Source organism: Atractosteus spatula, chromosome 1, assembly GCF_055471065.1.
Source record: "Atractosteus spatula isolate fAtrSpa1 chromosome 1, fAtrSpa1.hap1, whole genome shotgun sequence".
Classification (NCBI taxonomy): Eukaryota; Metazoa; Chordata; class Actinopteri; order Semionotiformes; family Lepisosteidae; genus Atractosteus; species Atractosteus spatula.
Genome location: NC_142706.1, coordinates 68,811,623 through 68,955,801, shown reverse-complemented (window position 1 = coordinate 68,955,801; position 144,179 = coordinate 68,811,623). Strand labels below are relative to the sequence as shown.

Here is a 144,179-nt window from a genome sequence, read left to right as displayed (position 1 = left end):
CTTGTAAACCAGAATATCCAAACCAACACTGAATTATGGACACTATGCTATATATTGTATTATATTATCCTTCAGATGATCACGGTCCTGACTGCTTAGTCATTAAAAATCCTATGACACTGTTCAGAAGAGTAGGGTTGATAACTCTGGTGTCCTGGCTGATTTTTCACTCTTTGCTTGCACAATCTATCTTACCTAAGATTCCCATAATTCAATTGCAAAAGCAATTTTCCATTTCTTCATCTGATCTGTGTAGTGGGGTCTAATGTACTGTACAGTACAGTATATAACTCAGGTAGGGGCAGCATTCCTGTGGCAAATACAGTGGAGTCCTGCTATAGTATATATACATTGATTTGGGATTTTGTAGGATGAGACAGATACTGTTTAGCAATGTAACAAATAATAATTATTTAATTAATAAACTACTAATTATCAGTTAAAGGGAGTGTATAATTAGAAAGTAAGTACTGAAAATTATTTTTATTGTCATTACAAATATCTGGCACATTACAAACAGCTGTAGAAGTTATTTGTGCAGAAAATACACCCCATTCAAAAAATAAAGATACCATCTGCCTATGCTTACCTATACATCAAAATATGAACAATAAACACAACAGTAAATTATGTCATTACAGATAGCTTTAATTATCTATGTTTACTACAGTGTTTAATATAGTCAACAGTGCTTAATGTAGTTTACACTGATGTACAGCACATATATATATATATTAAAATTTACTGTGCTATTACTTCTCTACTGTGTGTTATGCAGTAAATACATAAATAGTTGAACTATAGTTTCAGCTAATACATTATGACAAATTAAAGCACTGTTCTTTCTTGGGATGAGCTCAGACAAAATGAGTTGCAGTTTTTCCTGTAGACATCACTGTCCAAAAACAATAAACAGCATGGTAAAAAAAAGATGTTAAAAATGTACAGCCGATTACCAACACAAGCTGAGCAAATACATAACAGAAATGCAACTGGGGAGTGAAAAAGGATGATGGTGATATCCGGTTAAAAATCAATGTGTTCTGAAAAGCATCTGTATCCAAAGAAAATTCTAGATGATTTGAAGGTACCATTTATAAATGAATCTATGAACGTATCTGCTCAATTGGTTTCTGAGATGCACAGATGAGTACAAATTGCTAATGCTTTGGATAAAAGCATTATACAAAAAGTATTATTAATAATAATAATAATAATAATAATAATAATAACTGGTGCACCCACATGTTACACCACTGTTAAAAAATTCCACTGACATCCATCTAAGTGATATGTTTATGGGATTTCTCTTGGAAATATATTGGAATAATCACAAGTTCCCTTTCAAACAGTTTCTTCCAAGACTGTCAGTTCTGTGACAAGACAACCAAGTTTACCCCAAAGTCATTTGTCTATAATTTGATGATGAAACCATTTCTGGATACCATCCAACTCTTGAGGGCTTAAACTCATTTTATCTACTGTAAATTATGTTCTCACATTAGGTAAGACACAACTACTGACCATTCTTTTACAGAAACCTACTTCTCAGGTTAATCATTAATTCACCGTATTTAATTTCATGACAAGGAGGACCCACCCATGAATAACTTGGCTTTCGGTATTGATTATACTGTATGCACGACATCTACATACAAGTCACTATGTCTAGACTTTGGAGATCTGAGGTTGCAAATCAAGTGCAACTGTCAGAATATCAACTGAATTCTGAAAGCAAGGCTTAACAAGATTGCCTTCAGCTGGGATTGTTGCAGAATATACAGTACAGTATATGCAAGCATTTAATCTGACCTGCAATTAAGGAAATTAACACTTTTTTCAATCCTGTAGTAGTACAGTAGTGCTCATATTACTTGGAGCACCTAACAGAACTTGAATTTAAATGGCTACTACCTGTGTGCATTACAGATTGTATACAGGTATCTTCCACCATTTTACATAACAATATCATGTGCTTGATCTTCCCATTTGGAAAAGCCATACTTTCCCATAGACTTTACTGAAGATAAATATTGAATAAGGAAGGTTATTGAAGAAACAGTATAAATTAATGTAATAATTCATGTTATCTGTGCCTAATAGATATATAAATATGTATGTCTTCAGCGATTTATTATGACCAATAAGAAACTAAAACTACATTTCCAGACAAATAATATTAAGAGTATGAATGCAAAAAATGTAGCAATATAGATTTATCTAGGACAATTGATCATTAAATATTTATAAGGAAATTAAAAAAACTTACATAACAAATGGAATGCATTAAATCGTTTCGGAAATAAAAAAAAGGTTCAAGAGGGTCTTTTCTAATGTTTGTGTAACATGTTTGTGTATATTTTTTATTGTGACTGATGTGCACATTTCTTAACAATGCTTATTCAAATCCACTGAAAAAACTAGAAAAACAGAACAAAAAATAAATAAGTCATAGATACATTTGCTGGGTTTACACCTGAAGACGGCTTAACATCTAAAACTAGATTTTTTTTCTTTCTACTATTCAGCATGGAATTAACTTTCACTTGTGACATTAGAGAATTATGCCCAGTAACGGCTCACTCTCATTTTAAAAAATCCATCCATCCTATTTTATTTACCCCTTCCACTTCAGTCCAATCGGGTTATAGTGAGTCGAGAGTCTTACCTGGTAGAGAAAGGGTGCACAACAGGATGCAACAGACCACTGCACACACAGGGATCAATGTAGACATCATGTCTTTACACTGTGGGAGAAAACTGGAGAGTGGGAGAGTGTGAAAAGTCAACACAGAGGGAGCCACAGTCCAGAATCAAACCCAGCACCCAAAAGTTGTGAGGCAGCAATACTACCTGGTGGGCACTGTGTTTCTTTTCAATCACTCCAGTGATTTCCATTTCATTGTGCAGTGGTCTACCCCATAGAAGATCAAGGTGATCAGATGAAAGAAACAGAATGCTAAAAAAGTGATATGATCTTAATCTCTTCATTAATCATCAACCTAAATGATGGGCAAGTGTTGCTTTCAAATCTGGGAAGACAGTGAAGAATTTCAGAGGCCTTAGAATGGAAAGTTCAACTTCAGTTCAGCTATAAAGGGATGAAGCAATGAAAACCTTGATTCTCAGTTCAACTGCACTTCATGGTTAGGGAACATACTTTTGAAACTATGAAATCGAGTAATAGAGGAAGGAAAAGTAGACATATTTATTTTACTTTGACCGGCATTTAATTATACATTTATTTATGATAAAAAAGCAGCCGTATAACATAACTTCCTGCACTAGGCTGTCTATTTATTAGTGGAAAAAATGATATTCTAAATTCTTAGTTAAGTGTTGCCCCAACCGTTTTATTAAGAATTAAATTTTTCCATATCACGTATATGCTTAAATTACTGAGCGTACATTTAGTGAGTTTTAGAAATGGCATTAGAGCAATAGTTCAAAGCCTGTGGAAATGAAATTTTGCTTTCTCACCCCTGGGGGGTCTATACCACACAAACCACCTGAAATATCAACAGAAAAAGGGAGTGTTTCTCTTAATATCAACAACATCCTTTTAAAATGGATGGAACATATAATTAAGTCGATTCTGGCACACTGATGACATAAGGATGTTAAGAGTGACCAAGGAAAATGTTTTTATTTATAATAAAATATGGCTTATTATTGTAACCTCTATGCTAAAGGCAGTGAAAGTCATTCATTGGAATCAGTTTTATTAAAATAAAAAAGTCAACATAGAACAAAGGATATTTTTTCAAGATCATTTGGAAACATTTTCTTTTATGCTGTGCTGACACATTTATTTTTAATAATGTCATAATGGGAAAACTGTAGCACTGTTTAATAAGTAGTGAAGAATAAAAGACATAAGAGAACAATATAAACAAATAACTTAAACAAGCCCATCATATTACTTTGGTGTAATACAATCCTACCGATCACAGGACTTCATAGTTGCTTAATGATTTAAATACATCATTTTTATTAGCTTTCTGTGATACATGCCTTCTATATTCAATCTTTTATTTACCACTGCTTCACCTCTAAATATGTAATCTTATAATTTGTGTGCTAAGATTGGACAAGATCTTTTACTTACTTTCAATTAACATCATTGCTTCTAACTGTAACTGCACCTCTGCATTTAATACTTTTATGCTTGATTATTATATAGATACAAAGCAAAAGTTTCTGTTCCTCACCAAAATTTCAGAAGGAAAACTTTGGTAACAGTATTCACATTCTTCATCTTGTTTAAAAATTGCCGCCAAGTTGCAATGTAGTATTTTAAACATTTATTTTAACTGCTAAATATTTATGAAGCTTGTTGTTAGATGCTGTTTTCTGAAATCTAGATTATTATGAAAGTTTGTTAAAGGTCAGTGTAATATGATCGATCTGGGGAAAGAACAGTCTGGCTAGCAGATATAAACACATTTTCATTCAATAAAACAATGTTAAAGAAAGAGTATTGCACAGTACTTTACTACTTACTTTTGCCTTATACAGTATGTCAAGGCCAGCCACAGCAATAAAAAAGTCTTCCCCTGAAATCTAAAACAAGGCAGTCTTTGAATGTGACGATGGTATCTTTGCGCTTACAGTATACTGTAGTTATTGTAGCTACAGCTTTTGTTTACATTAGTTTGTGAGATTTTTCAATAATTGTTTGTTCTTTCTTCAGATGTTATTAAAAAAGAAGCACAGACAGAATAGTCTCTTTATTCTGGACCACATTTCCTCCAGTTTCTGGGAAAACCATTCCCTCTATCAGCACCCAGCATTACTGAGTACTTCAACATTAGAAAATTTTCCAGAACAGAAAAGTCTGTTGGAAGAGGTGCAAGGATCACTCTCTGTCACATCCAAGTAGCTGCATTGCTATATGAAGAATGGGTTGGTGGGGTGGTACGTGTGTTTTTAAGCCAACTTTTCAGCCAAGCAATGACTCAAAAATGAAAGGAAAGACAGCATGAGGAAGCTGCACAGTCAGGTTTCACCAAAGAACCACAAGGCAGAGCACAGGTTTATGGTCCAGTTCACTTTGCCGTTTCCCAAAACAGCCAGCGCAGCTTGCCATGGTAAATATACAATTTGATATATATTTTCTTCAGGAATTATGTTTTACGGATAATGTATTTTTAAATACCTTCTAACCCTCATTACACGCTACTTTACTTTTTCTTTGCCATGATTTATTTTGTAAAGGGTAAAATGTAAATTTGAAATGTTTAAACATCTGCAATTACAACTTAAAAAATGGAAGACAAAGAATTATGTTGAAGACATGATTGTCAGAGTGATTGCATCTTGCTGACTCTGGAAAATACATTATCTGAAAAATTCTGCATTAAAAATAGGACAATTCAATTCCTTCGTCAACGCTAGTAAATCTCATCTTTACTTTTTCATGTAATTAATTACCTGCTGCTCCCAAATAGATTTGACAGAGCAGTGCTAAAAAATGAAATTGCCATGTGCTAGGCAAGTCCTGGCAAAGTAACAAATTGGCACTAATTCATTGACTGTCTGGGTATAATTCCATTTCTATATTTCCTGGATTGTATTTCACACTCCTACCTTTAAGGCATGGTATACAGTACTGTTACATTATTATAATATTACTTTGCACAGAAACAAAATGTACACTTTTATGTACACAGTACTTGTTGTTTAATTTTAAATTACTGAATGACATTTTGAAACTACTTGTAGCCAAGACTCAGGTTTTTCCCTTGTTATTTTCTACTAAAGCACCCCTTTAATACAATTAAAAATTAAGAGTAATATCTTGATATTAAGAAGACCATTTGTAAACAAATGTAATAACCTGTAGGACTGATTACTTGAAAAGCAGGATTATATATAAATCACCACTAATTGCAGGGACAAAATAAAATAGTACACCACTTAAATAGTCAATAAAATACAGAAAGATAATTTACCTAATGGTGTAATCCACTTTTGTACAATCAGACTCTATCCCATTAGAGCTAATTCATTCCCACTTAAACCAAATCCTAATGTATTAAAATTCATAATCCTTTAGGTCTGTAGAACAAAGAAAGAAGTCCATTTTAGAGACATGAAGGAAAATGAGGGAATTAGTCACAGAATGTATTCACTACAAACAGGAAAAAATAAATCAGCAGGAAATCATTCAATAGATACTAGCTTCCCAAGCAAATATGGAGAGTTCTCAACCTCTTGACGGGCACTTTCTCAAAGTTTTAAGTCAAATGGGCGTTTGAATATGGGGCAGAGCAGTGGCTCTGTGGCTAAGGATTTGTGCCTTTTGCTGGAAGGTTGCTGGTTCAAATCCTAAGCTGTGTGTCTCATGGAGAGCAAGCTGGGGTATGTGAAAAGACATATTCCTTATGCAAGAAATTGTATATGGCTCATAAGGTGATCTTATCTTACATTCCATGTTGATTAAGATGAGGTCTGAAGAATGCACTGGAATTTTAAATTTCTAAGATGGTTTTGGAAAAACAATATTGCAAACCTCAGAAAATGTTGGCATGGTCATAATGGCAGAGTAAACACCAGATTTCTATTAAAATTACAGCAACAGTATATGAATATAAATAAAGACATTTTTGTTTTTTATACAAAATTCTTTATCACAGCTTCACTTATTCTACTGTATGTTGATGTAATTGAGGATTGTTTATTATAAAATTATAATTATTGTATGTGGTTCACCTTGTTCACCTTGATAGGAAAACACACAAATTTGTAAAAAATATATAAAAACAATAGAAGCATAAAATGTTTTGTTCCATTGTTATAAACACAGCCTGATTTACTGCAACTCAGATCATGTGCATGTTTTAAAATGAGTCAAAATGTGCCTGAACTCTGTGGAAGGCTATCCCACAATTAAAACAAAAAAAAATGATTAAAACCATCTCGTTCACTGACTGCTACCAAAGCATAGCAAATATTGTCTGTTGCTTACAACAAACTTAGCAGCATAGTGCCGTTACGTATAATCACACATATCTTTATTTACATATCCATGTCAAACCTTTTAATTTAATTTGAAATATAACCTTAGATTGGTCCAGAATTTTAGAAGCATATGTGCATTGTTTCCTCATTGTTTACAGGTTTTGGCAGTCTTTAAATTTCAGTCCGGGGTTGATCTAGGAGAGTACGTAAGGGGAGAAATTAAACAAAGAGCTTCATGGTGAAGTTTACTCAGTAGCATATTTAGACAGTTATTGGTAAAACAAAATAAAATGGTATGTGTAACAGATTACAATGACAGGTTCTCAACTGTATACATTTGTAAATGTACAAAGTTGCTATATTTTACTATATTCAAAATCTCACTTCTTGACTTGATTTTTATTAAACCTAATTAAATCATATTACATTCTTAAATTTAGATGGACAGTGTCGTGTTTTCTTTAGAAATATGCTGCTGTTGATGAAGTGTGATGTCTTCATCACTGGTCATGAGAACAGAGCATTGTTTTCACAGATTTGGGAAGTTTTAGACTCACTTAATTTCAACTGTTGAGTGGTGGCAATGGTTGCTGCAATACAGGTTCAAACAGCTTTATAATTTATATTCCCCATAAGAGCAGTACAAAGGGATTAACGCTGGAAAATAGAAGCAGTGTATGAGTAAGGCTATTAACTTAGAACAAATGGAGCTGGTTTAAAAGTGGTAAACTCTGACTGCAGTAATGCTGAAGTCATAGAATTTTACATTGTTACAAATGACCACAATTTTCAATTTTCTAAAGCTAACAGGTATGTTTTAAATATTCTTTTGAGGTCCAGATGCCAGATAAATGTATTTACAGTCTTTGGGGTCATTTTTTCATGCTCAAAATATGCTTAAACTGGAGGCAAATCAGAGTTCAAAGTATACATCAGTCACCCTGGGAGCTTTAATGAGTATAAAAAACAAAAATAATGTGATTAAGCTACTTCTCAGCCAGATACATCTCCAACACACATAAATGATATAACCTCTGATTTTTAAATCTGTTTGTCTGTTAGCAAAGATGAAGTCATCCTGTTGTATCTGTTTGCCTGCCTTCCCTGGTCTTATTACTGGTAAATAATATACTCTGAATCTTTCTCATGTGGATCCCACATCTCAAAATGGAGATGGCATAAAGATAGAGAAAAAATTAGAAGCCAATGTGGTCCATGATAGAACATTACATGTACACTGTGATTGTGATTGCTGCCTTTTGAATTCCGCCTTTTGGTGGCCCAAGTCCCCTGTAATGAAGAAGCTCTCATCCACCTGTTCCGCCACGGATTGTCTGATGCCTTTCAGGATCATTTCTCTTACCTGTCACTTGAGTTTCCCTCCCTGGAGCACGTTATCTCTCGACTTGCCGAGATTGATATCAGACTTCAGAAACGCAGGTCCCAATTTCAACCCCCTCCCATTTCTCCCCCTGCCCCTCCCCAGACGACCACCCTCACTAGGCTGTCTGCTGGGGAGCAACACTGCCGGCTCCGTGAGGGGCGTTGCCTTTACTACAGGGCATCTGATCATCACCTAGCCTCGTGTCCTGTCTGCCCCCCCCCCATACTTCCCCGCCCTCCGCTAAGGTTAGAATCTTTCCCTCCTCCTCTCCCTCCTCCGGTCTTTTTTTGCCCTCACTCATTTCCTGGGATGAGCTTCAAGAATCTATTCTTGCTTTTGTTGACTCAGGTGCTGAGGAAAACTTAATAGATTCCGGACTCGCTACTACCTGGAAATTTTCCACTTCTCCCTGTTTCACCCCCTATCCACCTCCTCACCCTTGATGGATCCCCTCTGCCTCTAGTTGAATGGCAGATAATTCCCCTTACCCTTCACATCGACACCCTCCACACTGAGAGCATCCACTTCCTCCATCCACTTCCTTCACATCCTCTGGTTCTTGGATACCCTTGGTTGAAAGGGCATAACCCCACATTTCCTTGTCCGATGGTGAACGTCTGGCCTGGGGATTACATTGTCATCGTTGGTGCTGCCAGCTGCCTCTCAGACTTTCCATCGCCCACATCTCCCAGGACGAAGCCATCGGATCCCTTCTGCCTACTCTGACCTTCGCCTTGCCTCCAGCAAACAAAGAGCACTTTCCTTGCCACCACATCGTCCCTCCGACTGTCCCATCGAGTTGCTTCGAGGAACTTTATTTCATTACTAGTTTACTTTTGGTTTTGGATCTTCTAACCTGCTCCTCGTTTTCGACTTTGCCTTGCATTTTAGATTGTTGTTCTCTGGTTGTCTTTCTTGTTTCCCAACCTCCTTGCTTGCTTCCTGGTATACGTTTTGCTTAGTGATTTGGAATGGTGTTCTCTCTCTCCTGAGTCCTGCACAGGATCCATACAGTACCTCCTACCTGCCCATTGTTACACTCAGCAAGCAAGGATATATCCTCAATAGACATCAGTCCATCACAGGTCACATACAGACAAAGACACACAAATTCATACCAAGGCTACTTTTCCCAGATGCCAATTAACCCATCCCTGGCAACCAGAGAGGTACTTTACAAGCACTTGATCACCTGGAACCTGCACTGTCTCCGGGACACATGTTTCATCAAGAAGATGCAGGAACATGTGTTGTGGAGCTGACCCTTTGCCAAGGCACTGTGATGGACAACTCCTTGAAGAGGAAACAGAGCATCCCTGCAAGGACAAGGTACCTGTTGTAGCTGCTCATATCCCTCACAAAACAAGGACTGTGGAATGCGAGGAACACTCTCATCCAGCACAGCACAGAGTGGAGGGCAAGGGAGCTGGAGGAGAGGATCCTTACAAACCTCAGAAGCAGAATGTGAAGTGTGACATAGCCAAATGGGGTTTCTCCATGGCAAAGGAGCACTGGTAGGGAATGTGGGCCCTGTAAAAGCCCTGAAGAGGAAAGACTAAAACCTGTACCTTTGACCTCCTGCAGAACAATTGGACTTTCACAGGAAGGACAGGCTATAGAGACAGCAAATGGTAAAACCCCAGAGGCTTGAAGGAACTTTGTTGTGCCAAACCAGCCTTAATGTCCATTTGCTAAAACAATGGATTGATAATGGATAATCACCACTGTGAGAACTGTTTAATTCTTGAATTGTAGAAATTGTATTGCTCAGAATTGTATTGTTACATTATTGTTATTGTATACATTGCTGGAATAAAATTTATTTTCACAAAAAATAATCAGTATGTCTTTGGATTGTTGGAGGAAACCCACAGAAACATGGAGAGCACATCCAAACATTCAGAACGCACCCCAGGTCCAAAATTGAACCCAGGGCCCCAGCACTCAAGCAGCAATGCAAGCACTGCACCACTGTGCTTCCCCTGTGCTTTCTGAATTATTATATGATTGTTTTTCTTATGTTGTTTATGCAAGCACATAATCATCATAAGTATTTCAAAGTATTTAAAATAATCCAGTATTTCAAAGAAGCTCCATAAATTCATATATTATCTGTACTTTCTTGTGTAGTGGAGACCGTAGACTTGTCCTAATTTGACAAAAATACAATAGATAAAAACATACATAAAAAACAGTATATTATCTAAAATATAAATATAAGTGATGAACTGTTATTCTTACTTTGTATCAAAGGAAAATGCTGCATAATCTAGAATTTAGAATGTAGGATTCATTGGTTTGACACTGTAGATCTGTGTCTTTCTAAAACGTTATTGATGAATAGTCAAAGAAGTTTTTTAATTTAGTAAATTTTGGGCTGTTCTAATGTAAAAAATCAAATATACCTGTAATTCATTGTTCCCTTAATGCACTGGTAGGAAGAAAAAAATACACTGGTAGCAAGAACAAATACACTGCTGCAGAAAGATCACAGTTATGAACACACAATAGATACACAATAATACACCTACAAGGTTAAAGAACATGCAGTCCTGTCAGATGACAGATTGACCTGTGCAATAATGTACAACAACAGGCAAAGACTGGGCATGATAGACCACTATGCTAACATGTACTACAATCTACCAAGCAAAATATTTCTGAAATATAATGGTTTCCATAAAGTCTAATATGAATCAGGATGATCAGCAGCACTTTAGCAAAGACAATAGATAATTAGATGCATAATTTCCTGCTCATGGAATGGACCACACTGTCAACTTATTTTTGTAAAAGAAATGGAGCTACATTATTGTCATCTGAAATTCTCATTTTAATGACTGCCTTCCCTAAGGATCTGTCATTGGGTCCAAGAGTCCAAATATTGTCTTGCTAGTGTTCAGGGTTGCATATTTCTCACAGGTTCTGACAGATATCTCTAAATTATTGTAGGTCCAGACACAGTTTAAAACCTGCACTCTCCTTAAATCCAGGCCTGTCAATCTGTGTGGCTGCCTGAATGTGATCTGTTTTCATCAGAGAATCATACCAAACCCTGGTGCTCGCCTACCATGTTGGTAATATAGTATTATACTAAAGGTAATGGTTTGGCTTTCATGACTTAATGGCAACAGAGGTTAAACAATCACACAAAGCCAAGATGGCGACTACAAAATGTTCACTACACTATAGTGTAGTTTGTTTTTGGCATTATTTGTTTACCCAGTTTTATAATGAAATATGAATGTCTTAGGCATATTTCTTACAGAGTATCTTTGCCAGATTTCTTTGGTTTTCAAGAGGGAGTTTGAGATGAGAGTCATGGCATCAACAACAGCACTCAACAGACCTGAGCTGGCAGCCATATATATATCCAGTATTTTATGCTTTATTTTCAGAAGCAGAAATGTATTTATAATCAAAGGGAAAAGAAAAAAAATGGAAGCCACAAATGTTTAATCGTTTGATCTGTGAATCTGATGTCACATGAAAATAATATAATTCATGCTTCTTTTGAAGAGATAAAAAAGAATAGATGCTTTTAAGCTTTTTTTTTACTGTTTGAAATTAAGGATAATGTCCTGAATTTTTTAAATTCTGCCAAGTATGCAGGAAGCCGTCTAGTGTGGCCATCAGGGGAATTGAAGTTAAAGACCTGAGATACTACTGTACAATGGACAACATATTTTAGGTAGAACTGAACTTAATACTGCACTGCATAGGATAAAAAAGTAAATATTCAATAGAAATGTAATGTTTATTTGGATTCAAGTATTCCAAAACATTTCCCCAAAGGCAACCCATTGAATCTCTTCAGAACCAACAGTAAAACACATTCTAGAGGACCCAGGTGGTAACCATGCATTGTTAAAGCTGATATCTTAATTTTTTAAAGAAATAGCTGGATTCGATTTTCAGATCAGTTATTGCAGGTACTAGCAACCAAACAAGCTAGGTATGCTGGGTGTCATCTGCTTATTTCCAATCTTTGATATAATTTTATTAAATGTATTTATATTTATATAAATGTTTATATTTCTAAAATGTATATTACTGTATATAAATTTATATATCTGAAAATATGAATCATATGGAGAGTTTCTTAATATGTCTTTGCAGAATTATTTAAAGCAGAAATATATTGACTTACAGTAATTGAATTAACTATGAATTTGATTTCTTCCTTTTGTTGCTTTCTGCTCTATTATTTTTAATATAGAAAGCTGAACTGGAGTGGGAGTTTGACTGCTCTGACCTAATGTAGGTATTCACACCTAATGTAGTGTATGTTGTCCTCTGGTTACGAGAGCAAGAGCTCTACAATTTTTTTATTAAGCAATATACCTTTACAACAACCACAAGTTTTTTTTAACAATTACATAATTACATATTCCATCATTATATAAAAGAAATATACAACGTGCACAAGAGAATAACTTATGCACACTTCTGCTGTACTATTCCTCGATAAACATCAAAATACAAAAACATGCACATTAAAATAATAATCAGTCCCAACAAGACTCAAGATTAAATCAGAGTAAATTCATCTGTTTTTTTCCAACTGAGATAACAATGACTTTAAATGTACAGTATGTTCTATATAAATAAAAACAGATGTGACCATTGCATAAAAATAAATATTTGTCCCTAATTTTAATTATTCCCCAATTTTACTCTGAAATTAAGCATTTACATCATAACTCAAGAAAACAGTGAATAACAGTGAGTTCTTTAAATTACAGGAATAGCTAGAAAAATACATTAGAAAATAGAAAGTATATGGAAGCAATTTTGGGTTAATTAGGCTTTTATTTATGGTCTAATTATTAGGAGCATTTGAATTGTTGATGATGTTTTTTTCTGATTTTTTTTTACTTTCCTTTTTTGCTCCCCTTTTAAAAGAAGATCAAAGAGTCTGTAGTTGAATAGATGTTAATGATGCATGCATTTAATTTCTTAGCTCCGAGCCGCTGAAATCTAGGATTAGAAAATGCAGCCAATTTAAGGGCTATATGGACATGATTAGCACAATTTACATGCACTTTTTTTTGTGAAAGACATTCATTTAACCCATCAGAGTGACATCTTTGTCCAGTCTTGTACTGTGATTTTCATAACCTTTGCTCCTTCCCTCTGTATCCTTTTCTATAAACAAACCAATGAATAATTCATAAGGTTTAATGACAAAGATATGGCATCAATAGCACGGAAAGTGTACTTTATTGTTGTATATTTTTTTGACAGCTGTCCATATCTGCAAGTGAAAAGAATCAATACAGCTAGTTTCATATTGTACATGTTGCACACAGTAAAAATTAGTACCATTGTGAAGGTACTTTAACGGCATTTACCAAGTTATTTCTACGGGAATATTTAGCCATCCCTGTGAAAGTTTTCAGCGGGCCTTTACAACAAATCACTAGGACTTGAATCAAACGCTTTTTAATTTGCTGAGGCGCACAGCCGGTGCAGGAAAAAACTGAAAGGAGTTATTGGTCTGCTATTCAAATCTGTGTCTCAGCTTGGCTTGTGTTTATGTGCAGGGAATTGTTCATCAGCTATGTACTTAGTAGCTCAGGCTCAGTGCATTGTGCAAAATAAATTCAGAGCTCCCTTGAAAATTTGAAAAGCACCAGAAATGAAGTATGAATATATACAGTAAACATGACCTTAGTATTTTTAGTACAATAAATTGCATTTGTATATTAATAACCAACTACTCAATCTGGGAAGTGAATCTACTATGGACTATTTTTCTTGAACTAGAACAAATTAAAATATTTTTCTTGAACTGAAGATGTTGTTTACACCATGATTGAATTTGAAAGTTTAATTATTATCTACTAGTTCAAATGTTATGATTCCCTTAAGTACAGTGCTGCAGAAAATAATTTTCAATATATCTAATTCACAGTCCCATTGTGTAAAAACTGTTTTAAAATCTGAAACTGATTGTATACAAGTAAGTTCTACATAACCCTGACTATATAGGAGATGTTCAAATTCACTGCAACATATGAACTTAAACTGTAACTATTTTGTGGTCTATATACATTGTTGAATGTTATGCATATACTAATGATTCATGACTAATTTCACATTCATTCTCCATTTCACACTCCATTTCTGAATTTTACTTAAGTGATGGACTTTTCGAAGTTTGAGCAACACAGATCAAATGTATTTGCAAGTGTGGATGCACAGAAATGCTCATTCATAGTTATATGGTTGCTGTGCAAAGAACAATTGGGCATTTTCTTTCAAACAATGTATATTATTAGCTATGGATATGAAAAGGATTATGATGGGTCAAATTACCACCAGAGATTAGTTCAAAGTTACTAGAATATTTCCACTGATCCAGAGCTACTACTGGCATTTCACCACCATCCTCTGGGACCCTCCTGATCTGTTACATACTGTACAAAACTAAGATCACTATTAAATATTATGGACACTTGTCTGTCTGGGTAAAAACACTAAGGGATTTTAATGTGTGATATTATGCAGGTGCATGGCCAATTCACAAGGAAAGACCTCTATACTGTAATGTAAGCTGCTATTCACCCGTGTACATCTGAAAAAATTGAATAATCCACCCTACTGCCAGACTTTAATTGATTATTTTAAATGACAAATTATTATTTATTCTAATATCTGAAGTTGGCACTGTGTCATATGTGGTTTCAAGACAATGAATCCTTGAAGTACAGTATGCTGTTGATGAATGATTAAAAGAGTGATCTGTATGAACGAGAAGAAGTATTATCAGAGCATTTTTATTTTGATTAGGGAGTGGTTACACTGAGAAATAAAGCAGGAAACTTCTCATTTGTTTCAATATGCCTAACATGTAAAACATTTTAAACACTCATCATAACTGTCACTAAAAAATGGTATGTTGTTTAGCTTTAGCTAAGGTCTCAAATGTGCTGAAGGAGGATGGGTGGATAATGACTTTCAAAAAGATGTGCTTATTTGCCATTTGCTTTAATTTAACAATTCAAAGTTCTGTAGAGAAATAGCCAACCCTCTGTCAGTCAGCCCTATGTGATTCAGGTGGGTGGCATTTCCTTACATAAAGAGTTGTGGGAGTCAAAATGGGAGCCATTTCAAGAAATGACATCTTTGGATCACTTAGCTACTAAAAACTAAACAAGCCTACATGGCCTCCTCTCATATGTAGGCTTTCTTGTGTTACATATTTGACAGCCGGCAGCCAGTGATTGTCAAAATGGCAGTGGTGCCTCAGAAGGGAAATGTGGCTTCTTCAGTTGTTGTTTTTTTCATAAAAACAGCTGCTCAAACATTTTAATGTCTTAAAGCAATGTGGGGCAAAAGTAATAATTTTCTGTCATAATTTACACAAATTAGCATTGAATAAAATGTACACTTCATTCTCATGTTATCTACATGTATACTACAGTATATTTATTTTATTATAAGATGTTAACATAATGTTACAAATGTTTTCTGAAAAACAGGTTTACTTCAGTGTTAATTAGGTTAATTACTAAGGAAACTTTAATAATATCACAGAATGAAAGAAACGTTACTGTTTAAGTTGCATCTAATGTATCACAGTATGATAACCATGACATGCAAAGCTGAGTTAAAGCAGTTTAACAACAAATTAAAGCATTCGTTTATTTAGCTTGGGTCCTCTAAAAATCCAGGATTTAGAAAACTAATCAGCTGATTAATCAATTTTTCAATATGGAACTCATCAGTATATAGCTTGACAGTTTTTTTTTACACCACACAGTGATTGTGCTATGATTGAAGAGAGGAAACAAGGTGCATTATGTAGGTGGGAGGAAACAAGCATTGAAAAATAATTAGCAAAAAGACCAGACCTTGGAAAATAGCATAGAGGAACTGGAAAACGAGTCTGTCAGAATGAAAAGATTAGAACTTGAAAAAGGATAGTGGGGCATGGGAAAACTAAGCTGAAAGATTGTATAACTGATTGAAGTGCTTAATGAGTAGGAGGACAATTAGGTAATGAATGTTATTGTGAAAATTAATTTGCCTTAAACAGCTGCCAAAACTCCAGGCATTCCTCAAGTTAAAGGGTAAGCTTAACTTGCTTAAATAAAAATCTAGCTAATACATACCCCCATTTAATTCACAGCCCAAATGTTCCATCCTTCATATAATTCTCTGCGTAAAAAGGAGCAATTTATATGTACTGTATAGTGTGAAAGTCTGCAGCATTAGAACTTATGGAAACAGGTGGGATATACTGTATGTCAAATTTACTGTTTAACGTTTTAGCTAGGATATTGTATATACTGTATAAACAAGTGTTTAAAGTTGTGGGGAAACATAAACATAATACATTATTCTATTGACATTCTTTTTTTCTTTCATTTGCTTTTATACATTCCTTTAGTCTAATAAAATATTAATTTGTTATTTTACCATACTGTATATGGCATAAACAGTACTGGCCGTATAATTTTTCTTTGAATGGAATTTATTAACTCAAGTTCGGAAGGGACAAGGCAATCACACTCAGCTATACAGTACCTAATCACCATCATTATGGAAATTATATACTATATATTGAACACAAGTACCTCCCTTTGCATTCATCTTAAGCATCCCTCATCCACCTCATATCCAACTTACAGCTGCCCCCTGGTTCACTCAGTCTGAAAGGGGTTCCATCCTCCTCAATCTATGGCCAGGAGGCTACTCATTGATCATTGATCAAACATTCACAAACCATTTAATTCTTGGATGCTGTTGTCCGTAGTGAACCTTTTAAACAACTATGCTTATGCATATTTAAAACAATGTTACAAGGCTTTCACTTTACTGTGCTCTACATTATTAACAAATTAAAGCAAAATAGTTTAAGAGGTTTTAGAAGTATCCAACAAAATGCCTGTTTTCTGCGGTCCCCCAGGAAATAAATGGCTACTACTTTTACTTTTGGACTACCTGTAGAATAAGTGAATTAATCTTGCTTTCACAGGAACTTAAACTGATTTTTGGAAAAGTGCTTTTTTCTGCATTGTGATAAGGTCATTAGGAGGACAGGCTGAACACACACAAACATTTTTCAAAAATGTTAGTTAAACCCAGATGGAGCTGATCCCATTGGAATGGGCTCTTATTTTGACTTGATATCCTAATTCATATGTTAGACAATAAATAAATATTACTCACAATAATTGATAGTGACTGCAAGCTCTTAAAACACACCATAAGACTGAGAACTGTTCATTGTAAGATACTGTACATATGTCTATTTCACTTGCAAATGTTAGTCACTGTATGTCATGCTGATAAGCCCTAATAAGGGTTTAAACAGCTGCCTGTGGATTCTTAGATGGTCCTGCCTCTCTAAATACTGTGAAAGAGCAATTGATTATTAATATTTCCATAATTCACAGCAATTTGTATGCTCTAAAAAAACACTGGAAACCCGAGAATTTCTCTTTTATGAAAAATATGCAAACATTTTAAAGGTTGAGATGCAGTGTACAAAAAGTGATTGAAAAATAAAAGTGTGTATTCATAATTAAAATTATTAGATTTAGATTGTATTATTTTAATTATTAAAATTAATTTCTTTCAGGACATTTTAGACAGCTGTTTTGATGTAGAATAGAAAGTTCCAAGTGGAAACAAGAGATACTAAAATTACTTCTTCTTACTTCCTTTAGTTTCTAATGTTTCTTAACACTGACTCATTTCACAGATGCTGATGGGCAACTGGAAATGTGATATTAATTTAAATACTTCATATTTATATCAGAAAAGAGTCATCTAATTGTTTTAGTTTCTCCAAGGTATTGGTGTTATACATGTTTCTTAGTTAATGCGGTAAACTACAGTACTTCTTTACACACATTCACATGCCCATTAAGGTTTAGTGATTGGCAACTGATGATTCAAAGCTTCCAATCTCTGTGCAAGGCTTGATATATTTTCATGTGGTCTTAAACTATTGCATGGAAAGATATCTTTTCTAGAGTTCCCAGAAAGATGAATTTCACCAGAGATCAAGTATTTTTTAGGTACTTAGTCATTCTACATGAAATTAGTGGTGGAGTTTGTAAAATAAGTGCTGTAGTATTTTAAATTTCCTGAGGGAAAATTGTCTGTAAGTTTCTGTTGGTGAGGTGGCAATTGAATACTAGAGGAATTCTGTTGTTTTTGAGTTTCTTACTGTTGCTTTAAGCATTCTCTCCATGCCTTATACTGTGGATTTAGCTTTACAAATCATTTCCTGTGGAAAGCCATGATTTTCAAAAAAGCCACACATTTCCTTGCTTCTGTTTATAAAATTTTAATTGTTGCTACGAATACATATGGGCCTCAAATGCTGAAAATAAAGGATTTGAATCTGTACACTTTTGACTTTTGAGAGTATTTGATTTTACTAAAATTCTAAAATAATCAGTGTGGCACAGTGTTACAGTAGTTAGCATTGCTGCCTCATAATTCAGGGGACCTGGCTTCAATTCAAGGGGTGCTACCTGCATGCTGTTTGTATGTTCAACCCTGTGGTTGATGGTGTTTCCTCTGGGTGCTCTGGTTTCCTCCCACAGTTCCAAAACATGCATGTAGGTTTATACTGTAGGTTTCTGTAACACTGGTCCTGGTGTGACCCTGAATTCACACCAGAAGTGGCACAACGAAAGCTTAGCGTAAGCGACCATCCGTCCAATCCACACCAGCTCCGACTGTTGCGTTCTGTATCCAAACACGGGAAAGTCAATGGAACATTGAGAGAGAGAGAGAGAGAAAAACAGCCGAAGTTGGACTATAATGTAATTACAATTGTTGATTAAATAGTTAAATTGTCGATTAAAACCCGACACGAGCGGGTGGAGTAACAACAGATCTCTGTTTATTGTGGCTAAACAACAACAATACTTTACCCGTGTTGGTGTCATTAGCTAGTTGTTGTGCTCATGACAACAAAGTGAAAGGTTGCACTGATTAATGGACCACTCTGGGCCAGCATGATCAGAATATTGTTGTAGATTGTGCTTATATAGTTCACAGGGTATAGAAAGTGTGAGTTTTGTGTGATTTGACTGGATCTCTATGTGGTTTATGCCTCACCCACATGCGCAAGTGGGAAAAAATAGACTCGGAGCGTACAAAAACGCTGGAGGACATGGACATGAGACGCACATCTCGCGGAGCCAGTGTGGATTGGTTAAAATGAAAGCATGTCTGTTCCGTAAGTTGGACATGAGACGGGCAACTAGAAAACACTTCAGAAAATTGCCTTTTGGGATAGGCCATGTCTCGCCCATGGATAAAGCAGTTGTCCATGTACTGTATGCTCAATTCAATTACATACATTCTCTGAGGTGGAGTGTAACTGATTTGCTGAATGGGCAATAAATGATTTAATCTCAGAGAACTCTAAAACTAATATTGCCTCACCTACTGCTAGAGAACTTCAGTATGATGATGATGTTGAGATGTTGTGAAGCAGATAACACAGGCATTGACAATATAATCGCCTGCCATCAGGTTCGTTGCGTTGGTCGTGTCATCCTGATATTAGATTCCAGGCTCCCAAAACTCCTAGCTCAGCCAAAATAATCACACCAGATGAGGAAAGAAGAAGATATGGTAAAGGTACCATTATGGTACTATTTAAAATTATGGTAAAGGGAAACAATACTGTAATTAGGTTTTAAGTGTAGGTTTTCATGTTTCATTGCTTATTCTTTCACATTAATTTAAATTCCGCAAGCCATTACCACAGCACACTTTGTCATCTGCTTTGTTGTCAGACTTAGATCATCATTTTCATACTGACATTGGTTGTTTGACACTTGCTGGTAATTTGTAATCATCTTTAATGTGCCAGTGTTACCATGTTACCATGTGCCATGTATTACCCTCATATTATTTATCCTGATATTGATTTTATTATGGAAAAGTCTCAACTCCACATGGTGTTAAGAAAGCTGTAGACTTAACACAGTTAACATAGTTATATACAGCCCCCCCCACCTCAATCTCTAGTGCTCTCAGTTTGCTGAACAATGCAAATAAGATAAGATAAAATAGATCAGCTCTGGCCACATAAGTAATGTTATCAGATTTTCACAGTGATAAATGGTACACATTAGAATATTGATACATGATGTTGCAAGAGCTCTGAAAATATCCAAAATATTGTTTACTTGTTTCTACTTTTTAACTTTTATTTGATAGAATAAATAAAAATATGATGGAACATCATATTTCAGACAATGAAACATAAAGCGATTTAAGCTTTAGACTTGTATTAAAACATCTGTATTCTGCAGGAAATAATATGGTGCTGCTGAAAAAAACTGTGATAGCTTGCTTCCGTTGAGATGCTCACACAGGGAAGAAAATTTTTGTTTAATGTGGGCTGGTGATGTTCCTTGCAACCATTAAGTTGTTCCTGAACAGCTCATGTGCAGGCTGCACATTTTGAACTTGTTATGATAGGGAGGAACAAGAACAATTATTTTCAGTTTCCAATCAAGATATAAAACAAAAGAAGTGGGATTAGCTCAGCCTTACTGAGATGATTGGTAACCCCACCAATGACCTGTCTTGAAGGCTATTCATATGAGTAATAGTTTGATCTTCACAGAATATTCTTGTCATGGAACTTTTTTATTTTATATAACAATTAACTATAACAGAAATAATCACATTTCAATTAATTTGGAATTAGTGTCAATCTGGACAGTTTTGGACTCAGTTTTGATAGTACTGTATATGTGAGCAAACCATATAATTATAAAACTTTGTTACTACCATTTTTTTGTCCTTGCAATTGATACTAGAGAGTGATGTTGACTGTGTATTGCTTTTTTTAATATGGTTTATCTTGGTTGATGAATACATGTGTTTTTGGTACTGAATTCCTAAGAATGTACATTCTTGTGATAGTTGTTTTTTTTATGGAGAAGATGCTAAAATGTTTTTTTTCTTACAAAAATCATACCATGGGAAGACAATGAAAAGTTAATGCAGAATTTTGAATTTTTCAAATGACAAAGATTTAATCATGACAGAGACAGTTTTCTTTGTTTATCTTTGCTGAAAAGAGAATGATTTAACAAGTAATTAAGAGTAAAGAACTGTCACTTATACTAGATGCTGCACTGTAAGAGGCTGCTGTTTTTCTTTGGTCCCACACCGTTAATGAAAGCAGCTTTGTCTACTCTGTGAGGCTCTCTGTAAGCTATGTGTTCTCTTTTATGTTTATCCTGTGAAGAGCGAGCAGTATTTATTTTGTTCCACCATGATGGGACTCATATTAAGTCTTGTGTTCCACATATCTGTATGAAGGGGTGGAGTAAACATTTATTCAAGCGATCTGCTTTCAAAAGCATTATGATACCAACTGTTTATATGAGCTAGCAGTCTTCAGCAGGGGTTTTAAGACTGTTGTTTTTGTCCATTATTTACTGTGGCTTTACCACAGTATGTGTAAAATCATCTGTTTTGGTTTACTGACCACTTTTGTTTTGATAAGATCCTTCTTATGTAAAAAAGAAGTTGGTGGCTGATGCATATGCACAGCATCAGAATCCCCATTATTGTGTGTTCACTGTGCTAAGTACATGACACATTGTTTACTGTTTGAATATTATTACAGTCTACCAGAGGCATATCAACAGGAGTCTTATGTTACCGACACAAATAGTAATATAGCTTGTATGACTCAGAATCACCTACTGTAGGTTTAACTGGTTTTTATTTCTGGTACATGAATTGTTAATAAAGTCTTTTTATTTAACCACAATAAAACATGATCTGTGACAGCTTTGAATGAGGAAATTAATCACTTTTAATATTAGTAAATATCAGAACATTGGACTTATTTCAAAACATTTAATTCTGTTTTAAGATGGTAACTATAAAATATGAATTTATTCATCATGCTTAGATATTGATTTTCTTAAACCTTAATACTGTTAAAAAGATCAGCAGCTCCCTGAAACAGCTGGCACTAGGTTGAAAAACTGGGATCAAAATAAGAGTAGAATTGCTTTTTAATTCTACAGGTACCTTTGGCATATTTGTATATGATGCTGACAATAATTTCATATTTATATAATTGCTTATTTACTTTTTATATAACTTACAACAATCACTAATTTCAGTGACGCAGGTAAAGCAATTATACTAAACACAACTGTTTATTATAATGATCTTTAAATGATATGAAGAGGAGAAACACTAAAACATGTTTTGTTCTCCATGTTTAGAAAAAAATAATACATGGTAGCTGTATAATATCCTGTTTTTTTCCAATGGACAGTATCATACATTGCCAAACCAGCAAGCTAAGCAGCACTTAAGTCAGCATTCTCCTGAATTAAAAAAATAAAAAATGAAAATGCTGAAACAGCAGTGAGTAGTGCGAGAATGCAAAACAGATGTATGTGATTGTACTTAGCAGAATCTAATGTTGAAGCCTACTGACAGCATTGTGACAGAAGTTTCAGATCAGAGCTTACTGGAATATACCAATTGTCGTGAGCACCTCAGTCCTCAGTTTTAGTTGTTTGCCAGTGGAATCTTCTTAGTGTATTAGATGTAAAACAATTAAAAAACAAGAAAAACAGGAAAGATATGGAAGACCAGACAGTGATCTTTCTCCACTCATTGAAAAGCCACAATGATGTTTAGAGAAAAAAAAATCAAGACTGGCAGTGGTATATAAGTAAGAATGTTTGTTTTTAATTTCCCATGGTTTAATTCTCTGATGCTTTTATGTATGTTGAAAGGCATCACTTGGCTTCAGTACACTCGGTATTAAACACAAATAACTAAACCGAACCCACAGCTTTTTTACAGATGTGAGTTTGAGCACCCCTTAAGACAGGGTGATAATTTGTAGATCTGCTGTTATTTCAGATGTAAGTACTTACATACAAATGGGTGTCCTCCTGGCCATTTGTCTTCGATTAGAAAGCCTTTCAGTTTTGTGTGGTTCCCGGTAGCAGCTTCCTTTGAAATACACAAGTCCATTTCCCTTTACTGACCATTATATATTTGCTAAAGTCAAGTACAATTGGTCACAAAAGCTCAAACACTCTCTTGGAGTTAAAGTCAGACCAGGATAAAGCTCCATCATTCATAATGCTATTATAATTATAAAATTGACAAAGTGCTTTTACAATATTTCCTTTCTAAAATTTAGAAAAGTATTGTCTTTCATACCTGCTAGCTATACAGTTTTTATGGTTAAATCCTCCATTTTCTATAGGAACCACAAAACAGATTTGAAAGGTTTAAGCTGGTCTATGATCTCTTTTTTGTTGTTGCTGTTACACTTTGTTACTAATGCATATTCTGCAGTTTTTCAAGGCATAATATCCAACTGTAAAAAATATCTAAACCACAATCGCTGCATGCTGATTAACAACACCATTTGTTGCTGTTTTTTTTTTTGGTATCTAACTTAACAATACAATGTGGCAACCATTAGCTTAGACCCTGGGGCAAATCAATTCCAATACTTGCACCAAATTTATCTGTTCACACGGCACAAAATACTTGACAGAAAGTTAAAGTCAAGAGTTCAAAGACATAATTTTCACTCAGTGGACTTCTTGACTTTTATAAGTAAGTTAATGAGAAAAAATGAGTGCTCTTTATCCCTCATTACCAGAAGGATGATATCTCTCCCATTCACAACATTGTGAAAGAAGCAATATCTGCATCATGAGTACTTATGCACTATGATAACACATTAGTTGACTCAAGTACTCAACTCTTTCCTGACAGGAAGGTGGGCTAAGAGGGACAATGCTCCATGGCTCCATCTCAGCTTGAGATGGTACACCATTACAAAGACATGAGAGAGTGAAGAATAAAGGTAGGAGGATGAAATAGGAGGTAAAGTTTGTTTAGGGAGTTTGAGAAAACTTGAAAGGCACAATTAATCCTCCCCCTCCTGAAATATGTGATGAAGCAGCAGAAACTTTTGCCTGCTACAGTGTGAAACTATACCCCTTTATGAACTGGAACAATAATTAATAGCTGCATAATTTGTATAGATATTTGTGAAGAGTGTTTAAAAAAAAGTAAACCTTTTATTTGGCCTATTTTAGGTCTGTTTAAGGCATTCAAAGAATTAAAAAAGCAGAAAATAGCACAGAAAATGGGTGAAATGTAAAAAAACAGAAAGGAAGATATACTGGATATAAGCAATTGTTTTATAACCTCTTATTTCTTGTAGAACCTGAGTATTGAGTATTAATATAAAAGTAGGTTTAAAGTAGTGGACATACTGTAAATACAGTTTATATTTAAGTTATCAGTAAGATCATATAAAATTAACAAAATATTGTTGTTATAGTACCTAAATGCTACCCAAGGACTATATGATTTGTTGATCCTACACAATTCAGAATCAATGCAAATTCTCAAAAGAATACAACACAAAAAGAAACCAAGAAAATACATTATTCTACAAATACATATATTTTAACTCACCAGTTAACACAGCTCATTTCAAATTTCTCACTTATTTATTTTCTTGTAAACATGCAGTACGAGTCCAAAATAGTTAAAACTAAGTATGACAAATCATGCTTATACTTCTTATTGCAATAGGTCGCACAGCCAGTTAAGCTAGCTATACATCTAAAGACCTGTACAAAACTTTCTCAAATTCCAGTGCATGTTAAGTCTTAGTTATCTTAACCATAGCACAATAAGAAACCCCACAGAACAATTTGTCAGCATTTGACTTTCCATAGCCAGACAGCATCTTGGACTTATAGGCCACATTTACACAGATTTTCATTGTCACTCCTCACAGGCTACATTTCCAGCTTTCCCAAGCTCAGACTGCTGATGAGGGAAAAGATAAGCATGTCATGTACAGAATCACTGGGCTTTTAGAAATTTTCTGCTCATTCAGCCAGATGTAAATAATTGTTGAAAGCAATATAGGTCTGTATTGTGGACCTTCTCAATGTTGTATTTGGCCAAGAGCACTGTAGCTCAGTTTCATTTAGGTTCTCAATGGTCTTTAAAATATTTTGTACAATTCAGTATGGAGTGGATTTAAATCCAGGTCAGAGAGAGGTAGCGTCCTTTGGGTGTAAACATACTTCACCACCCACATTATTGAATGCTAACATTTTCTAAAATGTTTTTTTTTCTAATAAATCAGCATATGATAGACCAAATAAAGATTTTCTATCCATAACAAAGTCTATTGACTCCTTTTCCCTCTGAATCACTGCTGCCTGGAGCTTGATTATTAACCACAACTATCTGTATAAAACTGACATTTTTAAATAAATATTTTTATTCTGTTATTGGTTTTTACATGTATAAAGCATACAGTATGTTACAGTTTTATCAAAAAGTGGAAAATACTGATGTTACATAAGTAACAAATAGTAAAAATAAGTACTTCATCTTACTTTCCCTGAAAGTAAGAAAATTATTTTCAGCATATGAAAATACTCATAAAAACACAGCTTAAGTACGTAATTTAAGTTATTAAATGGTACAAAAGTAGAAACTTTAAGATTTTCAAAAAACAAACAACAACAATAACAAAATCCTTCAAGAATTTCATTTAAGTAAATTTACAAGTTCATAGTCTGTGTGGTAGAGGTTAACATCAAGATCCACCAGGCACACTCTATACTTCCCTTTTGCTGGCCCCAGAGAATTCAAAAGACTGTGGCAACAACATTCTCAAACATTTCATTCCAAAAGCAAAGGAACGTTTCTGATTTTCTAGCAAATCCTCAAATGTCTGTAAGGCAGTGGTTTATTAGTTTCTGCTCTTAAAATGCTTAGCTGGTCTTTTGAGTCAAAACATACTATATAACAGGTAGTTCTGAGCCTTCACATAACATTGGCAAGAGTGATTTAAAATGCTGGCCAAAGTGTGTGTTCATGAATATTACACAGCACATCATATGTGAGAGACCAAATGCTTCTTTTACAGTTTGTAAGAAAACCATTTAACTGAAAAATACATTTTACACAATGGTAAAATTTGTCTTCAAATGTTTTGTTATTTTCAAAAATCCTGGGTCTGTGCAATTAAACTTGATAGTGACGTTATTAGCTTATTTTTTACTTTAACTTGAAGTCCTAATTGAGATATGGCAGTTGTTGTAAGCCTTTAGAATTAATTTGTTTTTCATGAATAGCACACGTGGATACTTCAAAGACCAATACCATAATTTATGGTGGAAAGAGAACACGTTTGTGTGATATTTTTAAGAGTTCCATTTGTGACAAGTTCAGATGTCATTTCTGCCTTTCATTTAAAAAAAATTAAGACCATCCTGCTTGAATGGAAAACTAAATGTTTTTTTCAAGGCTCATAGCTTGTTATTTTCATCCCTTTTCCCTTCATGAAGAAACCTTCATTTAATATAAATAAGGTCTTAGACATATTGTTCTGCCTCCCCTTCATTTGAAATGGTTACAGCGCCATCCCCACTGTTCAGTTCAATATCTTTTGCAGCTGCATTTTCCGGAAGTAGAGCAAGATCTTTAAAGACATCAACATAGTGGCCAAACCCAGGGCCCCAGTTTAACAGGTTGTCCCAATTGAAACTCCCAGTTTGCTGGCCTAGTTTATGTGTTAATGAATAATGTTCACTTGAAGGCACCTGGGAGCTGCTTGGCCCTCCTTCTGCTCTACGGCTGGAGTACCTCCTCTGCTTTAACCTACCACCGTAATCTTCATCATCTGCATCTGACTCATTGACTTGAGATAATTTAGGCATCCTGGAACTGTAAGCTATCGGCTTCTCTCTGTCATACTCCATTTCAGAGCAAGTGAAGGAGTCGTGCGAGTCACTCTCTGAGGATGACTCTGGTGCAGGGATCCCATCGGCAGGATTTCTGACTCTGGAAAGAGGTCTTCTGCAGTCCTCTTCTGAAGAAGATCTCCCATGGTCGGCACTGCAGATACTGGGGTTTCTCGGTCGGGGTGTGTTCAGCCTCTCGACCTCCTCTATAGAGAGCCCAACTGGAGGCCCTGTCTCAAGAGGAATTTGTTCTATCGGCTGTTTTAGACGACTCCCAGGCCTAGAACCATGACTAGCCATTGTCTGAGGACTCTTACTTCTCCTTCCCAGCCTAGTGGCATAGTTGAAAATACCAGGCTGACACACCTCATTGTGCAAGTCCAGAGGACTTCCCTCTCTCCTGGAGAGATTTAGTTCCCTAGCTGGACTGTTACGGTAGAAGGAGGAAGGTTTGGAAAAAGGAGCTGGGCTCTGCCGAGAAAGAGGATTAGGAGTAGGGCAAGTGGAATGGCTTAATGGAGTTGACCTAAGACCTTGGCTGTAAGAAGGCTGGTACGTATAGCTACTTGCTCCAAGTGGTAAAGGAGACTGTCGTGCAAACCCTAGAGGGCTATGTCTTTGAATTGAAAATTTAGGTGTGTGACTCCTGAACTGTTTGTAGTGCTGAATGATATCTGCATCAGAAGGGGCAATACTGCTGGCATTATCAATATCATAGTGCTCTATATCAGCTTCAGTACCCACACAAGGTGCGCAAGGAGCACTGGGTACAGTTTCTGTATTATGAGGAATGTCTGTTTCATCATATATAAGGTAGGGATTTTCCCTTTCAATTATATCAGGTTTGGGATTCCCTTCGGGCTGTTTCCTCACAGTCATGTCATCTCCGTATGGAGGGATGTTATCAGGGTCATCAAAAGCCACATTCTCACTCCCTTTCTTCTTTTTCTCTTTTGGTTTCTTCTCCTCTTTTGGCAGTTTGGTCTTGCGCCCCCTGCAGTGGTTACACAAGATCAAGCTCAAAACCACCAAGGCTAAGGCAGTGGCACAGCTCCCTACAATAGCAGGCACAGCCCATATGGGAAGAGACAGTTCATCAGCCTGTGGATTAGAACTACAGACAAAGCCTCCATTATTACCGATGTTGCACAGAGTTCCCTGGGGGCACTGCACACCCAGACAAGCCATCACAGTCTCACATGTCTTTCCAGTGTAAAACTCAGGACAAGTGCAGGTAAATCCAGAGTGAGAGCTCGGTTCACAGCTCCCTCCATTTTGACACGGGCTGGAGGAGCAGTCACCTGGAAGAACGCACTCATAAGCATACCACTGATTTACACACATAAGGTCATCCCAACAAGGATTGCTGGCACACACGTTTGGTCCTCTACAGCCAATCTTAACAGATGGATGTGATTTCGATATTGTGACGGAGTTGTGTTCCCCACTGAAAGGCAGGATTTCTCCTTGGTATTTAACATAAGCAAAGCAGCCATCAAAACCTTAAAAAATAAGGAAAAGCAATTCAGATAGTGGAAAGTACTCCTGGGGTCATATTAAACATTACATATAATATTTTTTTAAACATATATCTGAGAAAAATTACAGACATTACATTTCAAAAAGTGAAATGAGAAATTAATTTGTGTTGTATGAAAACTGTATAAACAGTTTAATTGATTCACTATATTCTAAAATATTTTTAAAGAATAATGCTTTTTAGACTGATACATTAAATCAATTAATCTTTTCACAGAATTTGACTTTAACATATTGAGAGTGATAATGTCCGAATTTAATTTCTGTACCTCAATGGCAGCACTGGCATACACAGAAATGAATCACCATACTACTTATTTTATGAGCGTGTTATTGATAACTTTTACAAAGTAAGTCTGAGTTGTATGCCAGAAATATTTCTATTTCATATTACTTATATTAGGACACAGTTGCAATATTCTGATTGGTTGATGAAATAGAATTACAGCATAGTCAGCTCACTGAAAATAATGATAACCCTGAAAAACATAAAAAGAACAACAAAATACAGCATTTGCTATAAATAAGGTGACTTGGCACTAGTTCATTGTATTTTGGAAGCTGTACTGTATAAATGATAAGACTGATGTCATATAAACCTGCTAAAATCCTGTGTATTTTAAAGCCATTAAGATGCAATTTTAGAAACTGAAGATTTTGGCACAGAAAGAAGTTACTAAATCACCAGCTACTTTATTCCAAGTTCCCAATATTGCACATTATATATCAATCATATTGTGTGGCTACAATTATTTCTGTGTCTGAATAAAATAGGTCATTGGAAGGTTGCACATTAAAAAAATAGGAGTCTACTTGAGGCAGGATTTTTCTCCTATGTTCCTTATCCACTAAAATGTGCTTTTGTTCTGTTAATAAATAAGAATACAATAAGAAAGAACGTTAAGACAAAATGAAGCAATGGCACCATATATACAGAAATTGACTGTGGGAATATAGAGACAAATAAATAATCAAATTAGCATGATAGGCCAACTACACTCCTCTCATGTGTTGCCTGATGCACTGGTTAACAGATTTTATCTTTAATTTAACATATAATCCAAGGTTATTAAAATTCTGTAAAACTGTGAATGTAAAAACTGTGAAAGTCCAACATTCATCTTAAATTGGATTGCCTTGACCCTACCAGGGTGAAGAATGTACTCCACCCTGAGTTCGGGGCGATCTAAATTGTACGTAATTTACACATGATGGGATTTCAGGCTTCACAGAGAGGTGAACAACTCTCTTGTTAACATTCCATTGTTTGCTACTGCCTTATTGCTCCATTGTGACTGTTACTGTTGTATTGAGTTTTCCTGTAAGAGACTGTGAGTGAGATGGTGGTGAAGAGGAGTTCACCATGGACCTCTTTGGGGAGCTTTAGAGTTGAGAGGATGAGCAAACACTGTTGTGGGTGTCATCCTGCTATCGTGTATGCTGCTACAAGACTACACTATAAGGTAAGGCTAGTTTTGGTCATTAAAGGAGTGAATTATTTCTAAAATAAGTGCTGTGTCTTTAAAACTTTATTTTGGGCCTTGAGACTCAGGAAGAAGCAGCTTTCTATTTAGATAATTAAAACAATGATACTGACAATATAACATGTTAAAAATCATATGTTAAAAATGTGCCTAACTGGAGTTCGTCCTATATTATAAGCTTTTATTTTCTTCAAGGTCTTATAAACACTTTTCCAAGTAACCTTAAATGCCATTACTCTGAACTGAAGCCCTCTGACTTCTTGGGGAATTGAAGGAAATGATAACCACCTGCAATAGTCAAAGTGCTGCCATTCAGTCTGTGAGGTAATCTGGTTGGTTCTGGAAGTTATTTTGCACTTCTACAGCAGAAACATTTTTTATATTTTAAAACGGTCTAAAATATCCAAGAATATGGACCAACCTAACTTCTTCACAGCATTGTGTACAGAAATTATATTGTTACTTTGACAGGATTACATTTGAATTTGTCATCACACTAGTGTTTTGAAAATTAGTGGCTGCACGTATTTGTACATCTACCAAACAAAGTAGCAGAAGCTGTCATTGATCTAGCAACCTACCTGAGGATGTTTTCTGCTGCAATGGCCCAGGAGGAGTTCCCCCGAGTGAAAGTGTTAATACATTAACCCCTCCAAAATTCTGTGTATTATGAAGAATCTCCCTTAAATAGGAACCATCAATGCGAATGGATGTGATAGAACCATTCTTCTGAAGCTGTAGAGTGTGCCACTGACCATCTGACACAGACAGTTCAGGCATAGTTCTTTCTACCTTTCCACCAATGCCAGCATCAGAAATGTAATGCACATTGCCATTCTTTATCTGGAACATAAAAAATATATATGTTAAATCACAAAATACCCAAGAAACCTACTATATAATTAAGCCACAGGCATTGTTGATTTTATACATGTGTCTTCCAACCCAGAAATGGGTTTAGAATTTTTATATAGTGTACAGCTTCAGTGCATTTTAAACATAGTTAAGGTGTTTCACATTCATCAGTTCCATAAGAAACATATCAAATTAATCAATGGGTACAACATTTCCAAAATAACTTAATTAAATTGCAGAAATTTATTATTTTAGATAGTTCTATTCTAGAATGACAAAGTAGTAAAGTTTTCATTTAGTAAAATTATTTTGGTTCATTGAAAATGTATTTTCCAAATCCACAGAAGGGATCACAAGAAGAAATTCACGTAAACAAATGCAAATTTTAATAAATACAGTGAATGCAGGTATGTATATACTTGATGGTGAGTACAATTAACGGGAAATTGACTAAAAGGCATTATTTATGTATTATACCATATATATACCTTTATTTGGTATTTATTAAATAAGTGACTGTGTTAACCATGAATCATTTTCTTACAATTGACCCATGCCTTTAATTGCAACATTTATGGCATGCTGGAATATGCCATACAAACTAGGCATTAATCACATCATCTATTTAAGGTGACACAGCAGGATGTATTTGCAAAGTAGAGTCGGGATCTCTGATGTACAAGATTCACATTGATTACATTTGTCTTTTTCCAGTGCTTTTAAGGGCTACACTTGACTCAGCGCTCCACAGGGCTAAACACAATATTGTCTGCAGAGCCCTTCCTCTCTTCTACAAACTTCCTCCTCTGCTGTTTAACAAAGTCTATTCAATATTGTATGCATGAGCATCAGGCTGATGAAAATGATACACAATTACTTTTATTTAAATATCCTTGAGATTTCTTCTCAAAGAATGGAAATGCTTATACTGTACAAGTTTCCTATGATAATAACTTTTCCTCAAATTCCTCTTCTTCAGTTGAGGTAAAGCTGTGGTTGTTACACTGTGTAATATTAAATGGTCAATGTGCAGTTTTGGCTGAAAGTTCCAAAATTAATTACAGCATAGAGAAATGTAATTTGCTTGGAAAATATTTTTATTGCTTCTTTCTTTTCGGACCACATCAACCAGAACTACATTATGATATAACTGAAATATGTTTATAACATTACATGCTAACTACTTTATGAAGAAACATTTAAATGCTTTATGCCAGTAAAGGATATTTTTAACAAATAAACAACACTATGATACTGTATGTACTTGGCATTAGAAATATAGATATAAACTAAAAAAATATTTTAGATATGATGCCCGGAGAAGAAAAACTCAATGTTGCTTTTTATGAAAAAAATACCACACTGTTAGAAAATAACTACAGTACAATAAAACTTTGATTTAAGAGTCCCATAAAAAATAGGAAATGTTACATTCAAGAAAATCCTTTTGACCCAATAAGAGGGGATAATGAGTGATCTGTGAAATAAATCTGTACTTTATTTTGCACTTTGTTGCAACATTTATTAAGTAAGACATTGAATATTAGTTCTTTGGGGCTTACAGTAGTAGTATTCTGGAGTATAGTCAAAAACACTGCAAAACAAAACCAAAGAGACCTTTCTGTCCCTTGGAATTGACTGGGGAATAGTTAAGGAGATGAATGAGTTTTCAGCGTCTGGAAAAATGCCCAGTATTAGTCAAACATCTAATACAGTGAAATGAAAGAGCACAGGGTAATGGAAGAGGTGATAAGGACACACAACCCTGCAGCAGTCCAATCAAATCATCTGAGCATTTGCTTTAATCTTACCTTCACAGTAGTGTAATTGCTGCTTTCCTGGACATGAAACAAAATTCCATTTTTGCTCCTTGTTCTGAACTTCACGTCTAGGCTGTTCAGACTCACTGGATCATGGACAGAGCCTCTTAAACTCTCCTCCAGCAAAAAGTCACGTTTCTTATTCTGGTTTATGGAGTAGTCCAGGCGGCCACTGCCATCCAGAGACAGTGCTGTATCCACAGTAATGACTGCAGGACCACACACAAAATAAACAAATCAGAAAACTGTTTTTCCAGAGTAACCTTTAAAGTTGTATTTCACCGGCAGTTATTCATGTGCAGGACAACACTTTAGATTAAGGGTTGCAAATGTCATTTATAAACAGTTTATCCATGAAATATTTTTAAAGTATTTTTTAGAGTAGCATAAATGTAATGATATCCAATTTCTTGTGCAAATTAACTAGATGTTACAAACAGAATCCTAATGCTGAACATAGCTTGAAACACACTCCTCAGCCCAGCCTTAACCCTAGGTATAGGGGTATATAACTTTTAGAGATGTTTATAACATTATTAATGTTAGAAATGTTTATAACCTTACTCGTAACACTTGAACAGATTGTAGCCGAGTAAATACAGCTGATTTAAAGTTTGACTGTGTGTTTACTTCTTAACTTTACTTCTTAGAATTATATTAAGTATTTGAAAAGTGATTGTTTAATAGATTGAAACCCAAAGCACTATACTGCTAATCTAGCTTCGGAATAATTACTGTAATTGGAGGCATACTGCCAGGTTTCATTCAATGCCAGAATCTAATATGGCAAAAAAGACAGGTTGTTTTACTTGTTAATTATGAAGTAATAAACCATTCTAATATATCCCAGTTTCAGTCTAGCTGTGCAATATGTCAGACTTTTTTTTAATTAACTAAGTAACCATAGCTATGTAAATACACAAGCTAAATGGCTGTACTGTTATTATAAATGCCACATGGTGTTTAAATGAGACTAAATTATCCATTACTATATTCTAAAGGATTTAACTTTATTTATTCTTCAACATTTTGATAATTTGTATTTATGAATGCCAAAAATGTTTGCTAGATATTTGAAAGAATTCTCACATTTTTCACAGTACTTTCCAGTAAACCCTTCCATGCATTTACACTGTTGCCACGACCAGTTGTCCACACAGGTTCCTCCGTGCTTACAAACATTTCCTGTGCAAGCTCCTTCTAATCTTGGACATCTAAGGAACAAAAGGAATGTCAGATAAGAAATCTAGTCCAGAGAAAAAAGCATGTTAAATATGAAAGATTGTGAATACCACATCGGACATTTGACTTCAACAATTCATAACAAAAAAGGATAACCAGTATTATGACTGGAAGCGATGCCAGACCTGTCAAGGATTCCTTGAGATGCCAAAGCCTGACTTGGCTCTAAAGGTCGTCCATTGACTGCAAACTCCATTATGCAGCCGACAAAGTCGTGGGTGGCAACTTGTCCTTTGCGATGAAGAATTGGCTCTATTGACTTGACACCTCCGACTGTGAGTCGGTTAGGCTGCACATCCAGTGTCCTAGCAGGAATAAAACGCACCACAGCTTAGAGTTATTCAAACTCTGCAACACTCATATAACAGTTTCTCTCGAATTTCACGATCATTATTTAATGTGAAATAGCATCAAGACATTCTTCTTAATAAGATTTTGAATTCTCTCAGCACTTCAATGACATTGCTCACCAGTCAGCATGGACAGCAACATTGCTCACAGTGCAGTATCCAGGATCCTGATCCTCAGAACATACGTCTACAGTCAGAGAAGCAGCCTAAAAAGAATAATTTATCATAAATTATTTTCTGATAAAAATAACATTATGGTGATATTTATCAATGTCTTAAACATTATGATATCTCTTAATCGATTTTTTTTTACTTGCACAGCAGATACGTTTTCTAGAAAAATAACTAAGTCCTTACAAGACTAGTTGTTTTTGGTCATAATTTCAGCTGTATGATATTCCACAATATGTATAATTTTATAGGTTTTATATATTTTTTGTTATAAAGTATATTTTTACAAAGCCACCTATCTATTATTGAACTATATGTAACTCTAAGGAAATACACTGCAAGAAACGCTACTCGAAACATCCATTTTCTAATGCTAAATCCAATTCAGAATAATAGGGAAGCTGCAGCCTATCCCAGCAAGCAATGGGTACAAGGCAGTATAAAAATAGTGCTCTTATATCAAAATAAAAAGACAATTAACATATCTGAATGTTGCGCTTTTTAAGATGAGCATCAGTAATTTGATGCTGCCAGAATGAAAACCACACACTACTGCAAAAGAACTAAGTAATCATTGGAAGGCATTTGATTGGCTTCTTTTGCTTTGGATGGTTTGACATGAAACCTCAGATGAACATGGATTAGGAAACTGAATAGAAGCAGCTGGTCCTCACACAGTGTCTCTTACTGTCAATGCTATTAAGTAGGCACAGATCAAAAAATGCAGCATGAGCAAGCCAAACTTTCTTTAAGCCCTCCTGTTTTAAATTTATCCAGCAAGCAAAGTGATTTTTTCAGAGTGAAAAGATCCACAAACCTGTTACAAAACTCATGCCTTTTGTACTACTTCACCTATTCAATGTGGTCAAATTTTAATATTCACTATGTACAGTTTACAAAATATGTTGGTCACATTATTTGGGCATCAGTTAATTGAGTATAACAGGGTAATCGGTAACATAAACATAGTAGGATTATAGGTTGAGTGTACAGTACAAATATTGACATTTGGCAGTCTTTAATATGTTTTTTAGAATTTTGAATTAGAAAATGTCAACATACTGTAACTAACAATGAGGTATGACTACCATCACATACCAAAAGTAATTGAAATACAATCATTAATACACGAAAATGATACGGCTTTATTGACAAAATTGAGTGACCTACAATGTATTAAGTAGAAATCTGCCTCAGGGGCATTCTAGCCCTATTTTAGAAGATGAAAAGTCCCATTAAAGGCAAATTTGTAATTACTAATGCAAATACATTTTAATATGGAAAATGTTTCCTAGACATTTTGTTCAGTTCAAACCCACTAAAGTTTTGAGGTAATGTGTGGGAAGAAACAGCTAAAAATACAAAGCATATGGGCACTGTATTAATGTATTTTCCAACAATTGGTCTAGTATGAAACCATGCTGTCAAGTTTCTCACACTACTACAAAGTCTGTCTTGAAAAGACTTAATAATTAAAATCAAATGCTACATTCTGACAGTATACTAGGACCACGTTTGAGTTTAGTTAACATAGAGAGCCCTTATAAACACAGATTAGTACTGGGGCAGCTTCTATGTAAAAAAAATGGCATTGCTCTGGCTCAAGCAAGATTCACTCAACAATTGTGTTAGAAATTTGTTCACATTCCTACAAACCCCTCTATTTCATTTCCTTTACAACAATTGGATTGAAACAAAAAATGAAACATACAGTAGGTTGTGTCTGGTATTTAAAATGTTAAGTATTTCTTATTAATAACATGATTTTTAAAAAAGTTATTTAACATTTAACCAAATTTAAATATACTGTGTCAGGCTGCACTGCATGACTCATTTATTGAGCAACAGATGTAAATATAAACCTTCTAAAAAAATAAAATCTATCCAAATAACAAAACAACACTGAAGGTCAATGGGACAAATAAATCCATCACTTAAAGCAACCTCAATACAAAGCCCAATCATGGAATTATCAAATCACCTTTAAATTTCAGAACTGAAGTCAAAAAATTTCTGAATTATTTCTAAAAACAATTTGTTCAATTAATAAATTATATCTAATTATATAAAAATGTCTACAAATAAACAATACTTTGTGAAAATAAACAGTAACCGATGTACAATGCCCATGGGGGAAAAATGGCTCGCATGCTTACTTTACAGTTGGTTTAAAACCAGGTAGAAAAACTTTTGGAATGCCTCCACAAGACCACCTAAATGAACCGCATCACCTTTTCCAAACATGGTAGGTTTGCTTTATACTACCTGAGGGAGTTGGCAGTTAAAACACATGCATTCCTTTGTTTTATTCAGTTTACAGCTTTAATATGGCGATTTCTAAGTGAACACACAACATTGCTGGTACAGTAGGGTGGAATTACAGTTCTGCCTACATGTTGTGTACCTTTCCATCGTGTCATTCTACACTATCTTAAAGCTGACAATTTAACGATTTTACCAGTTTCCTAAGAAATCCCAAAGCACCACAGGAAATGACAGATTTGAAGTCCTGCAGGGGGCTTCCATTATAAAATTTTGACATGCTAGCAATTTTTCCTATCTCAGAAAAAGGCTGAAGAAGGAGTTGATTCTCAGCAATGAATTAAGCCACCAAAACGGCTAGCACTGTTTCCGAAACTCTAACATAAAACTAAACGTGCATGTTTTTGAAGTTAATTACAAACTAATAAAGTTGTGAGCGCAGCTGCCATCATGGAGATTTTGATTATAATTTGAAGCCTTTGAATTTCAACTGATGCAAAGTAGCCACTTCCATTTTAATCCATGGCTTCAACAATAACATTTTAAGAAAGGATTATTATATGGAAACATGGTTAGATACATATGTAATATACATGTATTTTACAGAGACAGAAATACTTAGAAATATTATTACAGAAAAAGTGCATTTGTTTTCTAATTTTGTGTTCATGTTATGCTGTTTTGTAGCAAAAAAACAGATATAATATCTAGACTATTTGCATTTTATTAAAGAATATTTTCCTTCTAAGGCACTATAAAAAACAAAGTTTGGTTGATATTGTTTACTAGTTCTGTACCTTGCTAGCATTTATGAAAAAAACTTACCATTCCTGCCCTCCTTGCAATGATAGTGTGGAACTGTCCGTCTGAAACCTGTTTCATTGTTATTAATTTGTAGGTTCCACTTCCTAAATTGAAGGAGAATCTCATTCTTCCCTCAAAAATTTCAAGAGCTAAGAACTCCGCCTTATCTCCAGTTTTGTTGTCATGGTTGTACATCAGAAGAGCATTGTCCTTAATGGTAGCAAACTTAATGTAAATGTAGTTATTGTTGGGATCCAGGCTAGGAAATTCCATATAGGATAACTCCCCGAAACCATAACTGTTCAGCTCACAGTGTTTTCCAAAGACACCTGTGTAAAAAAATATATGAAAATTGAATCAGTGGCCACACAGTATAGAAGATTTTGTATTTTAAAACTACAAAAAAGTGTTTGCCTTGTGTGTTCCTGTTCATAAATACTTTTTCTTTCCATAGTAAATACAGTTTTAAGATGTTATTATTTTACTGCAGTACAAATTGTTCAAATCAAACAATATGTTCAAATACCTTACTTTACAAGGAAAATTTATGATTTTGAAATGTATAGGTGCAACATGTCCTCAAAGGCCATAATCCAGCAGGTTTTTTAGGTCACTCTAAGATGTTACCAGCTGAGGACCTTTGAAAAGTATTAAATTGGTCCAGTTAAGATAATGATGAGCTCAGTTAGGTCATTAAGAACACAGATGGAATGAAAACCAGCAGACACTCTGACACTCTAGGACTGGATTTTTGCATCACTGACATTCTTTACAAAACAAAACTAAGATACTACTTAAAGGGTTAATGAGTTAAATACTTTAAAGGCACAGAATGACTCTGTTTTTATTTACTTGTCAAACTTGATTTTTTGCCTATGTAATCTTAAACTGACAATTGTCTCAGCACACACTCCCTTGATTTCTGATTCTACTAATTATTGTTGCTTTTGTGTTATATACACTACAGTGTACTCTATTCAATATATTTTATCTACTACCTTTATACACAGTAAAATGAGAAGCATCACATTAACTGCCACTGCATCAAGTGTCTAGCGATTAGACTTGAAACAAGGAATAGGAAGGATGACACATAGGAGTAATGTTGATGTCAAAATAAAATGCGAATGCATAATTATGTACAAAACATAACGGGAGAAGGAGTGAGAGTTATGTAATCTCTTAAATTGATTTGTCATTGCTTCTAGTGGAGAATCAATAGTGTCTCTCTTATGATTTTATTCAATCTTCATTTTTAAGTAGAGCTCCAAATGATGTATGATTTGCCGTATTGACCCACTTTTCATTGCTATGGCTAACAGATTTGTTTTTAACAATATTTGTTGGTACTAATCATGTGAGAAATATATCAATTTAAAATCTGTCAGATTACATTAGGTATCACTTACCAAAAGGACAGTGACAATAATATCCATCCACACCATTCTGACATGAACCCCCATTAAAACAGGGATTACATTCACAATAGTTGATGGAAGACTCACACGTTTTGCCTAGGTTCACAAAAAACACTAATTAAAATGAATGATATGGGATGAGATTCAAAAGCAAACCATTTTAAACAGACAGAGCCGGGGTGTCTAAATTAAAAGTAATATTTCAGGAACAAATATTTCTATCAATAAATAACACAGTACATAAGATTTGTTCTGTCTGAAATGGTAGCTGGATGGTCCAGATGAGAATATAAAAACAAGTAAATTAAAAAAAAATGTCCAATAATTGTCAGATAATGCACTGTGGTAAAGCATATAAGGATAGTATAGACTTTATACAGTAGTTGAGCATACAGTATAATTCTAATTAGTATAAGAAGTTGCATGGTTTATTTTCACAACATTCAGGCTCTGATTTCCACAATTTTAAACAAATAACTTAATGAAGGTACATTCCTTTCACATAACCAGGCAGGCTAAACAGGAAATGAAGGGTTCATAGGAAGGGCATAAAAACTTTTGTAAGACAAAAGGTGTATTTTTCAAGAAAAACACAGTTCTCACAATAAAATCAAAAAGACTATCATTCTAGTCATAATGATAAAAGACATATTGTAACAATACATGAGGTAATCCTTATTGTTCCATTCAGAAAAATATAAGTACATCTTTTAATGTTTAACATTAAGATTATGCACTGTGATTATTGTCTTACAAACTTAATCAATTTTCATATAATTGATTAATTCAGTTTGAACATCTGCTAGACAATCTTTAATTGTAATAAAGCATCCTTACTTTAGCAAGACTTGGCAATGTTGACTGCAACTGATTAGTCAATTTATTACTAACTTAGACTTGCTTAATGGAAATATTAAGAAACTTGAGGTATTTAGAAATTTTAAATTCTGTTCCACAATTGCTCCAGACTCCACAACAAATCCTCATTTCATTTTTCAAAGTCTCTTTAATTAAAAAAAAATCATGGCTAGCAATGATGGATATGTCGATAGCTCTGGTCATCCTAAAAGCAAACATTTTTAGAGTTTCTACCACTAAACTGTAGGGTTTTTTTTTTCAAATGGATTTTGATCCAAAGTGTTCCACTATTTCTAGGAAAACATCTGTAACAGCAAGGGTATCTGTAAGTTTCATTAAACAAAACAATACCTGTAAAACCAGATTTGCAGAGGCAGCTGAAAGCCCCTGGGAAATTCTGGCAAAGAGCACCATTCTTGCAAGGGTTTGATAGGCACTCGTTGACATCTCTCTCACAAGCCATTCCTGTGAATCCATCAGGACAGGTACAGGAAAACCCCCCAACCAGATTGTGGCAAGTCCCGCCATTGTGGCAGGGTAGCGGAAGGCACTCATCAATGTCAGTTTCACACAGGCTTCCGGCATATCCTGGCATGCAGTTGCAAACATACGGCTGGAGAGGTTCATTTGACACAAGGATGACGGGGATGCTCTCTTCAGCCTTCATTTGAGGACCCACACTGAGGTGTTTCTTGCAGCTTCCTCCATTCTGACAAGGATTCCTTGTGCAGGGATCATAGTCTACCAAGTCTATGCGCACCCCACTCTGCCTGTGAAGGATGTCCTTTGTACTCTCAAAAAATGTGGCTACTCCACTGGGATTGACATACTGATTGTGGCTACGCTTCACAGCAGCCATTAGGAAAGTCCTGTTGTTTTGTTCAAAAGCCCCATAGAGCTGCACAGCTGTTCCCAGGCCTGCTAGTTGGGAATTAGCTATGCGTAGGAAGTTAAGATAGTGATTGGTAAAAAAGTCTCTTATACTTGATATATCGAGCTGGATTAGGATACTGTTATCAATGGTTATGTTATTGAATCCCACAAAGAAAACACGAACATTGCTGTTGACAGCGTTATGTACCCCATCACTGCTGCGAACAGTAAACTCAAAAGTCCCGTCTGATGACCTTGAGTGGGAATTCAAATCACACGTCCCTGCTGTAATGCTGAAAAGGCTGGGAACTACTGAAGTGAGCGAGCAGCGGAAAATGTCCTGCACATCTGGGTCTTGTGGTTTTACACTACCTAAAATTCCACCAGGAAACAGGTTACCAAAATAATGAACAAAGATCTCTACAGTTCGAGGCTCCGATGGGTTGTCATTCAGATCATTAACCTTGACATGGACCGTTCCCGTGGAAGACATCTGTGGAACGCCTGAGTCCCTTATCACCACTGACAAATAGAAATCACTAATCTGTTCCCTGTCAATCTCTCTGCTTGTGCTCAACACTCCAGCAGGACTAAGGTTAAAATAGCTTGCAGCGGATCCAGTGCTAAGTAAACTATATGTAAAAGGTCCTTGGTTTGGAGGTAGATCAGGATCGGTAGAACTAAGTTTCATAACAATGGTTCCTGCTTGCTGATTCTCTGTCACCTCTCCTCTTGTTGTAATCAGAGTGGGGCCATTGTCATTGATATCCTCTAATGTCACTATCAGGCTAGCACTTCCAGTAGCAGAGGGGGAACCAGAGTCAACCGCTAGTACTGTCAGATTGTAAACAGGTGTTGACTCTCTATCAAGCTCTGCTGCTACTGAAACCTGACCAGTCTGGGGATTTATTGTAAATCCATTTTTTTCATTATTAGAACCCATGAAATAGGAGAACCTGCTCCAGCTGGGTACAGAGTCTGAATCCTCTGCACTGACAAAGGTAACAAGACTTCCAGGTGGAACGCCCTCACTGATCTGTATGTTGTATGATCCTGAACTAAAGACAGGGGGGTCGTTAGCATCCAGAATAGTAATATTCACAAAGACTTCATCGATATCTGCCCCCCTTATGCTTCCAGCGTTTTTAGCAAGGACATTTAATGATATTTTTTCTTCTTTTTCTCGGTCAAGAGGCCCTGACACATATATTTGTCCAGTCTTTTCATTAATGCTGAAGCCCTTCTTTCTGCTTTTCCCAAATATTAAATAATGAACTTCTCCATCCACTCCAAGGTCTCGGTCACTTGCAAATACTTCCCCTACTACTGTTCCTCTGTGTGCAGCCTCCGAAACCTCAAAATAATACTGCTTTGAGACAAAGCGAGGAACATACTCATTAGCTCCCTTTAACTGAATATTTACATTTGCAAAACTGCAGCGTTCCTCATCTGGAACATTGAAAGCCTTTACTGTTAAATGATAAACCTGTTTTGCTTCATAGTCTAGGAAACCCTGGGTTGTAATAATGCCTGTGTTCGGATCAATCACAAATAAGTCACTATCAGAAGACTGGATAACGTAAGCCAAAACAGAATTTGATCCAGAATCTTTGTCTGTTGCATTCATTCGCACAACAGTTGTGCCACTGGGGACATTTTCTTGTACAACCGGAAAATATTCATCTGGGCTGAAGATGGGCACATTGTCATTTACGTCAGTCACATGAATCGTAATAGTAATGTAGCCAGTCTTTGCAATCCAACCCCCATCTGCGGCACTAACTCTAAGTTCATGAGTTTGCTGCTCCTCAAAATCCAGAGGCTTAGCCAATGTTAAGGCACCTGATTTGCTGTTCATTTTGAAAAGGCCTCTTTCATTTCCAGAAGATATGTTGTATGAAATGATCCCATTCATTTCTCTGTCTTTATCTCTAGCTGAAACAGTTCTGATAACAGTTCCAACACTAAGACTCTCTGGTACTGTCACGCTAATGTGACCTTGTGAGAACTCTGGAGTATGGTGATTCTCCTCTGTTACAGCAACACGGAGTTTAGCTTGGGAGGACAAAGGTGGGTTTCCTTTGTCTCTTGCTGTTATTTCGACAAGGAAAACCTTATTTACATCAGAACTGAGTGAAGAAGCAACTGTGACCCATCCAGTTTGTCTGTCCAGCTGGAACTTATTAGAACTGTTGCCCCCTGATATTAAGTATTCAACTTCAGAGTTAAGCCCAAAGTCCTTCTTATCAGCAGCAACAACTCTCATAAGTTTTGTACCAATCTTAACACTCTTTGTAACAGGTGTAAAGTAATAAGCAGATTCAAATTGGGGAGGGTTGTCATTGCTGTCAACTATGTTTACAATTACTGTTGTTTCACTCATTAGAGGTGTGGCCCCTCTGTCTGATGCAGTTACAATGAAACTGTGCCGGTTGATGTTTGCTTTGCTGACCCCTGAAGAATTCTGATATTTCAATTGCTGCTTGATGAAAATTTCTCCAGTGCTGGAATTTATCCTAAAGAATTCAGACTGAGACCTGATGAAATAAAATATCTGACCATTAAATCCTTCATCTGGGTCTGTTGCTGAGACCTGAGTAACAAGTGAACCAATTTCTGTAACCTCAGGGTAATCTAGGTAATAGGATGGACGACTGAAACGAGGAGAATTGTCATTGACATCTGTCACAAATATAGTAACATCTGTGCTGACAGTCCATCCTGAATCATGGGCAGAGACTTTGACAATGTATCTTTCTGTGTCTTCTCTATTCAAAGGCCTACTTATGGTTATGTCCCCTGTGTTGGGATTTATAGAAAAGGGAAGACTTGCATCAGTGATAGAGTATCGACTTATGGCATTTGTTCCAGTATCCTCATCAGAGGTTGTGACATGAGTTACAGTGTACCCAATGGGGGCATTCTCAGGTACTGTGGCACTGAAGATCTGAGAAAATCTGGGTGCATTGTCATTCACATCCAAGACATTGATGAAAACTTTAACAACACTGCTTTTTGGTGGAGAACCTTTGTCAGTTGCTTTAACTTTTAAAACATACTGTGCCTCCTTCTCCCTGTCCAGAGGTCTACTGCTTCTTATTTCTCCATTTGCTCGGTTAATCATGAAGTTATTTTCCTTGTTTCCATCAATGATGGCATACTCCACTTGTCCAATGGGTCCACTGTCTTGGTCTGTTGCTGAAACAACAAGCACTCTCTGTGGAGACAGATTCTCCAGTATTTCGGCCTTGAAGGGGTCTTGTTCAAAGACTGGATAGTTGTCATTGACATCTATTACATTTATTTCAATTTTTTCATATGATGAAAAGGGAGGAAAGCCTTGATCTCTCACTTCAATCCAAAGCACATATTTTGGTATATTTTCAAAATCCAAAGATTGCTTGATGGACAGCTCTCCTGTCTGCTGGTCAACATGAAAGACATTGTCAAGATTTCCACTGGCAATGTAGTATGACAAGGGTTCCCCTCTGGTAGAAGATCCAGATATTGTGGTAACTAAAGTATTAGAAGCTTGGTTTTCAGGAAATGTAAAAATGGTCTGTCCCGCCTTAATAACAGGGAAATCTTCCCCTGTCACAAATCTTACAGTCACAGTTGTTGTGTCTGTTTTAGGATTAATCCCACCATCCTTCACTCGGACTCCAAAAGTAACATCGGTGCCCCCTATTAGCCTCTCATTTGCTGTTATGGCTCCTCTCACTGGATCAATCTTAAATTTCCCAGAATCTCTGCCCATCAGTGAGTAATGAAGCTGGGCATTTGGTCCTGCATCCTCATCAGTCACAGTGACAGCAAAGACAAGTGAGCCTAGAAAAATACAAAAAAACACTAATACTGCATTCATCTTATTTAAAACACATTTAACATTCATGTCTTTTTTTAATTTCTCATGGTTTGGACTCAATCAAGACTGGTATCAATTAAGTATTTGTAAAATAAACTATCTATCTGACTCCTAAATAAAACACAGTTTCCAAAATAATATTTTGTTATCATGATCATTATCAGGGTTTATGATTTGAGTTGCATCAGTATGGCCCTTATATAATTATCATTTTATGTATTTGTTTTCAAACACAGGCATTGATACTAATGATTAAAACTATAGTCTTTGAAGAAACTGCTCAGAATTGTAAAATTCATTGTAAAATGTGCTATAGGTGAAGTTTCTAACTGCTTAGATGTTTTTTAATTGCCAAAACATATTATTTTTAAAATGTTTGTGGGAATGTGCATTCATGCATTTTTACTTCATATTTTTGATATATTGGCATAAGGTGCAAACTTTACAGCAGTTAAGTCAGTGAGCTACAAAGTTATCTGCAAGAAGTGAACCATGATGCATATTGGTTTAACTGACCCGCAGAGGTAGATGCAGGGACGTGAGTCACATATGGGTGGTGATGGAATCTGGGAGGGTTGTCATTGATGTCAGCTATAACAACAGAGACAGTGGCAGAGCTTGACATGGGTAAGGGTTGTCCACCATCAGATGCTACAACCACCAGATGGTAATTCTTTTTGGTCTCCCTGTCCAGCAGGGCACTTGTGATGATCTGTCCAGTAGCTGGGTTTATGGAGAACTGTCCATCTCCTCCGGTCAAACTGTAGCTGTAATAACATGAAACAGAGACCATTTAACAAACACTTGTAATAAAGGTACAACCACTGATATAGGCCTTTGGAAACACAGCAATGCACAATTAATCCCATAGAGGGCACTACTGTAAACCACTGTACAGGTAAATTTAAGTATTAAGATGAGTGGTAAAGACCATAAAAGAGGTGAAGGAATCAATGAAAACAGGACTAACTTTTCATTTTATCATTCTATTCCATTTGGCTTGTTCCCTGACAATATGAACATTCAGCACTCTGCTTTTAAGAATTGCTCTTTGAATATAAACCAAATTACTTCATGTCACAGAAGTCATTCTTAAGTATTTCTCAAGTAGTGAGTACTGTTTTTAAATACAACCCAGCTGTTTCCTTTCAAGATGTAGATATTTCAAATTCTTTTCATACTAAGCTAACAGAATTAATAAAAACATAAATACAATTTGGTAAACAACATAAGAATTAAAGGCTTTGTGTTTCCTACTGTGATAGCATCTGATTAACCATCTGTTTTTTTAAAGCAAAATACAAAATATTTTAAATGAATTTCTTAATGGCTTATGAGACCAATGAAACTAGTGAAACTAACTGTGAGTGGTTCTGTATTCTATTAAAAACAAGTCAACCTTTAATAGGCAGTTCTTGTTCTGTCATCGCCACTTAACATCCTCATTATTATATTTGCTAAATTAGAACTTGCTCTATCCGACAGCCAGTGATGTCCCAATGGGAAGATGCAATGAAAGGAAAGTCAGGCCAAATCTGAGCCACAGTTCCCTAATGTAGAAGCAACACAAAACAGGTAGAAAAAACTTACCTGATTACAGCATTGATGCCTGCATCGGAATCAGAAGAATTAACAAGCAGGACATCAGTTCCTGTTGGTGCGTCTTCTGGCACAGTGGTGTGGAATGTGAGGGAAGCAAAAACTGGAATGTTGTCATTGATGTCGTCTACTTGAATAGTCACAGTGCCAGTACCAGTGAGAGCTGGAGATCCTGAAGAAAGACAGACAAAAATGAACCCATGTTCCACAGATAACAGACTAATTCAACTAGGCCAGTATGCTCTTGACTTTCTATTTCATGTGTCAAAAAATGAAACAGTGGTGCTTTGACAATGCTCACTTAGGGGCAGATTTTGGAAATGGAACTTTATTTTGTGCTCAACACAAAAAAAGGAGAATAAACAAAAAGAAAAAAACCCCAAAAGCTTAGAAAAAATCCATGGGGTGGTTTTAAATTGATAGCAGATGAGTATTATATAATGACAAAATTTAAACAACTGGATTATTACATTACTGTGAAATGCTAAAAGATATTTGTTGTCTGCATTAAATCAGACACCAATAACATCAGACACTCAAATCTATGTTCTGTAGAGGACTAAGAGAAAACACTAATCTGGCAAGAAGTGTTTTGCATTCTTCTTTAAGCCAAGCATGATCCTCAAGAAAAACGCAAGGCAGAGTTTACCCATGGGACCCTTGCAATGCATCACTTTTCTCTAAAAGTATACTGGCTGCTTTAGCATGCAGTAATTAACACCATGTGGTTTTTGTTTCCAAGGCCCTTGCTTTTATTTATTTTTGTAACCACAAAATTAACCCATTGCAACTAAACCCATTCTTGCAAAATGTGTCCTGGGAGTACATACTTTAATGACTGTCTATGAGAAAGCCAAAAAAAAAACAAGGCCAAATTTTTAGACTGTGTCAGTCATGTTGCGTGGATGCACTCACAGAAAATACTTGAGAAAAGCAAATCTTTGATCTATATTATAGCTACAAAAAAGTCTTAATATAACTTTTCAAAATCAAGTAAATGTCCCATTTTTTTCTTCCTCAAAATACTAGGCACTTTAAGAATATTTTGAATCCCTGCAAAAAAGCAGGAAAGTTAAATCTTATGGCATTTAAATTTTAATTGATGTTCCGTAGTGATTAATTTCTTAAAGATGTGGGGTATTACTTTTAGCAGCATTTCTTGTACATTAATATTGTAGAACCTAACAACCAGCTACTTGCATTTCTGTATTTCTGCACTTTGTATATCAATATATAAATGTCCAAGATATGTTTAGAAGTACTTGTTTCCATTCAGCATAAATGCTATTAAAAGATTTGAAAACTAATATAAGCTATATTCATTTTTTCTCTTCTATCTTACAGTTTGTTTTCAGTTTTTCAGCACTTTTCAGCACCATTTGATGAAATGCAGGTGTGACCTCCTCCATTGTCCTTGAGCTTTTTCTTAATTGGCAAGTTAAAGATTTTACCCTATTGAGAATCAAATGTTTCTTGTTGGATTAATTCAATGTCCTTGCACTTTCTGAGATCCTATGTTCAATTTCAGCTGAACAAATAAGAATAAAATGAGATTTTCCTTATGCACACAGTGAATACTGTATACTTTCCAAAACGTGTCATATTTTCCAGATAAACTTTTACTTTTATTACCTTTTTACTTTTGCACTTTCTTTAATGCATATCTAGCAAAAAATATTTTTAGTTAGGACCAAAAGTGCCATTGACACAGGTTCTAAACTGATTAAAAACAGAGCAACAAATGTGTACTGCAGGCAGAGAATTGGAACATGAGCATACATTTATCACATTTGAGTTTAGGACTGTGGAATCAGATTTTATGAATAGGAAATAAAGCAACTGTTAATACTGTTAATAATTAGAGAGCACTGTAGATGTAAAAGGCTATAATAGGGTTTTTCCATTAGGATTAGGGTTCAGGGTATAATTCAGGCTTACTCATGGCACAGATTAGGGCTGTAGTGTTGACATGCTATTTATTGAAGCAGTCTTTAGTGTTAATGTATTTATGTTACTCTTAATATTTTATTAACATTTTCAATTTATAAAATTGAATAATTTCTTGAAATTGAAATAATTTATAAAACAACATAAGCAACCACTAATTTATTAAATCCATAAATACCTAAAAGCATTATCCATAAATGTAATACTTGCTCACCAAATAAATCTTAAACTGATAGGTTCAGAAACAGAATTTGTTAAAAGCTTTTTTTAAAAAAAATGAGCAGAAACTAATGCTGCTTGAAACACATACTTACACCACTATCGAGTGTTCATGTTCAGCTGGCACAGCAGTAAGTTTAGAGAAACACTCTCTCTACCCAAGATCTTATCTTGTTATTGTGACGCCTGAACAGATTGGATCCCTAGGATATTTTACTGTGGTTAGCAGACTACTGTAGGTACTCTAGGGTTTTATGTGAACTGTGTCACTTTTGTTCCTTTTAGGATCAGGTTGTTACAGAAGGACAATGTAATGAAAGCTGTGAACATCTACAGGCATTTCTATAGCTGCACCAAGAAGACTGGGTCCTTTGAAATAGGCATACAGCACGTCCACACTGAGATTTGGATTCTGCCTAGAACTCAGTCTGGTGGCCTTATTATAAGGTTCACCATTTGTACCACTTCAACGTGACAAATAATCCTATTAATTTTGTAGTCATCTTCTTTAAATGTATAAACGGGTTACGATAAGCAAAGGATGAGTCATGATAACAAGAATTTTCCATGTGATACCTTTGAGTTATAAGAACACGTTATGTAAATGCAGCTTCAAAGCTGGTAGTGTGCCGATTAGAAACTCTGGTGAGCTATTTGGTTTTATACTTGAATACTTAAGGCATAGCATTCAGTAGAGTACAGTGACAATAAATAACAAAATATTTAAGTACATAAGTCAGATTAGAAGAGTACACAAGTTTTAAACACTGTGTGAAACACTACTCCTGTTGCACACTTCTGTACTCTTGTGGTACTTTTTTATCCTGATAAACAGAAGGACAAGTAAAATTTAATTCGGTACTGTAAAGTAGAAACAAAAAAGACAATGTTTCGGTTTTAGTGTATTTCCTCGTTTTACTTTTCAGCGTGGAATTAACCATTACTTGTTCCTTTGTAGCCAACACACACTGATACAACTCCCCATTCAAACTTTTAATAAACAGAATACTGTAAACTCTCTCATGCAACAATAAGAATGCAACATTGTACACCACAATGTAGAGGCCACTCTTCATTGCATTCAGTTCATCTGTTACCAGAATAAGTAGTAATTTCCCTTCATTATGTACAGTATGATGTGTAGATGTACTGTAGAGTAATTTGGATTGCACTTAACTGTACACAGTCACATAATTAAAATTGAATCTGCTGATTGTTTAATACAGCTCAAATAACGTCTTAGACTCACTCTAAAGACTTAAGTAGTTTATATCCAGAAAAGAGACAACAATGCCATCGCCACCCCCACCAATGAACCCCAGCAGCTCTCCTCTCAAGTCAACTCTCCCTGAGGTTGTGAAAGTTCAGTCCCATGTCAATATTACATCTAATCCCTTATCTCTCTCCGGGAATTCGTATTTGGTCTTAGTCGACCTGAACTTGGATTAAACCAATAGTGGTAAAGTGAAGTGTTTAAATGGGGATCCGTTTTTAAATAGCTCTGAGTTTCCATTTCTGAATCTTGTGGTAAAACTGAATACATTTCAACTTAAAGTTGTCCATACCAGTAACAACTCAGTTCAAAAAGTTGTTTTTCAAAAGCTATACTGTGAAACACAATTGTTTCCTATTCAAGCATGTAATATTCTATATTGTTGAAAGCATTGAGAAGCCTTTACGTTTGTTGACTTTATTAATTATTTTTTAGTACTCCAATCAATGCTGAGCTTCCTGCACAGGGAGGCATAACCTCTGATATTTCAAAAGATGAGTGTTTCGAAGATGGGTATGTCAGAGGCTGCTGCAGGGTTTTTGAGCCATGAGCCAAAATGTGAAAAGCATAAAATTATCAATTGCAGATCTGGTGGGTATCAAAATTAATTTACTATTTTAAATTTAAATAAAAAATAAAGCATCCCTGCACACTCATCAACCTGATATTGAAAACCAATACAGAGTGAAATTATGCCTAATTGATCTTGAAAAAAAAATCTCAACAGATGTTTTGATTCTACTTTTTGATGGAAATATATCATTGTATTTTACATTTCAATTGAAAACCATAAACTGGACAGAGTTTACACACTGCTAGGTAATTACCAGTTCTATAACATATTTTAATGTATGTGTTCTATTGGAACCATGTGAGAATATCACAAATAAAATACTGAATTAGGATATGTGAAATTCACACAGTTTCAATAAAGCTGATATGTGGGTATAGGGAAATATTGCTAGAAAATCTAAGCATTGGCTGCACACACTGTACTAGTTAAGGGATAAATGACAGATGACATCATTTATCCATGGAAAGTAAAATTGTGGAAATTTGCACTGTTAGTCTGTTCTGAGACTGACTGCCATGTATTGTGGTGAGAAATATTGTTTCCATAGGCAGGCTGAGTTCCCAGAATGGCTTTTTTTTGCTGTACCAGCAGTTCTATGCATTTTGTGCTATTTATGAGTTACCAAAAAACCACAAGAACGTTTTCCACGTCTCCCCAATGGGTCTCAGTAGTAGTGCTTCAGACCCTAAAAAAGCTAGCAGGAGAAAATGAAGATCATGTCCCCCATGGTGTGAAATCAGGAGCAAAAGAAACAAGTTAGATTAAGGTCTGCAATATGTAATTTTACTTAAAATTCCATTGAAATGACTAAGGTGAATTACAGCGTGTGCATCTGGTACTGTGGCTTGTGGTAGTTTTCATGGCAAAATTACTGTGTTGTTTTCAGTTACACTGGGGAAGACATTAGTTTGAAAGGTTTCTGAGCATTGCTTCAGAAGGAAAAAATTAATATAAAATATTCAGTGATGTTTTAATGTGGCATGCTGCAATTGAAATATCAAAAACCATAAGTTGAAACTAAGAGGGACTGGCGTCATTTTTATCTCCCTATACAGATAAAGCTCTGAGCAACACTCAATTTACATAATCTCTCTGCTAGGTTGCTCAAGAAGATTTATAGAACTACAATATAATGACCTGGTTTGCTCTACTGTAGATGAATTCAATAGCTCTTCTTATTTAAATGCATTTCATAGTAAAACAATAAATACAGAACTTCACTGCATTACGCATATAAACTATATACTGTACACAGTATGCAATGAATGGAGATTTAGTGTGACCTATAAACTGTTTTACAAACAGGGATGATATTTTCAGGTCAATCCAAATATTTGTACAAATCAAGACATACTATAAAAATACATTCCTGAAAATGGTAAGACATCTCAGCTAACTGCACTAAAGTTATGTTAACATATTACTTTCCAGGAGATAAAACACTTCATAAAAATCGAGACACTAGAAAAAGCTTGTATTGCTACTGTTCAAAGCAGGACAAATCTACTGTATGTCCTGATGAGAATTTTGCATTGAAGAAATATCCTATTTAATGGATCTACACTATCATGTTATTAGATTACCTTAATCAAATTCTTGACATTTCTTGCACAAGAATTACAATTCTTCTTTCCTTCAGCATGTTATACTAACAGTACTGTACCTAGATGGCATACAGTATCTAGAAGCATATATACTCTGGCGTAAAGTGATACAATTTTCAAGTAAATCCCTGTATGATTTTGACATATGTTATTTATTCCAAAGTAGTGTATTTTTATGACTTAGATAGATAGATAAGACTTTATTGATCCCGAAGGGAAATTGATGATTGATTAAATTAATGATTGATGATGGGAAATTGAAATTTATCAATATAAGATTATTAACCTTTCTCATTTTTATGTCTTACAAGCCAATATTACAATATAGACATTACGATGTCTTTCAATATTTTCAGTATAGCATTTAAGTACACCATGTCCTTACCATCTGTTCCCCTACCTCATCTTAAACACTTGCAGACAGCTTTCTTTCTTAAACCAGCTTAAGCCTTCAGTTCAAAGCATTGTCTAGTTTAAACATATGGTTAAGTCTAAGTACCTTATTACTATATATTACTGAAGAGCATATCAAGTTTGTTCACAGCAATATGGTATTGCATTTTTTTTAATTGTGGATTAATGTCCAAATTAAATATTTGTGTTATTTAAAAAAATAATCCACAAAAGGTGGACATTAATACAATATGCAAAATAGATTTGAAATTTAAACTAAAGCTCTTATAATTAAAACATCAGAGTTGAATATTATTTTACTACATATAGTATATTACCTGATACTGAATTAAAATATTATATTAATATTTGTTTTCTGTGCTGCATAAAATCTTAACTCTGTGGATCGATTGGTTGATTTAGTGAGACAGAAGAATATGTAAATCTATGAGACAGCCATCTGTGCCACAGAGATTAAGGTTCAGCTGTTAATTACGGTTTATGAAGTCCTGTTAGATTGTACTTAAGTCTAAAGGGGTTCTGTAAATAAAACACATAATTATTCCTAAAAATAGATGCCAATTTTCTGGAAATGGACATTTTTATCCTTCATGAAATCTGTTGCTTTGCAACAAAGCTGCTTTTGATGGTGCAGTCAAACACCGCTGAATAGATCGCTAAGAACTAGTGTGAGTTATTAGAGTATTGGGTTTGCCAAATGTAATGAAGTAAACAAGGTTTTTCTCACAGCAAATGAGCCTCTCTAAAGAACATTCCAACACTACATTAAAACTGTGACCAGACAGAACAACATTTTTAGCTATTTTTTTAAAAACATTTTCATATGTTGTGATATGTCTCATAAAGTTATATTAGTTATATAGGTTTTAAATTGATTTCCATGTATCATGGTTCAGTGCCATCTCCACATGCTAAAAGTGTGGTTATACTGTAAAATAGAGGAAGAGGTGGATTTTTGCACGGTAAGTGAATTTATATTTAAATACAGTAAACGTGCAGATCAAACTTGCTTACTGTGACTACTATGATCAGATAAATGTTACACATTTTTTCTTTTACTTCACACCTGTAAATTAGTACAGTATGTTAAAGCTTTACATTATATAATTAAAAAATTGTCTCTGTAAAACCATGGTCAGCCCCGATGTAAAAAACAGTGTGAAACTTTATTCCACTTTTGTCTATGCCTTTTTGGTTCTAGAAAACTACTGTCTGCAGAGACTTCTATCCTAATGTTAAGGGAAAAATCCAAAACAGCTTGGCAGCAATCATCAAATCTGAAAAAAAAATACAACAGACTTTGGAAGTGATTTGCTGTGAGATGCTGTAAGGTGAAGTGACTTGACCACGGTCACACAGTCAGTAAGTGGCTGTGATGGGATTTGAAACTAGGATCTCCTGGCTGTCAGACAACACTAATCACCCAGCCACACTGCCCCTTAAAAACCTTATTAGATTCTTCAAAACTATTTACAGTAATGATGCATTCCAGCCTTTAAAAAACAGATAAAGATAATAAGAAAAAGACTGCACAACTTCACCGTTACTGTACAATCCTTAAAAGTAGATATAGAAGTTGAGAGTTGTATAAATAAATTCATTTTTGGAACTAGATTTTTTATTTGGCTAATACATGGCTGTTGTTAAACCAAGAGACTTAAATTCAGAAACTGAGCCTATTAAAGGTTTTTAGTAGTAAAATTGGACTGTTGCCTCCACCGTATAATTTGGCAAGGTTTAATCATACTTTTATTGCACATTTACCACTGTTTACCAAGATTTCATCAGCCTTGGCAGTTTTAGGTGGCTATTAATACTGAATTATATGCAAGTAATGAAAATCAAAATATTCATGGATATTTTAATCATTTAGATTTTTTAAATAGTTAAAAAATCATTTTATCCCTGTACCGAAGCTACATGAGAACCCTGCACGTGCTGGAAAGGTCACTTTTAATAAATTTGATGACTTACAGCCCTACTTTACGAGTACTGTTGAACAGAATAAAAGTGCCAAACCTTTTAATAGGGTAGTCATTAAAATTCTTTATCTGTTAAACATTCGTTTAAGCAGGAGAAGTAGAAGTGTAAACAATTTGTCCTATTCAGAGACGTGAAAGAATTCCATCACAGCACAATTACAGAACAATGGCACAGGAAAACAAAATGTTATCAAACAAATGAGAAAACACTGCGCATATTCAATTATTTTCTCAGATGCACTGATTTAGGTTTTGGTCACAGTTCACAGGAGTGAACTTTTTCGCATTTCTAAGTTTACAGTACAGAAGCACATTATCTGTTTTCTTTTCAAATTTTAATTTTAAGAGTTCATAAATGGCAGCATGTTGTCATAGCAGTTAATGCTGCTGTCTCACAGTTCTTGAGTTCTGGGTTAATTTCAGTACTAGAGCACATTTTGTGTGGTGTTTACATGTTCTGTTCCCCTTGTGTTTATGTAGGTTTTCTCTGGGTACTCCAATTTGCTATCAAACACATGTTGTCTAGAAGTAAATTACTATCTGTAAATTGTCCCTGTGTATGTCCTGTGATGGACTGGAATTCCATCAAGGATGTAGACCCAGTTAATGTCATATGATACCAGGAAAAGCTCTTAGTCACCATGACCAATACGATACAAGACAACTCCTAAATATTTACATGTGATTTGTAATGCAAAGAAAATAGATTTTATGAGATAGTATGACATTAAGAAGGCAGTGTATTTGCTTTTAATTGCATGCACAAAAATATGAAAGGTGGTGGCTGAACAAATTGTATGTGCTCAACAAATTGTATGTTTTATAATCTGGGCATCCTGAGCCATCCACTCTCATACTATAGTATTACTCTATTAAAAATTAACAAAACAAAAATTAGTAACTTTTTCTTTGCAACTTTCAAATTGTAAATTGTGCTATAGAAATTTGACATTTTGTGTTTTTTTCATTAGAGAACCTAGTTTCAAATCTAGCATTATATTCTGCATGTACTGCATAAAAAAGGTGCTAAATTAATCAAAAGGAAAATATAGCTGTAATAAATGGCACCTTGCAATTATTTTGAGAAGATGACATTCACCATAAATACCAATCTATGTGGTACGCTCTTTAAGCCCTTAACTTTTAACCTCCAAATTAATTGCGTACTCACTAAAATAATAAGTAAATTGTCTGAGTTGGTCCAAGCTGCTGAAGTGATTAAGGTGCAGATTTATCATGGTTCCATCTAACCGTATCTTAAAAGAAAACCATGAATTCACAGAAAACACATGCAGCTGTTAGACTGCATATCACAATACCAAAGAAAGTGATTTATACAATATTAAGAAGATGTGAAATCTTTCAACATGCAACATACGCCTATTTTATAAGAGGAGCAATATAACATTGTTTCCTGTAGCTCAAACATGTATTTTCTGATTAATTCCACATTCACATGTAGTCACACTTTCAAATAAAACAATCAACCTAAATAGTTATAAATAGATAGAAATATGAATTCATTAATTTGTGGAATGATGATGATTTCTGGTGAGGAGGGAAAGGACCCGGAGCCTATTCTGGCAGCACAGAGTGCAAGAGAAGACTACACAGCCACATCACCCTGCCAGCAGCCATATCACCCTGCAACTCACAACTGACAACCCACTGAAGCTCAGCAGGTGTGAGCCTGGTCAGTACCTGGATGGGAGACCTCCTGAGAAAAAGGTTGCTGCTGGAAGAGGTGTTAGTGGGGCCAGCGGGGGGTGCTCACCCTGCGGTCTATGTCTATGTGGGTCCTAATGCCCCAGTATAGTGACGGGGACACTATACTGTAAATAGGCACTGACCTTCGGATGAGACGTAAAACCAAGGTCCTGACTCTCTGTGGTAATTAAAAATCCCAGGGTGTTTCTTGAAAAGAGTAGGGGTGTAACCCCGGCATCCTGGCCAAATTTCCCATTAACCCTTACCAATCATGGCCTCCTAATAGTCCCCATCTATGAATTGGCTTCATTACGCTGCTCTCCTTCCCACTGATAGCTGATGTGTGGTGAGTGTTCTGGCGCACTATGGCTGCCGTCGCATCATCCAGGTGGGTCTACACACTGGTGGGGGAGGGGAGTCCCCATTATCTGTAAAGCGCTTTGAGTGGAGTGTCCAGAAAAGAGCTATATAAGTGTAAGCAATTATTATTATTATTATTACACCCTGTATGGGACACCAGTCAATCACAGGGAACACACAGACACACACATACAAACTTCACACGGTGTGTATCCCAAGACAGTATCATACCCAGGACCAAACGAGCAGTGAAGCAGTAGCCTTCCCTGCCACAAGACCATGTGCCTTTTCCACCCACTAGGCTTAGAACACAGGAAGCCTTAACAGACTAGCAGACAAGCTCATGTTTCAATTCAACCAATACTGAAAGTACCAGTGATGGTGTGAGTGCTTATATTTTTCCATAGTATTTCAGATTTAAGGGGGGGGGGGGGGGGCAGTAAAAAAATGTACTATTTTTGGTTGCTTGCCAAACAGCAGTACCTTCCTCTCTCCTGTCAGATTGTTATAAACTTTTACAGAAGTGCTACCACTAACAAAAGATTGACTACAGGAACAACAATGTGGTGTAATGAAAAGAAAAATTAAAGAAATATCTAAGTCTAGACTAATATCCTCTGCATCCCGTTACTGAACAAGATACAATTTGTTAAATACATAATCTATTTTTATGTTTAATGCTCTACACTGAATGCTGTATCATGACTGCAAACAAGCTACACAGCTCATTGCACCTAGCCCCTTAAAAAGACAACAAAAAAAATAAATACTTTTTGCATTCCTCTAGATATTGAATTAATATTCATAATATATATTTTTAATGGTTTGTAACTTGCATTTCAATTAAAAATGTAGGTACAAGTGAATTACAATTTTACATTGATTTTGAACAGTTGTTTTTTATTTGAACATATCCAGAAAAACTGGAACAAAGGGAGACAGGAAACTTGTTGACCATGCCCAATGTCTCTAAGGCAGTGGTTCTCAAACTGTGGTACGCGTACCGGCAGTGGTACGTGGAGTGCCGCCAAGTGGTACGCCAAATGACCCTGGAACTGTGTCGTGTGCGCTGAAAAATTGGGACGGGTTTTCATATTTTGTATTTTAATACGTGTCGAATACGCAGCCTACGTACTACGATACAGTGCGCGCTAATACTTCAGTGGACACAAGAGATACTCATTACAACATCCACTGCGAGACCTTTGCCGTCAAGAAAATGCCTGACGATTTAATATCTGTTAGACTCTGTTGTGAATTGTATCAAGGCTCGAAAAATTAATTCACATCTGCTTTGCTCAACTAAACAGGCTCACCCCTCTCACTGAAATGGTGCTTTTTTATTAGTTGTTGTTAATGTTTTTTTTCTGTAAAACACTTTGAGAAGCCACCTTTAAAGGCGCTATATCAAATAAAGTTTATTATTATAATATTTATTATATGTATGTGTGAGTGTGTGTGCACGCGCGCTCATGTTGGTCATTGAGAATTTCTGGGGTTCCTATGAGATGATGACTTGTAGGTGGTACTTGGATGCTTTGGTTGGATTAGGGGTGGTACTTGGTCCAAAAAGTTTGAGAACCACTGCTCTAAGGGACTGAAATCGTAAAGTGACCTACAAGTGTGACTCACAGACTTACAACAGAGACATGTTAATGCCCTTTAGTGATAACATTTCAGAAAAAAAATCTTTAGTTGTTTTACACCACGTAATTAGGATATCAATATTTGTAATTAAAATGTAAAATTGCATTATCTAGCTGTTGACCTTGTGTCTCTGCTGTCAAACAAACTCATTGTTATTTAGCCCTGGGTTGAAAAACAATGAAAACAGGCAAGGCCAGTGAGGAGGAAGATAATTCAGAGATACTACACAAGTAAGTATTTGTGGCAACCTTAAAATGTTTCTCATTGTTCACTAAAACATTGTTTATTAATCATGTAACGGGTTACAGAATGCTCAGATGATGATATGGTTCAGTTAAAAACAAGGAACAGGATATAAAATATCATGAGAAAATAAGATAGACTACTAATGAGAGAAGGGCATTCTGTCCATCTAACTTGCTTGGATGCTAATAACTCTTGGTTGATCCAAGGATCTCACACAACAATTTCTTAAAATAAGACAGGGCACCAGCGTCTGCAAAACAGTTAGGTAGTTTGTTCCATATCACCCAATCCTTCTTTGTGCAAATAGCATACTCTGGCTCCTAACCTCACAATACAGCATATCAAAAACTGAAAAGTGTCATGCATGTGGTGTGGTGATCTATCCTATCTTGTGGAGATGTAGTTCTATTTAGCAAGAATATGAAACAATTATTAAAGAAACCCAGATTTTGTGTTTTGTATCCAAAGACTAGTTTGCAAGCAGCAGGATCCAGATGTTACCTCTCTTGCCTGTTACTTGTTCTCTTATCTCTCTCAAGGCCTTGCTTTCTCACAGAAATCCTGCCAACAACTTTCCATTGCAAAGGTCTTTATTTTCAAGTTTCTTAAGAATAAGCCTCTTGTAAAACACCTTTATGTGTGTTGTATTTGCGCCACATTCAGTCAGATCAAGTATTTCTAAATAATGACAAAATCATGCCAAATTCTGTTCTTTTCTGCCAGAAGCTATTATACACAAATCAAAACCATGTACAGTTTTTAGAAAATGGTTTTATAACAAATTTCATGTTGCAGTACCAATCGGAGGGGTATGGTAGACTTATGTTATAAAAAACATTGTGCCTCCCAGGTTCTGCTTAGTAAGATTTATACAGTATATGAAATGTATTATTGCAACAACATTCCTAGTCAAACATACAGTATAGCGAAAATAAAAATAAATCAATAAATACAACTGCCATGTGATACTGTTCTCTTTTTCCTTTTTTTTCCAAAAAGGGACCTATCTGAAATTTCCATGACTAAAAAGATATACAGAAAGTCCTGATTTACTACCAGTTTATGCTGTGTATGTACAGTAGTGGAGGTTTGTGCCAGGTAGTGAATGGGATAATCCTTTCCCCACTGTCTAAGCCTTAAAAATGCCAGGAAAATATTAGAGTAATTCATACTGCACACTGATTGCTGTTTTTTTATATTGTAATATTTTACATGCAGTATATACCACTTTCAGATTTATATTGCTAAGGGCCAAAAGAAATATAATCTTGCTGCCAGTAATGAAAGGCCTGTGTGTATCATGAATATACCCAATGCGATGGACAATTTTGCATGTTGGTAAAATGTTGATTGATAAAATGTAACCTTGTGAATTTACTTCTGTGTTTTAGAAACTCTCGGGAAAGAATATCTACTTCTTATAGTATAAACGTATAATAATAATAATAAACTTAATTTTATATGGCGCCTTTAAAGGTGGCTTCTCAAAGCGCTTTACAGAATGACAACAAAAAACAAAAAGAATACACAAGATACAGGTAAAACACAATTAATACACAGTGGATACCGTGAATGGTGGTACTAAGTATAGTAGGAGAAGAGGGGTAAAGAATGGAACCAGTTAAGTAAAGGCTCTTCTAAAGAAGAAGGCTTTGAGTCTGGATTTGAAGGAGTTTAGAGAAGGTTACTCTCTGATATCCTTGGGGAGAGAGTTCCAGAGCTTGGGGGCATAACAAGAGAAGGCCCTGTCACCCATACAATGTAGACAGGCTTGGGGGACAGTAAGGACAGCAGAATTAGAAGAGCGAAGGTTGCGAGGTGGGGAGTAGGGCGATAATAGTTCAGACAGGTACTGAGGTGCCAAGCCATGCAGAGCCTTATAGGTGAGCATGAGGATTTTTAGTTCCACACGGAATTTGACAGGAAGCCAGTGCAAAAACTCTGAATTTTGGACATACGGCAGTTTGCTCAATGTAGATTTACATACCCCAGCGAGTAGAGCATTACAGTAGTCAATTCGGGAAAACACAGATGTGTTGATCAGCTTTTCAGCCACAGTTATGATAGCATAGGGCTGATATTTGTGAGGTGAAAAAAGATGTTTTGACACTATGTTGCACATGTGGGTCGAATCAAATATCACCCCCAAGTTTTTCAATTTAGACTGAAGCTCAAATACTGTACAATCCACAGATAAGGTTACAGGATTGGCTTTACAAAGATGATGGGGGTGCCAATAAGCATGACTTCAGTCTTGTCACAGTTAAGATGAAGGAAATTTTGAGTCATCCAAGTTTTTAAGTCAGAGATGCAATTAGATAGAATGGAGACAGCCACATCAGTGTCAGATTTGGTATAGATGTACAGTATATTTGAGTACCATCAGCATAGAAATAATAGCTGGGGTCATGTGATCTTGAAAGCTGACCAAGTGGAAATGTGTAAATGCTGAAGAGCAAGGTGCCCAGTATTGAGCCCTGAGGAACACTAGACTTAAGACCAATTTCAGACCTATACTCATTAAGAGAGACAAAGTGACAGTGATAGGTGAGGTAAGACTTGAACCATTTTAGAGCAGTGTCAGAAACTCCAAACACAGTCTTCAAGACAAGAAGGTAAGATGTTATGGTCAACAGTGTCAAAAGCAGCACTGAGATCAAGAAGGATGAGTACAGAAAGAGAACCAGAATCAGAAGCTATTAGAAAATCGTTAGTGACTTTGCTGTGAAGTTGACGGAATCCAGATGGAGGTGTTCGAAAAGGTTATTTGCCAAGAGGTGGTTATGTAACTGAAATGTGACAGCGGATTCTAGAATTTTTTCAAGAATAGGTAAGTTGGAGATGGGGCGAAAATTGTTTAGATTATCGAGAGCCATGTTAGGCTTTTTTTGCACGGGGTATGATACAAAAGCTAGAAAATGACATGAAATGTCTTTATTCTTATCGAGTAAATGACATTAATAAAATCTTTCAAACAGAAAATGGAATTATGTCCATATCAGCATAAACTGTGTGACTTAGAGAAGCATAGAATTCACTTAGAATATAACTGTAGAATACATTTATATTATGTGGAATCCATTTTGGAATTAAGTGGAACATTTAATGGGTAGGAATACAGTTTCTATGCCAAACCCACTGAATTTGGGTTCAGAATGTTCCAATTTCCAAATGTAAAACAGGCTATTTTAGTTTCTCCCTTTAACAGTGTTCACTAATGGAGGTCTGTAACCCCACTGGTTCAGGTATTTTTTGTATCATTATATAGTAGTGGCCATAAATTGCAGTTATTCTTCAGATATTAACTCAAAAACCTTATAAGGACATTAGGTTGTTAATTTTGTAAACTTTTGCTTGCAATTTAAAATTATTTCTGATGATAAATGTATGAATAGGCAAGATACATTTTTATATGGCCTTGAAAGAGATGTGAGTTCCTCCTACCAACAAACGAAGTGTGAAAACTTCAATAAAAGACCATATGATATTTTTCAGAAAGTCCTATCAGGTTGGTCAAGGACTATATGAAGTAAACTAGAAATGTAATAAATTGGAAGAGGATATACTGTAAACAAAGCAAGGTACAGTATATCCACAGAGTAAACCATATTATAGCAGGTTTATATATTACCAGCCGTTCTAGAACTATTTCCTTTGAACTTGATTTTGGATTGCTGCTTAGAGCAAAACACAGTTGCCAACTTAATGTAGTTTTCCTCAGGAATACATTTAGAAACATAAGTGTGATTACATTCTATTTCTCTACAAGAAAAATAATCAACTGATATAAAACAACTGAGGGTTAAAAATCAGCTTTAAGAATAGTTTACAATGTAATTAAAAAACCAACCATACCTGAATCTGTGGCTGTAATTATCAATGAATATTTTTCCTTTGCTTCTCGGTCGAGGCTCTGTATAAGGCTCAGTTGCCCACTTGGAGACAAGCTAAAGGCACGTTCTTCATTCCCACCTGTAAGTGTATATGTCAGTTGGCTGTTCAATCCCTGGTCGTCATCTCGGGCGACAACCTTGAGACATTATAAATAAACACATGAAAAGAAATGTCTTAACAAAGCAAATATTGTTGCTTGTGTTCTTTTTCTTTTCTTTCCTTCCCCTTGGCTGTATTGGGAACATAAATCTTTGCACCACAGACCTCATTACTAACTTCACAAGCAACATGAGCTCTTAGACTCCTGCTACCAAGACACATAGGATAGCTGCCATGTTAGAGCTTGGAAGGGCTCTTGTGTGGTGTAAAAGCATGGACGCTGGCCCAGCTCCCAGGCCAGCAGCTGCTGCTTATTTTCATTAGGTAAAGGTAAGGAAAGACCATTTATTTTACCTTTGTCATAAGAAACAGGTAGTTTCATAACTTACTAAGGGCTTTTATAGGTCTGGATTGTTAATTCTCTGCTGTCTAATAAGAAATTACTTTCCTTCTATGGGACTTCCTAACTTTTGCTGGTAAATGGTTCAGACTCACAAGCAAGTTAGTTAACACACAATGTTGACTTCATTTGTTTCTTTTTGTAAGCAGTAATTTCCCCTGGTGTTCATTACTTCACCAAATTCAACCATCACAATACTACAATTACACTCACTTTTATCTTGCCTTCACCATCTGGTGGACTGTACTTCTTAGATTATTCACTTGATTTGATAGAGTGGCTAGTTTAATATAAACAATATAGTTGTACTGTATGTCAAAGTTCTTAGTTGCTGGTGGCAGCTATACTATATAGATAACACATATTTTAAACCTATACATTATATTTCACAGAGAATATTAATAAGCAACAGACAGAAAATTTATTTTTAGCTACAGGAATTTGGATTCCCTAAATTACCATTTTCACTGGGAATGTTGTCTTAAACATCTAGAAGTTTATTGATGTGACTTTTTAATCAAATTCAGAATTAACTATGTATTGTAGAAGCATTGTAAACAAATAGGAAATAGTGAATTAACTGAGGCAAAAATGTACTAACCTGTAAAACAGTATGTGGTAGATTTTTCATGTTCTCCAGAACACTTACAGTGTAAGGGGAGAGTTCAAACAAAGGTATGCAATCATTTACATCTAGTAATTCTATATTAACCATGGCTTTATCAGTCCTTGGGCTGCTTCCACGATCTGAGGCTTGGACCACCAAAGAATATGAGGATACAACCTCCCGGTCCAACTGCCTAGCAACTGAGATTACACCAGTGACAGAGTCAATCCTGAAATCAGAGTTCCCATTGCCCCCCACAATTGTGAATCGAATCTGTCCATTAGTTCCCTTGTCTGCATCATTTGCAAACACCTGGATCAGGTCTGTTCCAGTCAGCGTGTTCTCAGCAATTTCCAGGTCATAGATGTTCTGAGAAAAACTGGGTGTGTTGTCATTGACGTCCAGGACAATAACTGTGACATCCATTGAAGAAGAGAGTGGTGGCTCTCCTTTGTCGGTGGCTACTATGGTCAATGTATAGTTAGACAGTTCCTCTCTATCAAGCTCCCCTGTAAGTCTAACTTTTCCATCAATGTTCCCGATGTTGAACTTGTTACCTAAAGTATTGAGAAGTGAGAACTCAACGTAGCTGTTTGGTCCACTGTCAGAGTCAATGGCCTGGACTGTAAACACAACTGTGTCCACAGGGGTGTTCTCTTGAATATAGGTCATTTTCTGTGATGTAAAGCTTGGTGGGCAATCATTCACATCCAACAATATGATGGAGACCTGAGCTGTGCTGGTGAATCTTGACATTGGAAGAAGTGCCAGGTCATGAACACTGACTACAAGGTTATAAAAGGACTGAGTCTCCCTATCCAGGGGTTGCCTGGTTTTCAAAACCCCATCACTGTTTATGGTGAACTGTTCCAGTGGATCACCTGAAGCAATACTGTAGATCACTTGAGCATTAGGACCTAGAAACAACACAACAAAGAAATACATTATACATCATTATTAATGAACTTCATACTCAAAGAAAAATCAAAAACATAAAAATGATATAGACAAGAAGCTTTGATATGGTCTTCATATTTTGTTTGCTAGCACTTTAATGATCTAGAATTTCCATTAAATCCCTATGTTTTTTATACATTCTAAGTACATATTTTGTGGGATTCTGATTTGGTTGGGTGCATTTCCTCATATTAATGCATGAAGAACCAAAGCCTAAAATAATTTTTCAGAAGAAAAAATATTCTAGAGATTCTTCTAAAAAAATGTTTTTTTTAGGCAAATACTGTATACTTACAGCACACGTCTTAATGCCAGTTTTAATTCAATCCAATTAATTGTGTCCCTCATACACTTCCTGATAATTCCTTCTTGATGTCATTGGACACTATTTTGATGAAGCATCCATAGTTTATTGCCACTAAAAATAATTATCAAAGGAGCTACAGATAAATTTGCAAAAAACCCAAACAAATATATTATAAGAAAATGCTCCTCTAAACAGTATATGCTTTTGGAATTTAGTCAATCTGTGAGAGTAAAATAACCATTTTAGTTCATGGATTATTAGGGCTCAATTGTATGGGTTGTTGAGCTTTATTTAGCTTGTTTACATTGTTATTGTTGAATGTCTACAGTATCATGAACATACAGTATATAAATTGTTTTTGAACAAAGTAAGTAAATCTCAAAGCACGTTTGGACATGGTTTCTTCTTACGCAGGGGACATGTACTGCTGGCATCTGACGCAAGGAATAGCTCTTCTGGATTTTCAATTTAAAATGTAACAACTTCTCAGTTTCCATAGACGATTGCATACAAATTGTGCATGTGGTATAGATCATGCAAATTAATGTTGACATATTAAAACCCAACAGCTTTCAGTTGGGTTTTTTTCTTATTCCTCAAATGCCAAACAAGTGAAAAAATAAAAAAAGATAATTGATATGGAAATTATGGGAATATGGTATAAAAGTTCAAAAACATTTAAGGGAATAATTTTGGAGAATATGATATGAACAAATTCAGATGTGGAAAACATTTAGGTCAAATGATACTTTTCACCATTCTTTATAAATGAAATAGTATTGCATATGATACATATAGTATACACAATATAATTCACATTCTGTTTATTGATATTTTTACAGCTTGATTATTGTGAACTTAAGAAGTAACTAAAGAAATCTCTTATATACTGTATGTTACTTAACTAAATTTAAGTTCTGTAGTGCACATTGGAAGTCCTTGAAGAACTGAGCTAGGAACTTCCTACAATGGATTTTTTTTTCCCACATACAAACAAGTTCTTATCAAAGGCTACTTATAATTTTATCATTCCCTTATCACACAATATTTACAATAGGAACTACTGCCCTGCTTGGTAAGGTTAAGGTTCAGGAAGCTATAACAATAGTGTTTTGTGGTTGAAAACAATCACTATTTTTTGGTCTTGGACATACTAAAAGGGTAGTACAGTATGTGCAGACACAAGTGGGGAGGAGAGACAAGAAGAAAGGCCTTGTTCCCTACAATGATATGATAAACAGCAATAAATGTGGGCATTATTTATCTAAATCCACATGCTTCTCTTGAGGAGAAATAAAAAAATTAAGTAACTAAAATTATGTCAAAGTTCATTCAAATTGTTGTATGGAATTATTTTGCTTTTCAAACAGAAGTCAAGGCAGGACTGTTACTGCATTTTACTAATTTTAGCAGGGCATGCAGATTTTCCAACATTGGTCAGTATAATTTGACTAGCTGGTTTGCAAAGTAATTCTATAATATGAAAGATATGGAAAGAGGTGGGTTTCCTTTCCATCCTTTACAATCATGAAGACAAAGACAATTGTTCTATTCAGCAGATTATTTAAATCAAAATGAAACCTCTATTCATTTTATTGTACATTGACATAAGATTTATTTTTTCATTCTTGATGTTAAGGACAAAAATAATCCTGTATCATAGAACTTTGGCTATGTATTGGAAGCCAACTGTTTTGTTGGGCTTCATTCAGTTTTGCATGAAATCATACTGCACATTATAGACTAATAAAAATACTGTTTCCCTACATATTTAATAATTACTGAAGAAACAACTTTCTGATAAGTACTGTCAAAACAACAAAGAATATAAAGTGTAATTCAGGGAGACAGTATATACATTTAAAAAGTAATAAACTTATGCAATGTGTGTTCACTTTTATCTTACAGTTTTAAGGTTCACAGATGTTATAATCTGGTTTTCATGTGGTTTGGTATTTGAAGTAATACAGATGTTTTAGCAGTTTTGTGTGCTTGAATTCAGTCTGTCTTAAATAAAGCTCGCACAGCACTTTGAAATGCCACATCAGTCCCTCCCATTAATAGATGCAAACACAATTGCATTATAATGAGATGCAATGATTATTTATCAACTCAATTATTATAAATTAAATCAAATTAAATAAACCCAGAAGCAGTCACTGCATCATGAATGGAGGAATAGATTCTTAGAGTGAATAGAGTGTCTTATCTTACTGTGTTACTTAAACATAAAAAAGGAAATCCAATCAAAGTAGTTGACACTATTAACACAGCAACATATTTTTTATGGTTAAACAACACTATCGTGAAACCATAGAAAACAAAGATTAGCTGACCAGTACAGTGTTTAAAGATGTCAACAACTTCAAGACATCTCTAAGGATCATTTTATAAACATACTAGCTTTGCTACGTATGACTGAATCTGTAGGATCTAAATATCACAATAGCAATAAGTAATGGTTAAAAAATGATCTTAGGGTGAAATCAGAATCCTATCAGAATCAGAATGAAATCAGAATCAGATGCTTATCTACATTGCTCGGAAAGCAACAACAATTCATAATAATTAATGAATCTACCACTCTATAGGATATAAAAAAGTTGAAAAGTTAAGAAAAATTGTTCTACTTGCATATCTGTCTCTAAGTTTCAGCTATTAAGAGCATACCATCATCAGCGTCACTGGCTTTCATCGTGATGATGCTGGAGCCAGGAGGCAGGTCTTCCATGACAGACGTGCTGTAGGATGTGGAGTTGAACATGGGGGGGTTGTCATTGATGTCAAGAATGTTGAAGTAGACTCGCACAGAGCTGAACTGGCCTCCCCCGTCCTCTGCACGAACATTGAGGACATAATACTGCTGGGCTTCATAATCCAAAGGCCTTGTCACATTGAAGACGCCAGTCACAGGGTTCAAGAGGAACACTCCATCTTCATCTTCCTCCTCCAAGGAGTATGTGATCTCACCATTTATGCCAGAATCAGCATCACTAGCGAGGATAGCTGCCACTATTGAACCTGATGGGCAAAGTCAGATACATTTCATTCATGAGGCATGGGTTTTTCTCACAAAGATGTGTTTATTTGTATCAGAAATGTACAGTATATCAGTGACTCCTTTACAAAAACCATATGAGGGAAGTCCCAAATCTGTGGACAAATTATTACCTTAAAGCACTTTTGAGAAGGTACTGTAGATCAAGAATTGAAAGGTACAATCCATAAAATAGAGGTCTGTCTGGGGAACGCACTCTGGTTACATATACAGTAGTATATGTAATTTTCATTATTATTATTGTATTGAAAAAATAGATATAAGTAAGCTGTAAAATAAATTTATTTTGATATTACCTGGTGTTGTGTCCTCTGCTATGTCAAAGGAGTAAACATTCCTGGAGAATTTAGGAGTATGGTCATTTACATCACTGACTGTGATATTTACTCTCATGTCTGAAGATTGCTTGCCATCATCTGCACGAACCAGCAGTGAATATTTTGACCGCCTTTCTCTGTCCAAACGTTTGGTGGCAATCAAGTCTCCTGATTCAGGATCAATGCGGAAGCTGTCATCTGCTCCACTTATTATTGTGTAAGTCACAAGTGCATTTGGTCCCTGGAAACAAAATGAAATGCTTAATGTTTTCTATATACTTTTATTCTGCAAAAGAAGCAACTAATAATCATATTAGTTTTATTAATCAAAATTATTCTTATCATAACCAATGTGAGGGTGCCATAGTGGCACAGTGGTTAGCGTTGCTGCCTCACTGTGCTGGGGCCCTGGGTTCAATTCTAGACCTGGGGTTCTATCTGTGTGGATTTCTTCCTGTGTTTGCGTGGGTTTCCTCTGGGTGTTCTGGTTTCCACACACATACTGTTCTCAAAGGTTAATTGGTGTCTGGAAAAACTGGCCCTGGTGTGATTGTGTTTGTATCTGCCCTGTGATGGATTGGCATCCACTGGCTGAGATAGGTTCTGACTCTCCCTATGACCCCGTATTGGATAAAGTGGTTAGAAAATGGAGAGATAACTATAACATAAGTACGTCAGGAATTGCAAAGGACTAAAGGATCTGGGATTTATTGTGGGGTTATTGTGCTGCCTGTTTGGATATTCCTTATTTTCATTTCATGTCTAATGTCCAATAAAGACCAGCTATACAAACAAGTGTTTTGTGTTGCAAAGAAAAGTTTAACACAGATCATCTTCTTTATCTTATTAATAATTAAAATAGTACAATAAAGACATTTTTGGAGTCTTTTCAAAAGAAACAGTGAACAATGAAGAAGAATGAGAAGTTTTAATACGGTATTGTAGTGCATTTAACATCTTAGTAAAATTATGTATTGTGCTATTCAGTGTAGACATTTCTGCTCTCGTCGTTCAATCTGTCTGGTTACTGCATCAGTCACTAGGATGGTGATTGCAAAAGCCCAGGGGAAATTAAAGGCATTTCTTTGAATATTGCAGACACCCTCCCATAGGAAATATACACTGTCTGCCTATTAATGCATTTGGTAAAGTTCAAAGAAATCTTTTGCTGATCAGCTTTGAAATGGACCAATTCCCCGACCTTTACTCAGACACTGAACATTTTCACTTCCTGTTAAATAGAAATACCTACAGGTTATATGTTAGAGTCAGACAAACAACTCTAGAAGGAGTTGTCATTAATTTGGTTAATGGAGTTTGTCCTGAAGCTATTTATGCTTTAAAAAATATGTAATACAGTACTTCTAAATGTGAGAAAAGCCATAGTTCTTTTTATTGGAATATGTAACAGTGACAATGTGACAATGCAGGATAATCTATTGATCTAGGGATCTGAAAATGGTTTAACAATGTATGATGAATGTGTGATAAATCTCTTTCTTATTATTGTGATATATGTCGCACTTAAAGAACAGCTAATAATAACTAATAATAAGATTATTAACTCCAATGCACAAAGGTTTTTAATGGTACATTATGCTACACTGCAATACAGAACACAAGTGGCTATTTAAAGGTACTATATTTAACTTAGTCTCCATTCTCATTGATGGCTACCATTTTGTTTCAGAACCAAGGAAATATCCAAAGTCTATGGTGGTTTTCAATTAATGAAAGAAAAACATTTTCAGCTATGGTCTCATCAAACAGAGTTGAGAAACTTTAGTGATTTAGTTGGTCTAAGTAATCTGTAAACTGTATCTTACCATTCACTGGTGAATTCACTTTAATGCATTAAACAACACTGCATTTTCTTACATTATAATTTCAGCAAGTGGTGAGGTAATGGGTTAGTAATAAAATCTGTCTCCGTTTAAATGACTGTAAATAATTTGTGCACATACTCTCATGCAGTTTCTTTGCTAATCTATTACTGCAGTGGCCTTCATTTTTTAGTTCTTGTGAAAGCCTTCACATATTGTTGGCTCGATTAATAACTATACGCCTGTGAGACATTTGGGCTTCAAAATTTTCCCTCTGTTGTAGATTTTATGTCCTCATCCTGCTGAATTGGAAGATGGAGTCTTTTTCTAATCTACAATGAAGTCAATGAGGTAATGTGAACTACAGTGGACGCGAGGGGACTATATACAAAATGTGAAGACTCGATTGTTGCTTATTCATCTTGATCTTCTTGCACTGTGGCCTCCAGACATCTCGGGTAACAGCAGACTGGAAGAATTTGGATATTATTTGCTTAATTGTAGCAATTAAGTTTTTCAAAAACAATCAAGTTTGTGTCTTAAAATTGCAAAATACATTAGCTAGGTAAGACCTTTATTATTTTTTTTCTGTAGAAGATTATTTTTTTCAATTTTTATTTTTATTTAAAGTACTAATTACACAGACCCTGACTGGTAATAGCATTAGACATATTTACTATACCTGTTTTAAGTAGCACAGGACTAGTAATAAAGAGAGTAGGCGAAACCACAGGATGCTGTACAAGAAATTAACTAATATAAAACTGTAGTTGTAGGCCTCAATTAAAGTACCATGGTTGAAATACCATGGAATGAAACATTACAGATTCCATAAAGGGGACAGAAAGAAAACAAGAATTGCATGTTATAAAAACATCAAAGTAATAAACATTCACCTTAGGTGGATAGACAAAGGATATACACTTAGAGCATATTTAACCTTAACCTTAACCTTTGAATCTAAACATTAACTTTTGAATCTAAACATCTTAACTGATCTACACAAATAATAATGCTTCCATTAATGACACTTTATATCAAGTCTGTATTATATTATACTTGCTTTTTCAACACTTTACTAAGAGATACAACAAAGAAAATGGTCTTGGTAAACCATTAAAGAAGACCTGAGAGAGCTAGCAGTAGATTTAAAGAGAAATGTATACCTCATCGGCATCTGTAGCTGTTAACTGCATTATCTTAAATCCATCTCCAATATTCTCCTCAATTGTTACATCAAGCATATCAGTTGGAAACACAGGTGGGTTGTCATTGACATCCTGAAGTGTTATTTCCACCTGGGAGCAGAGGGAAAGAAATCACAAGAGCTGTTAAGAAAAAATGCCTGGTGTAGTGCTTAAGAACTTTTAAAACATCGTTCTTATACTTCTCACTACCACAAAGCATTTAGCTGTTACTAATATCTAGTATATCATTTGATTATAAACATGTGGATGATGGAAATTTTACAAAAGTAAGGCTTACGTTTTTAAACAACATTTCATTTTTCCAACAACAAAACTGAATAATGTATTTATATATGTTGGACTCCAAAGCATAAATACAATTTATTGGAGCAGTTGATGTTAAATGATTTCCAGTGATCAAAGTTTAGTTTACATTGGATTACATCCACTGATCTACCATCAGAACTATTCCCAAATGTGATGTCGGACTGCCAAAGGTTTAAGTTACATCATTCAAACATTAAATGCTGTCAGTCAAAAAGATGAAACCGTGTAAAAGTCCTTACAATATGTTTATGCATTAGTGACTGACCCAAAGTCACAGCATTTGGTGATGAGGTTATTGAATTTTTAATTTTATCCCTTAATGTCTCTTGAAGTAAATAAACATTTTTAAAGCACCAGGGAACTCTAGTTTCAAAACATAAACAAACATTTTTCTGCATTTATTGTTTATGGGCTTTATAAATAAAAGACGCTGTGTTTGAAAGGTCTATGCACAATGTTGCCTATCATTGCTGTCACTGATTACAGTAATTCAGAGCTTTAAAGATACTATGTTGAAACATTAGTGCTGTTTCTTGTACTTTCCAGTTTGTCTGGGCAGTAAATGACATTTTTATAGGAAAAAAACAGCTGCCTTAAGCGCACAATGACAATGTTCAAACAAACAGTAGGTTTCCTAAGTACTTATTAAATAGACAATAGACTTTCAGATTGGTAGGACCACCAAGGAGATAATCTTTTTTTTTTATTTAAGTGCTTGAAAGGACAAACCTTTTAAGTCTAGTCTGTACTTTAGGTCATCTTAATTAATTAAGGGACAGTATCATTCTTATCAAGTTATTAAAATGGTATAATAACTCTGCTTTCATTTATTGTATTATTTAATTATATTGTAATATGTTTTCAAGTGTTAAAATGTTTTATATGCAGATCAGATACACTCATTTCCCATTTTAAATTTTATTTCTGCTGGTATGAAAACATCAGAATATTGAAAACTATAATTCTTGTAGTTGATCTGTTGTGGATTATTAATCTAAATCTGTTGTGGATTATTGATCTAAAACAGAGTACAAAATGTTACTTGAGTGACTAAAATACAATTGACTTACAACTTACAGTACTTGCTCTCAACTTATGCAGTCAGCTCTGGAAAATGAAAAATATTGAAAAAATGCTTTTTTTCTCTGAAAAATGTGTCAAGCACGTCTATGAGAGCTATTTTGAAAGCCTATACAGAAGTTTCATCTAGAATCCTAGAGCATACTTTAATTTATTTTCCTTAATATTTTTGAAAAAAATATTTTCATGGAGTAGTTAAAACTCAAATTAAAAAAAGGTAGTGTCCGTCACCCATATTATGCACAATTTTAATCATTTTCATGATAGACTTAATGCAGATTCTTCCAGTCTATATCTCAGATGGGATGTGGCTATCTTTAATTAGAATAATTATGGAAGAAGATGTAACAGATTTGCATTGGACTACTACAAACCAAAATCCATGTATAATGCAGAAATAAGCTCAGAACAGCTAGAAGTGCAAGAGAGCATCCAAAGTCAATTTACAATGAATATTTATCTTACTCTTGTCCTCTTGATGTGCAAATAATGCAGCACTTTTTTCAAATAAAACTAATTAGGAGAAGTGAGTTTATGAGAAAAAATATGCCTTGTGTTTTAGTTTATATTACCAATCCTCCCCCGAGATATTCATTTCAAAGAGCATGGTGAAAAATTCATAGCTAAAAGGGAGCAAGATCCGGGGCAGTGGAAGATGAAGAGAGCTTGTTCTATACTATACCTGTCACTCAGAATGTACACTCCAGGTTGGTAGAGGTGAAACACATTGGTTTACACATAAACTATTGCATTTCACCTGCTACAGTTTCAAGGTGCAGCTGCTCAGTAGCACTGTAGTTCCATTATTTATACCATATAAAAGATTCAGAAACAGGTAATATCTCTGCATTGCCAACCATAATGCCTAAGATGGTGAAAGGAATATTGATTTTGCTTTTTATTCAACTTTATTTTCAATGTGTTGACAGTATCTTGCCAAATATGACAGATGTTAATTTGAATGGTGATAAGGCACTTACTGTACATATCACTCTTATCAGAACAATCACAAATGAATTACAGTACATCTCCCTGTATTGAAAAATGCAATGGGTTTTCCAAACTGAAGTATTTAAAAGCCTCAAACCTTAGTGACAGCCTACATTCATAGCAAATAATTATATCACATGAATGTGCACCCACTGGCCCTAAATCTACCTCTTGTCCTCAGATCCACCTTTAACCTGTCTATGCCATTAAAGCAGACACCTGCTTCCTACTACAGTATCAGTTTCTTTGGAAAATACTTTTACGCATTCAATAATTTTACAATATACAGTAGATAACTGTTTTTAACTCTGTTTGTAAGAAGCACAATGGAGATGCTAGGATATTGGATATGGTCAATATACAGTATTAACTTTTTTAAAAGTTTGTAGATTACTTTGTTTTAAATGGGAAATCTGTAAATCTCTAAATGAAAAAAGTCTATCTTTGAAATCCTTAAATACAAACTTACCAGAGCATTGTTAATTTTTAATGTATATTTTTCTCTATAGTTCCAGAACAGAACTGTTTTGATATGACATATTTTAATCTCTCAGTGTCAGACTTTTAATGATCTACATTATGATTTCTGCAACAAAGCAAGTTAGTAGTTATATTCACCTATCTTTTTTTTTTAATTGTGGCCACTGTTCTACCAGCTGAGCTACCTGGTCATCTAAGGATTTCATTGACTGGCTAAAATAGTATGAATCCCCTGTGAAATAACTAGGCACTAGGCAGTCAGACAATGTATGACTCATTTGAGGAATTTAACACAGACTTTCATCACTATACCTGGCCAGAGCAATTCCCAAATTTTATTCCTATAGTAAACAAACAGACCAAATAGAAAATGCTGTTCAGTCTCATATCCCAGTACTCTAATTACACCCTCAAATTTAATTTAATTTGTTAAAATAAAGGGATATGATAAGGTCGCAAAACTACAGAAGAAAAAAAAAGCAACAAAATAATTTGGATTCAACTAGAACTAGAACTTGAACACCATGGATTGTCTGCAGGTAGAAAGACAATGTATTTACTTGTATTCACATTTCCAGAGCAGAACAAGAAATTAACCTTCAAAAAACTAAAATGATGGTTTACAAAACATTTACATGCACTTCTCTAGCAAAAGTAAACTAAATGCATCGAGTTAGAAGAGGTCAAAACTGAAGAGTATCAGTAACAGAAAAGTTAAAGTGTCAAATAAAAAGTACAGCAATAACGGGTTGGAGTGGTGTTGAAAACTATGATTCAGAAGGAGATGTTTTGCTTGAGTGTTTTGTACTACTGTGGGAGAAGCCAAAGACAACTTTCCACAGCAGTGGACAATAAAGTATCTATCTAAAATCTTGTTGACATGAAAGGGAAATCTTTGACAAATGTGAGATGCCTGTGCAAACTTATAGATATGAAATCTGGACATTGATTCAAAAAACAATGCAGAAACTGCAGGCAACTAGGAGACGAAGAATTTAATAGGTTAAAGTGACAACAAGAACAAGGGACATTATTATCAGACGACCTCATATGGTAACAAGAACAGATCACACTTGCACCAAGAAAATACATTACTTAACTGGAACTCAAGAGATCAAAACCCACCAGGAAAAAGTTCTTTAAGATGGCAAGATCAAATCAGTAAGAATGCAAGACATTTATTCAACAGTGGATCAACAAAGGCTGATTAATTAAAAATCTGAATTATATAATTCAATATAAATTACATTATATAACTATTATAAATTAATTCATTATAAATATCAGGTGCATTATTTAAAACCTTCCTTTCTTCCAAGTAAGCTCTTTTGGTCTATATTCAAATGAATCTTCTTGTTTTAAATACGTAAGCATTCTTCAAAAATACTACTGTACAGAAATAAGTGTCCACAGTTTCAGTACATGTAATAATTGTGGTATTATTTATATATATAATATATATATTTATATATAATGATATATATTATATTATATATCATTCCAGTACATCAATAAAAAGAAAATTTCAGCTCAAGGAATGTGCATTACACATGAATGAAGGAATGTAGTCCATTTAAAACCATACCGACAAACTCTTTGGATACAATGTAATGGTTTTATTCTTAAAACGTAAATTGCTGGTGGGTTGAGTCTGAATGTCTGCATATCAAACTCAAGTATTATGCTACCTATTTAGTAGCAGATTGATCATAACATTTATTTTAAGTTCAAAAAGCAATTTATGTTCCAGACTTCCTTTTTAAAACTAGACTTAAAATGAAAAGAAAATGTTTAAAATATTCTGTGGAAAAAATTGCAAGAATATTTAAGAGGCGGTGAGTAGATGGCATTAATGTAGAGGGAACTATGGTTCACATCATCTGTTACAGATATAACACTTCATTACAGTGTAAAGCCAAAGGCTGTTACTGCTAAAGTGACTCAGACATTGGCTACAAATAAAATGTGAAAAAAAAAATTCTAATGCTAGCAAACAAACTCAGTCTTAAAACCATGAAAACATATGCTTTTAAAGTTACATTCCTGGCCTGTCTTTGACATGTGACATATTTATTTGCAACTTAAGGCTTTCATGCAAAGCAAACCATGATCAAAAATAAGACAAGGCTTATGTGGAAGGAGAAAACTGGGACTGTTATAGAAACCTCTGGAAGTGAGAGAAATCTGGTGTGGGTCTGGGTTAAAAAATTACAGCATGCCCGCCTGACCTTGAGAGATTAACCAGAAGATCAACTGACAGACTACCATTAAAATTGAAAATGGAACGTACCTTCTTTCCATTTATAACTGAGGTTGAATTGTACATTTCTTGTTCACCTTCCTGGTAGCTTAAGGGATACTACCATTGCTTGAATGCATAGTCTACACAGTCATCTGCTGCAACCATTTAGTGACAGTCACTGGGTATAATGTTTATGTACTGTACTTTAAAACATCTTTAATGTTTACTTCTGTAAGTAATTTGTATTAACTTTCCACACATAGACAATGAATAAATTTGTATTTAAGTAACATTCAAAATAACAGAGATGCAATGGCTTTCCCAGGTTCATGTTAGCTCTTGTTCAACAGAGATAGGAGAGATCTAAAAAAATAACACAATTCGATTATGCTTAAGTAATTAAGGTGTAGATTTGCATTCATTAGTGCATGTTTTAGAATGATTAACCGAACCAAGGCATATCAAAATAAGATTATAATTATTTGAGAAATCGTGGGCAGCATGGTGGTGCAGTGGTTAGCATTGCTGCCACACAGCACTGAGACTGGGTTCAGTTCAAGACCTGGGGTGCTATCTGCATGGAGTTTGTATGCTCTCCCTATGTGAGTATGCATTTCGTCCGGGCACTCCAGTTTCCTCCCAGAGTCAAAAGACACTGTTAATTGGCTAATTGGCTGCTGGGAAAATTGGCCCAAGGTGTGTGCGTGTCTACATCCGTGTGTGCCCTGAGTGAGACTAGCGTCACACCCAGGGTGTACCCTGCGTTGTGCACGTTTCTTACTCACTACCTCACTACCCTGAATTGTAAGAAGATAGAAAATGGATGGAATAAATAATGTTCATATTGATCGTATTTTTTGTAAACACAGAAGCCACGTTTTCTATTGACTCTCCTTTCACAGACTGGCCAAAGGATCTAACCCCTCAGGTTGTTAGCTAATGATTCGCAGAATGTAACCATTTACTAGGGTACACAGGAATACATTATTAGGTTCCATAACAAATTCATTTTAATTAAGTATTGCAAAACCGATAGACCTATACTGTAGGTTGTTGTATTTTCTTCTGTTTATATTATAGAGCAAACAACATTCATTTTTTCAATTATGCAGTTGTTTATAGTCAGAGTGCTAATGGCCAAATGAGTAAATTATATATATATATTGCAGTTTAAATATTTAAATTACATTATTTTCCTTTTAGAAATAGTGCACAGATTGAGCCTGCATTATGAAACAAATAATGCTGTGAATATATATATACTGTATACACACATATTAAAACTGCATTTAATTGCATAAAATTGTTTTAAGCTTTTTAACAAAGGCAAAGGCTACAGCTTATATACAGTGGCATGACACAAACATTCAAAAATAAACACGATGGGACTTTTCAGGAATATAAAAGAACACAAAACAATACAATAACTTGTTTTTCTTCTGAGATATAGCAAAGTCACAGAATGAAAAGGCAACTTTCCTCCTCAATGAATGTATATATTAACAGGCACCAATCAGACCATAAAAGAGCATCACTTAACTATGTGTGTATTGCTTAACTTAAAAGTGTGTGACACAAATGCTGCACACTTGACTGATGACCTAACATATTTCTAAAAAAATAAAAGCCTCACATACAGTAATATGACTGTGTTTGCAGGATAATTGATTCCCCTTGACTCAAACTTGAAGACAAAGACCATCTTTATTTCACATCTTCAGTCTCCTTCATTTCTCCCTTACTCATTTAATTGTTTAGATATAATGTCAAGCCATTTTCCAAAAGATTTATGGTGATGTTAGCTTAAGCACCCTTGGGTTTCACAGGTCAAACACACAATTCTAAGTACCATTTCAGCTCCATTTTTAAGCAAGGGAAACATAAGCAAATAATAAAACCAATGCTTCTGAAATAAATTATCTGCTGTTTTTTTACACGTATGCAATCACAATTAGCTTGATTTGTCAGACAAAGGTAATTACATTTATTAATTTTAGACCACAAGACGTTTTCAACCCATCAGCAACATGTGCTCTAGAGACACAAACGTGTCCTTCCTGGGATGTGGAAAAGCCTGAGGAGCAGACAAAGCTGGAGTCATGCCAGCTGAAGCCAGTGTCAAAAAAAAGTGGGGATAAGTTTCCCTCCCTTAGTCTAAATCATCCCTCAGAGTGCCTGTGGACAATCACAAAGCACCTCGTATTATGTAACCAACAATGCAGAAAAAGTCAACACTGGACAAGTGGTTTTAATAAAGAGAATCACTACGTCTCAGAGAAGCATTTCAGCTGCTGTGTGTAGTGAGTTTATCCTGTGCAGAATTCAAGCTGGAATGACTTTGTAGACTAAAGTTATTTTTTTAGCCATGTACAAAACTGAAATATGAAATTGATCCAGGCAAAACACTTGTTTTACACAAAAAATTAATCATGCTGCAAAAATTATCCACTTTACTTTTATCTTTGGTATATTTATAAACTGTTTAAATCAATTTATACTTTACAATGTGTATTAAATTATTGTAAGATGTTATGTGAAAAATGAAAAGAACTGCCCACTTCATAAATGGGATGCAAGGTTTGTCTCTTTCGCTTTGGTGGGCTTAAGCTCAAGAGCATTAGGAAAAAAAAAGGTCTGTGGCTTTAAAACATAGAGCATCTGTTTGGTAGCTACTGTCAGTCCTATAAATGTTGCACAGGATTTTAAGAACAAGATACTTAAAAAAGCAACATTTCTGATAACCTTTCCTGAAGCCAATTGTAATCCACTGAAACAGAAGATTATCTTGAGTTAGACAATGTTCTGTAAATTCCTGTAAGTTGGTTTAGGCATTATGGTGGGTCAGTGAAAAATGGAAAGCATTAATCACAGAGAGCAAAGGGCATAAAGGTTGGAAGACCAAGGATAACAGCTACTGAGCAAGACTGATTTTAGTTTGATAGATTCTGGTATATTTAAGTAGCAGTTTAGTGCTTTACAAGAGGACTGTATAACATTTTTTATATTATAAAGCTATATTACAAGATACCTCCTCTACAATGTCAAAATTATTTTACAAGATGAATTACAGTATACATTTTGCTGAAAGAATTATTAATACTTATTAGAAGAAGAAAATATACATTTTAACCGATGTAATTTATTTGATTTAAAAGTATGATTTTTAGAGAGCAATTACTGTGTCTTCATAATCTTCTTTCTTTGTGCCCAAGAACAATTCAAACCAAGAGAATTAAGAATTTCATTTTACTAATCTCAGATGGGGTTTTATTTACTGATCACAAACATATTTTGAACATTATGACAGTGGAATCCCATAACATTTAATGCCATCTGACTGCCAAAGTTTACTATTGTGGTTCACATATTATACATATTTGTAAACAATAAAAATGTCCTGACAACCAGCATAAACAAACGTGCACTGATGTTAAACTGTTGCTGAACAACTATCAAGCCTTAAAACTGAGGTCCAGCTAGTCATAGCCACAACAATAAGAACATTTGGAATTCAGAATACCTTTACATGGAAATGAAATAAGTTATATTTTTTTGGATACAGTCATCTTCAGTACACAAGAAAGGGAATGATTAACTTAAAGATCAAAGTGAACCACACTGCAATCTCATCACCATCTTCTAACACTGTCCTTTGGATACAAAAAGAATAAAAATAGGATATACAGTACAAGCATACACAACATAAGAATTCAAGTCATTTTACAAACAGGAAATTTTTTCAAACATTTAAAAGCAATTCCACATAGTTTTCACATGTGTCCTTGGGCTGGTGTCTAATTGTTGAGAAATTCCTGAGAAAGTCAATGCATTGGTCTAATAATCTTAAAGTCTGTTTTGTAATTTAATGTGTGTGCGTGTTAATTAAGAAAGTGCAATAGGTTACAAAATAGTTCACGTAGGCAGCTGCGTCAGCATGCACAGGCCGCAAAGGAACAAGTAAAGGTTTATTCCATGCTGAAAAGAGTCCACACCCGAAGAAGGCTCCACAGCCGAAACATTGTTTCTTTTCTTCTCTTTTCAGCATGGAATACATCTTTACTTGTTCCTTTGTAGGTTACAAAATGTATGAAAAGCTGTGGACAATGTACTGTTTATCTGACAAAACACTACCCTATATGTAACTTATGGTTTCCACCATTACTTTTGGATTAATAACCCACATTAAAAGAAACCAACAAAAGGAAAATAAGCATATGGAAATTCAATGTGTAATCTGGTAACTCAGGAAATCTGAAACCATAATTAATCATTTTTTGCTTATTATAACATGTTAAAAGACTGAAAAGAAGTATAGAGGTATACAAAAGAGCATAACCTTTGAACATCCCATTAGAACTTGTGTCATTACATATACATTACAGTATGATAGCTTAAAATCTTTTTTTTTCTACCAGTGTGTTGAGATAATACTCAAAATTTGCAATATACAATAGAGAAAGAAAGGAATTTGTCCTTTATTTGTTCATTTCTACAATGTAATATCCTTAGAGCTAAACACTACAGCATCATTTCATTTGTGTTTTCCATATTTTGACAGTAATAGCAGCTAAAACGCTGTGATAGAGTGCGAGGGCTGTCTAGGTGTGAACTGATTTCTACCACATGCCTCACAGTCTGGGTGTAGAGGGGGGCTACAGCTCTGAATGGTGAATGCCTGTGGATTAGTCAGTGGGAGGGAAACACGATTAAAACTTTAATAAGAGGACTGTCTCTGCAAGAAAAGTACCGGCACCCCACAGCCTGTGTTTATAGGAAACTGCTGAAAACAGAAACGGGAAAACCTTAGCAGTCGCCACCTAATCAGGAGGTTTTGCAAGAGGAGAAATCCAAGCCTCTGACTGTTTAATGAGCCAGGAGGGAGGCCGAAGCAAACCTTACTGTACCAGTGTCTCCACACAAGAACCTAACCGCGGCCCCAAAGACTGGGGAAACTATAACATAGTTATCAAAATGTACAATCAAGGCATGTCCATTCTTCACAGTTGTTTCATTTGATTTTTATTCTTTTCCACATTTTCTGCTTTGATTGCAATTGTCTGGAATTAGTAATCATAATGAACCGTGCTTCAAAAGAGGCTGTTTCTCATTTACTGGTGTCCTTTTTAATTAGGGAGGAAATCACTGTCAGATTTCCAGCAGTGGAGAAAATGAGACTACTAAAAGAATGAAACTATGGTTCAGGTAATTGGGTATTAGAGATCATTACTGAATTAGTGGTGCATTTCAATGTGAAAGATTTATGATGCAAGATTTAAGATGACATGCTGCAAAGAAGGGTCAACGCATTTACTGTTCTTCAATTGTAAAATAAAAGAATAGATTGCACTCTCTTAGATTGCAATTAATATGTTAACATATATAATATTAACAATAAACTTCCAGTTCTTAATACTTACACTTAATAGTTTAAAACGAAGCATGGCATGCCACTTCATCCATTTAGTAATCAACAGGAAGTGCTTTGCAAGACAAGTTAATTTGAATACATTTTGAAAATAAATGTTGATGATTAGACTGAATATTTCTCCTACAGAAATGACAAGAGGTGAAGTGTCCCAATAACTCAGCTTTAAAAAAAGTATTGTTAAAAACAAGCTGAAACAAATCAGTGAAAACAATTCATTAAGTTAAATGCATTAGACTATTGGGTTGTTAAGAGATTATAATATGAGCAATTTGCTACAATTAACATCTTTGTGTACTAAACCAAATAGTATTTTTCATGTAAGAAAATATTTTACTATTATAAAATTGTTGTTTTCTCAAGAATATATTCACTGAAGAAACTGCACCTTTCATAAAATGAATGCAATCACAGTAGCTTTCTTTCTTATCTTATTAGAAGACCTAATGTTTGCAACATGCAAATCACATTAAAATGCAATATTATAACTGTAATATTTTCAACAAAACTGTTTTTGATTTATGAAATGATGAAGCAAGGAAGAGTTGTTTAACAAAGCTTGTTATTGAAAAGAGCTTTAATGGGATGCTGTATTTTCTGGCAACCAAGACTTCTAAGCAGATTCAGATTTAGATGTACCACAGGCTACAGCAATGGGGCCTTTTCTTCAAGCTTTTCACAAAATACAAAAAACATTTAGAAAGCCTTATGGTAATTCTGTTTCATGGCTACTCTGTTTGGCTCAGCACATGCTTGATTGCAGCTGAATAGTTTAAAAAACGATCAATCTCAATTCAAATTCAAGAACTTTTTTCCAATAAATTTTCTGCTTATAAACCCTGTAACGAGGTTTAAGTGACAAAACAGCCCCAAATATTTCTAGTGAAACATGTTTTTTTCTCCTCCTCTTTTTACCTCCTTTTCTTTTGCTAGAAGCCATTAAACCTATGAAAATTTGCTGTTTATGCTCCATTCTGTACAAACTTTAGTGGGGCCAAAGGTCGCCATTAATCCCCAAAGCAGTGACATTCTTTAAATCTCTGACTTTTCCAGGGTCAGGTCTTCAGTTCAACAAAACTGTGCCATTTGTTATTTTCTCTCTAATTCTGTTCTGACACCTACTTTGCAGCTCCAAAAGCCCCTGCCTCCCCCCTCTTATCAATGGTATAAACTGAAAAAAGGACACTAGCCCTGTTGTTGACATGCTAACGTTTCACAAATCTCCCCTAGCAGTTTCTTAGTCATTATTGACGGAAATGCTTGAGGACTCCAGGGATTTCACACAACCTTCAAATGGTCCACATTTACAAAACTAACATTAATGAATACTGGGTCACTTCAGAGGACCAAAAACATGTTTGTCCAACAAACCCCTCCTCACAATCACCTTGATCTGTGTTACAATCTGTTTTTAAGTGACTGAATATGTTTTAAAGGTGTGATATTCTTAAGAAGTTCATGTTAAGCATGCTTTGGAAATTTCCCTTTGGACCTCTATGCTTATACACTGTATCTACTTGTAGATGATTAGAAAAAAAACTTAACATTGTGCCTAGTACTTCATTGTATTTCAAAGTAATACACTGCATAAGTAAATATTTTGGTAGAATACGCAGACAAAAGTTTACTATGCCAAGATAAAGAGCTACAGTATATTGAATCATAAAAGAAATGCAACTCTTAGGTCTAATGGATTTCATCTGATATTTTAAACACAAACATTAAACAAAACCATACAAAATGTGAGCAAACATAACACATCAATGAAAGAATTGTGTTTTCAGCACGAAACCTGACAAAGTGGAAAAATAAAAACATTATCTTACATTACAGGTATGACCTCCCTGAGCATTAACACACAAACCTACAGTAACGGTGTTGACATTTATTCATCATCTAGACAGATTGCTGCTGAATGTTCAATCACAAGCTGCACGTAACTGGCATAGGTTCTCCAGCCTAAGCTCATTCCTATTGATAACATTGACAAGGTGGTCCCCCAGACTCAAGTCAGGAAAAAAGATGGCCATGCCAACGTCTAGACATTGTTTTCTTGAAATTGTGCCATTGTAACCCAAGCACTGTGTGGTCTTGCATTGTCCTCATGGAAAATGAACACTTTCAGTTTGGCATGCAGAAAAAGAAAAACCGCCCTCCCAAGGACTTCATCAATGCATCACTTAAAGAGCAGTAAGATTCTTCTCTACATCATCCCATTCTACCACTCCACCAGTTGGTGGTAATTTCTTCTCTCAGCTGTCAACATGTCTATCTATCATGGTAGTTCAGGTGGGTAGCTGCGTCAGCATGTGTAGGCTGCAAAGGAACAAGTAATTGGTTTAGTCCATGCTGATAAGAGAAGAGAGAAAATACAACGTTTCAGCCGTGGAGCCTTCTTCAGGTATCACCTGAAAAAGACTCCACGGCCAAAGCTTTTAGTTTTCTTTTTTCTCTTTTCAGCATGGAATAAACCAATTACTTGTGTCTATCATGGTATCTGAGCATGCACCACATGTTCATGTCAACTGGTAGCTACTAATGCAGGATCCATCCTGGGGTTTTTCATGTTGAGGTCACTGCATCTGTCACGAAGACAGGTCTGATGGATAGTCCTGGCCTAGCAGGCCAATCCTCTGACTTGTTCTGACATTGCTTTTTGGTTTCTATGGACTAATACATTGATTGTTGAAACAGAACATCTCCTTCTCCAGGAAACTTCTCATATACACAGGGAACTATGTGTGGGTTTCTGCTGGGTGCTTTTTAGTTTTCTCCCACTATCCAAAGACATTCTGATAAGACTTCCTAGGAAAAATTGGGCATGGACTAATTTATTTTACTCATACAAATTAAAAACTAAACTTCCACTAATTTCTTTAGAAAAGCGTTGCACTGATATACTTGACAACATAAAATCTGCAGTATTAGAACAGCCATACAAATTATGTTTAGGTTATTTTTAACATTTTACTGACATGTAAAGGTTCAGCTGTCACTTGTGATGGCATGTCAGTTGTTGTTATCTCCTTGAAAGAAACGGAAAACAAAAACACTTTTCTTAAAAAAAAAACGAATTCTGGGAAACAGGAGATTTCAGTTGTGGAACAATGAGGTTTAATTTATGGTATGCAATACACCCTTTTGGTATAAAGAGCTATTGAAAGCTGAAGCAGGGGCAATCCAAAGGCTAACGGTTGATGTTGCCAGTAAAACCGCCGAAAAGTTACATTAGAGTAAAGTGGCACTTCATGCAGAAAACCACATTAATCCTGTGTCTGGAGCCTGTCAATCAACAGAGCAAAGGGATTATAGAGGGGCTGTCGAGGGGTTAAAAGGCTTACCATGTCACATATGATCTTCTCAGAGACAGGACTATTCAGCACCTCCCCCCCACACAGGCTCAAACAGCTGAAACTAAGACTGGTACGAGTGCTTTTAAGCAATATATTTAATCCACACAAACTGTACAGTCCAATCTGTTTGTACAGTTGGAATAACGTGAGCACTGGGTTCTCATCTTTAGTTTCACTTTAGGAAAGTAACATTCTTTTTTGATTACTTTAAAAATGATTGTGACCTCCTCTACACCATAATTAGCAGTAACTTTGCTAAATGTTGGCCATTCTATCCTGAATTCTCCTACATTAAAAGTGATTTGCTTTTGGGAAAGTCTACATTACAGAACAAGTTTATTTCAGCTTCCTTCAACATACAGTTTCAAAAAGCTGGATTCTTGTGCTTACTTAGATTATTCATGTTGTAACAAAAAGCAGATGGTGTATGAAAACAAGCCCTCATATAAAATCTACATACTGTAATGTAATCCCATTAAAACCGCTCATTACAATGCTGAATTAAATTATTGGCAAGAGGAGGGAGTGATTTCAAAATTAGAATTAATTTATCCATAACCTAACATCATTAAGAATATAGCCATATATCCCTGGTACAGTGTTTCACTGCTAAAACAAAGTTTAAGTTAAAGTTCGATTCTTTAACTTAGAAAAATAAGAAGGAAAAAAATATAATTTCAAATGCATTTACATTCATTTAAATTCTAACTTTTTTTTACTTACATAGTAATCATAGCTCATAGCATCATAGCTCATGCTCATAAATCACTTACCTAGATTAATAGCCCATCAGAGTGCAGACTGCTGTGACTTTTGCTGAAAGCTGCAGTAGTTGCACTTAAGGTATCTTCATTAAATTTAAGGCATCACTTAAAACATGTACTTACAAATAACTGAATATGATGTTTCTCCTTTTTAAGACTGAAGCCTTGCTTTTATAGTGTAAAGCAATACAAAATACTTAAATATACAGCAATAACTGAAAATCAACATGGGATGATTGTGTCAATATATAACTGCATAATACCAAACAACGGAACATTAATGTCAGAATTAGGTCAAATATTATCAGTTCTGAGCAATGTTTTTTTTTCCTTTTAACCTGAATTTAACACTATTGGATAGTTTTTTCAATGTCACGTTTACTCTAAATGTAAGGGAAGTGTAGTCAGCACACATGGATTCTTTAAAATTTTAACTGTTATTTTCAAAATAATTATTTTCAGTGAGAATGGCAAAAACTACTGACTGATTTAGCAAAATATATAACCTGATTTGAGAGTCGAAATACAAACACCAGTTTTACATACTGTATCTTCTTTGTGAGCCAGCAGTATAGTTTGCTTCATGTATATTTTGTGCTCATTAGGAACTTGACAAAATAACTAATATGACATTTCAGAGACATTGCCCACAAACATAATGTTTTTGACATTGAATTTGTTAAACAACACTCTGTAAATGGCATCAACACTTGTATGAAATTGAGGTATAAATAAATGGAAAGCAAACATGCTCCAGTAAAGTATGCAAAATGCCAAAAAAATTGAATAATAAGATTTTCAATTACAGTATTAATTCAATGGAAATAAACATGTAATGGTTGACAAACAAAAAAAAAAAACTGGGACACAGGACAATAACTAGAAGAATCAAACTCACGTTCTTCTAAATAATCAGATGACTGACAGAGGCGTCTATAGATATGCATTGTCTTAATACGGGTGGATGATTTTGCTACATGAGTTTGATACAAATAATGTTTTAGGGTTTTTTCATTTACTTTGGAAATTAGTTAATGCATTAGAGTTGTATCTTTACCTCTCCCTCGTGGCGCCCACAGATAATGCCTAGGCAAACAATTGAGAGAAACCAATCAAACTTTAATGTGGTAAAAATGCTTAATGTGAAAATAAGTGAGTTTTATAGAGCTCCACAAAGATAGCAGCCCAGATCCAAAACTGAACCCATTGCCCCAGCTCTGCAAGACAGCAATGCTAATTAACAACCACTGTGCCCCTGTGCCACCCTCATGTTCATTTTGAAATACTGGACATCTGGATAAACCTACATAAATATGCATCATACATATTTTATTTAATTAATTGCAAATGTACAAATATATTCAGACAAAAACAACAGTAAATTCTGTTTAGCAGGTTTTCAACTTAGTTCAAAAGTACTATAGAAAACCTACCCAACAATCTTTCAGAGCCTGTCCTTTTCAATAAGGTGGACACATTTCAAATTCCTTAATATAAGCCTAGGTTTCACAAATGAATGATTCTCAGAAGGTTATATTAAAATTTGAATATTGTATACCTAATTTATCATTCATAAGATCACACAGAGCTACAGAATTGTAAGAAGACATTCTGGTCTTAATTGTACCTGAAGTCCAGTTTGGCACAGAGCCAACAAGAAAACTTCTCTGATACAATTTATTAGAAATGTAAAAGTTAATTTACGGTCTCCTCATTTGAAAAAAAAAACATTTTGTGAGGCAGCTGTGTTTAGAGAAGGAAATCGTTTTTAAACATGCAGTAATGAATGGTTCCCACTTCTAAAAGGCACTATCATGTTCCGAATCAAATCATCACTTTTTGTCAGAATTCATCACTTTCTTTGAGTCATATACATCGCAGAGGGGTTTCAGCAATTAATTTATTAGCAACTGTATAGCTCTTTACAGCCACAGCTTTTTCATTTATTCTTTACCGTTTACAATGAAGACCTCTCTGGGAAAATCGGAATGCGTCTGTAATGAGATTTGTCATGCCGTTATATCTAGGGCCTTTTATAGGAAAAATGAAAATACACTTTACCAACAAATGCCACATCTTTCTCTATAATTTTATTGTTATTTGAAAAATTGGCAATAATAACTATTTTAGTTGAAACTTTTAAAATAGTAAATGTGCAAGATGTGACCAAGGGGTGTTTCCATTACTGATTACAGTTATTATAAGTGTTACGGGAATTAATTATTTAGATAATGCATACTATATACCTGTATAATATATGTATTTTGCAATAAAAACTAATTATTGTGATCTTCCTGTAGTTTTTATTTAGTGCAAAAAGACATGTTCAAAGGATGTGTCTCAGCATAAAATTTTAATTGTATCCCTGGTGAGTGCAGTTATTTGGAACTTAATTCCATTATTAGTGCTATAAAATATAAGATAGAAAGTTTAGACTTCAAAACGTACTAGTGTTAGTGTCACGCCATACAAACTATCATAGCAATGATATTGTCCATGTTACACTATTCTTTCACTTAAAAATAGGAGAAAAGATATAGTATGGCAAATAAAACAAGAAATATCACATACATTATGTTTTCTTGCGCATAGAAGTGCTCAGCAGTACTGCAGCACAGCCATTTACTAATCTTTTATGTTCTGTAAGGATATGTTGTAGGAGGGCGAGAGCTAGGATTTAAGTGTGCTTCTTTCTATAAATGTCTCTGATAAATGTGGTCATATGAGAAATAAAAAGAACAGAGGGAGACATAAAGCCAAGCTTGAGGCGCCTCCATAAATGTTTTAAACTGCAGAAATACATAAGGTGATGCAATAAGATTTAAGGTCCTCTTAGAGCAAGTGTTTAACTCTCCATAAAACAGGAAATTCATTGATTTTAATCAGCACAGGCTGCTTCACTTAATGGATAGCATCATTAAGTCACAGACAAGAACGACAGGAATGCTATTCAGTGCTGACTGGAATTATAAATGGATGTAAGTCCTACAGTGTAGTTTCAGAATAATGAAAACAATTTCACACCCTTCTTTAATCTCTGCAAACACCCCAAAACAATTAGCAGGCTCTGCAGATATGAAGAGTATTACAAGATTACATTTCCTTGATTTTTGCAGAGGTTAAACAGGATATTGCTGTTATTAAAATAAACTAATTGCTCTCTTGGAAGAAAAATATGTAAAACACAAAACAAGGCTAATGGCTGCATACTTACTTCTACACTGTTTTTAATACATAAAATCATAAGGATTTGCCATAGATCAAGTCTACACAATTTGCAGCACTCTACTTTACTCAAAATACTGATACAACCAGCTATTTATTGCTATAGTGGTCCAGTTAAATAAGTAAAAAGTGAATATAGCGAAATTCAGGATTGAAGTAGGCTGGAGGGGCTGCAATATGAGCCATAGATCCTGCCTGAAATCCCTGAATTAATCCCTCTCTATTGTAAGTATAATATTGTGATATTAATTTTTGACAGTGTAGTTGTAAATAAAATATTTAATAGACTATGAATAAACTTAAAATTGGAGAGTCACAATAGTTTATGGCTCAAAGTTTATTAAAACACACACTTTAAACATTTTAATTAAACTCTCAACTTGATGTTTCTTATCATGGCCCCATGCTACAAACTGGATTAAGTAAAAACATAACATCCATTTTTATTGCCTTGTAATTAAACTTTTTCTCAATGTATGCAATTTTTATTGCATCGTAACAATTTACTTTTTGGTGTAACAATGCTTGTCTTGTCTTAAAATGAAGGAAAAAAACTTTTCCAAAGCTTATTTACCTGTGTGCTTGCATTGTAAGCAACAGTTTACTACTAAATATCTGTTTCATCTTAGATTTCTTACGAGGAAATCTCTCTGTCACAGGAATCCTTTTTCACTTTGCACCTGCAGTATTTCCTGGTTACTAATGGGTACTCTCATCTAAGCAAGGGTTACACTAGACTTTAGTTACTGTAGCTTAGTCCCCTTGCTCCCTAGCGTCATTGGTAAATAATTTATGCCCACTTAAATGAAACTCTTTAAAGAAGTAGTGACACAGTACTAACACTTTAACAGACTTCTGGCCTTAACTTAAAGCTCTTTTTGATGTAAATCTCTCCTCCTTGTTTAAAGAGACAATTAATCTTGCAAAAAACCTACTGAAGTAAAACCTTTATAGACTGCTTCAACATTGATTGCTATAAATATTTTAGCTTCTAAAAGTATAATATAGAAGGCATACTTAAAATGAGAAGGAATCCAAAGAAATATAAAACGTATGCACTCCACAGCCATAACATGTTTTAGCGTGACAGCAATAATTTTTTGGTTTAGTTCAACAAAGGCCATAAAATTACAGTTAAAGTGAGGAGTAAACTTTTCTGAACTACAGACTCCTTTAGTTGTTATTTTTGGCCAGCTCTTATGTTGGCAATGGAAAAGAGTGACATTTTCTGTTGAAAACTTTTCTTTTTTCCAGAAATATTACATGTTAAAGTTGATGATTCTCTCTTTGGTCTTTAGTGTAAACTAAACCCGATGCCCTATTATAAGGTTTCAGCATTTTTTTTTGTTTTTTTTTAGCGTCAATTCTAAAGTACATATTATTTAAGTGTGAATAAGGTGTGTCTTAAGAAAAGTTCCCACACATACCATAAAGATAATATAGATGTTTTTGTTACACAGCATGCCACACATAACCTCTGCCATTAAAACAAATGGGAAAATTAAACACCTATCTAATGCTAATTAAAACTTTGCAGGCATCTCAATTCTATAAATAAACAGCGACTTGTGCTTCTTGTATTCTTAATTCCTCCTGTCTGCCAGCCCAGAGAATATAAAATATGGCATTTTGTCACTTTAGTAAAGGACGTTCATTGTTTTTTTCTACTAGGAAACAGATAAACTGAACTGTTGTAATTGTTATTTTTTTTAAAAACCAGAGGAAGTCAAAACAAAGAATTCAAGACATGGTAAAAAAAAAGCCCTAGTCCAGGCAGGGGTAACCTTAAATATAATAATAATGAACCCAGACTAATCCCTGCTGTGCTGTTCCAAGACTTCATTCTGGGAAAAGTCTAGAAACCAATGCCAATCTTTTAGTATCCCTAAAGGGCCAGCCTTCCTGTTATTTGTTTTCTGATAAATAGAAAGACTGTCTGGGACAACAACAGGTTGTTAGTGCCCGACATTCTTCCCTTAAGGTCCTTGAGGCAGGATGATGACATGACAGTTATACTGCGCTAATTACTGGAGAATTGATCTAGTGTAACGGGTATATGGGCGCTTTCCACCTCATCTAAAGTTAATGGCCCGTTACAGGCAGTTCCATTATCTGGTTCCATGGATCTGTCACTTCTCATAGGTCAAGTAAAAAAAAATAAACAGGACTTGCAACAACTCTGTTACAGATTTTATATTTTAACTCTATTTTTTTTTAATGATCATACTGAATATGAGTTAATTAATACATCAGATTGAACGTTTCTTGGCATCAGGCACGTTTTTTTCTTTTGCTGCATATGCCTGATAGCTTGTATAACCTTTGCAGCAGATCATCTCCAAATGATATTAAAAAGAGGGGCCTATTGAGAAAGGATTAATTGTTAATGTACAGTAGGTCTGTTTAGGTCTGCACTGTCTTGACCAAAGGGGACAAGGAGAGGTAGACAAGGAATCCCGTCAATTAAAATCAGTTCTGCAGGCAGAAAGTTTACAGTAGTGGTATTCAAAAAACACGTCTGAATTGGTCTTGGCTTGTATATTAATACAACAAAACTGATACTATTTGACTATGTGTTATGTATGGTGATTAAATGTTGCTGTTACACAAGCATGCCGACACAGATTTTGGCAGTATTCCTCACCAATTCTCAGAAGAGTTATTTGTTTATATACAAAATATCTGGCTCACAGTTTGTCATTTGAACACACCCAAAGGTGTCTGAGTGAAAAAACTTCCTGAAGGACACTCTCCTGACCCCCAACCACCACTACCCCAGTTAAGAAAAGGACAGGACAGGAAGGGACTTCAAAATGTTAGAATGCATAATTATGACAAAAGGAAATTATGTACACTACCTTGGTACAATTCAAACACAGACACACTCAAACCAGGGTTAGTTGTCCTAGAAGCCAACTAACCTACCAGGATGTTTTTGGACTGTGGAAGGAAACTTGAGTGCCTGGAGGAAACCCACGCAAACACAGGGAGAACACACCAACTCTACATGGGTGTGGAATTGAACCCAGGGCCCTGGTTGCAAGGCAACTGCTAACCAGTTTTCCACTATGCCACCTACAAATCCACCAATATTCCAGATAACAGTAGTGCACCATTTTATTTCATATCTTCATATCATCTTCAGGAAGATGTAAAGAAGTAGGAAGGACGAGATGGTTAATTCGGAGAAAAAACCAAGAGATGGTCTGAAAAGCTTCAGGCCTCTGAGAATGATGTAGTAGCTTCAAAAATGCATCTCAGGCCCCGATATGGCCTGACAGCATGAGTATGTAATACCACGGAGAAACTATAGATGAGGCAAAAGGGGTGTATTTACTGTATGATACCTGTACACACTGTGATAATGGACTACTCACACTAGAGGCACTGATCCAGGCGAGTCGACAATCATGTACTCTCCTCCAACTGTCATGCTCGAGAACGGAATGCAAGATTGCTTAGCCCTTTGCTCACGCTATCCAAGGCTCAGATCCATACACCAGTTCCTGCCTTTGGAACTGAAATCTATTAAATTGACACTCCCAGCTCCCCTGTGTACTTATTGGAGCAATGGGCTCCTCGCGTATTTGTCAAAGCACTCAGCTCCTTGATATACACTACTTCAACATACTATACTGACAGCTACTGGCTCAACTAACGTTTTGTCAGGCTACCTTTTGACCCCATGTCAACAGGCTGTATCTTATACATCTAAAAAACACTACACTCGGAATTTAAAGTACGCTAATACAGTTCCCAGCGCACCTGGTTGAAGAGTCTTCTAACCCGAAGTTACTGATGCACTTTATTTATAGTCAACTTGTGCTCTGCACCACTTCCAGACCTTGGATAGCCAAACCCTTGCATCACTCTATACTTTGTGCATCCCTCTTTACTTTGCAACACCTTATCTCTCTAATTTCACTAATTTCACTCACTAACTCACTAATTCAGTCAGTGGAGATCTCTCTGACAGCCTAGATCCCTCTCACACCTGGAACAAGCGGTCTTTAAATACCACAGTTTCTTGTAGGAGTGTAGGCCTATGCAATACAGTACATCATCGTACATAACAGACTGTTCAGGTTGCATGCCGGTAACTTGCTTTCAAATGGGCATGACACGCAGCTCAGCAGACTTGCACTTTTCACAGCCCCGTTCCTTCTGCTTGCCTTCAGAACAGGCTGTTTTTAAAGTGTCACGGAAGGGTCCCCACTGGGTCTCACTCAGTTCCCTTCCAGGGAAGAAAAGCTGTAGTTTGCGGCGCTTGCCGACTTCCAGCATTACACAACTACACACGCAGCCACTAGTCTTCTGCTGTTTAAGTGGCTGCTTACACATAGCAAGCCTGCCACTTCACAACGCTAATGCATGTGTCTGGTGAACACAACAACAGTCCAGCCTTGCAACTTACGGCTCAGGAGAACCTCTCCCTACAGCTCTCTCTCTCTGAAGGGAGGTAGGTGGCTCGTATAAGTAACGCTGCCGACAGCTGTTGGTTGTCAGACCACTGACTGACTACAGCTGTAGGCTCGTAGAGAGACACATTCCTACAGAAAGTACCGCCCCTGGGTGTTCCTCGCGTTGATGGCATTACTAGATGTAAAGTAAATAATATTAATACCATACACGGAAATTCAAAAAACATCTAAATGCCTCTTAACAAACCATCCACTATGTTCATATACTTTTCTTTTCCATAGCAGGTTATTTACCTTAACATTTGGGCCAAGTGGGCAAATTGGGCAGAATACTCTTCTCTCATTGTAACCTTTCTTATGTTTTACTTACAGTAAAAATAATGTATTCTTATTATTTAGATTTTTTTTTATTTGGTCATCGAAGCATTCTTTTTATATTTCTTATGGAATATTAGAGAAGTTTTATTCTTGTGTGTGTAACTTCCCACATAAAAAAAACTAAAACCTGCAAAGTATAAACATATTATGTTTTGGGTCAGGACCAGCTGTATCACAGTGATATTTATTATCTACAAAATGTTGTGATTCAACATTTCACATTAAATCGTCTAAAGGACATGAACAAATAATCCTGAGGTGCATTCAAATGTGACTAATCTATACAAATTCTAAAGTTTGTAAGGAAACCCGAACAGGAAGTGCAATTTTGGTTGAGTACAAGGATGTCATTCATGTGTTATTTAAAGAAAGTGCTGCACTATATACAGTAGGTCACTAGGCATTGTTTAAACGTTTTATTAAATATGAATCAGAAACCTCAACATGTGCTCTTTGAGAGTTTGGGAAAATCACAGATGTTATTGTACGAAAGAACATAAAAAAATATTCATGAAAAGTAAAATTGATGTGCCACATAGAAAATCTTTCACCACTAGATAGTATCATTATATTGCATATGATTGATACCTTCCAGCAAATTAGGAACAAACTTTTTAAAATGTGGCCCTAGATGTCTGGTTTGTTTTTTATAGAGCTATTATGAAAACTAAGAGACCTATTTATTATTTATATTTTGCATCAAGGGATCTGATGACTTTTAAACACACACAACTAATGACAGAATGTATTTTAAATGTTGAATAGGTTCTCTCCCTGATGTGTTAAAGAGTACATGATGAGCTAGTAGCATCATTTATATGCTGCTAATAAAATAAAGAATAAGCTTTATTTAATTTTCCAGACAAACATATTTGATAGCTTTTATAAAAAGGCAATTCGGATGGAAACCCAAACCTCTTTGGTGAATACAAACCATCTGTCTTGCAGTATGATCAAATTTAAAACTTGTATTTTCAAGCTGTAAAGACTAAATCTATTCCTTTGCCTGTGCATTGCAGATTGCTATTAAAAGTATGATTTATAAATTTTGATATCAAGATGAAAGTACAGTATGTGTTGCCAAAAACACAGTAACAAAGGACTGAACCTAAAAAAGAATTGTAGACTTGGATAACTCAAGAATCGCTATTCTAGTACAGAAATACTTCAGCATCATTGGACCAGTTTACAACTATATAAAAGTGTTGTCAAGTAGTTCTGTTGCTGTAAATCAGTAGCCTCTTGGCCAAACTCTGAAGTAATATAAAACAGGTTAACCTCAAATGCAAAATGAAGGACTTCACCATATCATAAATTAAGACTGTTCTGCTAATAAAAGACAGAATGGTGCATATTGGGAATTGCGCAAGAGCCTTGCTATTGTGTTTCTGTCATGGGGATGCAAAAATTCTTCTCAGGTTTACAGATTTTCAAGTAAAACAGCATACAGTATATAACTGTGGAGGAAGACAATCGCTTTTCATTTTAAAGCACAGAAGCTTTCTGCTAAAGTGTGTACACAGCTTACAAAGGCTTCCATTCATGAGCAGAGTGTCATTCAGGATGCAAATATAGATGTAGATAAACCTAATTACATAGATGTACTGTAATAAACATGTTCAAAAACTTAAAATCAAAAGTAATTATTATCATTTTATACATAAAAATAAACATTAAACTGAGATTGGGAATTCTGAACAACCATATTAAGGCCTTTTATTCAATGATGGGGAAACTGCATATGAGATTTGTATTTCGACGCATCTCATTGATCTGTTGTCCATGCTCTTAGCCACCAACATTGTCCACATTTGCATTCACATACATTTACAAGCTTTATTTTTTGCTTACTAAACTGCTTATCTGGTATTGCTCCCAGTCTAGCATAAATTTGAGGATTTAATAACTTCAAAAAAGAAAAATGCTGATGGATGAAAAGAAAAGCACCTATAGAAATGCTAAGGAAGTGGCCTTTTTGTGCTGTGGGGTAGGAAGTTCCCAGCTCTGCCACTTCATTAATTCGTGCTATTTAACAAATGTGGCTCTGGGGCTACCTCAGTTCCCTTCACACCAATGGAACAACAGTGCCATCAGTAACTGACAACCCCCTGGGCAGCAAAGCTGTGCCCTCAGAGAACCAGGCTGCAAACAGAACCACAGGACACAGAACCTCACCATTCAAGAGTTCAGCCTTTATTTGTCATACTTCTTTCCTCATTCGCAAGCCTGTAGAAGAATACTCTGTTTCCCATTAGTGCATGTCAGCAAAATCAGTATGCTCATCCATAACTTCAAAAGCCCAACCAAAGCTACATGAAAGTTCTGTCCAGCAGGCAAAAGCGTGCTCTCTTCTGCAGTCCTCTTTTCACAATTTGGGATTTTCTCACTTTTTTGACCCTTGCTGTGTATGGCAGTTTAAATATGAGTTTCAGGTTATGACACAGAGCATCTGCATTTAAAAAAATAATGAGAACACTAACATTACACATTACCACAAAGTAAATACTGAAAAGGGCTATTGTTACAAGACAGTTCGTGAGGTTTGTGTTGTACTTCAGCATGTCCAAAGCAATAAATTTGGAATTTGTGGCCTGTTACATTATCCCTTTTATTTTCATTTTAATTTAAATCCTACATTAGGGATTTCTGTCTCGAAATACTGTAACTGGGCATTCTTTATATATTCTCTAAACAAAAAATGTATACACTTTTACAGTAACTCAGGGCTTTAGATGTGAAGTCTATACAGAAACATTTGGATAATATTGCATCTGTTGATTCCAGAAAATAATAAAATACTAGTAGATGTCAAAGCTATATGCATGTTAAAACAACGAAGTAATGGAAAATGGAATTCTTGCTTTGCTTGTCTGAAGCAAAGATCTGAAAATCTAAAGTCTAAAGTGGCACACAAAAAAGAAAATACTATGGGATGTGATTTTTCAGAATGGTAAGGTAATTGATTTATGTGGCATACCTACACTTACTGTACTATGAAGCAACAGCTGTGACAATACTTGTTTTAGAATACTTCATTACTAATATACTTATTACGAGAGGTGAATGTGAAAGACCACCATGTTAGGAATTGTGTTAGCATTATCACAGCTGCTTTTCAAGTATTTTAAATCCTTTAAAGGAGCGGCTCAGTGTCAGAAAAGCTTTTATCATCTTCTCACCAAGTTCAGTTGAAATTGTTACAGGGATCTTGTCATATGCTCGAGGCAGCTGGGACAACATGATCACTACAGGTTGACTGTTAAAAGACACAGCAAGAAGACTGTGGAGTTGAAAAAAGAACACATCTTGGCAAAAACTTTCACCTTCAGTTAGGCTGTGTTTCAAAAGCTGCATGACTTATTGTAACAATGGCAAAAAGCTTTTTTGTGGTACAGCACACATATTGTTTGAGTTGAAACATTGTGAATAATCAACACTAACTGCATTTTTCACTGATCTACAGTATGAGAAGGTCCACATGTGATTCAATTGACACAAGCCTCAGGAGGAAAGAAGGCCAGTGAATAAAGTAATTTGTTGTGAATGACCTTGACAATGAATGTGACTAAATGATTCTCAGTCCACAAATTATAGCCAATATAAGGACCTGAACAGATATACTCAATCAAAGCACTCTATTAAACAATTAACATATCTTGCCAGATGCTGTAATTGTACTTCAGAGGCTACACTTCTCTATCAACAGTAATTACTATGGATGTATCAAAGCGTATGCCACCTTACCTTGCATCGCCTAACCTAATGTTCGTAAGAAACATTGACCAATTGTAAAATTTCCAAATATTTGCGTGTCTGATTTATTTAATATATTATCTAAAAGTATTTCATATTGTTTCAGAGAAACAGGATCTTAAGCAGTTACAATATAAGAAGCACACGAAGTGAAAATAATCTTCTAAATACCTAATGTCAAATTGATCAGAATTTAAAGAAGGGTTGTGTTAATAGCAAGATCATCCATTTTACAGAGCACTCACCTTTCAACACTGAGAAAAATGTATGTTTAATGATATATATTTCACTCAATATAAGATGCTTCTTATACAGTAGGCATTTCAAGCATTTCTCTCTGGTTGCTGTATTTTATATTCAATTTATTGTTGTAATTATTTGCTTTAATAGCTTTTCAGATATCCCATTTGTTCTCAATATTGAAATAATCATTTACAGTGAAACAGAAAACTACAAACAATATTGTGGTGAAAATTATAGGATCATTTCAAACAAAGGATAGTAAACATAATCAGACACGTTTGAAAGAGATTGCATGAACTGAGGCTAAAAACAATTTAAAAAATTTCGCTGTGTATATAGAAGCCTACACATTTAAGCAACTGATTTGAAATTTAGACGTGTTCTGAGTACATAATTGCCATGTTTACAATAACTGTACTGTACTATCCTCTTGATATTATTACTCTGTCAGTGGAGAGGAATATAGGTCACAGACCTTTTCTTTATTTTATGTTAAATGAGGGAACAAAGCCAAATGAAAACAACTTTCTTTCATTGTTGCTTAGTTAAGAACAGAGCCAAGGCTGACTAAATCTTTTCTGAATTAAGTAATCACAATTGACTGTCTTTGCAACCATAGGTTTTTGTGGCTGATCACAAAAAACACACCACAATTAAACTGCCAAGTTTCTCCCAAGTTAAACAAGGGGAAATGTCTGTGATTTACCTGTCATATTCCTGAGATTGTTAATAACAGAGACCAGGCATTGTCAGCAAAATGTGCACACAAACTGGAACAGGCATTGGGAATGACTTACAAAACTCCCCTGAAGGAAAATTCAATCACCATTTCTAAACACATGAATTTAATTCACTGGCTTTTTTTACATAAAGTGAATGTTGCTTACAGTTGCACATGGGAACATGTTCTACTTTTCCTGCTAATACATATATTGAACATACCAATTTATTTAGCAACGGTAATAATTAATACTAGATTTTAAAACATTTTACAGCTAATTAGTGCAAAATATAAACTTAATTTAAAACAAATTGTTTCCTAAATGAAATAAGTCAGTTATTCACATACAGTAAGTAAAGAAATCCAATGCAAACTTTCCTGTTTATATTATGCATTATTAATGGTCATAGAAACAACTGACTTTGTCAGGTGGTCAGGATAACTTAAGAAAAGCACACATTTTAAGTATATTCTTTAGCATTACAGCCAGTCATCATTATTCAACAAACCTAATTTAAGATCAAAATCACTGGTGCATATTATAAAAGCAGATTAGGAGAAATCTCCCTTTTTAATGTACAAAGAGCAAAGGAGGCAGAAATGTGATTTAATCTATGGAAATAAACTTTGGTTACATAGAGTTTTCTCCCTAATTCTTGCTGAAACATGATAATGAATAGTGGAAAAGAATTGCAAGGATCCTTTGAAGCAAACAGAGGCCACCATGTGACATCTCGGGCTGGTAATAAATAATCTCATTCGTTCCAAGCAGTGCCATTATCTGAGACTGCAGATCACAGGCTTTCCTCCATGCTAAGCTTCCTTTTTGTAAGAAAAAAGCACATTTAAAAAGCGAGCTTTGTGCATGTAGCAAAAGTTCTTCCAAAACACAATTACACCCTTTAAAAATTACGTAAAACCTAATGCAGAGTAGCAATTCAGCTTTGCACTGTTATTCAAGCTATTTGTATCACATTTTGAAATACAACAAAACAATAAGATTAAAAAATCCAAAAATACATAAAGTTGGACTTCAAAAGAAAAAAAGGACAAAAGTGGGATGAGAGAAAACATAAAAATACATAGATTTTGCACTAGGTAAATACAATCTACCCACACTTCTTTCCATAAAAATAACTCCTGCAAATGAATACAACCAAGTGTGATTTAAGGTTATCTCAGTTTCCACCCTAACTCATAAAACACATTTTGGCTGCAGTTCCCTAACCCAGGAACAAAAGGATATGAGCTGTCTGTCGATGCTTAACTTGAACTAATGTTTCATTCAAATACAAATTAATTGCACTCAAGGCTGCAAGTAGTACACTTCTTGTGTTGTTGTTAAACTCCTTTTACTAGAAATAAACCTTTTTTGAAATTAAGATGATTATAGAAATGGTTGAAGTTAATTAGCAGAGATTTTTTTCTTGCCAGTATGTTTCCATGGGGGGCTTGCGACATTTTTCACTTTTGAACAACGTGAACTCCTCAACATCATCTTTATCAGTTGCACATTTGAACCTTCTGGAGGTGTCACACTGGAAGAACTCATGAAATAAGGTAAGACTGAGCACCACTCAGACAATAAATCTGTCAAAAATTCTATAAAATGTAACATGTTGATCCATGGTCATTTAAAGCCTTAAAAGAGACTAACAGCAATGTTTCACAAAATCTTCAGTTCAGTTTTACCCTAAATTTGGCTATAAAAGGCTATAAATATTTTTTTTTAATCCATGACGAACAATAGTAATTTTAAACAGGAGAAAATAAGTGCATACACATGATACAATATATACATCTCTTCTGATGCTATAATGTACTGTATGTCAGGATTTGATGACATACTTTATTATATACGTACCGACTCCATTATTCAAAAAATATATTTTTTAGGGAGACTGCTCACTGAGTTCTTGCATTAAAAATGCCTACTGTATAATCAATATCTGAACACGTGGTGTGGTGTGAAGAAATTGTTGACAAAAGGCAGACATTAATCTAGCCACTTGACTGGAGTGAGAGAAGAGAAGCAGCACTTCACCAACCACTGCAACAAGGCACAGGCAGTGAGAGACAGGACACAGGGGCTACTGTTTCCATTCAAAGCTTTGTCTCTGATTTTCTCTTGTTTTTTCCCAACAAACCATGGTACAATGCTGCTGCACGCTCCCCTCCCCAAACCGCAGCTGTCAATACTGGGTCTATCAGTCTCTGAATGCCAAAATAGTCTAGGATCTGTCTTCCCATGAAAATCAAGTCAGTGAACTACCTCCCTGCCCCTAGTGAAGTGGATGACAGCCATAATTTTTAACTCAGCTTCTCACGTGTTGTTCACTCTCCCCATCAGCCAATACAAAGTGCATTAATTCTCTCTATGTGAGTTCACCATGAATGATTTGATTGTGGCCAATTAGACATAGTTTTTTCTTGTGGGCACAGAAAAAAAATTAGAGAATGTTAAGAAATTTTTCAACCAAAGTCTACTCCAGCCTTATGATCCAATGAAGTGGAAGAGAGGCTGTCTTTGTCCGCTTTGGCCCATCCAAAGAGTCTTGCAATAAAAAGTGCAAAGATTTTGCCAACCTTTTGTCACGCTTAAAGGGCTGGTTTAGTCAATTGCTGTCAGATCAAGAAAACAGAAAGAAAAACACTGCTGTAGCTGTTTATAAAAACACTTTCTCTCTGGCCAACTCAGAAGCCTGATACACAGAATTACACAGCTACTTTTAAAGGATTTGCATTTAAAAGATTGCATACGGCCTGAATACAGGTCGTTTCCCTGTGACCATAGAAACATTAGAAAAGGTGGAAAATTCAGTCCACTGAACTTCAAATGACTTTATTAAAGTGTCACTAATCAGAACCAAAAGACACAGGGTTTTAGTGTTTAGGCTAATATACTGAAAAACTCTCAAAAAGCCTAATGACCTCCTAAGAGCATTACTTTGGAAAGCCTTGTTGCTGGCAAGTTAAAAAACAGAAAACCTTCATTGATCTCCTCAGAAAATAATAAAATAGCAAGATTTCTGTTGCTACAAGTTTTAGGGATCCTAGCTTGCTACAGTATGTTTGCCATAACACTTATATTAAAAAGCATATTCAAAAATGTATGTACAGTAACTTAATTGTATTGAACAAATATCAGAGAGTAAAGATTCATATAATGTTATATTATATAATGTTAATCAAATAAAATGCAACCATGTTTGGTATCAGGCAGGGACAAAAATAAATATTCTACAAGAATACTGAAATCTCTTGGGTTCCTTAAGATGTAACAGTCCTGTGTTTGAAGCAAAGATTTTGCAGGCTTTTATCTTTTTATCACAGCCTACTTTAATGCAGAAAATTGCTAACATTATGCCGATTAATAGGATAACAACCACAAGCATAATCCCCTACTAACAATAGTAATGGTGTGAAAAGACCCCCATGCTCTCCCTACAGCAAGCACTAAAGTGCATGAATTTTATGGTTGCTGAAAGTATATGTAATCTTCCAACAAAGGCATTTGCAATGGAATCTGTCAAAAGAGCCTCCTGATTATAAAAGATTGTATCCCTCCAGTGGTAAATCCCTAACGTTAGAGAAGCAGAATTAATTTGCATTAGATGAAACGGTTTCAGACATCTATGTCCAAATGGAACAAAGCTTCCTCTGAAATATATTCTTTATTGGGGGCCCTTAGATACCAAAGCTAAGGATTTAGTGTGCTTCTGATCTTGAAGCACAACATGACCATAAACCCTAAAAATTGTCCTGGGATTTCAATCTGATTTGATTAGCTGTAATTGGTATGCAAATTAGCTTCATGAATAATTATTAAATTCAAATAAATTCTTTCTCTGTCTTTTAAATGAAATATTATTTATAACAGAATAATGGTGTTTTACATTGACTAGTTTTTTTATAATACAAAGAAATGGGGAAATAAAATATAGAACAGATATGCAAATATACAGTATATATTCATCCTTAACCTTAATTGATACACAAGATTCTTCCAAGAACATTTGTCTCATGGTATCCCCTTCTACCATGCCCCTCTAAACATAATTTCATCAATGCTATATTTTGTAAATTGCACATATAAAACTGACTAATGAGCAGTTCATTGCTTTTTTGCAAACAGCACATGTACTTAAAACGTAGTATATACCAATTTCCTTATACATAAAATACTGTATCTGAATCCTTGGTTGACTAACACCACTCTGCAGGGTGACTTAATGATCCATTTTTCAAATTTCAAGCAATAAGCAAAGCAAATGCATGGTTGGTGTGTTAAAGGAACTTAGTTTTCAGTAGTTCAAGCAGGTACTGTAGCTGTGTCAGCATGCGTAGACTGCAAAGGAACAAGTGAAAGGTTTATTCCATGCTGAAAAGAGAACAAAGGAAACACAATGTTTCGGCTGTGGAGCCTTCTTCAGGTGCCAGTTTTCAGTATTTTATAATGGGCTAAAATCTTTCAATAAGACAGAAAAATTATTGAAAATGATCTCAGGTGATACAGTACATTTAAAATTTCTCTTTACCAGATCAAAGTTCCAGAATTTGCAAAAAGTGTTTTTTGTTTTCCTTAGGAACTTAGAAACTGAAATTATTATCTATTTATCATCTTTATGTGTGATTGTTTATGTGATCTGGTTGTCCCAATACCACAGATTGCAAGATCTCCAAAAGTGATTGTAGTCCAAAAAAGAGTTGCTGTTCTTCAACACTGGTTCATCACTGGTCCATCTGAGTTGCTAGCTTAACTTATTACTGGCGATTAGACATTCACCACTGGGACTTGGAGAACAAGACTGAATTGAAGCAGTGGAAACAAATGCCCTTTCTTCACTGAAGATGGCCATGGCCTCGGCTGGTAACAGTATGGTCAGGAATGTCCAGATGACTGAAACTCCAGTCACTGGTATAAATGCATATGCATATGTACTATATATGTATTTTTCTGCTGTTGCTCAATAAATACTTTGTGCCTAGATAACCTAAATGGCTAAATGAATGCTTTTCATACACCTCCTCATAAATTATTTTCAAATAAAGTCAGTAGGAATTCAAGATAATGTGTGTAACAAGGGATAAATGCTCCAAAAGGGGAGAGGCAATTAGTGGTGTACCTCAAGAATCTACATTATATTAGGACCATTGCTCTTCCTTATTCATATCAACGTACTAGTTTCTAGTACAGTATAGATAGCAAAATATTTAAATTTACAGATAAAACTGAAATAGGAAAATTAGTAGATAGATAGATACTTCATTGATCCCATGAGAGAAATTGCAGAGAGGAAGTAGCCCTGCCCCGTGTGAGGATTGCCCCGTGTAAATACCAGTCTTGGCAGAGGAGGTTTAATGTAGACTAGTTCAGAATATTTGATGCAAAGGGTAGCAAAGACATAAAGTTTAAACACAAAATGAGAACACTGAGCTTCAGAAAGCTAATTAAGCAAAAGATTTACATGCTTATGTTGTTTAAAATAGATAAGAGCAAAAAAAGCAAACATGCTAGGATAGATATTTAAAGCAAGGATGTTATACTACAATTGTACTATGAACTAATAAGATCTAATTTCGAATAGTGTGTATTATGTATAAGACATTGCTGCTCTGAAACAGTCCAGAGAAGAGTAACTAGATACATTCCCAAGCTTAAAGGAATCTCTAACACTAAATTAACAGAACTTTTTTCATCTTGAAGACTGCAAGGAGACCTGATTCAAGTATTCAAAATCCTCAAAGGCTTTGACAAAGTCACTCCAATGGACTTCTTTCGAATAAACAGTGAAACATGAACCAGGAGACACAAGTGGAAAGTATGTAGGAGTCCATTTAGAACTGGGAACAGGAGGCACACAAAGGGATTTGGAGGCCTGAAACATGCTACCCAACCATGTTTATGAAGTCAATACCCTGGCGTCTTTCAACAAATGACTGGATAAGATCTACAGCTAGCTGCAAGTAACCAAATGGGATCGATAGGCTCAATGGCCTGCTCTTGTCTCTAGCCCTTTTTTGTTCTTATAGTATGTTCTCTTGAGAGTATCAATCCATAAAGTAGCTATGAACTGTATCCACTGTATTTAATGGGTAGAGTTGCATATCTCTTACCTACTTTAAATTAGCACTTTTAAGTGTCTCCATTTCCTAGTTTTAAATAATTGTAAATAATTTGAAGAGAACAAAAAAATTAGCTGGCGTCTCCACCAATGTATTATATTATGATGCAATATAATGAGGTTATAGTGTAAATATTAGTTAAATGTGGCAATACACTAAAGGGTTCTTCTTTATTGAAGAATTGCCTTGCATTGCTAATGCAATGACAAAGTTGACAAAGTCAACCCAGAGGACTTTTCAAAATGTACAGTGACCCATGAATCAGAGGACAAAAACATTTGTGGAAGTGCAATTAAAACTAAGAAAAGGAGGCACATTTTTTCCCAAAATGTTGGTGGAGCATGGAACAAGCTAACCTGCCAAATGGTTGTCATTCAAGCAATGGCTGGATAAGATCTTTGGATCAATTAACTACTATGTACCAAAGACGCTTAATGGGCAGAATGGCCTTCTCGATTACGTAACTTTTCTTAGGTTCTTGGCTGAAACTAAAAAAAATCGTTTTATAAGTCTCTGTAACCTCGATGGACAATTTGTATAGGATAGTAATAAACTAGTGTATTATTGGTTCATTAAAAAGCCTTAAGTTACTCACAAAACCATTTAGAATAAAAATTACTTTTTAATAAATAAAAGAGCTAACAATTTACAATAAAATAAAATGCATGTCTAGAAATTAAAAAGACCTGGCATATTCTACAATACTAGTAGAACTGAGTTTTACACAAAAGGTTGTCACAGGCCCCGTGGCTGTTCTGTTGTTTTGCTCTGAAAAATATAATTGATAGATTTCAGAACTCCTAACATGTTATTTAACAAAATGCCTTATTATAACACAAATTTCCTTTTTCTCTACTGGATCCCAAATTACACTGTCAAGAAATGATGCTCTACTGATGTCTTATTAAGCAATGACACATACAGTATAAAGTACAAATGTGCACTCACCACCCACTTGAGCAAGAATAAATGGTTACTTAGACAAAAATGTTATAAGCTTTAATAAAGCATTTCTTTGTCAAATTTAATACATGTAAAAGGTGTGAGACTAGCATTGAATTCATTGCACAGAAATTAACATGCTGGTTAAACATATCACAATAGCAACCAATTAACAACAGCATAACATTAGCACTCAAGTACAAGTACTCCCAGTTGTTTTACTCCATCTACATATTGATTAAGAATTACGAATGTGTAATTAAATTGTTGTAGCTGTGCATTCTGAGCATTTTTTGTAAATGAATGAAGCATCAAAAAGTGGAAACTATGCAACAAAAAATAGATTGACTATAATATTTAGAAGACCCTTAATACAGTTGGCACACAGGTCAAGTGACAGTAAGTATTATTTTATGATTAGCTCCATATGGAAAATAAAATGAAGAAATCAGATTGATTTAAAATCCAACCTTTTACTTTTACGTTGACCTTTTACATTTACTTGATAGAATCCGACAATCTAACTATATGAAATTGATAACCCAGACCTACGAAGACGAAGTTCATTCCTTAATATATCGAATATATTAATATATACAATATAATGAATATATACAATATGCATGGTCACATATGTATCACTGTTTTCATTCATGAAGAAATTCCACCATCACCCTAGCACCCCTGGCACAATCCCTAGCACCTCTTACCTCATGAGGTAAAACCGTTCTTGCTTTAAGAGCATGTGTACTGTAAATATTTGTAAATAGGTACACAAGTAAATGTCCAAGAATTTGTTATACCACTTTGGGAATTCTGCCAAAAACCAAAGTAGTCATAAGACACATTTATTAATGTCAAGTCAAAAGATTTTCAAACTCTTTTTGAATTTAAAGAGAATGACAAAATGTTTATGTAATAGATAATTACATGCTGTAAACCAAAAATCAGCTTAATAAATCCTTCCTTTAAATAATAAGGTAAACGAATAAACAGTAATGTGAGGAAGAATGGTACAAAAATAATTTCGTCTTTTGAATGAATTCACAGCTGAGGGATACCTATCTGCTAGAGTTATCAAAAATGGAAAGGCTGAAAGACTGACTGCTGCTTTATGATCTAATCTGTAAGGGAGCTTGATGTGTAGTAATATCCAAATCATTATTAATGAGTCCTAAACTTGTAGGACGTCGGAAAAATAAAAGCAGCACGCAGAGATTGTGCACTGCCAGTCACACGCTCTGCTGGTGCTTGTCGCACACAGCTGGTACAGTACGTCAGTTGCCAAGGGTCCAGTACTTAGCCTGTAAAGGAATTACTATAGGACCTGCCAAACCTTGCATGAATTCAGAACAGACTCAAATGCATTTTGTTAATTGAATTTACAGTGTATTATAGAATGCTTCTTCAACAAATATAGAAACATTCTAAAAATGGTGATCCTTTTAACTTTCTAAGACGTTATTCTCATTCACTGTGTTTCTGTAGGACTAAAAACTTTTAAACTACATCTTTAAACCATTAAAACTTCACTTTCAGTAAAGAGGAAATTATGCCACACTATTTTAAATTGATTTACTTTTCACAGAACAGTATATCAAAAAAGTGTAATTTCGTGGGAATAAAATCCATATCTATTTTTTAAAACCCCCGACAAAGAATCATTGTTGAGTACTTTAATTAACATTTTTTTTAAAAAAGAACATCTCATTAAGAGAAGCTTCTTCAGAAGAAGAACAGATTCACAAACTTGCTTAAATCAATAGACATAGTAAACCACAGGAATATCTTTGCATCACAACCTTCAATACTCTTCAATACTTCCATTGTAATTCAAACCATCTGCCATCACAACACACATTTGATACTTCAAAACAATCCTTAATACAAAGTGCATCATTGAATTAAAACACATTGGTGAGTTTAGGAAATTGAAACATGCCTATTTTACTTTGTTGGCAGACATAACCCCTGTCAACTGTGGAGTTGACAAGATTTTAAAATAGTAAAATATTTTTAATCTCTGAAGGTCTGGTGATGACAAAGCAACAGTGCTAAAATTGGAAGGTAAAAACTAAACAAGCAAAATACCTTCAAAGCACAGTAAAGAGTCAGTATTTATTTCAGTACCTTGGCTAAGTATTAAGATGGAGAAGATGAGGGAAACAGCAGTTTTAAACTACAGTAAAAAAATGACAGTCTCTTATAACAGTAACAAACATAACTAAAGTTGTTAAATATAATCCATAAAACAATTAGTTGTTCAGTTTTTTCAACTAAAATAAACTTGTTAAAATTCACACATAGCTCACCTAAAGATAAAGAAGGAAGAAAAATTAGCAAATCATTTACAAAGATCTTAATACATAAAAGGCATTCTGTTTCTCCTAATTAATCAATGTCACAACTAGCTCCAAAAAGAGTTGTATGCAATGTTAAATCCATTCACTATCCCTTTTACAAGGTTAGGAAAATTTGATGACAAAAAAATTGTCTACCCTTAGGATCTAAAAGCTTAATCCATCATGCATGCATATTAAAAGTATTCAAAATAGTTTAGAAAAGCATTAGTATATGTTTTGGTAACTCATTCAAAAATTAAGTGTGCATAATATACAGTATCATGTTACTGTTCAAAATATCTTGAAACTTGCTATAAATTCTTACAATACTTCCTTCCTCTTAATCTTTACTGCTTTTACCATAGTCTTATCTATTAATTGATAACCCGCTTTTATAGGTCTACATAAATCATGCTGCATTATACATATTTCTGACTTATACTCCACTTATTCAGTTTTGTAAATCAGTGGTTCTCAAACTTTTTGGACCAAGTACCACCCCTAATCCAACCAAAGCATCCAAGTACAACCTACAAGTCATCTTCTAATAGGAACCCCAGAAATTCTCAATGACCAACATGAGCGCATGTGCACACACACTCACACATACATATAATAAATATTATAATAATAAACTTTGTTTGATATATTAAAATGTGGCTTCTCAAAGTGTTTTACAGAAAAAAAACAACAACAAATAAAACTAAAAAAGCCATTTCAGTGAGAGGGGTGAGCCTGTTTAGTTGAGCAAAGCAGATGTGAATTAATTTTTCGAGCCTTGATACAATTCACAACAGTCTTAACAGATTTTAAATCGTCAGGTATTTTCTTGACGGCAAAGGTCTCGCGGTGGATGTTGCAATGAAACCATTAATTTCTGGAGCAACCTCTCTAATTCGTGCAACTACACCGCTGTGTCGGCTTGTCATTGCTCTAGCACCGTCTGTACAAACTCCGACACATTTTATCCAGTCGATGCCATTCTTTTCGATAAATTCATTCAGAAGCTGAAATACGTACTCTCCTGTAGTTCCTGTTGGTAGCGGCTTACAGAACAGAAAGTCCTCACGGGACGTACCCTCAAACTCGTATCTAACGTAAACGAGCAAATTGGCCAAATCGACTACAGACTCATCTAATTGCAGTAAAAAACATCTGCTCATCTTAACGCGCTCTGTCAGCGTACTTTTGATATAATCCTTAATTTCAATAATTCTATGAATGACTGTGTCTTTCAGGGGGGGCAGCAGGTCGAGCTGTTCAGCAGCTTTTTCTCCACACGTAATAGTGTGGGGCTTACCAGCTTTAGCAATCCGCAAGCTTGCATTTTTCCACGTTTCCGTTTTTATTTCAGTGTTTATTTTAAGTATTTATTTCATGCGCATGGGAGAGAAATACAGAGACGCTCGGTGTATTTTTCTCAAATTAACTTAGAAGAGTTCTTAAATATTTTTGTTATTTTTCACGCTTTCCTGTGCTCACAAGATTACCAGCGTTCGTAGCACGCATTTCTATGCATTCCTGTGTTTACAACGTTGGCATTGTTCCAAAATCACGCACATTCTCCTTTCTCCCTATTTGCTGGAGATACAGTAGCTTTTTTAAATACAATTGGTCACTTGCGTCCATAGCACGCATTCCTATAGAGTGGTATAGAATTACAGAGTATCTCTTGTGTCCACTGAAGTATTAGCACGCACTGTATCGTAGTGCGTAGGCTGCGTATTCGACACGTATAAAAATACAAAATATGAAAACCCGTCCCGATTTTTTCAGTGCACACGACACAGTTCCAGGGTCATTTGGCGTACCACCTGGCGGCACGCCACGTACCACTACAGGTACGCGTACCACAGTTTGAGAACCACTGTTGTAAATTATTCATTAAAATTCAATGAAAGTTACCCCATCTTAGGAATATATTTGGTTAAAAAAGAAAATAATTATCTTTACAATCTTCTGATGTTCATGAGACTAAAAAATTATCCAATCCAGCCACTCCCCTGTGGAAAACATATTTAAAACTAAACATCCAGAGCTAAAAAGACAGGAAAATTTCTTGTTGATCCCCTACACATGCTAAAAAACAGCCATGTACAGTACAGTACTTCATAGTAGTCATTTAAATGAGAAGGAAAACTAAATGTTTAAAAATACTTCCAAATATTTCTCAAGATATCATATTTAACAATTTAATAAAAGTATCCAAAAAAAAATGGCATATAGGGCCTGTATAAAAAGCACAGGTACTCCAATCAGGGCACAGAGCTTTAAGTAACATTTATGTGTGCATTACAGTCTACCCTGTTTGCCAGATGTTTTCAATTAGAGGAAAAAACAGTCAGTGCTTACCCAAATGACCAGCTATTTTTTTTTCAAAGAGGTATTTGTTAAAAAGGCTGTAAAAGAGGCATTGTTTTGATTCTAGGTCACAAAAACAATGTGCTTAATGGACACAACAATAAATCCAGATGCTTCAGTTATTGTTTTGTTTTCATCTATCCAGCACAGATGTATATGAGCCTAATATTTCAGAAAAGAAGATTGTCTCTGGACAATGTGCCAATTCTTACACTTTAGGAAAAGCAAGTACAGTATGACTATAGATAAGAATAATCTGAACAAATCAGTAGTTTATTTAGGTATTCACAGTGGACTATGAGATTCACAGACTATGAGAGGAGAGCGGTAAAACAGTAAACATCAAACATGACTACTTTTTCTAAAAAAAACTTTGGATCTGGATATTCTAGCAAGATTTTTTTTGCGTTTCCGTTTTTTTTGTTCTTATTTTTCAGCATTCCTTCCATTAATTACACCCTTAATTGCAAGTGTAACAATTTCCATTACATACTGTATCTGTCCCTAACACCTCAAGAAAAGTATTTCAAAATTGTGCCTGGAAACCTGCATTTTACATGGTACTTATATATAAATATATATATAAATTTTAGTTTTTTCCTTTTAAACAGAAATGTTGGTTTAATTACGCCATTAATACGCCATTTTGAGAGTGGACTACAATCATTAAAAAATGTATGTGCTCTTTATTTTTTGTGTTTGTTTATTAGAACAAAGTGAATAAATAATCCAAACAACTGCAAATAATCTCTGGTGTTTTATGGATTACCCCAAGCAATAAACCAAATAAATGGCGAAGCTTTGCAGACACTAGAGTCAACTTTACTGTATGTGAATGGCTTAGCGCATCTAGAACAAAAAAGTTAACAGAACATTACAACTTTGGATTCAAGTGGCGAAAGCACCTGCAGCATATGAAACTGCTTTTTCACACCCTGCTGGTCATTTTGTCTATTGACCACCTGTTGTGATTATTCATGTCTACTAATTAATGGTAAACATGAAAAGAAAAATATTTTATTACCATGTCAAGAGTTCACAGTAAAGCACACTGTGTGCCGCCCTTTTTCCCCAAGGAAATAGACACCTGTTAATGTTTAAAGACAAAATCTAAACTTCTTGCCCTTTTACAGTCAGCACCCTTTCCCCCAAGGAAATAAACACCTGTTAAAGTTTCCAGACAACATCTAAGCCTCTTTCCCTTTTACAATCAGCACAGCAGCCAGAAACACTCAAGTCTGTGATGCCTGTGAGAGATGTGACTGTATTGTACCCTTCACTTCATGGAAAACTCATAAAAAGATGATAACATTAACTTCCTTCTCTGGTGCCAGTCTATCTTTTCCTGACTTCATTCTTAACTTTGCAGACAAATGCAGGACTGTCTCATGGCAATGCATGAATCCCCTTTCTTCCACTCCTACTAAATTATCTGTCTACCTCTGCAGATGAATTTGTTCTGCACTGGATCTCCTTTCTAACAGAGATATATCAACCCAAGATGCTGTCTGATATGCCTTGTACTTAAGATATATTAGGAACACTTTTTTGGTATTTAAAGAAATCCACCATTAAAATACCAAATTTAATGTGAACTTCAAATGATCATCTTGTGTGCTATATGCTGTTTTTTTTTCAATTATTTCATCACATATGCGATGGTTACATTTAAAGATGGTTGTAGTTTTTTTTCTTTTTTATCATGTCTGAAATTTGGCTTCACATTACTTTTTTCAAAGTATCCTAAATTGTTTCTTAAGCCATTAGAAAGAATCCCTGCAACGTTCACTAAAGTAAAACAGATATGAGCTGATTTCATAGTACTATCACAGACCAAGTAGAGGTTTTAACAACATTACTTAGAATGTGAACGCAACATTAAGGGTAGAAAATAAACAACAGCTGTAGATAACAGCTAGCACCAGGTTAACTTGTTGAGAAACTGTACATCATTGCAGCAGAAATTCTTAAAGTGCCTTTGCACAAAGATAATTGAACATAATTGTAATTGTTTGGTTTGTTCAATTGTTGCACTTGTGTGTAACAGCATCTCAGCTTTATAAACACTGATATAATTTTGTCCAGTTATTGTTCTTATTGTAACTGTATTTCCTATTTTTGACTACTATTAAGTTGCTTTTTAGTCAGTTTTAGATATTTTCTATTGAATTTGAAGTTTTAATGTACAATTTGATCCTTTAAGGGCAACATATAAAATGAGGTTTGACTGATTGACTACCTCAGTTGCTGTGAAATCAAAGACTAAGTAAGCACTGTAAACAGTAACATGCAGCAGTAAACAAAAAATTAGTTTTTTTTGGAAATACAGTCACTAATTTATTCAAAATATAAGGGAGATTGAAAATTCAAATGGGAACCTACAATTTATCTTTGAATAGGGCTTTTAATTTTAAACCCAGAAACAGAAACTATACACAACCAAAACCTTTGTCACTCACTGAATTTTGACTTTTATACACAAGCCCCATAACATTTTTCTCAAAAGATGGGAATGAAAAGAATTGCTTACATTTATAAAGCACCTTTCATCATAAAGGATTCCAAAGCACTACATATCGAAAGGGTCCTATACATCCAGCACTGATGAGCAGTACTCACCTGTGTGATGCAGAGCAGCTATCAAACACCAGCAGACTCACTACATAGCAGGTCAGGCAAAATAAGTGAGTAATTGTGTCACCAACTGAATTAACAGGACAATCCATGAAGGCAAAACTGTAGAAACCCAGAGTGGAAATTAGCCAGGATACTATGGATACCACATTTACTCTTACTCCAAAAGTGCAATAAGATCTTTAAATGAGTGAACAAGACCTCAGCTGAAGTCTCCTCATACTAACATACATACTTTTTAAAACCTCTGTCTTGAAAGACAGAAATGGGTTCTGCAATTTAAACCAACTATGAGTAAACACCTGCGCAAAAGGAAAAATGCAAAAACTGATAGTACTCCTCACACATCTGTCCATAACTTCGTAGTAATATATAAAGTTGTCATGTAGTGTAGATTTTGTAAATTGCTTTTTTAAATAATAGATCCACAGATGTTCGTGTAGGTTGGAACACTACACACAAACTTTAGATGACATTTTATTCACAGTTTGGACTGGAATCGTGTTAATTACAGTACATTAAATAACTAAAATCAGCTCTTTCATTTTGTGGATTTATTGATGTTGACCCTTAAAATAAACTCTCCTACTTTGAGACATTTTTCTAGTAGAAATTTGGGATCTAGAAAAGGCCATATTTTTTAACTGTATGAGTTTTACATTCAATGGAAAAATTAAATAAACACACATGCCAGAAGCCAATCACTTACTTTAAGATACATTAATTTTAAAATTCTTAGACAAGTCTGGCCAATAAAGCACTGAGTCAGCTTGCACTGGGTACCCTGGGTGTATGTACAGAGAAAGCAAGCTAACTAACTGGTAACTGATGCTGAACACACAAAAATAACAATAGTAGGTAGGTCTAGTTTAGTAATAACATTTTTGTGTAAGATTTGTGATATTTGAAGAAATTAGTCTGATTGTTGGTACACTATCCATACTAGGAAGAAATTTTTAAATGCTTCCATATCCATTGTCTTTTGCTTACTTAAAAAATTAAAGGTGCTGTTTGGTAAAAATATCTCTCTCTCTGTTATATATATATTTCGGGCCACTCTGTCACAATTTGCCTTTGATTATCTACAAAAGAAAAAGAAAAACATTCTACATACTATTTACTCCAAGTCAGTATATGATGGTTCATACTGTATACTTTTGAAAGGTCTTTCTCTGACTTCTATTCTCAATGTTCCTGTATTTTACAACTTGTAGGCAAAAGGACAGGGTACATGCAGAGAGGAAAATATATGAAAACATTGAGCCAACATGCACTGACCATGTGTTCAGTAGACTAAAAATGCACTGTAAATGAAGCATGACAATCAAATTCGCAGTAGAAAGCAATCTATCTCTCTAGTAAAAATAAACTTTCCACACGAATTCTTGTGCATGTGTAGTTCAGGTTACAAGCATTTATTTTCCTTAACCCCTCAGCATCCAACTCATTTAAAATGTCATACAACAACATGAACATTGGGGAAACAGGAAGGAGACTCGGAGACCGCTTCAGAGAACATGTTAGTGCTGTGAAGATTAAGGATTTCTCCAAGCCTATTGTTTCTAATTTCACCTCTGACGGCCATAATCACACTAATCTCTTTGTCTGTGTTCTCAAAGATGGTTTTCCTAACTCCCAAATCAGAAAGACTACAGAAACTAAAATTATCCTGCAGCTAGGATCACACCTTTCCCCTTCTCTCAATGACAGACTAATTTTCTTCTAAATACTCTCTATTTATTGTAGGTTTCATTTCACACCTCTCTTCACCTATCCTGACTACACGCTACCTGATTGGCCACTCTGTCTGTCCCCTGCTCCCGCCTCTCGTTCCTCCTCTCTCCCAGCTTTTGTTCTCCTGCTACATTACCTTTGCTTACTGCCCTGTCTTTCTCACACCTGAAGAAGGCTCCATGGCCGAAATGTTGTGTTTTCTTTCTTCTCTCTTCAGCGTGGAATAAAACTAATACTTGTTCCTTTACTGTATGTATTGCTTAATTTCTCTAATATTTTGAGATTTTGTTTATATATTACACCATAATATCAGACTTTCTAATATACAGTAGTGCCCCATTTGGTAATTATTTTTTGTCTCTTATGACATAATGTTTCTTATTATACTTATGAAAAACACAGGGAAAACGGCAAAGAAAAGTGAGGACCTTTGCCTGTTTATGTCTTGAAAATAACTTTAAACTGGAAAAAGTATTTTCTGAGTAGTGGCACTCTTCTGCCAAGTTCCATTTTGGAAAGTTGGACCAGTCCTTAGGGCTCACTTAAAAATCTTCTTTGTCCTTATTCAAAGAATAAGTGATGGGGACACTTGTACACCTTCCAAAACTGGTCATCCTTTTGTGTGAATTAAAGACTCAATGAGGACTCAAGGCCAACATGGTGTATTTTTAGTTAAAAGGTTTGGTCCTGGCAGGCAAAACACACCAAAGTATTGATCAAGTTGTGGGGTGATAATTTATACACTTTGAAGACATAAAACAGACCAAATTCAGTATTTAGCTGACTAGTCCAAAGGGACTGTCAATAATAATCATACATATTATACACTATAATAGTTATATAGTAGTTCAGGTGGGTAGCTGCATCAGCATGCATAGGAACAAGGAACAAGTAATAGGTTTATTCCATGCTGTGAAAACAGACACCATTATCGTCATTGTCTCTGCTTAAATGCATCTTTAAACAATCTATAAGAGCTCAGTTACAGACCACCAAAAAAAGAAGGAAAAATGTCTGTAGAGAAGTATTAGGAAGACAGCCTCATTGTTCTAGAGGCCTATGTGAAGTGCCTTGTTGTCTCTTTTGTGATCCAGAATGACCATCTACTCTTGGAGGAAGAAGATGTTTTAGATTGCCTTAACTTTAGGCCTCTCATATCTAATGTCTCTGTGGGAATACCAGGTTTTACCACATTATACAGTTAATTTACTAATAAAACAGATTTGAACACATGCTTTGAGAGGTAAATTTATAACACAGTTTCCTATTTGGTTACCTCTTCTTGTCTCTTATGTCATGATTTTCCTTTACTCATACTCAAAGTTTTTACTTTAGTTCTAATGCTATAGGTTGCACTGGAGCAAGTTATGTGCAACTTCACAGAAGCTTTCTAGGAAGTGGGCTGTTGCAAAGTTCAGCTCAACTTGGAAAATAGCTGCCCTTCCTTCCTCTCCAGTAAATGAGGATTTTCCAATCCCGTTGTCAAACACAATGCACATATCGTTTTTCGGTCAAACATAAAGTACAGAATATACAGGGATGGAAACTTAATGATTATTTAGTTGTTGTAATTATGCATTTGTGTCGAGGCTCCTTCTTCCAGCTGACTGACGTCCTGGCTTATTTTCTTCTGCCCACTAACCTATTAAGCCACAGCACTCCCTACTTAGAATGTGAATGATATTAAATCCTATGAACTGTCTTCATGGTGACACAGGGAGACACAGACAAGGTGTCAAGGAAAGTAAACAATTATAAGACACCTTTATCTGCTGTGGCCATCTGTGTTCCTCTCTATGAAGTCTAAGAATACCGCCAGGAATGTGGAAGCTCCCTTGTACCCAACACAGTCCAGCCCTGCACAAAAACAATTTTACTCCCACTTCCTTTAGTCATGTGCTGTTTTAAATCTGTCATTGAAGGAAGCTGGTAAGAAAAAACAATGAGGTCTAACAAATTTGAGATTTGGAAAAGCTAATTACCTAGAGTGCTAAAAGTATCACAGCACTGCCAACATTGTCTACGTTTCCAAAGACAGGTAAAACAAATTCCATTGAGGCCCCCACCAATGTCTTGTGTGAAGAAAGGGAAAAAATGTAAAAACTGAAACTCGGAGTATAATATTAACTCATCAAAAATGGCAGTCCTAGAGGATTTTAATCTATTTACATCTCAAGATACTCTAACCTCCTCAACCCTAAAAGATGAAAGAGGGAGACTTTTGGTACTTCAAAATATTTCACAAGCAATTTTTTTGTACAGGTTTCTTTGTTGTGCTTAACTCTTGGAAAAGATCACATACTTTGGAGACCAAGCAAATCATTATGTCCTTTTTTATCAACCAGTACAAAACATTACCATTACTTCTGGGTTTACAACAGAAAAATGACTTAATTGAAAAATACTTTTACCTATGTAAGTATTTTAGGCATTTTCATTGCCAGGGTCATTGATTCAGCTGTACTAGGTATTCTAAATATTGCTTCTACATTGATCAGGTATAACATTTTAATAATGGTGCACCATATTTATCTCAGTTTTTGAAGCAATAAACCTAGTTAATCCCTTATGTTGCTAAACATTTTATTTCTTCTCCTTGTGCAAGCAAACTATAGCCTAAGCTATTACGACTTGTAACACTAATTACTGTAATAATTGGACAAAAATGTATTTGCATAGAAATTTCAGCTCACATACATACACATTTTGCTTTTGGCGTTAATCCTTTTACATTTTTTAAACCCTTGTTATCCAGCAAAAGAAAAAAAAAACAAAGCCTTGGATCAAGACCCATATTAGTTGTTCCTGGCAGAATCTGTATTTGATAAAGTTACACAACTAAACTCAAACAAAATAAACACTGTATCCCGGGTGTTGCTTAATTTGTTTCTTATTACATTAGCATTCATTTCAGTTAAAATGTAAAAAAAGTGCCATACTACAATGAATAGACCGAAAATGTAAATTTAACTCAAAGCATAATTGTAGTCGTCATAAACAAGAAGACTACAATTATTCTGAATTTAAGTTGTTACTCCATGTTCTGCATAGCTTTGCAATGTTGAAGTATTTTTTTCTGTTTGCTAGAAAATTAGAAACATTTAAAGATCTATTCATATGTAAACAACATGTTTCGTTATTCTGTATTGTTGTGGATTTTAATAATGTTTGATTTTTTTGCAATTGTGCAATTTTTTAGTTCCCGTTTTGAATTTCAATTTCAGCTTTCCTAAGTTGAATTGTTAAAGTGACATGAAGCAAAAGCATCTAATTACATTCAAAGTCTCAAAAACCTAAAATGTGTCAGCTAGTTTTAAAGTGATAATGAAAAACACATTTTTCAAGGAAGCTACAGCAAAATTATTTTGGTTTCACTTAAAAAAGGAATTTATAAACTCATAACATCAAGCCTATAATAACATGAAATTTTAGCTTCCAGCTGAATTTCCAAAATGCATATATAGAGTCACATTTGTTTTTCATTTAAGGAGTGGCTGGTGTTCAGCCACCCAAACTAGGTTTAGAATTTCAGTGTTCTACTTCAGAGAACTCACTCTATCCCACAGGGAAAATTAAAAAGAAGCTTAAAAGGTGCATCATATAATGCACATTGAATGGATAGCTTACGTTTCAGCATTAAAATATTTTTTTAAAGAACGTATTCATGGAGTCTTAAAAGGTCACACCATTTTTATGGTCACTTATTCCCTGCAGAGCAAAGCCAGTGACACAAGAACTATGGGAGGACCACCCTGTTCCAGCAAGGATTCAAATAAAAATCCCCCATAATCTTGGTTTTCTCACTTTAAAGGATTCCGGTATCTGCCTTAAGTAACCAACACAAAATGTCTTCTGTTGGTAATAAAACTTCAGAATATGTTGGTTCACCGGAGAAGGGAAACACCATACTGATTATGCAGCAAGTCAAGACACATGTCAGAAATTAGCAGAACTACTGTAACTATTCCTTTTTATTCTTTAGGTATGTTATTCTACTATAGCCAAATGATATTTAAATGAATAACAGAGGGTAAAGCATAGAATATGTGGCATGTATCTCAAATTTTCCAGAAAATACAAAAACCTTAAACATTGTTTAAGGCAGTCTTTATTTGCAAACTGAAACAATAAAATTAAGACCGCCAAACAATCTTACTTCACCTTAACACAACTAGAAAAGGAAAAGAAAAGCAACCTAAAAAGAAAAGGAACTTAATTAACTTTGAAAATAAGGCACAATGTAGTATTTTTTTTCACTTAATGTTTTCTTAGAAACTACAGTAAGAAACTTCCAGCTGGGGCCCCTGATCTCAAACACTGCGTAAACAGAGTCATAAGATAATACCATAATAAAGTTAAAAAACATTTTTAAAAAAGAAGCATTTTCTACAACTTCATATTACCTTAAAGTAAATTCAACATCCTAAGGCTTTTTTTCAGTGACCTCTTTTTAAAAGCTGGTTCCCCCTCAACTCAATTTTAATGTTAATAAACCATGTCCAGATACTTACCTCAGCTCTCTGTGTCCTGGGTAAACTGGCATCTGCCTCCATGGCGTACACATCCACCAGGTAGAGGTCAGAGCCCTGCTCTCTGTCCAGTTCAGCAGCAGTTTGGATGACTCCAGTATGGCGCCCTATGGTGAATACCCGACCCACAGGCTTTCCGCCGCAGCGCACTGACACAATGTAAAATTCCACCTTGGTCTCAGAGCCTCTAGGACTTGAGGCATCCAGAGATATCACATCAGTACCAGGGGGCTGCCCTTCTTTTAGTATTGTTATGTATTTTGGCTGTGAAAACACTGGCCCATCGGAACCTTGGAGAATGATGGTGAGGTCTGTCTTAGCTGTTTTTCTTTCTGTCCCATGGTCAGTGGCTGACACGGTGAGGCTGTAAATAAGTTTAGATGGTACCAAAGGCGAAGCCACTCTGATGTCCCCACTGTAGCGGTCCATTATAAAAGTGTTGGAGTCCCCTTTCAACAATTCATATTCTACTTCTCCGTTTGCCCCTTCATCTGGATCAAAGGCCACAACTGTCGTTAGGATAGAGCCAATTACAATTGTGGATTCAGCGACAAGAGCATTTTGAGAAATAAAAGTTGGGACATTATCATTGAGATCTGTTACCCAAATAGTCACATTTTTTAACGCAAAGCGCCTGAATTCAACTGGGACAGCTTGATCGGTTGCTTTGACTGTTAGTTCAAAGAGATTGGAAAACTCTCTGTCTATGTCTTTGTTTGTATATATTGTCCCAGTAATGGGATCGATGGTAAAATGGTTTCCCCTGGGAGTCTGTTGAATGATAGAGTATTCCAGCTTTCCATTAATGTCCGCATCTGTGTCATGAGCTGTCACAGTCATTACTGAGGTAGCAACAGGCAAGTTTTCTGGAATGGATTTAAAAACGTCACCAGGAGTGAAACTTGGTGGATTATCATTGAAATCTCTTACATGTATAATTACTGGAATAGATGATGACCTTGGAGGTCTCCCATTGTCCTTAGCTGTGATGTTTAGTTTATATAGGGACTGCGTCTCAAAATCCAGCTTTTTTACAAGGAAAATGCTTCCAGTGTTGGGGCTGATACTGAATGTCCCATGATTGTTGGTTGCAGTAATGCTATAAGTTATTTCAGCGTTGTCTCCTGAATCAGAATCCGTGGCAGTCACAGATACCACTAACTCTCCTATTCTCATATTCTCCAGAACATCGACAGTCAAAACAGACTTGGGGAATGAAGGAGAGTTGTCATTTTCATCCAGGACATTAATGCTCAGCATACAAGATGAAGAAAGTGGCACATTTCCAGAATCCACTGCTAATATTTTCAGGGAGTAAGACGCTGTGGCTTCGTAATCCAGTTTACCTACTAGTGTAACTTGACCTGAGCTGCTGTCAATTGCAAACTTTTTTTCTTCATTCCCCTCCTTAATGTGATAGTGTATAAGCCCATTTTCACTTTCATCCACATCTGAGGCAGACACTCTCAGCACCTGTGTCATATTTTGGGCTGACTCAGAAATAGATGCTTGGTAAATGTCTTTGGTAAATTTGGGTGTGTTATCATTAATATCTCTGATATAAACCTGAACTTTAGCCTGGTCTTTCAGCGGCTTGGGCAATCCTTGATCTGAAGATATGACTGTAAAGCTGAACATTGCAGCACCTCTCTGCCTCATTAACAGTTCCCTGTCAAACTGCTGTGTGCTTGTTAGCTCCCCAGTTATAGTGTTTAACTCAAAATTTGGCTGAGGTATTTCAAAGACATACCTAACTTCACTGTTTGGCCCAAAATCTTTATCTTCAGCAAATACCTGGCCAACAAAAGACCCTCTCTTCTGCTCTTCTTCAAAGTAAAATACATAATTTGTACTGTTAAATAGTGGTCGATTGTCATTCACATCTTCCAAAATCACAGTTACATTAACTGTAGCACTTAGGGGTTCCACAGCCCTATCTGTTGCAACCACTACCAAGTGATATCTGTCTTGTACTTCTCTGTCTAATTCTGCTTTGATGTACAGCTGCCCATCAGGAAAAATGCCAAAGGCATCTCTAATATTTCCTCCAATTATGTCATAAAATATTTCCCCATTTAAACCTGAGTCTTTGTCAGTAGCTTCTACTTTAAAAAATCTACTGTTTACAGGCTCAGACTCAGAAATAGTGACTTCATATGAAAGCTGATCAAACACAGGTGCGTTATCATTGACATCATACACACTAACCGTTAAAATTAAGCTGGCCGTGCGCTGAGGAACCCCCATATCAGATGCCAAGACCTCTATTTGATATGTGCTTGTTGTTATTTCCAGGGGCCCAGTTAAAGTAATAAGTCCATGCTTTTCATTGATATGAAAAAAGCCTTTTGGGTTTTGTCTCAGGCTATATAGCACCATGCCATTTGTGCCTTCATCAGGATCCACTGCCTTGGCTTGAAATATATGATGCCCTGTTCCCCAGTTTTCAACTGCATTTATGTGTTCGACAGAGAGAGGGAAACGGGGTGCATTGTCATTTAAATCCTTTACTGTAATATTAACAAGAGCATCCCCTGTCACTTCTCCCCCTCTTGCAATTACTTTAAGCTGATAAAATGCTTGCTCTTCTCTATCTATCAGACTGGATGCAGTGATTTGACCCGTGGCACTGTTAATAGCAAAGAGGCCTCTTTGGTCTCCAGATGCGATTAAATAGGTAATGTTGGTGTTCAGGTCAAGTGTGGAAGCAGACACAGTGCCGATAATGGAGCCTATTTTGACATTTTCAAAAATAACAAAACTGTAGACACTCTGGCTAAAAGAAGGGGGGTTGTCTTGAGTATCTATAACAGTGATTGTGACAATCGCCTGAGTGTGAGAGCGAAGGTTCCCACCATCAGCTGCTGTCACCTGGAGCTGGTATGTTGTCTTTTCCTCCCTGTCTAGGGAAACCAGTGTAGAGATTACACCAGTATTACCATTTATGTGAAATTTAAAAGTGTCTCCTGCTGTGATAATATATCTCACTGTTCCATTGTTTCTCAAGTCAGGATCTGTAGCTGACACAGTGGTGACATAAGAGGCAGGTGGTTCATTTTCCTTAATGTTAGCAAAATATTGGACTGGGTAGAAAACAGGGCTATTATCATTTATATCTTTCAGTGTTATGTTTACTTTAGTTACTGAATGAAGTGGAGGACTGCCCGAGTCTATTGCCTGGATGAATAACAGGTATTTTTCTTTCTCTTCCCTGTCTAACTCTGTAGCTGTGCTTAATCTTCCAGAAACCGTATCCAGACGAAACAAATCCTGGATATGGGGTGGAGTTTCAGCATCAAACAAGAAGTGTATGGTTCCATTCGCTCCTAGATCCTCATCAGTAGCTGACAGCACTAATAGCTCAGTGCCTGCTGGAGAATGCTCTACTATAGAGACATGATAAGAACTCTGTGTAAAGGTAGGAACCTGATCATTAACATCAGTAATGTTCACTATCAATTTTGCATATGAAATCTTGGGCTGAACCCCTTGATCTTTGGCACTAATGTTCAGGACAACTGCAGATGCAATTTCCCTGTCTAGCAGAGCAGAACTGGTCACCAAACCACTATTTTCACTGATGGCAAACCAACCTAAACTGTTTCCAGACACTATCGAGTACCGCAGGTTGGCATTTTGCCCAGAGTCACCATCTGTTGCTGAAACCCCTTTAATGTAGCTGCCTTTTGGTATGTCTTCACTGATGTCAACTCTGTACAAACTCTCCTGGAAAATGGGGGGGTGATCGTTAATATCATTCACATAAATCACCAAGCTAGCAAAAGAGGACCTGGCCACAGGTCTGCCATTGTCAGATACAGAGACAGTGAGGTTATAGGAAGAAATGCGCTCCCTGTCCAAAACACTAGCTACTTTGATTAAGCTCAGATGTGGAACTAGGGAACTGTGAACCTCAAAGTGTCTTTGTTCGTTTCCACCTAAAATTGAAACTGAAATATTCCCATTGGCTGAAGGTGAATCTGCGTCTGAGACAGTTAATAAAGCAACTACTGTGCCAATCTGAGCATTTTCATCAACAGAAGCAAACTTGGAACTAGTAGGAAAATATCTGAATTTTACCACTGGATCATTATCATTAACATCCAGAAGTTTAATGGTTGCCTCTGACCTACCTGAAAGGGAAGGTACTCCATTGTCAACTGCATGAATTGTTAAGGAGTACTCCTTTTTGCTTTCATAATCCAGCGGTTCTTTTATTGTAATGGTGCCTGCTTTAGGGTCAATTTGGAAAGGTGTTCCCTCATCCAGAAAATATCTGATATCTCCGTTTGCCCCCTCGTCCAGGTCTTTAGCGGTTATTTGCAAAACACTTGAACCAATTGCAGCATTTTCAAAAACGCTCGTTTGATAATGATTTTCGTCAAAGGTGGGCGGGTTGTCATTAATATCTTGTATCGTTACATTTACTTGCAGGTAACCAAATCGTTTAGGTTCGCCTTTGTCCTCAACTTCAACCAAGAGTTGGTAAAAGGGTGTGGATTCCCTGTCTAAGCCTCCAGTTGAAACCAAATGCAAGAATGCCCCTTCTCCACTTGGATTGACTGTAATATCCAAACGAAATTTCCCTTTTTCATTACCATCAACTATTCTGTAGGTTGTATGATCTACTCCGTTACTTCCAATGTCGGCATCAGTAGCGGTGTCGAGTATCACCTGCCTGCCACTGCTGGCATCTTCCTTGAAAGATACAACAATCGACGGATCGGGAAACACTGGAGAGTTGTCGTTTATATCCAGTACAACAATCCTGACTTCGGTAGGATAAGTGGGTTGACTAGACAAGACCACTACATTAATTGCGTTGCTTCGTAACATTTCTCTGTCAATCACTGATGTGGTGTAAATGACACCCGTGGTACCGTTAATTGCAAACAGTTCGTGGTGTTCGCTAAATCGATAAGTGAAACTTGGTTTAGTTTGTATAGTACCCACATAGGTGCCAATGGGCTGCTCTTCCAGTACCTGAAACTCCTGACGAACTTGACTGGATGCGGCATCCCTCCAAAAAGTCCACAATATTAAAATAACCAAGCAAAGTCTGTTTAAACTCCTACCTGAAAACGCCATGGTTAAAATCCCAGTCCACCTTTCCAGGGCAGTGTCTTTGCTTATAATGCATCAACTTTGATTAAAATTACAAACAGTAAAGCTCAATATTCATATTGGCAGTGCAATAGACGTGTATGACGCTTTTCGGAGCAGGTAAAACTTGAATCGTTTTCTTCGTTATCTTCTTTAAAGTATTCCTTACGTTTTCTATTCTTTTCACGAAAGAAGAAAAAGTCCAACAGTGGATTCAGGCATTACCAGGTAGCATTGCAAAGAAGGTCCTTGCGTGTCAACTTTGAGAAAGTTCCATAACAATCCTCCATATATTTTTTTCTCATCATTTAGCTGATTTCATTTTTTCTGGAAGTTCCATTCTACACAGCAAACAGCATAACACAATAAAACTTGAAACTATAGCTTTTTTCCGCTAAACGCATAAATCTCTATACAAATCAGACTGTGAAAGGAGAATAATTGTTACTGCACACTTCAAACTGGATGAAGCGGCTCTCAAGTTTTCACTGTTCTTGGATCAATGAGTACGGTCTTTCAGTACTATAACGGAGCAAAAACTTCAGTCATTTAGGCATAGGTCCTCAGCAACTCACCCCAACAAAGCCCAAGTTTGAAACGTCCCACCTACCAGTCTATCTATTGGTCTGCTGCGTGCGTTCCTGCCCCTGAGAGTGCTTCGGAGGCCAAGCCTCCTCCAGTGGATTGTTGTTTGCCGTGTCAGTCGAAACAAGCGACAGGCACTTATGAGGTGAGTAAGGAGGAGATGGTTTTGGCTACAGGACCGTTAGGCTGTTACAATAATAACTCAAAGGGGATTAAGAGGCTTGTCTTGGAATGCTATATGGTCAAGTTTATTAACTGTTTCATAGTTACGAAAAGCTCCCAAATTAAATTACTAAAGTCATATAGGTAGTTTGATTTGCTTCAGCGTTTAGATTTCCGACTGTCAGTAGACGTTATGTAATGGATGTTGATGGAAAAAGAGTGAAAAAACTGTTCCATATACAGTACGAGTGCTTCTTTATTATGGAAATGTTGAGTGAGATACTTTAAGGTTGAGTTACCTGATTTTAGGTGTAGAGTTTTGAAAAAAGTACACCTACCGTCAATGATTACACTCCTAGTGTCAGAACGCATTTTTTAGGTATTTCTGAATCGTTTCTTAGCATAGTTTGTTCATTATCACTTCAGCAGTAGTAGTTATGATAATGAGTTCATTATAATCTGCAGAAGATCAAGTTAAAGAAAATATTGTTTAAAATATTTTTGTTATACTTACTTTAAATAATCTTAAAACTTAAACTAAAAATGGATAAATATCTATATAGAAATACAGATTGCACCGATGTAAATTGACGTTATATATCAGATGCAATACCAATTAGTTAAAAATATTAGGAATTTTGTTTAAAGTTTAGGATTTACTAGCTTATTTATGGGTATTGAGCGCCATCTAGTGTCCATTACATTAACGTTATAATGGTAAGAACTGGGTAACAGCACAGACATAAAGCGATGTTTCTGGCAAACAATAACAATAATAATAATAATAATAATAATAATTTAAATAACAAAATAAAAACAATACTACTGTATATAAAACAGTCTCATTAGAATAAAATAGTATTATTTGCAGGCAATCAAGAGAAAGAACATATTACAGCCTACTGTAAAATAAAACATTATTTTAATAGTATTCATACTATTTCAATTAATACTGAGAAAACTAATTTCAAAATAACAAATTAAAAAGTAAAATAAGCTATTTCGATATATGCCTGTACTAATAAGTATTATATTATAATACAACTTCTTTTAAAAATGCACTGCATTCCCGTTGACACACGTACTGTATACTAGTGCGGATATCATGAAAGATGAGGTTTTGTATCTAAAATTTGCATACTGAAGGTTGCTGTAGTGTCATATTTTCGTCTCCTTCTTACGTTAAAGCTTATGAATAATGTATACATACAAGTAACAACAACATACATAAGGTTCAGATAGTACATACTGTATGGACGAAAGAAAGCACATAAAACTGAAACTACATTTATTTGATTGTGACGGACCAGAATGTTTCTCTTTACAATGCATTTACAGTATATCTTTCAAGCAAGTGTGAAAGATCCTGTGGAGGGGTGTCTCAGAACAGATTATCTTCCTTCTCAGTTCTTCCATTATGCCAGCATTGTAACCTGATTATGTTAAGCGTGTGACAGTGTAAGATGTTCTTTAAATAAAAAAACAAACAGTAAAGTTAAATTGTCTTTGACAGGGAACAGAAAAGTGATGTTTAGTTTGCGTAATTTTTTGTCACCATGTCCATTGATATTCCTTAAAAACAATAAAATATGATTATGATAAGGGTTATCATTACAGATTTTGTGTTTTTAATAGAAATAATTTACCCAAACTCACTGTTTTTAAAGTTCTTTTATTCTGTTATTCGGTTATGAAAGTAATTAATTAAAATCTAATTTGTATGTCCATAAAACATTAATTTCATGTGTGTTTTTTACACAATGTTAAAGACTATTTTATGTTACCAAAAAGATAATTCTTGAAACATCTTGAAGTTATTTTTGTTCCTGAAAAATAATACAGTAAACGTTATTATTGCATTTGTTCAGTATGCAGTATTTTCCCTAATGTTTTCTGACTTCAGCACTTAGTTAATGCTGCTTGAGCCGCCTGATGGTAAAGCCTATAATAGCCTCCATATCCTTTCGAAACTGAATATGCAAGAGCCTAATAATGCTAGCTGGCCTGTTCAACAGCAGTTCACACCACAGGGCAATAACAGTAACAGTATACACCAGGGGGCACTCAATGCATTCTGAAGGTATGAAAAGGCCTACATACCTAATACAATTACATCGGTGTGTGCTGTTTTTGTCCAGAAATAATGTTGTTTAATACAACATCATATTCCCCAAAGTTCCATTTGACTGTTCATTCCCTTTCTCCTAGAATGAATGGCACTGAGCGTGTGTCAAACAGTGTCACAGTGTCTGGATTTTGTTCTGGATGAGCTTTTCATCGCTAATTAACTCAAGATGTAATTAATTATTTACTAACTGACATTTCTAAATTCAACTGAAACAGTAAGAGGTTACATTTACCTGCAAATATGCTTAAATAACTCAAAATCAATTTTGAAAAGTCACATAACATTATTTATGTCAGTTAAGAGCTCAATTTTTCAATCAGGAATTCAGACGGAATGCAAACTGTCTATTCAACATATCACCTGTACATTGTATGGTCATGTTGCTGGAGAATACTGTACATTGTGTCAGTCTCTGAACCTTTTTATTCCAATAGCTGGCTCCATGTAGACACAAGTGAATGTGACTCCATTATCAATGAAATGGAGTAAACATAGACTGGTCCCTCCACCACACTCACAAACAAGGACATGATACATTGGAGTGTCCTTTCACTTTCTTGATGTAACCTTTGTAAATGTATGACATACAGATAAGGATACAATGACAAGGATCTGTTATATTTCATAACATCTGTAGCTTGAATGCTGATCAATTCATAATGTCTGGAGCAAAAGCCAAAAAGAAAGCCAGGTGAATCACCCTCTCCTTTGTGGCAGTGTCAAAGACACCCCCTGAAATCAAGGTCAGTATGGAGAATCACTGGCCAAAACAAACTGAAACAAAAAAAACGCCAGCAGGTGCTATGATGTGGCATGTACTCAGAAAACTCAGAAAAACTACTCAGAAAACTAAGTACATCTGCATGCAGTGTCATGAGTCATTATGTCCCTAGTGCCTTGCCAACTTCCACATCAACACTAAAATCAAACTAATTCTTAAAAGTGGGAGGAATTCAAACTTGCCATGTAAGTCTCAGCTTCACGAACCTTTGTTTTATTTTAGATGACATTTTTGTTGTAAATATCTAAGACATTTTTCTTCCCAGAAAATTAAATCTGAAAAAAATCATCTTACAGTAGATATATACCAGTTGGAATGTTACCAGTGAAAATAAATGTCCTTATTTTACTTGACTTGCCCATATAAAACAAAAAGAGAATAATTCTGAATTTGCCATTGCAAGAAAGGAGGGCAGTTCAATTTGAACATTTTCAAAAACTTTTTCAAGTGTTTTTATAGATCCAGAAGTCTTAAATAAATATCTGAGTAATATCTTTATAATGCATAATGCATTGACATAATGCATGTCATAATGCATGATATGATTAAACACTTGGTGTTTAAATACATGGAAATTAAGGTTAATAACATAATGTGTTTTTACAGTAATGGAATGCATGTAACATCTCCAGCTTCATGTTTTTGACGATTGCATGTCATACTTTCCATTTGATGATGTCTTATGTTATTTACAGTATGAGGTTTTTGCCCAATTTGAATTTATTTTTATATCATCCCGGTTTCAGCTTTCATTCCTTATCTGTACTATTCTTACTATAATCAGTTCTCATTCCAGATGTATATATTTTCTTGAATGCCCACTGCTAGTAATTTGATACTTTATATTTTACGATGTAAATTGTATCTTACCGAAATTCTTCTAAAATCACAATATACCATTAATTCCATTAATTCCAATATATCATTAATCTCCTAATGTCCATTACTGCTGTTGTCTGTTGAAAGAGTTTGTTAAGAAAGACCTGTCTCTTCTACATTTAAAAATGATAACCCTCTAGTTTAGTTATAATTATTGTTTCTATAACCTTACATCACATGTATTTACAGACAGGCACAACATTAACCATTTTCCAATCGATAACAGTCATACTTCACTTATAACAGTCACACGCTTCATACCTGTTTTATGAGGGTCTGTCGGAAGAGTTTTGCTGACATCTTATGAATACCATACTGGACAGTATATTGTATGTAAAACAGCCAGTGCAATCAAGGAATTCATCAGGAGAAGAAGTGGAAAATATTAGATATAAGCATCAATTTTACATGTTGAAGAATTAAAGCCAGAATACCCCAAGAGCAATCATGAACTCAAAATGTCTGCTAACGTCATGCCCTTATTGCCTCAAAGAGACATGCAGCGAAACACTGACTTACTACTCTCTGAAATTTAAAGTGAATGGTTCTAAAACAAATGGTCACTTGAAATAATTGGGGTTGAACAACAGTTATTATTTAGGGCAACTGCCTTATAGTCTATGATTTACTTACTCTTCTGATGTACTGTATTTCTACTGTGCTTCAAGGAAGATATATTTAACTGTTGCTGTTCATCAGCTTCTAATTCAATATTTATTGTACCCCATTCTATGAATCTTTCACTGTCTCGTTCCTGCACAGTCAGATTTCTAAACTGCAAATCTCTGTTTTTTAATCTGACCTTGTAGTTTCAATATATATATGTAACAATTCATACTGTATATGTCTTACATATTCTTTAAAGCATACAGTATTATGATCACAGATGTCAAATGCTTTTCTTAAATCTGCTTTCCTTACTATACCATATCAGGGGCAGGTGGACTTATGGAGGGACTGCAGTAGCAGCAAACTTGCCAATAGAGGTCACCAAAAGGCCTCTAATAATTGTGGATAGTTTCACTAGGTGTGTTAATTATTATATTATTGGTTAAGAGTTGAGTGTCACGTTAGAATAATTTGTGATGTATTAGTGTATACAGAGTGCATTTCTGATGTTAGTGGTATTTGGGAAGTAATCATGGTGCGAGTGTCACCAGGATAATACATTTGCTGTTAATTAGTTTTTTTTCTTGATATACAGCATTTACATTTTATTTTCCAGTCTTCTGTTAAACACTATTTCAGTAACAACATAAGGTTGGTGTCAAATCAGAGGAGGCCATTTGTCTAAGTTTTTGGTAGATAGTAGTTCATTTATCCACAGATCGCATCCAGCCTTTTCCTGAATGGAATCTCCTGCTTTTCTCTGAAGCTAAAACATTTCTAACTATAATTAAATAATGGAGCGCTTGTTTGGGATGAAAACTAGAGTCACCTCTCAATAATTGAGTAATATGTTCTTCAACTTTTAAACTTTTAAAATGATTTATGAATACAGTGAAAGTTTCTTATTAGATCTGGAAAAACAGCCATTCAATATCCTCCCACCCCTTCAAAGGGTATAAGTGTTATCTTTTCCATTGTGACTAAAGTATGTAATTTAAGGCAGGTTTAATTTTACAATTAAACAATGGAAAGCAAAGTAAAGCAAATGCCAGACCAGTTAAAAAGACACACAAGCACATTTAAAAAGAAAATATTTCAATTTAGTTTAAATAAATCTAGTATTTAAGCTTGTCTAATGATGATGGGGGAGGTGTTTGAAATGTAGAGCATCACAACTAAAGACTGTCCAGATGACTAAAATAGTACCTTAGTCCAAACAAGATGCCATTTGAAGGTCTTTTTAGTGCAACTGTGATCGTCGCAGTTCTGCGCGGGTCGTGCCCCCCGCCGCCCGTTCCATCCCGCACACCTGGGGCATGAACCCAGGTCTCCGGCGTAACACAACAGGGAACCAACCGCGTAAGCTAAAGGAGACCTCCCCCAGCCCAGGCAGCTGAGGTCCCTGCTACGCGCAGTGAGGGCGCTGACGTCACCGCACTAGCTCCGCTACACAACACTCTTTATAAGAAGGAAAAATACCCAAAAAATAATAGTCCTAACAAAAAGTATTATGGCTTGTGGTCAAAATATCTGGGAGAAAAACAAAACATCATGGTTATCATTTCTGGGTTATACAGCCAGTTAATGAAAGGGTGTAGGAGGAATGTAAAGTTGATGCTGAGCTAATGTTTTTGCTTTTTTTTCTCTATTTTTTAGCACTTTGACCCCAATGACTGGAAAGAGAACTACAGTTAAAGTGCTAGTAATGTACAGTAGCAAAAATGTCAAGGCAAAAATGTCTCTTTTAGGACCGTATTATAAAGACCTCTTTGAGCACTGTCACTGAGTGTTCCACTTCTCTGGAACACAAACACAATGTTATAGCATGCATGTATTGTGTGTGTTATTAATGTATTGTGATATAGGTTATTGAAGCTTCCTTATTTTGATAAAAAATGCACAGGCAACCAACTGAAAGAACTCTTCACTGAAGTGATGTAATCAAATAGCTTAGTATGGGTTGGATATCTGGGAGGGGCGTTCCACACAAGTCTTTTGAGAATGTTGTCAGTAAAGTCAGCATAAAAAAGATTTATCATTGTCAAGTCTAAAGCTTATTGCTTTTAAATGACAAAGCCCAGCATCTCTGAATTTATTTTCAACCAACTGGTGACTGGTGGTTTGTACAGTATGTTGTTGAACACTCAAGCAATGAGGACAGATATTGCAATGTAAGAATGGGTTATAAATGGCACATTGATCTGAAAGCCAAGTTTAAATTTTCTAATGGCATTACCATGTGGTAGCATGTACACACTGATTTGCAAATGATCCCAAGACAAAACAATGAGGCACACCAAAATGAATAACTTTCAGTGCAAAATTCTACTGGAACAAAATAAATCCATTTAGAAAGATCAGGGGAAAGCCAGTCAAAAATCTTCTTGGTGAGGACAGTATGCACCCAATGGAAGCGTGTCTGTAATATAACCGTGATGAAAGTCACACTGAATTTCTCTTGCAGGTCATATATACTGTATAGTAAGGAGATGCTTAAAACTTTGGTTGGTAAAAACCTTGACAACAGGCAGAGAATGGTTGATATATTCCTCAGCTCTTCGATAGGAGGTTGTGTTTCTTCAGAAGGGGACTTCCTAGTTTGTGTGCAACAAAATATAAATGTTGATAATGTACTGAGCCTACCCATGTTTACACACAAGGATAAGATGGTCACACTATCTGAAATCACACTTAAAGGCTGCAGTGGGACAGTTTCAACATGTGACTTTCAAAAGCAAGATGGAAAAAACATGTATGGAATAAACCTATCACTTGATCCGCAACAAATATAATAATCAAATTCTTTAGAAAATCTGGTTTCTGTGTCACTGTCCCAGTTCACAAAACAACTAAATCATACATTGGTGTCCCCAGCAGCAGTAATGAGAATGCTGAGCTGCAAATTAACAAAGCCTGGAGCAGCAAGCTTAAATTTTTGTCTCAGTATTGGTAAGGGGCTAATTTGTCTTACTATATCCCTGTTTTCATTGCTGGAAGCCAGTCATTTTAGAAAAGACCAAAATCACTTTGTACCCACATAATTTGAATGTTAAGAAAAACAGTATAATTAGCTTCTTTGCAAAAACAGTTTTAATTGTAGCTACAAAAGGATACAATTAAAAAGCAGCAGGTCAAGTAATTGATCTTGCTGTGTTTTTGTAACCAGAAAATACAACATAATCTTATGGCTATAATTTTAAATAATGAATTCACTCAAAATTAAGCTTATAATCTGTGTTTTTTCATCTGAAAATTAAAACATTGTGATAGACAGAACATCTGTTGGTGGAAACACAGATTTCAAGAAGGCAGATAACAAAGAGAATTGCAAGCAAACCATGTCATCAGTATGGAAACATCTCATTCTATTCAAAACTATCAACAGCAACCTTCTAAAATGCTTCTTTCAAATAAGGCCTGGAAGAGCCTTAGTAAGTACGAAACATCAGTCTTACCATTTCAGTTCAAAATGAACTTTACTGTACAGTATATTAAATTGCAGCATTCCCGTTAATGTTCACGATGACTAATGACTACACAGTGTCCAACACATCTACACATCAACTACAAAAACATCTTATACAGAACAACGATGCGTTTTTAAAATGAAACTAGATGAATTTAGCCAACACTTCCAAAGACTTCAGGCTGCTGAAATATGCTGAGTGTATTTACTTTTATAGGTAGAGATGTTTTTTTTTAAAAAAAGAACTGCGCTTGGGCTTTCAAAGTATAAATATTGATTTCAGTTCTCTGGTATCTCTTTTTGTTTAACACTTTGAACTGAAAATACTACCTTTAATTTGCCAATGATTTTTTGTAAACTTTTCCTTTATGCAGAAACCCCACTACTTATTACATTAAGTAAGAATATCCAATAAAAATAAACTACCTCTACAATAGTTTCAATGTTATAATTTATTTTAAATTTAAAAATGTATTCAAAAAGTATTTTCAGCCTTATTTTGAATAAGATTGCATGTCCCTTGAAAATAGGAATCAGTAAGTATAGTGCTGTATTCAATACATATTAGAATATACAGTATTGCTGTTCCTTATTACTGTTCACTAGAAAACATAATCTCAATGAAAGATACAGGTATACGATAACATGGGAATTGATTTTACAGATATTTAAAACCTCACGTATACAAAATAGATTTTTCAAAAGCCTGTTTGCCCACAAATAGTTAATTATCAGTCTAAAAGACTGCAAGCACAGTGAGCAAACTGCAGGGGTCTCTCTTGTAATACTGTTTGTTGAACTGTGGGAACAGCTCATGTGCCCTTCCTTCTTTCAAGTTGTTAACTAGTACAAACTGAACTCACAACTCTGCCAGAATAACCAGTGGAAAATCTTATTTTGATTTTGGTAGGAAATGGGAATGTGTCTAATATCTAACAGCTTCCAGGTTGTTTGTTATTACCCTGAAGGATTATGTGTGTTTTGCTTTTAATTATTTTTTAAAAATACATTTTGACTTTTCTTCAACAGAAACTAGTCTTTTCTTCTTGTGTATTTTCCTTTGCTTAATAGGAGCATTTATTCTGTCTTATCACTCATGGCTGAGAAAATAAAAGAGTAATTTTCCTAATTCTGATCAACCATAAACCATCAGTGGGCACTGCAAGTTAGACATACATCACTTGACTACGATTTGCTAGAAGCAAGAGGCTCTTCTTATCATTAACCATCTCTAGGGTGTTCTCCTACCTTAAAACTGAATATAAAGATGGAAAGAATGTGGGTTAGGTTACTGCTTGAAGAATAAAGAGAGTTCAGCTGCTAGTGGAGCACAGACTAGGAGGCATAAGATGGGCCTATTTATTTCAAAATCTGAAACTTAGTTAAGTGTAAAATAAGCCATTTTTTCTCTTACTAATGTGATTAATGCTTTTTGTGTAAGAAGTGTTTGCATTCACACATCTCATCTCACCAAGCCTTTTAAAGACCTGAGAAAGAAGCAACATGCTCTTTCTGAGGGTGTGAGGCATTTATTTTGAGAAGGGGTGCAAGAACAGATTTTGAGAACAAAAGTTGTTTGGGCTGTTGACCACTGCTCTAGAATCTAAAAGTGCTTCATGTCTAACATCCCATGAATTACAAAGAATTGTACAGGATAGGTTCAGCAAGATGTTGTAAATCAATAGCACAGCATGAAATTACAAAGTAATGTAATATTGCAAGTGAAAAAATGTCCAAGCTGTTGATGAGAGCTTACACAGGATTCTGCTTAGTCACGTTCTATACTTCTAACACTTAAAATAGTTGCATTGATTTCATTTAGGCATTTTATAATGCTCTAGGAGCATTATACTGAACACTGTGCCATATTTATTTTGTAAGTACAGATATGTTATCCAAAAATATTTTACTCTATTGAGCTAACTAGTATGTCATAATTAAAAAGTTACATTAGTCTTGCCCCTGTATTCACTCAATAAATTTCACTTTTTCATCTAAAATGTCAGGAATTGTATACTGCAATTATATATAACTATATTATATTTGCAACTCTAACTAGCATGTGTAGTTTATACTATATTAGTTTGCTACTTACAGTATGTGGTATATTGTTCTACTGAGTATAAATATACATAAGGTATACATAACCATATCTATACTGTATGTAGTTATTGTAATAATCTCTTATTGTTTCACAATGTGAAAAACAAAAAGCTTGTGTATAACAATGTACAGTAGTTTGCAAAATTATTTATACTACGTTCAGCAACTTCTAAATAAGATAAGATCACTTTATTAGTCATATATAATGTCTTGCATTAGGAATTTGTCTTTTCACATACCCCAGCATGCTCTCCATTAGACACACAGATGGGGAGAGAGAAGCTTGGGGTCAGAGCACAGGGTCAGTCATTTATTGGCACCCCTGGAGCAGCTGGGGTTAAAGGCCTTGCTCAGGGCCCAATGGAGTAGGATTCCTCTGCCGGCCATGGGATTTGAACCAGCAACCTTCTAGCCACAGGCACAGATCTTCAGCCACAGAGCCACTGCACCACAGTGGCAAATGTATTAATATATACATTTAAAGTATATATTATAACTCTATATTGTATGAAAAGACACTTATGCAATATTATCTCATGTTTAGTCCAAATATACTGTATGAAAGCTTGTGACAAAAAAAATCCATGCCAGAGTTTACTTTCAGCACTCCAGTTGACTTCCTCAGTATGAAATTAGAAAAAAGTTTAAAAGCCATTCAAGTTGTGAAATAAATGCTTTTTATGTATTGGCATGTAAAGCTGATGTGTTCACACATTAGTCAGACTTTTACACTACATTTAATCGCATTGCAATAATAACACAAAAAACAATACATTAAATATATTTATGTACAGTATATGTTTCTCTATTTGTGCAGTTTGAAAGATTTTCTATTGCAGACCTTACTGCTTTACTCTCTAATCCTCTAGATCAGACTGCATCTGAAAATGAGAACATCTTGACAAATGTAAATGCCATATGGAAGCATTTAAAAAAAACTGGCTCTGTGCCATATTGTCTATCTCAAGTTGGCCTAATGATGCACAGAACAAGTAATCTTTGTTCAAAGAGCTTAAAAAATAAGACAACACTGGCAGACTGTACCATTTTTATATAAATGGAAGTTGATCACCTCACATCAACTACAGAGGTCAAGCTAATATACATTCTTAAAAGAAAATAACATTCCTGTTCATTGAAGTGGTGCCTCAGTTACTACCATCAAAATATCAAAGTTAAATACTGAAGTTGGACAAAAGACACACACAGAAAAAAGCAAGTGTCTCTTCTTCATTAATCTTTTTCAAGTTATGATCCTCCCCAAAAGGCCTAATAAATACACAAATGCATAAATTTAGCTTGTCTACAGTGACAGTTTTCCTAGTTTGCATGTAAGAGGTCATCCCCTTGTCAAAGGTTACCTTGGGAGACAACTGTGTTAAAATGCAAACTACTACTTAACAGTTATGGAAAACGGAAACATCAAAGGTACAGCTGAAAACCATTAAATGATGTTTTTAATACATGTACATCTTGAATACATATAATCAATTATGAATTGATAGCAACATATTATACTGTATTGCCATGGACTAATATTAAGTTCATACAATCTTTTTTGTTGGTGCAATAACTGAATTATTTTATTAAAAAATAAATCTTATTAATTCACCCTGAATTGATTAAAGAAAAGTAGCACAGAAAAGTAACAAAAATAAATAATATAACACTCTAAATCCTTAAACACCTTTACAGAACATTCATACCTGTAACTCACTGAAAAGACTCCTTCAGCTCTGTGAACATACAATGTAAATTAAATCATGCACAATAAATAAAAAGTTCCTCTTAACATAAAGATTAAATAACAAGATTTTTATTTTATAAAAAAATAACATCTAATGAATTATTATCCTAGTTCATAAAATGGGAGCTGTGCCATTTTTTTCATTCCAGTCACACTAGTCTGAATATTGTGTTTATTTTACTGCTAGGAGTGAAACTACTGTAACTACATTTGTACCCAAGATAGCAGAGTAACTTCTATATGTAGTGGTTTGGCTCACTATTTGGTAAATTAATATGTTTACATATGAATTTTGAAGAAGCAATTAATTGACCTGATTTAAAAAGTATTTTTTCTTCCTGTTATCCATGCCTTTGATAACAAGAATGGAAATACTGCCTGAGGGAAAATACCATGCAGATACCAGTAGAGTGAATGGGAGGAGTGGAGGTAAAGAATGCTGTTTTTTTATTTAGTATACACTTTCTATTAAAGATGCATGTAGAAGTAAAGATAAGAAATATACAGCCCAAATCACCTTAAACAAGATTTTAGATTTTGACATTTGCAAGTTTAATATATGACTACAGTAGGTTTGGGATTTAGCTGCATATTTTACTTAGCTTTCATCAGTAAAAACAAAATGTTGTTTACAGTCTACGTGTTATTAAGAAATATTTAGAGTGAAATATGTATCCCTGTAAAAGCTGCTTTGAACCTGAATTCAGCATTTGATGATTTCTTAGTATATTACTGCAGAAATACTGTAAATTAATGAAGTAATTTATATTTTACCATAAATTGATTGTTTCCATTAATGTTTAAGATTTTAAACTATTACAGAAAGAGCTTTATGAAGAGCAATTCATGTGCAAGCCTAAAGACCGTATATAATTTGCTTACAAATTCAAAGGCAAAGTATTGAGGATTAGAGCTACTTTTCACATCTAAGAAGATATTTCCTTTAAACCCACAGACTTTACAAGAGTATAAGCATTATATTTACTTTTTTAAAAAAAAAACTAGATTAAAGCACAGTCAATGTTTATTGTTTCAGGAAACAGTGTTTAGTGTTTCAGGATGGAATGCCCTAAATCATATCATGAAAAGTCAGTACTGTGCAGACCACTGCTGTCTTCATAATGTGAGTTAGAGAATCAACTGTTTGAATGAGACAACCAAACGGCTGCAAAGGAAAAGGTTTGTTTTACATTATGTGGCGTATATGCAATTCAATTGTATTCTAAATGAAAATACTCTGCCACTTTCATATTGTTATAAATGAAAAATTAATAGCAATATTTTTGTCTGACCACTTCCTTAATGGTGATTACATTAGTGTCTGGATGGGCTTTTCAACTTTGGAATCCAGTGACAGATCTGAACTTGTGCTATGCTATGATAATTTATTAATAATTGGCATATTCCAATCATGCAAATTAAACTGAACGTTCTTTACATTTGAAGTTATATTGAGCTTAAAGTTTTTTAAGGTACTCTATTATAAATAGATTGTATATTTTGTGTATTGAATTTGCTGTGAGTAACAAGGTGAAAAGAGAGGACAGAGAAAAAGGGAACATCTGAAATAGTGCAATTTAATGCCAGGATATTATCAGGTTCTTAATTACGTACACTCTTACTGGAGTTCAACTGGAACCCTTCAGTCTTTAAAAAAAGAAGCAAAAACTGTTTGATGAGCCAAAAATAGCTCGAGCAAGTAAAAGCAAAAAAAAAAAAACATTCCACCATTCCAAAACAATGATTCTGGTTGCATTAAACCTAAAACCAAGATGGGCACATCAAAGATTCTCTGTTGCTGAGTAGAGTAAAAACTTGCCAAATTTAATTCCTGTTATTTTCATGCAGCAGTTCCTTTGATGTGCCATCACTCTGGTGCAGATGCAATCAAGAGACTCATAAAACATTGGTAAATTCCAGTATTGAAGCATACTAGTGTCTACAGCCATTCAATTACATAGGGCTGCTAATTAGTTTTCAGTGCTTGTGAGCATATACATATTTATATACTGTATATATATAAAATACATGAGTCTAGGCTTTCAATTTATGGCATTCTTAGACAGGCTAAGGTTCTTGCTTATCTCATACTGTTATCATAATATACAGTACCTCATAAGTCCCCTGTTAATAACACAAACTCTTTGACACCCTATACTACACGTAGTTATTTCTTTAAAGGTTTGTTTTGCAATAATTCACATACAGTATGACCTTACAATGTATTTTATGAATAACTGCATTCTGCTGATGTAATTATGCATTTTATGAGCAGTAAGAATATGGAAATATAGAAAGACTGTAGAATTAATACTAAAATCTTTCACGAGAGATCCAATTGAAAGCTCATTAACTCTGCTATATTACAATTGTTTTGTGTACTGTCTAAATGTATGCACTATAAAGTAAAGCGATGTGTAAAGGATCACAAGAGGATATTTATATCTGTCAATTATGTTCTTTAATTTAATAAGTTTAGAGCATTCATTAATTGAACAAAAATATATTAAATATATTATTGTATGTAATGGTCTTTTTCTCCAATTAGAAGTGGTCTAATTAAGCAGCATTGAAAAATCACAGATCAGGAAATTACTGGAATTTTGGTGTGATTCAAATTGCATTACATCATTACCATATATCATCCATCCATTTTCTAACCGCTTTATCCCAATCAGGATTGCATGGCAGCCAGAGCCTATCCCAGCAAACACCAGGCTCAAGGCAGGATATACCCTGAATAGGATACCAGTAAATCTCAGGGCACACTCACACACAAACACACATTTACTCAAAACCCAGGCCAATTATCTCAGGAGTTACCAGATTGTGGGAGGAAACCGGAGCACCTGGAGGAAACCCACACAAACACGAGGAGAACATACAAAGTAGGTAGTACCCCAAGAATTGAACTCAGGGCCCCAGAGCTGCGAGGCAGCATGTGCCACCCATCATGTATTATATCATTTTTAATTTATTTGGCTGAGACTTCTGATAAAATGTCTCATCCAAATAAATTAAAAATTATATAATACATGATATATGATATAATAAATTATATAATTTTGATAAAAAGCAACTTGTATTTGTACCAATGTATACAGCTGGATATTTTACTGAAGTACCTTGCTCGAGGGTATAACTGCAGTATCCCATTTGGGATTTGATACCATGACCTTATTAAATGTATTCCAAGTGCACCATTATTGTGTGTTAAACCATTTAAAAATAGAAACACTTTTATCAAGATTGAAAATAATGCAGTCTGAATGTGGTTTTACAGTTTAAAAATGACTTTATCAGTTGGCTTTCATGCAGTTAAAAAAATCACCATTCCACAGTCTTTTTTATCCATTTCAAACAGTATCAGTTATGGTTATTAATATACATTTCCCTGGACTGAATTTGTGTTATGCATTTAACAGAAAGATTCAGCTACAGCCTCTATTGAGAAAAAAAAAGTGATGGAGAATACTCTTAAAATAGGATACAAACCCCTCTTTTTTACCCCTGGCTTTGTCTGACCTTTCACAGTTTCAGCAGCTCTGGTTTATTAAAATGTTATTTTTGTCTATTCCCCCCCTCCTCTAGCCCCCACCCCCTCCATGCCTGCAGCTTTGCTCTGTCACCTCTGCTTAATTTACAGACATCCAGTTCTCCTTTGGTCAGCTCTGGAAATGGCTACAGACACTCAAAACCTTCACATATACTCTCAATGTCTGACACAAGGAGAAAAAAGCAGGTTAACCTGATTTGTTTGAGATTATTCCTTTGAGAAATAGTTTAAGATTAGCACGTATTTCTTGTACACTGCCTATTGGTTTTTGTTCTTTGAAACCTAACTGATCAGACTATAATGCGGTAGTAAAAACTTTCATTTAAAAAAAAAGCAGAATTCCATGGCTAATGTGCTGACTAAGAGTACTCTGCATCAGCATATAACTCACGTTCTCTGTAAATTATACAGACTCCCAGTGAAATTTCAAATTGGACTTTAAAGATTTCCTGCTGATGTACAGTAGATGGCACTGAATTGTGTAGCTCTACATTTTTTAAGGACATATTGCATGTGCATTGTCCAGCTCTTAATATGCAATCTGCCGATTCAGGCCTTATTAGTCAGCTGAAGACCAGGCTCCACACAATAGATGACAGAGCATTTTGTGTGCACCACCACGCCTGTGGAACTCATTGCCTAAATCCATTAGACATTCACCAACTGTCAACACATTCAAAGCTCACTTAATGATCTTTGTCTTCACTGAAGAATTAAATGGATACATTTGGTTTTACTCTTGATTTCATTGTCAATTTGCTGTGCTTTTTCGCTTTTCTGTTTTGTAGTGCATTATATGTACTGTATGCTACTGTATACTGCATTGAGTTACTCACGAAGTTGTATTATTATTTATTAATAATGTGATCTAAGTAATGTCTTAGCTGATAGATAGCAACTGAACACACAATATATGGCCTGAAAGGGCTCTCAAGAAATTGTGTGTGTTTGGATTATTGTATTTTAAATATATTGGTGGTCAAATACTGTACATATATTGTGGTCACTGGGCAAATAAAATGAATTTGTTTGCATTTATTACTTTTAATATTGTGGGTTAATTAACCTTTAGTTTATTTGGATTTCATTTGCAAAACTGTAAATCATACATTTTCTCTTTAGTTTGAAATCGAATAATATAAAATAAGCCAATAATAGCAATTTAAATTTTTGTGTACATTCATGAATTACAAACATTTTTTAGAAATTAAATGCTGTCTAAAAACTGGCAGACAAGCTTAGCATTTCTTGTGGTGTTGAGCAGTAGGTTAAGAGATAATTCCATGCTTTAAGAGTGAGAATGCATCTTGCTTTGTTGCATTGTGATATCCAACTGTAAATGATAGTGCACATTTCAACCCAATTAGATCCTAGTTATATTAGAAATTAAATACGTATTTCACAGGAGATCGATCTGCAACAAGTGAACTACACAATGTGTCCATTCTTTATTGTGCTGTTTCCCTTACTGATTGATCCGTTATCGTATTTGTGTGTTTAAATTGTTCTTTCTAAGTTTCTTAATAAAAGTAGAAAAAACGCAGCTGGCAATGTTTCCATGACAACATGTAGACGTTTTGTGAATGGGGCTTTATTTCTCGCATACACACTTGTGACAGATGTACCAAAACCAATGCCAGATAATTAGTCATTTGTTTTGTTTCTAAGAAATGACCTTGGATACAACTTAACAGTTTTAAATTGAACAGTTAAAATCATAATTAGACAGTATTTTCAAGGGTAGGTGAAAATTGCTGTGTTCTGAACTACAGCATAACTGTGTTCTGAACTACAGCATAACTGCTATGAACAGAAGTGCACATGGTGATTAGCAGAGAGTTTTCTTCTCTTTTCTTTCTTCTGGACCTGAATAAAAAGTGGGCAAAGTTAAATATGTACTGTAAGTAAAAAGTATTGTCTGTGAAAACATGGATATTTCAATAAAGCTTTAAGTTGTTTACTTTTCAATTAAAAAATATATTGAACAGTTGAATATTGAATATTTGTCAGCCTCTTACATTATTCCCTTCCACAACCTAGGCTTTAACTATTTTTTTGCATGTTTCAAAATTGATCAACTTTTTAGAAACGTTTCCTAACAGGCACAGGATGGGAGGGGGTGATATATGAATGACTAGATAACCTATTTTATAGTAAATTATAGCGGGTCCTGTATTCATACTGTTTTCTATGTATGGTGTTAGTAGGAATGACAACTTTGGAAGAGCTACAGAGCTCATTGGCTGAGATGGGAGTAAATGTCCATGACTCAACAAAATCCTGGTCAGGACACAAAGCTGTCCTACATTGCAGAGTGCCAATCCCACTTTAAATCACACATGGAAAATGCAACGAAGCATTATGGTCAGATGAGACAAAATGTGAACATTTTGATCTAAATGCAATGTACAGTAATAATCGGGTACAAACCCATCACAGCACATCACCCAGTAACCGCTACTCCTACTGTCAAGCATTGTGATGACAGCATTTTGTTATGGGGAAAGGGGAAATGAATGAAGCAAAGATGCAAATCTAGAGGAAAACCTGTTTCAGTCTAAAGACCTAAAACTGGGATACAAATTTACAGTAACTTTCATCATGACAACGTCCCTAGTACAAAGCCTGTGTTACGCTGGAATCGTCTAATAAGCAGAATGTGACTGTCCTTGATTGGTCAGTGAATGTCTTGACTGAAACCTTATAATCCACGAAAAGTCTTGAAAACTGCTGTCCATCAATTCCATAAAGCATGAGTACACTTGCAAAGAAGAATGGGCACAAATTGTCCATCCTTGTATAAAAAGTTGGTAGGGACTTGTCCAAAAAAAACTGACAGCAACCATCCCTGACAATGGTGCTCCAACCAAGTATTGACTTAGAGAGGTAATACTTTTTTTAATCTTTTGATCAGCTTGAGCATTTAAGTTTGAGAAATTTTCACCTGTTATTTCAACAAAAAAGGCCATCACTGGAATACTTTTGCAAAGCACTGTAGAAATTACAGTAAAAGGACTACAAATCGACTACTTTAATAATATGAAAGGTCACGTATTCAATACATCTTGATCTTGATGTGTTTTCTTGATGTTTTATATTCATTTCTTTTGTTGTGTAGATGGTATTAGATTATTAGAGGTATTCATTCATTTCTAAGCAATTTAATAACATTTAGTACTCAATAAATTAAGAACATTATTTGTTTTTCGTCTTTCCTAAAGGGGTATGGGGTGACAAATGCAGGTACCATATAGGCCAGTGGCTTCAGGGCAATGTTTACTATAGTAATGCATATAATGGCCAATGTTTTTGACATGTTTTTCTGTTTTTTCTCTTTTTTTTATACTTCCTTCTCTTTTAATCAAGGCCTTCAAGCCTCCCTAGCACAAACAGTACACCAAACGACAATCACCTCTGATTGAATGACACACTGCTTGCCAAGACACCCATCAAGTTACCACACAGAGGTGCCACATTGGAATGTGTGGAGATGCCGAACAGGCTGGACCTGTAACAGAGGGAAGGAAAGAAAAGATAAAGAAAGAAAGAAGAGCAGACAACCTTGCCGCCTGTTCATCTGCACACAGTTGGTTCCTCAAGTAGCCGTCACTCGTGAATGTCTACCTACCCTCAGTCATCCCCCAGGCACTCCTGCCTGTTATTCAAGTCCTGGAGTTCAGGTCAGAAAGAAGGTACATTCACCTCAGCCAGCTGCAAGGAGGGAGTTTTTCTGGGAGCCAGAAAAGAGGAGGCTGCCTTCTTCCCCTTGCCCTGTATTTGTTGTAGAAATAGAGTAGGGAGGAGTACAGTATATCATGAAATATAATTTTTGGAACTGTTGGGATTGAAAAGGACACTATAGGATATGCAGAGATTTTCCATGCAATGGAAGAGGTTGTGCCACAGATCTTGGCTACAGAGCTTGCATTGTTGTCATTTACTAGTTTATTGTGGCATACAATATGTTTTTAAGTACAAGATCAGGGTTTATCAATCAATCACTTCTTAAGGCAATTTACAAAAATTATGCATCAGTAAAAGAACTGTACTGTAAACAGAAATAAATTACAAAAATGTCTAAATTATGAAATTAAAATAAAGAAGTCTTGAG

The 144,179-nt window shown here is 35.2% G+C and overlaps 1 protein-coding gene across 1 annotated transcript; it reads right to left on the bottom strand.

Moving 5' to 3' along the window:
• Positions 1-25,628: 25,628 nt before the first annotated feature.
• Positions 25,629-124,037, bottom strand: fat4 (FAT atypical cadherin 4). The gene is made up of 17 exons (XM_088921256.1): positions 118,932-124,037; positions 70,859-70,990; positions 67,849-68,110; positions 67,165-67,515; positions 63,225-64,147; positions 62,086-62,260; positions 46,249-46,429; positions 45,175-45,425; positions 40,272-44,621; positions 39,054-39,158; positions 37,666-37,973; positions 34,528-34,613; positions 34,183-34,362; positions 33,905-34,029; positions 32,807-33,024; positions 30,722-30,983; positions 25,629-28,619 (listed from the first exon to the last, which is right to left on the bottom strand). The coding sequence occupies exons 1-17, from the start codon at positions 124,035-124,037 to the stop codon at positions 26,749-26,751; spliced, it is 14,886 nt and encodes a 4,961-aa protein (XP_088777382.1). The 3' UTR covers positions 25,629-26,748.
• Positions 124,038-144,179: the final 20,142 nt, after the last annotated feature.

What these genes read in the sequence shown, in the direction of transcription:
- fat4 (XM_088921256.1), bottom strand. Translation starts at nt 124,037, where the DNA reads ATGGCGTTTTCAGGTAGGAGTTTAAACAGACTTTGCTTGGTTATTTTA. An exon ending in CTGCAAATCTGGTTTTACAG is followed by an intron (nt 39,159 to 40,271) that starts GTATTGTTTTGT and finishes TTGTGAACCTAG; the next exon opens with GCAAAACGTGTGAGTCTTCC. An exon ending in TTGCAAGGAGGGCAGGAATG is followed by an intron (nt 34,614 to 37,665) that starts GTAAGTTTTTTT and finishes TATTCTTTTTAG; the next exon opens with GCTGCTTCTCTGACTGTAGA.